The 136,014-nt window shown below is 40.5% G+C and overlaps 6 protein-coding genes across 12 annotated transcripts; 3 read left to right on the top strand and 3 right to left on the bottom strand.

Annotated features, from left to right (window-relative positions):
- Positions 1 to 13,377: 13,377 nt before the first annotated feature.
- plac8l1 (PLAC8 like 1) lies at positions 13,378 to 17,447 on the bottom strand. Its single transcript, XM_040149760.1, has 5 exons — positions 17,408 to 17,447; positions 16,885 to 17,101; positions 16,186 to 16,418; positions 15,700 to 15,836; positions 13,378 to 15,209 (listed from the first exon to the last, which is right to left on the bottom strand). The coding sequence occupies exons 2-5, from the start codon at positions 16,908 to 16,910 to the stop codon at positions 15,078 to 15,080; spliced, it is 528 nt and encodes a 175-aa protein (XP_040005694.1). The 5' UTR covers positions 16,911 to 17,101; positions 17,408 to 17,447; the 3' UTR covers positions 13,378 to 15,077.
- Positions 17,448 to 19,223: 1,776 nt separating this feature from the next.
- On the bottom strand, positions 19,224 to 41,653 carry LOC120802868 (leucine--tRNA ligase, cytoplasmic-like). Its single transcript, XM_040151041.1, has 33 exons — positions 41,270 to 41,653; positions 40,800 to 40,921; positions 40,264 to 40,351; positions 40,038 to 40,118; positions 39,478 to 39,615; positions 38,616 to 38,777; positions 38,174 to 38,286; positions 37,777 to 37,840; positions 37,439 to 37,527; positions 37,040 to 37,265; positions 36,487 to 36,574; positions 35,413 to 35,489; positions 35,035 to 35,088; positions 34,722 to 34,862; positions 33,959 to 34,036; positions 33,683 to 33,768; positions 33,403 to 33,468; positions 33,099 to 33,181; positions 31,934 to 32,072; positions 31,136 to 31,348; positions 30,031 to 30,088; positions 29,551 to 29,614; positions 27,985 to 28,168; positions 27,128 to 27,218; positions 26,689 to 26,829; positions 25,760 to 25,899; positions 24,889 to 24,892; positions 24,293 to 24,403; positions 24,081 to 24,191; positions 22,677 to 22,781; positions 21,460 to 21,555; positions 21,017 to 21,149; positions 19,224 to 20,094 (listed from the first exon to the last, which is right to left on the bottom strand). The coding sequence occupies exons 1-33, from the start codon at positions 41,273 to 41,275 to the stop codon at positions 19,889 to 19,891; spliced, it is 3,558 nt and encodes a 1,185-aa protein (XP_040006975.1). The 5' UTR covers positions 41,276 to 41,653; the 3' UTR covers positions 19,224 to 19,888.
- rbm27 (RNA binding motif protein 27) lies at positions 41,594 to 64,820 on the top strand. Of its 5 annotated transcripts, none has more exons than XM_040149921.1 (21): positions 41,594 to 41,829; positions 43,445 to 43,563; positions 45,414 to 45,541; positions 45,887 to 45,966; positions 46,968 to 47,173; positions 47,662 to 47,976; positions 48,743 to 48,970; positions 50,527 to 50,721; positions 51,707 to 51,853; positions 52,001 to 52,154; positions 52,674 to 52,827; positions 53,891 to 54,124; positions 54,246 to 54,377; positions 56,073 to 56,198; positions 56,405 to 56,479; positions 56,686 to 56,814; positions 57,263 to 57,367; positions 60,150 to 60,377; positions 60,516 to 60,599; positions 60,783 to 60,902; positions 62,141 to 64,820. In XM_040149921.1, the coding sequence occupies exons 1-21, from the start codon at positions 41,771 to 41,773 to the stop codon at positions 62,240 to 62,242; spliced, it is 3,120 nt and encodes a 1,039-aa protein (XP_040005855.1). In that variant the 5' UTR covers positions 41,594 to 41,770; the 3' UTR covers positions 62,243 to 64,820. The 5 variants fall into 5 exon arrangements, with proteins under 5 accessions (XP_040005855.1, XP_040005854.1, XP_040005853.1 ...); XM_040149920.1 differs by having other exon boundaries at positions 56,686 to 56,862; positions 57,263 to 57,361; XM_040149919.1 differs by having other exon boundaries at positions 56,686 to 56,862.
- A 3,682-nt stretch (positions 64,821 to 68,502) lies between these two features.
- Positions 68,503 to 69,996, top strand: pou4f3 (POU class 4 homeobox 3). Its single transcript, XM_040151026.1, has 2 exons — positions 68,503 to 68,664; positions 69,049 to 69,996. The coding sequence occupies exons 1-2, from the start codon at positions 68,545 to 68,547 to the stop codon at positions 69,994 to 69,996; spliced, it is 1,068 nt and encodes a 355-aa protein (XP_040006960.1). The 5' UTR covers positions 68,503 to 68,544.
- Positions 69,997 to 85,325: 15,329 nt separating this feature from the next.
- rad50 (RAD50 homolog, double strand break repair protein) lies at positions 85,326 to 113,752 on the bottom strand. Of its 3 annotated transcripts, none has more exons than XM_040151176.1 (28): positions 113,645 to 113,752; positions 111,789 to 111,922; positions 111,444 to 111,527; positions 110,526 to 110,677; positions 110,214 to 110,399; positions 109,911 to 110,115; positions 108,815 to 108,943; positions 107,517 to 107,682; positions 107,228 to 107,286; positions 106,832 to 106,966; positions 106,216 to 106,422; positions 105,895 to 106,077; positions 105,424 to 105,581; positions 105,137 to 105,312; positions 104,172 to 104,409; positions 101,360 to 101,549; positions 100,798 to 100,924; positions 98,980 to 99,173; positions 98,626 to 98,736; positions 98,133 to 98,225; positions 97,932 to 98,045; positions 96,792 to 96,919; positions 96,123 to 96,224; positions 95,680 to 95,802; positions 87,688 to 87,773; positions 87,414 to 87,556; positions 87,152 to 87,285; positions 85,326 to 86,469 (listed from the first exon to the last, which is right to left on the bottom strand). In XM_040151176.1, exons 2-28 carry the CDS (start codon positions 111,915 to 111,917, stop codon positions 86,283 to 86,285), a joined length of 3,939 nt encoding a protein of 1,312 aa, XP_040007110.1. In that variant the 5' UTR covers positions 111,918 to 111,922; positions 113,645 to 113,752; the 3' UTR covers positions 85,326 to 86,282. The 3 variants fall into 3 exon arrangements, with proteins under 3 accessions (XP_040007110.1, XP_040007112.1, XP_040007111.1); XM_040151178.1 differs by lacking the exon at positions 113,645 to 113,752 and adding an exon at positions 113,541 to 113,629; XM_040151177.1 differs by lacking the exon at positions 113,645 to 113,752 and adding an exon at positions 113,474 to 113,585.
- A 19,076-nt stretch (positions 113,753 to 132,828) lies between these two features.
- Positions 132,829 to 135,140, top strand: drd1b (dopamine receptor D1b). The gene has a single exon (XM_040149727.1). The coding sequence runs from the start codon at positions 133,136 to 133,138 to the stop codon at positions 134,525 to 134,527; it is 1,392 nt and encodes a 463-aa protein (XP_040005661.1). The 5' UTR covers positions 132,829 to 133,135; the 3' UTR covers positions 134,528 to 135,140.
- The last annotated feature ends 874 nt before the right edge of the window (positions 135,141 to 136,014 follow it).

Raw genomic sequence — 136,014 nt, 5'->3', positions numbered from 1 at the left:
TGACAAAACGAGTTGTGAGAAGGACAAAGCTTGTAAAAAACACTGTGTGGAGTTTGAAACACAGGAAACAGTGGAAAACAATCTCACCACAAGCTCCGTTTATTAGAGTTACTGTTATCATCACTGGGAGGCAGAGGAACTGAGCTCAACAATAAGAACATATCAATGCTTAAATACGCTAATATCCTGTTGTTCTCACCTTCCTGTTTTTCATGTGTAAGCTCTAAGGTGCTTCATACACTTCAGCTGTTATTTTTGTTTCCTGCATTTGATTTCACTCAGAGTCTCTGTTTGTTTTTTGTTTGTTTGTTTGTTTGTTTTTTACCTGTCTTTACCTCACTTCATGTCTTCGGTCTTTCTCATCCTCGCCTGCTCATTCCTTTTTACACATTATTCCCCCGAATGTCAACATTGAAACTTCTACCTTTTTCCCCTCTCCTGAATGTTACTGAAACTCTGAGAAGAGGATGTAGCGCATATTGGTGGCTTCAATCTCCTTTTCTCTCTCATCTCTAGTTTGTCTGTCAGGCTTTGTCTCCATCTGTGTCTGTCTTGCTATTTTTATCACGTTCTTTCTTCTTGTCTGCTCTTTTGGTCTCCCCTGTCGCTCTTCTGTCCTTTACTTTGTTTCTCTCTATACTCGTACAGTTCTCAGCTGCATTAATAAAAGGATGAGTGATGTAAGTGTCGGTTGGGGGATGGGGGATGGAGCCTGCCATTTGTTTTCTGGTTTTCTGGCGAACTTGCCTGGGGCCAGACTCGTCTCGACCACGAACAATGTTACCATGAGAGCTTTTCATCCATGCTGAGATGGCACACATGTTCGGCACATTGCACTGCAGCCATACATGTGTACGAACGGACTACAAGCATACTCTCCTCAGCCCTCCTGTTGCCACTGACAGACCGATGTTTGCTGGTGTCCCCGGGAGTGGGAGTTACAACAATACTCTGTAGTTGAATCCCTGCTGCCACTGTGTACCTCACTCCCTCTCTCTCATTGTGGAAATAATCTCTCGCACTCAGTGTGTCTCTTGAAGTGTGTTTAGTTGCTATCATCGCCTGTCTGTCGAAATATTCTCTCTTTATATGTCTCTTTACCTGGCCCTGTGTCTTTTCGCACTCTCTTTTCTCCATTTTGTGTTTTTCAAGAGGCTACTCTTGTCTGCATCCCTGTGGTCAATCACCATTTTTCTCACTGTGTGAACACACGTGTAACTTTGTGACCATTTCTGTACACATGGGCATGTAAATCACTTTTGTAAGTACATTTGCGGGTGTAAGTATACACATTTCAACATGTGCATGTTTGTGTCTTGTATATGTGTGTGTGTGTGTGTGTATCTGTGCACTGAATGGCACCTCAACCAGTCAGTCTTCGCCATGCCTCATTGCTCATCATTGCATTCCTGTTCGTTTGACTGACATGTCATCCTCAAAAGATGTCTGCATTGCCTAGGCACTCTAGATTGGACACGCTTGCTTGATCCCAGCCTGGGCTGTGTTTGTAGAAAGACAGGCAGTTTGGTTCTGGTTTATTTATAGTCTCCCATAGCTGTGGAGACTATGTTTTGATTAGACGCCCTACACAGGGAGATCAGGGCCTCAGTAGTCACACATTATCTATTTGTTTTAATGTTCTCAGATTGGTGAGGTGTGTCAAATCAAGGCAATACTGATCATTTCTGCAAGGTTTTCCATTATAGAGAAGTCTAAACTTGCTGGGACTTGTGTTTGTCTTAAACACAACAGCAGCACACCACATTGCAGTGGTGTAGAACATGCACAAAATAAAAATCAACTGTCTTTGCAGTTAGTAACTGTATACGGTTGACTGCTTGCAAGCAGACCACTGAAAACTAACACAGAGATCAAGGTCAGTCCAAGGATGCTAAAAGACTGACGACTGACCTTTATTAATTGAATCTCGACTCAAATGTGACTATATACCCAGGAAAAGAACAGCATGTTAGTATTTCAGTTAGATTTTTTTAATCAAGATTACTATTATTATTATTTTTTTTTTTTGACAGTCAGTGTAGAGAGAGAGCATGGGGAGAGAGAGGGGTAGGACATGCCACAAAGATCACCTGCCAGGGGGTGGATTTTGCATATGCACCTTAACCAGTAGGCTACTGAGGCCTGCTTCCCTTAGGTTTTTTTTTTTTTTAGCAATAGAAGGGTTCCATCCAAATGTAGTGTAAATTTGAACAAATTTCAAGAAAATCTGCAAAAGAAAATGCGCATGGATGTGTTTCAATCCACTACTGTGAATATTGGCAGGTGGTTCAGCGGGATGAACAATCGGGTGCCATTAAACCGCTGCAGAAGAAGAAGGTGCAATGAGATTATGTAATTAAAAGAGCTCTGGTCAAACCTCAGATGTGAAAACAATGTAGATAACATGATGGAAATATGGCATTTATGTTTGTTTCATGTATTAATTTGAGGAAGGTTACAGTCACCTGGTCCCTCCATACAGATCTGATGTTCTCGTCTGCTGCTAACTGCTGTTTCTTTAGTGGATGTTTAAGTCACATGCTTCATGTACATCATGAATGATACACTAGGTCTGTTTCCATTGCACTTTGCTGCCTTTTGCTTTTATCGATACGTAAACTTTCCCACCTCAGACAAATGTAAATGCATAAAATGTGTAATGGCTTAAAAACAGGAGAATGGAAACATGCCGGTTTCTTATAGCACCATCAGCAGGTCAAAGCTTTCATTTGTTCAGTACCTTGGTCGATAACTACAGTATTTACTTGCAAAACCATTTCCATCTGTCTCACCTGTACTTGGTGTTTAGTTCTAATTAACAAATGTTAGCATAAACTAAGAGGGTGAACAGTACACCTGCTAACATTGTCATTGTGAGCATGTTAGCATGCTTATGTTTGCGTTTAGCTCAAAACACTGCTGTGCCTAAGTACAATCTAACAAAGCCATATTTTCTTACTTACTCCGCCGTGGTACGTCGGGCACTGTTGGACTTATTTGGCCATTTTTTGAGATATCTGTCTCGGAGATTGTTTTGCTTCCAACCTTAAAATAAAAATATAGGGAATGGAATTGTATTTGTGGTGCTCAAACCGTTGATAAATCTTTATTATAACAGAATCTATCCAGAGAGTCTCTGTATAATCCACAGACCTCATTGTGAACAGTTTTTATTGGAACTACTTTCTGCGGAACAGATGTGAGCCGCACCAGTCTTTTAAAAAAAACCCCACTGTGATTGCCTCTTAAAGTCCATGGTATATAATTAATGAGCATTTTGAGGCACATGGGTTGACTGAGGGCGACAGCAGAGTGTGAGTTATGGACAGGTGAATAACAGAATTTTACAGTAACCCACCAACGTGTAAGGAAAATGCTCTGGTCATATCTCTAGGTGACAATTGTGACAAGCACATACACACTCATCTAGGGGTCCGTGATAAGGTTTTCCATTTACTGGGGGACGCTAGTATCCTGCTATCATGCTGGATGATGGAAACCAGCTGTCATCTTTCGACTCACTCTCTCGCGCACACATACATTTTATCATTTTCAAGGATTATTCAGCTCATGAGTATATGTAGGTGGCGAGAAGAAAACTCAACCCCACACAGATAAGCAGTAAAACGTTTCCGTTCCAGCCAGTAGGCAGGTATAATGTAAATCACATAGTTTCAAAAAGTCCAAGTTTGAGAGATGTCGTTCTAGTTTAATTGTTTACATGATTCAGTATCAGCACACACACACACACACACACACACACACACACACACACACACACACACACACACAAACACACACACACACACACACACAAACATACACACAATGACAGATGGACCAGAGCTTAATTCAAAGACTTTAACCAATAAACTCAATGTTTGAAGACCCCTTCTGTGACAGGTGTGTGTTCGTGGGTGTACATGTGTGTGTATGTGCGTGTGCGTGTGTGTGTATGTGTGTGTCTTAATGAGGTCCACAGAGCTACTTGTTGTTTTGATGTTTTATTCTATTGTTCATTCTAGTGCATTTGGCACCATCCACATTTCTTCTTTTTTGTGCTTTGTGTGTGTGTATGTGTGTGTGTGTGTGTGTGTGTGTGTGTGTGTGTGTGTGTGTGTGTGTGTGTGTGTGTGTGTGTGTAAACATGCATAGGCACATTATTTGTTGCTAATTATTTTAGTTTTTTTGATGTTGTGGATATTGAAGCCGATTGACTAATGTTTCAGCTATCGTCCCAAAGGAAATTCAAATCAGCAAAGAAGGACCCTATTCTGAAAAACACAGAAAAGGCAGCCTGCAGTTATATTTTGCGGTAATTCTTGGAAAAATCCTTGAAGAAGGAGTGAATCTGGTTTCAACACTCTGTATGAATATTTGAATGGGAAAATCACCAGCAGCAAATATAAAGCACGTCAAGGAATGGTTGAATGTGTTGCTTGAACACTCACTGCCAACATTAAAGGCAGAATGGAACAGAAAAAAACATATTCAGAAATCAATACTTCAATTAGGTAATAATTCAAGGGTAAATTATGTTGGGTCACTCCGCCCCTTACATTGTTTCATCATTTATTAACAACCGCAAAATAAACTAACATCCTGTGCTTCGAGTGGGGTTATGTGCCGTTTAACCACTGGTGGTCTTTCTCTGAAAATGTTCAATCTACCAGAACAGATCGATATTGGAATTTTTATAAATGTAACCAAAACGTAATACCACAGTGGTATCATGAGGGAAACATTAGGCTTGGGCTTGAATATTGGAGAGAGACTTTGACAACTTAACATTACGTGGAGGACGTGTTTTCAGCCATTAATCACAGGCTGTAGCATGGAAACACGGCTATTAATGAAACAGTCAGCCCATGTAAATATCCCACTTGGAGTGATGCCTTGCTCTGATTATTGGCCATAATCTGATTATTAATGTGCATGTAAACATAGCCATTGTCTAATTGTCTACTTCCACTTCCCCTCAGTCACCTTGCATGCCGTATGTAATTACATCTTTACAATTAGCCTGAAATGAAGTCTTCAACCAGCTCACAGTGACGCCTCAAACATACAGAAACAAGCATGAGTCACAAGCGGAATGAATGGAGCAATGCCAGCATGTGTTACTTGTGATTTTGGAAATTCCATCAGAACGATATTAACACCACAAAATCATCTGTCTTAAGAGGTTTTTTTTTAAAGGTTAAAAAAAAAAAGCTGTAAAAAGTTCATTCCACTCGTTGCATTTTTCTTGCTTCAGGGATTTTCTAGAAATTTTGTAATGGAACGAGCTGAAATAAGAGATTTTGGGGCTCAGTATTATACAGATAAATTTAGGGCGGAGGTGGTTTTAAAGAAAATAATAGTTTGGAGTTTGAACTATTGTTTTTACACACTCAAACAATCTTAAACTTTAAGAAGATATAACGTGTTTTAATTAGTGAGATTTAGAGATGCTGATTATGGTGGATTTTGCTACCTTTGGACTGAGCCAGACTAGTTTCCCCCTGTTTCCAGTCTTTGTGCTGAAATAAGCAAACCAGCTACTGAAAGTAACTTCAAATTTAAAGGACAGATATTCGTTAACTCTGATTTAACTCTCCACCAGACAGCGAATAAACATAGCTCCCCAAACGTGTTAACTATTGTTTTAAGAAAAGAGCTGGGTCCAGGAGGCTATTAAGGCCAGTTCATGGTTTATACTTGCCCTTGGACGGACAAGAACACACTTCTATTCATACTGCGATCGGCGCTATGTGTACACAGACATGTTCCATACACTTTTTGCACTAGAAAACACAATGGTGACCTCCTGACAGCAAGAAGAATCGTTCCTTTGTTTGTTGTATTTGGCCGAACAACATGAAAAAGTCAAAGAAAGAGTGTGTGCAGCCGCTGAACAAGAATAAGACCTAGGATGGGGAAATAAACAATAAACACATGGGGTGCACAAAACGAGTGTCCAGTTTTTCTGTCTCGCTCATCGCGTCGGTGTGCTTGCGCTGCGGACAGTCCACATGGACTCACATTTTATGCTGCACGCACACGGTCTGCGCTGACCCTCACAGACTTGGGCAGATGATGAAATCTATGTCAAGGACTCTTCCTGATATGCAGACGTGGAAGCGATGAATTGGCCTTTACCCTAACTTAGCATAAAGACTGTAACTATGGCTTGGTGGGGAGCAGTGACTTCCCAGAGTCAACACCACGAGGTAAAGACAAGATGCTGCACACAAGGTGCTGGGTGGGGAGATATACTTTTGTTCATCAAGAAACAGTTACAGAACTAAAACTGTAAAAATTGCCATTTTTACATTTGTGTTTGTGTACAGATTAAACAAATGACATAGAACATGTTAATTTGAGAGCTTCAAGGCTGCTGGCAGGCGTATCTTTGAAGTCTGGGTAGAGCAGGACTAGCCGTTTCCCCCTACTTTTAGTCTTTGAGCTAAGCTTGGTTAATTACCTCCACAAGCATGAGAGTGGTGTTGATCTTCTCATCTAACTCTGGCCAATAAAGCGATTAAGGACATTTCCTAAAAATTCAAACTATTCCTTAAAGTGCAGGTGGAGGCTACTTAATCTAACTGGCTGTTCACATTGACGGGGCAGAAAAAAGTCAGACACCAAAGGGCTGATTTGAAATTAATGAAAGTGCCCAACAATAAAGTAGCTAAATATTAAAATGCATAAAAAGGCTTTTTTTGATGGATACATTTACACTCAGATTGGTCATTTTGATGTTATTTTAAAAAAGTGCCATACAATGAGAGTGACAGAATGACAATGACTTGTTTATGTCAGATAGGACAGTTACTTTTAGGGGGGACACTATACATCACCAAAACAAGTCTCCCGTGTTTTCAGTTTGTTTATGTATGTGTAATCAGTGTGTGTTCCCAGCTATTGTAGCGTTGATTCTCTATTACTCAGTGTTCCGCGGCTGATATGTTTATAGTTAAGAGAAAAATCTCTGTACCGGGAGAAGGAAAAAAGCTAGCGAGGGAGTGCGGAGAAGGATGAAGGATGGAGAGGATGAATCCCAAAGACTGTGCATCATTTGCTCTCACACTCTCTTTTCCTCTCTGCACCATTGCAACTGCCTTGGCAGCGCATACCTACACATTTTTCCACACTTACCAAGACATTGCAGCTTTTTGACATGTAGTAATCACACACACACACACACACACACACACACACGCATACAGACAGACACACACACACACACACACACACTTTGAGGTGCCAGCAGATGAAAGAACACCTACATCAATGGTGGGACTGTGGAAGCGCGTGTGTCGTAGAGATAAAAGCATTATGCAACACAACTCTTCATTTCATGTCAACTATGAGGCACCATACACACACACACACACACACACACACACACACACACACACACACACACACACACAGTATACACACTTACACGTAATGATATTTGGTTCATCCGCATGGAGAGACATATGGATGACATACAGGATGGGAAAACTCATGTGACAGGACTGACAGATACCTGGATGATGGATGATGATGGGCGACGGCATGGCGGAGGTTCGTATTTGTGGTTAATGCAAGAGATTTATGTGTCAGAAAAGTCCAAAACAAATATTTAACAGGACTACACAGTGATGTAACTAATGTATAATGTAGGCTAGACATTGCATGCATGTTTGGTTCCCATGCTAATCCAAAGGTATGTAAAGACGTGGCATAGCATAAACAAGCATATGTGAGAGTGTGAGTGGCAGTTAGGCAGACAGGTAATAAAAAATCATTCATAACATTGATTGCTAGTGTTTTATCAGGGAAATCAAGCACATGCAAAATTCATGAGGTTTTCAGGGGGTCTTGGCTTTTTTTTTTTTTTTTTTTTGGATCAAAGAAATCCTAAAAGAGAGATGCCACTCTCCATAGCATAGCTCCTGGCCTACATGATGACTTGCAGAGCTGTTTCTAAACCTTTATTTAACCAATAACAATAGAGCTCCCTCGACCTTTTCCAGCAAGCAGTCTTCTACTGTTGCCCACTGACCGTACTGAGATATTACAGGATACAAACCCCTGAGCTTAGAGTGACGCATCAGTCTGTCAGAGCCGAGCGCCATCTACCCTCCTATGTCACGTCAGCCAGCAGTAAATAGAATGGATAATCAGCAGCAAAATCCCCTGGGACAGTGGGAGGCCTTGTCTGCACTGACAGTTTCGACCACTCTTTGCCGTGTTATGTGGTGCAACAATACATTTTTTGAATGAGATTGAATTTTTTTTTTTTCCTGAGTTCTCATTCCACTGCAAATACGATATATAAATCAAATGCAAATAATTATGACCATAAATTTGAAAAATGCTGCCAAGAAAATGTGGAAATTTGTGAACACAGCAGCATTCGTTTATATTAATTTCATCCTGATGGCAACGAAAGGTTTTGCGTCTCTTTAAAAACTATACTACTATACTATATTCATAAACGATATACTATAATGTGTTAGGAAGTTACAAGTAGTAAAAGTGTACAAAAAAAACATAAACATTTTGGGATATTCATTTTCTTTCTGAGAGTACCACTCACATGTCTGAGCATTAAAATGGAGCTGGAGCCAGGAAGTGATTAGCCTCTCTCAGCATAAAGACTGGAAGCAAACGAAATTGCAAAAATTACAATTTGTGGCCACCGTCACTGCCGCTGTTCGCCGAGAAATAGTTACAGAAAGAACCCATAAGAGCAAATAGGCATATTTTTCAAAAATGTCGAATTGTCCATTTAAAGAAGATTATGTGCATGATGAAAAGTGATCTACAAAAAACACTAAAAATATAGGATGTATAAATATGTTGGGTCTTTGCCTTGAGGGCAAATTCAGACCATCAAAAAGAAGTCTTGGTCTTTGAGAGATGAAGGGGGAAGAAATCTGGTTCACACTTTTTGAAAAGAAACTACGTTTACATCTGGAGACTGGGGGAAGGCCATGAAGGACACCTTATCCATGCTTATCCGCTCAGAGTGTGGCAACATCTGATGGTTTCTAGCTCATTATCCACTATCCAGAGCAATCAGACACATCACAGCAGGCAGCAGACAATGTGTGGAAGGCTTATTTCAAATGTAAATGTGTCGAATCGGAAATAGACGACTCTGACTGTTTACTCTTTTTCATTGCTCGTGGCTTCAGGTTTGTGCTCCTCACATCCATGGATGGATTCCTGTATGGTCCTACCATGCACAGAGGAGATGTCCTGGGGGCCAAGGGGCCCCTGTAAGCCGGAGCCTCCGTGTGAAGTGACTCTTATTAAGATTTCTCATTGCACCTGGAAATGGTAAAAGTCATGACTTAAACATTCACTTTGAAGTTGTCATAAGAAAGAAACCATCATGACACCTTCAAAGGGAGTGTTTATCCCCTCAGGTTTTCCGCTGGGCATGTAGGACTAGTGCTCCGTATTGACATCATGCAATGTGGGTCCTCCAAGTCTGCCAGGAGAAAGCGAAAGGTGATCATGCAGTTGCAGTAGAAGGAAGCCTTTTAGGCACCCATGCCCAGGGACCCATCATTTCATAATCCAGCTCACATCAAAATATGCATGAAGATTCAACAACCAGTCGCACTGCGAGCATTTGGGTTTCTGTATGGAAACTCCACAGGTGCTCAAAGGGGAAACATTGTGGAAATGTACATCTCTACAAGAGGAGCAAGAGGTGTATAAATCAGCATCTTGACATAACTGTGAACACGACAAGGATCTATGCAGGAAGGGAAGAATAAATCAAGAAAATGATTTAGCATCTGGCTTCTTTGTAGTGTTCAAACAAGAATGAGTGACATTCTTGACATTCAACAGAGAAGCATTTTTCTTTCTTCTTTTTTTTCATAAAGGCTTTTAATACTCCTTGAGTAACAGTTCCAGAAACTGAGAAACTTTGTAGTCTATTTTAAGTGTGTGCTTTTGTGGTGTCAGGAAATGATCATAATGACTTTTTTTTTTTTCTGTTTCTATGTTGGTTATTTTCAACTTGCACGTCCTGATCCTCTTCGTACCTTTTCAACTGTGGCACATATTCCGTGGATTTTGAGGCTCCTCGCTTTGCTCAGTACGGATTTTTTCCTGGCGGAAATCTTATAGTTTGACCTCCTTTGACGTCAGCTACTTGCCCAATGTTGCTTCAGCTCACATATAAATGTGGTCACATCCGACCTCGTTTGAAGTTAAATTCTTTTTCTCTTTGGTGTTCTGTTCTCTTATATAGTAACTATTTTAAAATTCAGAAACCCACTCCTCTGAATAGGTCGTCCATATTTATTATGTGTGACCAATACTAATTTGCAAATAGGAATATAAGTAATGTACTGAATTTTTGTTACTGACTTCATCATCAATGGTTTAATTCATTTTTCTAAAATATAACAATAAAACTCAGTATGATCCAGGACAAAATTGTAAACACAGCCCATATTTGTTTATTTTAATTAATGCTGGAGGGGGGAAAAAAGGGCATCTGCCATGTTTTCTAGTTCTGGCAACCGCCACTATGTAATGACCTCAAAGGACACAAAGCTGATATCATGAAATAATTTTCCTCCCTCTTCCTGTCAGGCAAAGAATTTAGGGATAAATTCTTCAGCAGAGAAGAATATAGTCCTGCTGCGGAACAAAAACTACAAAAGCAGGCAAATCTCTAGTATTATAATTCCTGTTTATGAGAGTGGTTTTTGAAGTCAAATCATTCCTACAACGAAATCCTCCTCATGTCTGTCTTCAGGGGAAAAAAAATCTATAAAACTGCCTGTTTAGTCAGAGGAGCGGAGCGGTGCCAACAAATTCCACACAAACACTAACATACAACCCCAAACAAGACAAGTCCGCTTAGTAGCAGAGCACACAGACTGCTGCAAAAACTGCCCCCCCCCCCCCTTCACCCACCTTGATGATGAGAGACAGACAGATTGTCAAACAGAGAGAGACATAGCAAGGGCAAGGATGAAATAAAAGAGTATCAAGGAAGTGGTATGAGGAGAGTGTGTGTGTGTGTGTGTGTGTGTGTGTTTGTTATGTAAACCCCAGGTGGTGCTTGTTGTCCTGGATAGAAGTATCACCAGGGGGACGACTGCTCCAGCTTAGCAGGTCTCTCCACACCTCTCTGTTTCCTTTCTCACACAAATACACACAAGGAGGAGGTGGGAGGAGGAGAAGAGGAAGAAGGCAAACAAATAAAAAAAAAAGGGGGGCGATGAGAGAAAGGTGAAGGGAGGAAAAGAGGTGGGGGGATTGAGGGAAAGAGGAGCTGGAGGGAAGGCAGGAATGTAAAAGGCAGAGGAGAGGAAATGCATCCAGGAGGTAGAGGCAAGTGTGGTGATTGGAGAGATGAAGAAAGGAAGAAAGAGAGCAGTGAAATGCATAAAAATACATTTCAGAAATGTCAGTGTGTAGTTTGAAAAAGCACACACACTTCGTCGTTTGCTCCTCGTTCTTCAGTTGTGGTATGTGTGCAAACTTGGGAGGGAATGATCTATTTTTGCCAGTGCTGTTCTTTGTACTGTATCTGTTAACTTGTATCTCTGTTCAAGTAGTGAGCACAATCATGGGAAGAGCCTGACTAGAACCATCTGCATATATCACACCCACCCAGCCCTGGGTTATACGTGATATACGCAGAAGGGCTGTTGTTGATAACAGCCTCTGCTCTACCCCCGGTGCCTCTGTCTTTGTGCTGACACAGCAGGAGAAGTTTTATGGTCCCTGTCCGACTGCTGACTTAGGATGAGCTTCACTGTTCCAAATCTTGACCTCTACAACTACTGTTGAAATCCCAACTCTGACCCCAGATCAGTACTTAAGACTGATTTCAGCCCACTGAGCAGCTGTAGGAATAGAAAAAAGAGATCCGGGGCTCAGATCTGGGGCAACACTGCCCTCTAATGGGTCACCCATGGAGGTGTATCTGATAGGGATGACGTAAGGCCAGGCTGAGTGTGTGTGTGTGTGTGTGTGTGTGCGCCTGCGTGTTTGATATAGTAAATGAAAAAGCCTTACATGTGTTTGGGATTTAAGTGTACGCATATGCAAAGATACCAAAAGTCATTTGATATTTCGAGGTTTGTTTCTTGAAACAGTGGTAAAATACACAGTATGTTATGGTTAAAGGATCAGTTCGCCCCAAATTATGAAAAAAAAAAAACTACCCTTATTTACCTTTTGTAGTATTTAGCCATGCAGATAGTTTTGCAGATAGCAAATAGGTTTTTTCCCCCCCGGCCCCTGAAATGTCTGCTTTCACCCCAAAACATGGTTTATGGTGCCCACAGCAAGGAAAACTGACCGTTTAAAAAGTGCAACAATAACATCTAATTCCAACATCTAATTCTAATTTGGAAGGAGGTACTAAAGCAAAGGACTGCAGCTGATAAGTCCATATGTACAGCAGGTATTTTAAAAAAAAAGTGTGGACATTTTGAGGGAGTATGTGGGACATTCTGAGAGTATATCTGATTTGCAAAGCAAATAGATTTCCAAAATTAACAACCCAATCCAGAGCTAGTGATGCTGAAGCAACAACATTTGGTCATTGCACAGGGAGGGAAAGACCCTACCACGGTGCCTGAAGGCAGCTCTGCTAGAGGCAGATCCTGCTCGCTGACAACCGCCCAGCAGGCGGAGAGAAGTGGACCAGCAGGAGCATTTATCCCTCCTGGGCTGATCCCGAAACAATGGAGCCTAATGCACACATAGGTAAGATATTTCTGACCTTTCTACCATGGTGACAATCTTGCATTTATGTTACAGCTCTTATGAAACTCACATGAAAGTATCTTTTTCTTCTTGCATAAGTGGGGACTCAAAATAAAGCAACAGAACTTTATAATCTTGTAAACAACAACTAACGCTTTAGCATCACAGGATGGAAGGTACTGTGGCTTATACTTGGTAATTAGCATGATCACAGACTGTACCAGCGTGCTATTTATTGGGGAGGGGGGGCTAAAAAAATGTGAACATATTTTTAAGAATGTTTTTCAGCTGGGAATTTGTGAAGTGCAAAATGTTTGTCTGTTTACTGATGTTTCTTTGATCTGCATGGGTACGCAGCAGCATGAGCTGGGCTGCTCTTGGTCTTCTGTGTGGAGTCTGAATTCAAAATGTCCACGGTGGGAATCAAGCTGGCAGGTGAAACCCCCCGTAATGCAGAGCAAAGTGTTATATTCTCTCTCAAGCCAGCAGCATTCACCGGCAGAAATAATATGCAGACAACGTTGCTGAATTGGTACCAGAACTATAATATGAAACCATTTGTCCATACTCATGAGTGTAGTTTACCTTTGCACAAGATCTTCTGTTGTTCTGATGCTGCATCAGTCTTTTAGGGAATAACAGCGTTGGTTAAGGATGTGTAATCTAAAAAGCAATTTGAGATGTTTTAAAAATGTTTATTTTCAATCAGCAGATTAACACGTTGAGGAGTGCAGTGTACTAAAATATGATTGGGTTTTATTATTCACATCTCTCTCCTTTGACACCAAACCAACTTCTCTTTTTCCCATTTCATTTTAAAAAGCTGGCAGGTAGGGGATCACATTTGTAGGAGTTAACAAATTACATATTTGCCCTTTGAAGACCCATCTGCTTCGTGTATAAATAACATTTTCATATCCGTTCTCGCTGGTTGGCATTTCGGGTTCAGGGAACCACAGCAATCAGGACTGGATTAATAATATGATTGAATGCTTGAGGCTGAACCAAGGAATAGAGGGACAAAAGAATAACAGAAATATGGAAATAGGCTTTATTGTCATCCGACTGTGCTTGAACTGTTGACTGTAATCTGAGCTGCACTGTGGCCTGTATGCTGGGTAAGACAGGTGGTTCTGCATACCGAATGGACTCATACACGTAAATAAATCCACTCTCAAAAGCATTAATGCTTAATTAACTTAAGAATCCAAATGACTGCTTAGATCAAACTGGTGACGTACAGCTTTTCTGTGCTTCTCTGGCTTTATTTTGATTTAGTTTTAAATGTAAAATTGAAAGTGAGATGTATTATTCGGATCTGTAGATATTGTCCCTAATGTTCCCCATTGCACAATTTGTGCGTCAAGGTCTGGAAAGAGAGGGGACTGAACACATTAACGCGTCTGGTGACCTTTGACATGCGAGACGGAATTTAAGGAGTCGGATCACACAAATCTCATAAAGACTTCACACTTAACCTCATTCGTACCACTTTCCATCTATGAAATTGTCCCTGAGAGGTGTCGTCAGCAAACTTCATAGAAAAATCAAGAGCACGAAGGATATGTCGTTTTTGGAAGGACACGTTGCTCTTGGATTTTTCCAATCTAAATTTTCACTCTCCTGAGCAGCACAAACAAAGGGGGGGGGGGATTTGGGTGAACTGAGCTTTGAAAGAAACCTGTCGGAGATGTTATCGTGCTTCTCATCAAACAAAATGTTCAATAAAGGTCTACATGCATAAATATGGGTTTAATGACTTTGATTATGACCTTGTCCTGATAAAGGAAACGAGATAAAGCTGCTTTCATGACAGTTTCAGTAGATGGAGTATTGCCTTGTTTGGGTTAAGATGTAAACACATGTAGAATAAAAGAAAGTTGGCTGCTTTTTGAAAGTTTCTGGTGTCTGACTTAAAGTTCTACCAGTTATTATTTTGCTGACAATGATGGCTACTGAAACCAAATAAGCATGTGTCTAGCAAGAAGATAGGAATCTCGTCACTATATCTTCTCTAAACAGAAGTCCAACAGCAGTTTAAAGGTTATTGTCAGTTAGGATTTATCAAGTCCAAGGCAGTTTGAAGGCCTAAACACTGGTTCAGACCCAACAGTAGTGACTTTTCTTGTCGTTTACCCTTTTAGTTCAAGTAAATCCTTTCCAGTCTTCCTTGGACATTGTAGGATAGGCTTGATTCATTGTCCAAGGCATCCTCGGGGCTGTTTAAAAGTAACTTCAAACCGTACTGATCGATTCTTCATGCTACTCATACCGGTAATCTCAGCTGGTCCTCACCATTCTCTGCTGCATCGCAACAGGAAAAGCCTCACTGGCTGTCTAGAGTTTCCTCAAGAGCACTCGAGGGCAGTGGACACATGATACGTCTGAGTCTTCATCCTCCGCTTCATCTCTCTTATCATCTGACATACAGCCAGAGGGTAACAGCAATACACTGTGGTCCAGTCCTCACACACACTTCCCTGTGGATAAACATGCAGACAGGCGCACAAAAACACACACACGCACACACACACAGTACATGCAAACACATATAGAGGGAGCACGCATGCAGACGAAAACAATGCAGCAACAACACGTCCAGAACCATGAGGTGCATACATGAAAAGACATGAAACCATAAACACAGAAATTCACTCACACAACTTAAAGAGAACCTATGCATATATTGAGTAAATAGTGTTTTTGATCTTATTATCTACTTTCCTGGTAGCCTTTGGTTTTCCATTTATTGTGGAGTCTTAAAACTTGCTTGAGACAAGTAAACCACCACACCTCTACTGTCTATTTGTAAAGTTACTTTATACATGTACGTCTGGTAATGCTGGTATAAGCTGGAACCTTTCTGTAAAGTCTACCAGCTGGTGCCTTTTTAGGGACATTCTAACCGGCAGAGCAAATCTTCACTTCCGACTGAGAAACATGTTTTTGCGTGTGAATACACACACTCACCCGTATCTTGTACCGCTCTCTGATCCCCACTCGTATGGCAAAAGTGGAGCCTGGTAAGAAAGGCATGCACAGACACTCACCGTACTGGTGAGCCAAACTCAGGTCTAAACAGCACGGCGCCAGAGCCCCGAGAACACCTGCAAGAACAGACGCAGTTCAGCACATTGTGTGTGTGTGTGTGTGTGTGTGTGTGAGAGAAAGAGAGAGAGAGATAGAGAGAGAGAGAGTTTATCTTTGACCGACACGCTCATTCTCCAAAACAAAATGTTTTCAGTTCTGTCATATTCCATTAATATTTTTCTGACAGTGGGAGTCTAAACTAGTGATGAATGATAATAATTAAATGGCTCTTTCATAGAATTAATTTCATACAAATATAAAGTTGAAATAGCAAAAATACAAAGAATAACAGAGTCCTGAGGTTCTGATAAATATGCGAGCCCTGTGCTTATGAGAATACAGGGTGTTGCTCTGTGTTCATGTTACATGTAGTCTTGTCTCCACAGATGTCAAACAGGCCAGTGCTCCAGTCTCCGCCTGTCTGCGTGATGGTGGTGATGGTTGTTGTGGTGACGCCGAGTCCGGGCTGTGTGAGTATTGGCCCCGTCGCTGCAGGGACGTTCTTTGGTCTCCAGTTATCTTCACTTCCTGCGGTGAAGCCTCCCACTTCCTCAATTTGAAAAGCTGATGCTGAGGCTTCGGTGACTGACAGTCCCGGTCTGAAATGATATTTTTAATGATTCTATCTCTAGATAGATGGTTGATAAATTCACCATGGCTTGTCCAGCCTCTAACACGCCACTGATACTCAACCGCAGGCTTAATATTAAAAGAAAATTTCTCAAATTAGCCAATTAGTCTGTTTTGCTTTCCTGCAAGCAGGAATTCAATTCACTTCATTCATTCAGCTAATTTCATTTTCCTGGAGCAACATGTTTTGTACTCAGTTAGCTTCAGTGAAAGCTAAACAGCACCGCACAACAATTACACTAATATATCCAGTTAATACTGGCAAAATGCTGTATCTAATACAGTATTTATTGTGTTTATCTAGGCACACTCATAGAGGCATAAAAGAAGAAAGAAAGCAGCATAAAAAAGCAGAATAAGTGAGCCGTCGGCTGTAACTCCATTGTGCTCAGAGGTGACAACACTGTGTGCTGGTAAGGACGAAGAAACACTTACTGGTGTGTGACTGTCGTCTGTTCCATGACTAGAAGCTACTGGCATCCAGAGAGGGGAGAGGCGAGGAGATGAGAAAAGGAGAGAGGAGAGGGTGAGCAGAGAGTCAGCAGAAATGAGGAAGTGGAGCGGGGAGGCAGGGGGGGCAGAGTAACACTTCCCCAGTGAGAGGGTGTGTGTTGGAGCAGATAAACCAACAGCCGGATGGCTCAGCCGGAAGCTGTGTGACAGAGATAAGTCTTGTCTTAGTTGTCTTCTGTCTGTGCCACCCGCCGATGTAGCAAATGCAGAGAAGGCAGATACACATCAGGGTGCATGAGCACAAACGTCTGGCAGAAAATAATCAGATGTGAATAGATGCATACACCACACCACACACCAACAGTTATATAAATTATATTCATTTGAAAAATTATGGATGTCAGATACAAGGTACCAGTTTGTTTGGACCATGGCATTTGACGGCATTCACTGCTTCTATTATACTGATGTATTTAAAAAGACGTAGAGTAAATGTTCCACTCACCCTTAAGGCAGAAGCACAGGCTCTCACGGTGAAGAGCTGGGAAGTGAAAGATGCATTTTAGAGCCAATGAAACACCTGTGGTTCATGTTTATAGGGGACTGACTTCATTCACGCGTTTCCTGTGTTCTGACATTGACCTTTAGAGTTAGACTGATATATGTAGTGTGTGTGTGTGCGTGTGTGTGCGCGCCACTGAATGACAGAGAGGGAGAAGTGAGGGGAGCTTTTACGTGGTGGGAGGACACACAGTGAAACTACCAGGGGATTGGAGGCTCTCACAGATGAATATTGGGAGAACTGTAGCACATGAAATGTGGATGTTTTTCCACTTGGTTTAGCTCCTTTTCAGGGCATAAAATTGCAATTGTTACCCATCTGTCTACACTCAATAACCCATAGTGACAAGGTGAAAACATGTTTGTAGAACTTTTTGCAAAATATTAAAAATCACTTAATCGAAAGGTATTCAGAACCTTTGATTTAGTCCATACATCCGACTGATTCTCGTGAACAAGATATCAGCATATCAGGAATTTCTTCAAATTTGGCACAAACGTACACTTGGACTCAAGGATGAGCTGATTAGAATTTGTTGGTCAAAGGTCAAGGTCATTGTGACCTAACAAAACACGTTTTTGGCCATAACTTAAGAATTCATGCACTAATTATGAAAAAATACACTATATTTCATTAAATTCCCTCAAAGTCTTCACTACATACATTATGTGTGTCTGGACAGACACGGATGTAAGGCGCAACTTGACTGGTTGGCGGGGTATACAACTGCGAGGCGGTAAATCTAGTTTTTGTCATGCCCTCAGTTCTTTCGATGCCGTTTGGCAAACTCCGAGCGGGCTTTCATATGCCTTTAACTCAGACACAATGTGTCAGTATCTAAACCTGAATGGTAACTATTTCCGTTTTTTTCTAATATTGCATTCATTCAGTTATCTAAAGTGCATTGCCTGTTCCATCTTATTTTCATACATCCACTCCAAGTCATCAACAAATATTGCCTGTAGGTGCTGAATTGTTACTAACTCTAACCCCTTACAGCTACAATTCACAAAGGAGTAAGGAAATGTTGCATGGCTCCGGCTGATCCGACAGGTGCTCATTAGTGAAGTAGGTAGAAGTAGAAAAAAAAACCAAAAAAAACAAAACCAAGGAGTTTTGCTGGATACTGACCTGATGAAGACCTCGAGGTCTTCCTCAGACCCTGATGAAGACCTGGAGTCGATACGTGTTGGTCTGTTTGTTTGCCCTTATGTTTGAGGAATAGATTAATATTATTTCACCTGAAGACGAAGTGCCTTCGTTTTTTTTCCCCTCTTACAGCTGCAGTTTGTAGCTACAGATTAACCTCATCACAACAGTGCTCACATGGAGTCCACACCATCTACACTATAGGGGCAAAGATCCAACGGCTTCCCCAAAACCAATGACACACATCTCATCTTTGTGGGGAACACTTGTCCTTTTTCTGTCTTTTAGAAGAAATGAAGCAGCACAGAGAAGAGAGAGAGAAAAAACACTAAGAGGCTGATTATTTCATGGGTTTTATTATTTCTCTGGAAAAGCACAAGTCAGACATGTGCCATCCATGGCTAGAAAACAGGAAAGCTGTCTGACAGGCTGACAAGACATGAGGGAATGATATGCCTCACCTTCGATGTATAAAACAAAACTGCAGGTAAATTACCATATACAAGAGAACAAAGGCATTCCGGAGGATGCAGGAGCAGTCTCACAATGTAATAACATAAAATAACTGGTTGGTCAGCGACAAAATAGGATATGGTAGTTGTTTGTTCATTGCCTTCAGGAAAAAAAAAAAAAATGCAAAAGCTTCATAATACAAATAGGTACTTTGTTATTCTGCGTCATTTCAAACAGGAACAATGAAAAGACGTGGTGTTACACTAACATACTCACAAAATCTCAGGGTTTTTTTCACATCATTGAAGAACCTAATTTAAATATTAAAGACCCAATAGTCTCTGAATTTTTATCATTGGGGTAGAGTTGTAAAAACCCTGAACCATCTCTCTTTTGTGCAGACCAAACCCAGATCTGAATGTACTACAACTACCTGAGTTGTTTTAAAAATGGAAGATAGAAGCAAACTTTTCAGGTCCCATTATATTCAGATATTCCCTGAGGTCGCATTCAGCAGTGACAAGGTAAAGACGAGTGAGAAGTCAGTGACAGTGAGAAGAAGATCTTTCAAGTCTAACACCATGTTCTGTAGCTAGTGGTGTAAGTAAAGAAACGTAAATGATAAATCCTTTATACACTTTAGAGTCAGTGTTCTATGGCTTTGAGTCAAAATGACCCATTTTATTATATATGTCATGATGCACTTGAACCTTTCACAAATGATTCACTGCTGAATGTGCCCCCATGTGCCTGTGTGTGTGTGTGTGTGTGTGTGTGTGTGTGTGTGTGTGTGTGTGTGTGTGTGAGAGAATGAATTTTATGCTAATGAACCAGATAAATCAATGTGTTCCCGATGTCCACAGTGAGGCTGTTGTCAGCCAGAGTAACCCTCTTCTCCTCCAGATTGATGTTGAACACAGATTTGTTGGAGATGGGCAGTTTGCTCTGTTCCTCCTGTCCCAGGACGGGCACCCGGCGAGGCCCCAGCACGGGGTCCTCATACCTCATCAACTTCACTCTGGACAGGTCTAGTGAAGGGGAAGGAGGCAGAGTGAGAGGGATCGGGGGGGTGGGGGGGGGGCAGTGGTAGAGGTGGGACACGATGGACAGATGAGGCGAGAACAAACAATGGCAGGGAAAATGGAGGAGAGAAGGAAAGGATGAAGGTAAGGAGGTAAAGTGATGAAGGAGACTCTTACTGCTCTTACATAAGCTAATGCACTTCAACATTATTCTGCCTATTTCAATTCTGCCAGCATGTTAAAAAATACAAAACTCAAACAGAATATGAAAGACAATGGGGAGGAGCCGAAAAGGCAGAATGCCTGGTGGTGTTATAATCCGAGTGAAATGTTTCCTGAAGTTGCTTACGCAAATATGTTGAATGACGGTGGTGCTGGTTGTTCCACCAGCACACTGGTAGAGATAATTGCCTTCTCAGCTTTTACCAGTATAGAATGGGTGCAAACTACACAGCTTTTGCCCGGATCTAATATGTCGTCAACCGTTTTTTTTGTGAGCTGACTAATCTGTAAAAAGAGGAAGAATTTCACTTTCACTGCATGTATGCGCAGAAAAGCACAAAAGGCTAGCAGTGGGTGTTTTTCTGGTCATAGTCACACCGGAGCCCCTCCCTTCCCATGACCCTGTGCACAATGACGGCAGATGGGAAAGAATGGAAAAGAACAGGAGGGATGACATGGACGGTTACGTAATATGCGTCTTAAGTCAGCTGAGCCACCAGGACATGTGACGTATTTTTTTCCACCAATAATCTGTGCTCACCCTTGTGAACTTTGATCCAACTGTTCCAAAACATTTTCATCTAAAAAAAGTTAACATTTTCATCCTCTTTGATTATAACCTTCATTTTTGCATATTAACGATCACATTTTTGGTTCCTAACCATAGTTAATGAATTTCTGCTGTACATCCATTTATCTTACTAACCTTTGATGAGTCTGTTGACCTTGGCTAGTCTACGGATGATGCTGTCACTGCTGTCCCCCTGCCGAATGTCAACCTTTGTTGAAAACATGCCGTTGCACGGCTGAGGGTTGACCAGAGACACACAAACTCCAGGCTGGGTAGACAAAGAAAGAACACAAATGCAGAAACACACAATTTAATTGTTGATTTGAGTGTGCAACAACCATTTTCATCATCATTCAATCATTTTGGTCATCAGGGGACACAAACCTTGCTGCTGAATGCATGCACACAGGAAAACAAGCACCTACAGAGACAATCATGCACACGCATAAAGCAAATATGCAAACACAGAGCAAAAATAGATCTTGAAAGGGTGACTGAAAAAGAAGCTTACACCGGTCCTCATTCACACACACAAAGCCGTTTTTTAAAGCAGCCAACACACAGCTAAAAGCATTTACCTCTGATCTGAAAACACTAAATGGTTTCCCCGGGCAACAGTCCTCCTTCACTTTGTCATCACCCTCAGATGCAAACAAGACTTCTATCTGCTCCAACTGTAGAGGAGAAACGATGTGATGGAGGTGGGGGGAAAAAAGAAAAACGATAATCAGCTGATCAGTCCGGTCTACCAGATAGTGTGTATACAGTTGTGTTTAGTATGTACATTGGCAAACGCTGGTGTGGGTGACCAGGCTCCTGCAGGGATCAGAGACTTAACACCTGGCTCTATACTAATTCCCAGTCAGTGACGGTATTTCGGTGCGAGAGTGCAGAGAATAACAGGGCTGCAAACTCTTTAAGAACAAGAAAACTGTTTTGTCACGTTCTGTTTAAAATACACTTAACAGTCCTTCACAGAGCGTGCTGGCTAGGGTTGGTTTGAATTCAACACAGACCAGTTTCTAAAGCAAGGAAAGCGTATCAAAGTGTCCACAGAGAATTCTCAAACGTCATAAACCACATCTCTGCAGACCATTTACATTAACAGCAACCTTTCAAGCCTATAGTGTTTGTTTCTCTAAAAACAGATTTGGTGGAGTATCGCTTTGTTTGAACTCCATTCTTAGAGTTGGTTTGTGAGGCAGGTAACACATCCCCCTTTTTCAGTCCTACACGATACAGCATATTTCTGTGTCATTATGTCTTTTGTGTGGCAATTCATCTTTAGCTATGATCGATCAGACACATTGGAATTGGATTCAGGGTATAGCTTTGACATGCATTATGTTCAATTTTTCTTTCTGTAGTTAAATCTGTGCTGGTTTCACAAAAGTATCTTAGGGTTTTAGTTTCTGACTAGGCTAAGCTTCTGTGCAGACTAAAGTATTAAGGGCTTTCCTGACTGACAGCTGAGCACAGGATTGTCTCAACTGGCTTTTGCAGGAGTAGTGAAACTCGGCTCTAAAGCTGAGGTTTTTTTTTGAAGAACCAAAAATGCTGTAACTAAAAGAACCTAATCAAGTAAACTTAACTTTTTTTAGTAAACATTTAATTGCATGTATGGGAGGAGCTGAGATGTTGGGCTTTCCTGTGTGTGGTTGTTGTCTAACTAATTTAGTATTACATCTCCAACTTTGTTCAGCTCTGAGCTCACAAAAATGTAGACGCCTCAGGGGTGTTTTTTTCCAATGGGGTCTGGCTTAAACGTCATGTCTAATTTGAGGACTGGACACACCTCCAGAGAATTGGTTAAGTAGACCAGGTTCTCCGTCAGAACTGCCCGCTCATCAAACTCCAGCTCCAGATCCAAAACCATGGGACCGTTCTTCTCCAGGTTCTCCTACAGAACACAAAGCAGAACCCAAACAGTCAGAATCACAGAGATACAGACTTGAATGATGGACATTAATAAATAATGAATCTAAACTCTCCTGCGCAATGACTCAGTCTATTCAGTTTCAATTTGCTAAGTTTTCTAACACGCCAGCAATTAGTAGAATAACGGAGAACCCGATTTTTCATCTGCCTACTACAGACATCAGGTTTTAGTTTATGATTCAGCATTATGCAGAATACTCATTGTTATGCTGATGTTGCCACCATGAGATTATTTAGGGGGAAAAAAAAAAGAAAAAGCTTTGTGAACAAAAGATGCCAAAACAAACTACCAAACAAGAAAAGCTGGGAGAGAAAACAACTTGAAAGCTGAAAGACCAGCTTGAGAGACAAACCATGGACAAGCACAAAGCTTATCATGACTATTTATTAGCTTCATTCTGTTTGATCACTGCAGTGAAAACAGCAACACCTGAACAAAGCCCCGAGCACCTGAGAGATGAGACATCTAAAATTTTATAAGCATCTTCCCTCTGATCGTTTATTAGCAACTTGACCTAAGTGTATAAATAACTCGATATAAGACACATGATAACTGCAGTGAGACTTTAATCTAAGGTCTTTTTTCCCCCCGCTTTTAACCACCATTTAACCAAACTTTAACCATGCTATTAGATCAAACAAACTAACCTAACTCAAACAAACTAACAAACCAAAAATTTAAAAAATAAACCCATTTTCAATTTTTTATGAACATTGCAAACAAACATAGGAACAGACTGAAACAGCCTGTCAATCAATAAACTCTGCAGACCAAGTATTCCTGCAATATCTTTGGAATTTCAATGCAATATGTAATACTGTTGTTCAAACTGTTTTATCATATTGGCCACAGTTCTGCCAGTGTTTGACACAAAGAGGAACAAAAAAACAAACAAACAAAAAAAAAAAAAGACAGCCTTTGGAAATAAGACAGAATTATCACGGCAGACAGTAGACCAATCGGAGGCAAAGCTGTGCGCAAACAAAAGATAAGCTCCCTTACGGACATAATGAGTAAACAGCTTCTTAGGTGGTAAACAAACTCAACTTGACTCAACTTGAACACAAAAAACTATGATGGCTAATTTGTGTAGACTACTGACATTCAATTCAATATTTATAATAAAACAAAATCACCTAAAAATGACTAATTTTTATGATGCCCACAGCGGGCAGGGTAGGTGGAGAGGGGACGGGACATGCCTTTACAAAGATACACAAACTCTACTATACTCTCACCCGTCACCTCCTCCAAACGTACCTTGATCATGGCTACAAAAGGCATGACTCTCTTCATGTATTTCTTTAGTTCAGGCACTGCTCCCAACTCGCTCGCTATCACTTTGTTGTCTGGAAGGGTCCCATTGTTGTTCTGGACAGACACCAAGAGAGATGTAGTGGGTAACTGATAGAGAAGACATCGTGACTCACACATGCTGTGTAAGAGTGTTAGGTTATGTGTTTGTTTCTCACCTTGTAGTGCTTGCCGAGCAGTGATAAGGCACTGTGCTGCCATGCAGGGTAGTTCTTGGCTACGTAGATGGTGCAGTGGGAGGGCTTGGCTGGGGGCTTCGAGTCACCTTTCTGTTGGAGGAAAAACAGCATAAAACGGAGCATTCAAGATTCATCCCATTTATCCAGGTAGTCAGGTATACGAGACCTCGATGGTTTGGCTTTTATTCAGTACAGTGACAGCATATAATTTGGGCGTGGGCGGCCTCAATGGGAAGCAAACTGTGTGTGTGGATTATTCAAGAGGCTAACTGTTCTTTCATGTGTATGTGATCTTCTACAGTGAAGACGGGCATCTGTGAAGTTATTTTACGTGACAGCTGTCAAGTCTACTCTAGCCCTTTACTTTATGTGTGCCTGTATGTGTTTCCATAAATGATTCTTGATATGACAGTATATGACCGCTATAAATTAAACATCATGAAAATTATAGAAAGATGGTTAACTGGCATATTATGTACAGAAAAAACCTTTTTGCCCTTACAATGGCCAGTTATGCAGCCTTTACTGTATCAGTGCTACTGGCTCCAATGTTATTCATGGTACAATGCACTTGCTTTCCTGCCGTGAACACAACAAAGACTTAAGTCTTAAATTGTTTCTAAAAGCATAGAGGATGCCATGGCAGAGACAGAAGGTAACAATATTCACAATCCATTATGCTTACACATTTTGTGAGCATGCTTAATCTGGGTGAAGGAAAGTGGCCAGGGAATGGAAAAAGACTAAATACACAGAGAGTGGAATTCAAACAGACCTTCAAGAGGAAAGTCGTGTCACTCAGTAAAGAGGTAAGTCTTTTCTATTTGAAATACCTATTCTTTTTTTAATCCAGTTCCAGGCTGGTCAAACAAACACTGTAGATTTGTTGAGCTCGGAGTCATACAAATTCGCCCTCTCTCTTTTTTATTAGCAAAAAATAAAAGTACAAAATATTCAGGTAATCATTGATCTAAACAGCAAATATGTTATTCAACAGAGCTTGACTTTTAGTTAGTCTCGTTATTTATAAACCTAAATAGAGTCAACAATTGATTTGAAAGAATTCAGATTCGATAAGCAGATTGTATACTGGATTCAAATATGACAAAATGCCGTTGAACCCCAACTCTACTTTTGACCGGTGCTTCCTGATAATTTCAACCTTCTTGCTGTGCTCTTTTGAAAATTATTTTCTGCCTCATCGTGCTCCCCATCAAACAGCCATGAAACTGTGAAACAATACCTGAGAAAAGAGTCCAATATACATTGCTGCTACTACTCTTAATGAACACTTCCAGACTTGTGTTGGATTTCATAAAAACTATTAAGAAGAACACAATCAATTCTGAAATCAATATTCATTTTCATACTTACTTAAAAAAGCCATTACAGCAGTAAAGAAGAGTGGCAGTGAAGCGTGTGAAACGACACGGACGCATATTTTACCTTGTTTTTGGGGGAAGCATATAAGCTTTGAGTCGCAGTCTGAGGTCGTGTGCTGTCTCCATCAGGTACTGTGAGGAACGGATCAGAATCTCGTCAACTGGACCCGCCACAGGCCATGACGCCTTCATCAGAGAACCAGTCTATTAGGGAGACAAAGGAAAGGAAGACTGTTGTTAGTCCATTTTGGTTTAAATAAGTGTTCTGTGTCAGGAATGAAAAAACTTCAAATGTTAGAGGCCAACTGGAGGTTTTGAATCCTATTAAAACTACACAGCCAGAGGTCACAGCACCTTCATAACAAAAAGTGGGAACACACTTCAAGTGTTGAAATCGCACACTTGTTGGTGTGCGTGTCTCTGTGTCCAGTGCCTCTTGGCTCTTTAGCTAGCGGTGCCGAACACATGATTGGAGAAAACACTGGTTGTGGGGCTTTTGTTGTTGCTAAGCGACAACTGAAAAACCCATCTACCTTGCAGCAGCACTCTTTCATATTCATAAATTCATAGTGTTAAAAATATTCTTGGCTTTCTGTCCTGTGGGGAGTGCGCAATGTGTGTGCATTCCTTTCATAGTGATGAAAGAAAGAACCCCATAATGTGAAAGCAGGCTCCTGGTGGACATGTATACCAACAGAGGGAATGTGTGTGTGTTCGCAGCCGTTTCACACAGGTGAATAGCAGTGGGATCGGTACCACTGCAGGCCTACAAGGAGCCTGTGTGTTTCTTACCTCGTTGATCCCAGGTGTAATCATGAAATGTAAATAAACACAGGAAATTTAAAAGTCTCTTTTGACTGTATTTCTGTTTTAACTGAAAGTATAAAAGGGAGATAGACTTGAAAGACAAAGGAGAGGATGAAAGTCAGATTTGAACCCACAGTCAGAAACAGGGAAATAAACTGTGTGATGCCAAATTCATATGTTTCTTACCTTGCCCAGCAGACCCCAGGTGTATTCACAAAGGTGTGGGCAGATGGGGGCCAGCAGCAGAGTTTGTCTTTCTATGAACTGGAAGACAAGGTCTCTGTGCATGCCCTCGATTGCGAGCTCACGGTACTTATCTTTGGCTGCCTGCATACACATATAAAAAACAGTTTAAAGGTCATCATCATCGCTGGTTATTATGCGATTTCTATACTATCCCACTCACTATTATCAATCGAGTGAATTCAAAACATGCTCAGGATGAAATTTGAACCCTCAGTCACATCATGCTCCAACTACAGTTTAATCTGTCAGTGGAGTATCTGTAATTTCAATTCATAACAGGAGGATGAAAAGCATGCTGATGAAAGGCAATCTTTTCAAGATATAAGGATGATCAAGAGAGCATTGGAGAGCATTTTACTATAAAGGACATTTTATTTACCTGGAACTCAAAGAAGCCACTTTTTAGAGCCTCCTTGTACATCATCCTCTCATAGTGCTGCTCTGTCTTCAGGATGCCTGCATTAATCTCACTAGACAGGACACAAAACCCTTTCAATCAATCAGTCTGCAAAGTCAGTTTGCCATTCGCGTTTCAAAAGGTCAAAAAGGTCACGATCTTCCAAGGGAATCCAAACTCTGGAGGACTGGCTTCCTTCTAGCTTCCTGGTTTCATTTCTTGCCATCACCTAAGCTCACAAACTCACTCTGCAATGCGACATAAAGTGAAACAGACTCACTTTACAACCTTGTATGTAAACCGATGCATCTGACCAGTGCGAAACTTGGTTTCACTATTTTGTTTCTGCTCAGTATAGACAAGTTGATTGAAAATTGATCAACAACAATTTGAATAATGGAGTAAGCTTTTAATCAGTCAAGTCATTTATGAAAGTAAAATTCCATTTCTCCATCTCATATCATTAAAAATAAATCTTTTAGGGTTTTTTTCTTTTTCACTATTATTCATACAATAAAAGCAATTAGAAGATGACACATTTGGGTCTTGGTCTTACAATGGGTCTTTTATCCTTATTAAATAAACTATTGCTCAGTCATAAAATATATTTATTTATAAAATATAATTATTTCATTGCCCAAATTTCTGTTTATCACTTTAACTATTAATCCAAGCTTCTCAACGTTATTCTTTCCATTGAAAAAGACCCTGTTGTTCAAGGATGTTGAGTTATCAAGAATGAATTTCAGCTCTGTATTCCCCTTCTCCATGACCTAAAAACCCCTGTATGTGGCCTTGTTTAATGTGAAAATTTGACTTTAATGAATTTCTGCATCTACCTGGCAAAGACCCGATCGTTGAATGTGTCAGCAGGTCCTGTTCTCAGGTTGTTCTGGTTGGCAATCATCTCCTTCACCCACTCCACCCAGGTGTAGAGGCGCAGGATGCCAGCATCAGCCATGGTTTCTACAAAGTTGGCGTCTTCCACTGTATCGCCAGCATCGGCCAGAGCCAGACGCATCCCTGAGAGAGGAAACGAAGAGGTGCGTTAAAAAAGCCAGAAGTACTGGGAACAACAGAACAGGTGCAATATAACATGTCTGAAGCTGATTTGTAAACGTTTCAGAGCAAAAACCTTGCATGGACCAATGCCTCCATTCTCTCAATTGCATTTTTGATCTTCTCAAATTAAATTTATCCAATTATATACATACAAACACTGAGTATAACTTTCCTTATCTCTTCTGCAAAATACTTTGACAACCAGGTGAAGTTCACAGACTTAGTGGAAAACTCCACAGTCTGAGAAAGCTTCAAATACCCAGCAGACATCACTCTGAGCTCTTAGACAGGAAGTCAACTTAATAAATCTATCTGCTGTGAGGCCATCAGGTTATTTTCTTCCATGGTAGGAAAGCTCCTAGAGAAACAACAGATACATCTACCAAATATTCGGCTCATTCAGAACCTGAAAAAAACAACACTAAAAGAGCGTAGAAATAACCAAAAAAAAGAGAAAAATACCCCAGAGGGGCTAGATCAACTAATCCTCAGGTATACTGAGGGCAGCAGAGATGGATATCAGGGTCAATCTGTGCACCATCCAGGCACACAGATGAAAAAAGATCAAATAATCACAGCTAGAAAAGAAAAAAAGAAATCCAAATAAATATAAGGGGGTGGAAAACATTCTCCAAAATTGATTACTATTAGTAATTATGCCAAACAAAACCCCCGACCCCCCTCAAACATAAGGCTTCAGTTTTTAATTACATTTTCAGAAATCGATTCTGCCACTGTACATCAAGTCTCATTCTTGGTCTTGGAACCAACCAGCCCAGTTAAAGTCTTGTCTTCCTCTCATGTTCCTATAAATATTTGATTTTAAAGTAGATACTTTTCTTCTCTCCGTTTGAACTCGTCGTCCTGTGGAGATACCAATAGTAGGTACTGCCTTTCTGGAAATGATCATCATGCAAATACATGATATTTCTTGACTGATGAGAACATTTATATTGCCAATATGCTGCTGGACATTAATTAGTTGCTTCTGGTTGAAAATCATATTGTATATACACTGCCTTGCTCGCTACACTTCAATTAAAGCACAGATAATAAATGATTATACAGAAACTCACTGCTCACAGTGCAGTATAAGGGCTCTGACATATACAATGGCTCGTAGCACCCAATGTCAACAACTCAGCAATCTTAAGAAGATGGGGCGTTTTCTAATTATCTTCACCCAATCAAGTGTAGTGGCCTGTGACTATGAAAACACACTGTAATCAGTTCTAAAAACACACACCTGGTGTGTTTTTAATCCCATGTTTTAATAAAACGTGAGAGATATTGAAAGCAAAAAATCATGGCAGGGAGACAAGTAAAGAAAAAGCTGAATGTACCATCTGCTGAGAACTTATCAATGGCTTGGCTCAGAGTGAGGAAGTTTCCAGTTGATTTGGACATCTGGTGAATAGAAAAACAGATGTAAGCCAACAGAGTCTTTTCAAGTACGCCCACCCACATAAGTTCATTACAAAGCACAGAGGAATAAAAACCAATGTGTCACTGACTGCGTGTGTTTAAATCTACAACAAAGCAAAACAAGTGAAAATCAACAGCGCACACAGTAATTAAAAATGTTGACAACATCAAACACTAGTTAATTACTAGCACATGAGAGCTGTCGTTTTTAAACAAATAGATTTGCTGCAAAATATAACAATGTTAATGTTATTAGTCAAATCTGCCTGTAGTCAAACAAGCCAGACGGGACTAGACCATTTCTCCTCGGATTATAACCTTAATAAGAAATATATATTTTTATATACGTTTTTTTTTTTAAATAACAAAACTTAGATTCAGATTAATATTTCACACACCTTTTCAGAGTTCAGGAGTAGATGTCCATTGGCTCGCACTGCCTGTGGCCACTTCCCACTATAGACAACAGATAATGTTCTCATCAGGGTCAGCTTCACCACCAGCTCATAATCATCTTCACCCTCATCACCATCATCATTATATTGCTGCCTACTTTTTTTTAAAATCAATACCCTTTTAATTCTAATACCCTTTCCACAAAAGTGCAAATGCACATCAGGGCTAGGCGATATGTTTAAAATCATTATGATATGGTTGATATGTATATCCATGTATCAAACATGCAAAATCACATATAAATCAATAAACGGTTAATAGAATAACCTGTGTTCCATTATTATGCTTTACATTAGATAAAACTCCTCACAGGAGCATAACAAAACCTCAGTAAATCATTTTTTTTAGCGTTTAATTATAGTTTGCTAGGAATCATTAATTTAGACACCAGGATTTTATAAATCAATAACAAAATTTGCACATAATTATCAAGTGGATGAACATTTATACTGAATTATTGCCCAGCCCTGATGCAATTAAAACCAAACAAGTGTGCAAAAATCAACCTACTGTAAGCCTGAACACAAATATGTCAAAGTGTAGAGTGAGTCCAAATACAATGTTCAATTATGAGCTTTGCGGTGCTGTACGTGAATTTTAATTTCATTGGATAGAGCCAGACTAGCTGTTTCCTCCACTTTCCGGTCTCTCTGCGAAGCTAACTGGCTGTTCCCAGTAGCGTCACATCTACCATACAAACATAAAAGTGGTATCAATCTTTGCATGTAAGTCTTGGTGAGAAAATGAATGTGTATTTGCCAAAAGGTCAAACTACTCCTTTAACAGTCCATCAGACATGTAGGAAATAAACATCTATGTGGATGACAAAGTTCAAATAAATCTGTATAGAAAAAGACATCACTAAAGCAAATAAAATCACAATCGTGCTGGAAAATCATTCATTTACACTTCCCTCCTCCCAGAAAGATCCTTTCCTTAGATCTGAAACCACCTGACAGTTTTGAATTGTATTACATAGATAAAAATCTAGCCCCTCGTTTATTTGCTCCTACCCTTTGTACAGGGCAGTCAAGTGGGGAAACTCACTCGTCTTTGGGCCACATAGCCACATGGTTGTACAAGTAGTAAGACAGGTGGTTGGGAACCAGGTCTTTGCCAGACACACGGACGTCCACGGGGTACCAGTATTCAAACTCCCTCCTCAGCCTCTGTAGGTGCTCTTTGGGGATGTCTGTCTTGGGGAAAGGAGATGTCTTAAAGAAGATAAAGTCCCACACCTCTCTGGTCATCTGCTCTGGCCTGTGGGAGATAAAAAATAAAAGAATGGAAAAAGAATGGTCAAGGTTAGACTAAGGGATGTATTGGGCTGAAGTGAGGTGAAAAGCAGTAATTAAAAGCTTGCCTGTAACTGTTTTTTTTATGTCACGCAGTGTATGACAGAGTGCTTATTTCTCTTTGCGATTTTATCTCAGTGCTGAGGAGGAGATTTGAGGATGCTTAAACGAATGCTGAGCTATGAACTGATTTTATTTTTTTTTAAAAACTGTCTGAAATGCAGCATGTGTCACTGAGTGCATGCTTTATTTATTTATTTATTTTATTGTTTTATTTCATGGATGAATACCGAGCAACAAATTGACTTTAAAAAAAAAAAAAAAAAAAAAAGTCTGAAAGGCATCACCTACAGTTTGAAATGACTAATTCAGTTATTCAATCTGAGTCTTTTCTCCCTCAGGTGAATCACATCTGTGGATGTTTGAAGGCACACAGAGAACGAAAAGCGAAGGCAATGAAAGATGGAGAGCGCATCAGTTAGGGTTTAATCATTGTTCATTTTGGTGTGTAGGCGTGTGTGTGTGTGTGTGTGTATATGTTAGTCCATACTTGATGCCCAGGGGTGAGGGTCCCTGTCCGTTAAGCACACCTCCCTGGAGAAGGTGGGCTACGGTGTAGTAGGCCATGTAGATGGTGGAGTCCGATAGTGACTCAATCAGCCACTGCTCATCCCAAGGCAGCCGCGTTCCTATGGTAACCAGGAAACGTGCACACAAACAGAAACACAAATAATCAGAAAATGCAGAGAAAGAAAGACACGCACATAATCGTGAAAGAGAAAATGAAAGAGACACAAAATTACGAAGAAAAACACTTTTAGTCTCCTCTGTTCTAACACAATCTTTTGTTGCATTTGCCGCCTTGTCAAGCTGGTTACAGGCTGGTGCCAAGAAAAACACTAACACAATGGAATAAATCCCGGGATTTAGTGGGTAATCCCTGGCAAACAAGCCGAGATGTAAATCTTTATTGTCAAATAAACTAATCTAAACTCAACCAAACCACAAATGGCCAACCTTTTGTTTTTGCAGACACCAGCAACTTCTCTTTTCGCTCATTTACTTGCCACTATTCATCAAATTTTATTTTTGTTGACTTTTAGGACAAAGAAAGTGGGAGAAAAAAAAAAAAAAAGTAATGAAAGACATACTACTCAGTAAGCCTCAAATGCACCAAGATCATGTTTGTGGGTTTCCAGAGAGATTAGACAGAGCTTTTACCAGCTTTCAATGGTTAATGCTTCCACAAGTGAGACAGATATGAAAGGAATCTTCCCAACCTGCGCCTTGCAATAAAATCTCTGAAGAGCATATCAGCCTGTTATGCTGGTATGCTGGTTGGAGACATTGTGCTTCAGATTCTGAAAATGTGTGGAAAGATTTTCTACAGTGGGAGATTGCAATGGGCCTGGACTTTACTGCACTATCCTATACTGTATGCCAGCGCTTTATCATCAGCTCTCTGTCTCCATCTATAGACCATAAAATAACCACAAACACATCAGTCATACACCAGTTCAAGAAGCCTTTAGGTCCTTTTTATCTTTGGCAGGGTGGTAAATTCTATTCTAACACAAGAAATAAGATTGCTTTTGAATGAGACAAATATGATGGCAGCATCAAAACTGTATATAAAATTAAATTTGCACAGGTCACACACAAAAACATTTGTTGTAGCCCTGACACACACAGGCACAGTAAAGGAAAACACTCACCAAGTCCGTAGGTACGAGAGCAGGCATGCTCCTGTAGCCAGTCCAAAGTTGCCTCAAAGTTTCTCCTGGTCTCTTCACAAAATCTGTAGTGTTGTGTCAAAATAACACATACACCACACAATAACACAGGAAGTGGGTGCAGTTATTTGTCTTTTCAATCTTATTACAGTCTTTAAAGTCATTAAATGTATTTTCTACACACTCCCTGCTATATTTTCTGGACCTTCAAAGGAACCCCAACAAACATTGCAAAAAGCAAAACATGACAGGGAAGGGAATTCAGTGCGTCAGGTCACTGACTTACGTTTCCAAAGACCTGAGGGCTTCATTGGCCTGCTTCTTCCACTCAGCATCCCCATAGTCCAAATACCTGAAAGACACATCAGACCATCATTCTACACTTTAAAATACAGACTCCTATCTTCAATCATCTTGACCATATTTGGAGTTTTCATTCATTATAAGTTTTGTGACCCGCATTAACTAATTTAACACCATGAGAAAAGAAAAGAAAAGAAAAGAAAAGAAAAAAAAAAAAAATCCCTCTTCAGACTTAAGGACTTCAAAATCGATGCGTTACTTACCACTGGTCACAGTGAGCCACGACACACTCATCAGCTGAGCGCGACATCACCTGTTTTTCTGGCTCCATGTAGATCATGGCCTCACCCTGTGACAGGTTAACACAGAGCCAGCATCATTAAAAATAAATATGATATCAAACTCGACATCTCCATCATTCTCAGCATATTCAGTCTAAATATTCTGCACAGACATAAGAAAGCAAGTTGGGATTTAATGTTGTTCTAACACGTTATTTGAGTAGACTTTTTTTGCATGAGAAACAGAGAACGCCTTACCCGCTCCACCATCATCTTCTGGATGGGCTTCTTGACATCCTGGACCTTCTGCCCCTTGTAGCCATCAACCAGCATTATCTAAGACAGGAACACACAGAAAACATATCATTTATACTGACGCATTTCTTTCACATTTTTGGCCGCTCTGTTACCAAGAAGTTGGCAATGTCTCTGCAGTTTATTCCCCAGTCCCAAATGATCATAAACTGCTCAGTGGGAAGACACATATTCAGAATACATATTTAAAGTGTGCTGTGCTTGGTGTGCTGTTGCATATTCCCTTGCAGATTGTGCCTACATTTCAGTTCTTGTCTCTTTCAAATTCACAGTCTGCTGACAGGGAAAGCAGCCGACTTTGTAAAATTAACATGACTAATGTCAAAATGTTGTAACAGTTAAAAAACAGGGACTTAGGGAAAAATTCTAAGCAAGAAATTAGCCAAAAAAAAAAAAAAAAAAACCCCACAAAATTCTAAGCCAATTCTGTGTGTGTGTGTGTGTCGGGTTGTACAAAGTCAGCATGCTCTTAAGCACACTTTTTCACTAGTAGACAGAACCGAACTGTGTGAGGGCAACACATAGTGAATAGCCAGCATTTGAATAATTTAGTCTAGCCTTCAGGTGTGAATCACTTGGTCATGTCTGGGAGATAAATCATACAAGCTTCAAACCTTGAGTTGAATCCACAGGGGGTGTGCAGAGGTGCTGCATTTTGCTGACCTATGTAGCTGTTTTTTGCTCATTAACCACTACTTCAATTTACCCCTTCATAAAATCCTTTCAGGTAGACTTTCTCCTTGGCCTCAGCCAACTTCTCCTTGTCATTCTGGCTCTGGATCTTCAGCTCATCACACACCAGAGGAGCTGACAGGTTCCCGTAGCCTGGGATCTCTATGATAGGGACCTGACACGTGCACACACATAAAAAAACAAAAAAAACACACACATTAAGTCTGCATTTAGCAACTCGGACTGAACTTTTATATTACATTTTTACATGTTTTCTTTTTTTACTAGAACTGATGGGTTCAGTGCATGATAACTGAAATCAAACTGACTTTAGCAGGTCAGCTTACCGGCTCAAAAGGCAACACCATCTTGTCCTCAATTCCATACTTCTCCCGTAGAGCCTTTTTGGAAATGCAAAAGTTAACAGCAGTATTAATAAAATTAAAAATGCAGTACATGCGTAAACAATGCATTTTTTCTTTAAATGGTCACATTTTTTCCTTAGGAACCAGGGGTTTAGTCCACCTGAACTTAAGCAAATAGCACACCAGACTAGTTAAAGAGCACAATCTGTTAAAACATTCAATAATATTAATTTCCAAATTACATGTGGAGTTCCATTTGGTTCTGTTTTCTGTGTTTCTCTGCAGCAGACTTAATTTGAGGTAGAAAGGCGACCTGGATGACAGCTATGTAGAAATGTAGTTAAGGGTCTGTAACCTCACCTGTTTTTTCTTGATGTCCCGGAGAGCAGCGATGTCATCAGGAGCGTCAGAAGGAACACTGGTAACTACCCCAGTACCTGAGGAAAATGTATGCAATGCAAAAGTTGAACACATGAAATGTATTTATGCAAATCAGATAGTTATGTTTCTCAGTGATACTGTAATTGTACAAATTCAAAGCTGTGAAAATGCCTACTGCCACCGCGTTTCTACAACTGCCGGGCAACTGCATTAAAGCAACTAACGAACTCAGAAGAGGGAAAGAACAAATAAACCTGGTCTGAAAACTAATAAGTTTCGACCCAGGTTCAACATCGCTCTATGCTTTCTATATCCCTTAAAGACACTATGACATACTTGGCACGAGAGACTCTATCTCAATGAAATTTGGACATTTTAACTTAGTCATTCAGAAATTCCAATTAAGCCTATTTACAAAAATGCATCAGCACGATACATTAATACAAACAGACAAACTACACCCTTCAAGCACAACAGACCAGAGAAATAGACAGTACTGTCCTCTAACAGAACAGAAGAACTCTAAATGCAATTAAAAACATTTTATATGTTTACAAATATTCTCCCTCAGGAGAATATTTGTACTTCCGTCCTGTGACATTACAGTACAACACTTATAAATTCTATGTTGACCGTGGCCTGCTATTTTGAGACTCCCCAGTATTTTTCCATACACCCACTACGAATATGATAAGACAAGGAGGAATAAGGGATGAAGCTTAAGTATTACCTAAAGCAAAAAGAAGAAGTAGAATTATCTTTGTTTGAAAACACGGATATAAACAGACAGATTTCAAGAAGCTTTCGCTGAACTAATCAGCAACTGTCAGCATCTGTTAAGTTGGCACTTAAGAAAAGAGTGTAATGTGCCCCCACTCAAGGGTATTCTTAATGCTGTGAGCAAGACTGGCAAAGAATCCTTTCAAAAACTAAAGCGCTGTAATCAGTGTGACATTATTCTGCAGTGCAAAACCATTTAAAACAAATCTAACAACACAACCTCTCTAGATAAATTTCTCTCTTTGCTATTTTTCACAACTCCTTGACTTATACCTTTGTCCTCCTTGATGGTGAGCATGGGCAGAGCGTAGATAATCTTGTAGGAGGTCAGAGGAGCACTCAGGGCGCAGCCGAGGATATCCTACAAAGAGGCAAAAATGAGGAAGAACCTGATTTGATTTATTCTCTTAATAAATTGCCAACCTACCTGATCCTGCTTAGAAAATCTGGATGACTTACTCCTGTTTTAAAAGGAAGAACAGGTAGAACAAAAGTACCTGAAATAACTTAACTGAATGTTTTGGCCATTTGGGAGCAGCAGAAACAAGATGTGAACACAACATTGACAAATCATCACGTTTTACGCTGATGTTGTAATTTGTGGCAAGCAGTTGCTTATTTACACATCCAGTAGATCCGGAGAAATATCGTCCTTCATCTGGAGTTGTGTTTGTGGCCACCTGATATTCACCCTCTTTCTGAGGGGAAATATCTGACTCTTAAGCTGCTAAACGCTCCACTGTGTTCACCAGCTAGTCACTAACTGTGCCTTTCTGCTGTGTGGTGCAAGGCAAATAGTGTAAACAAATAGACACAAAGCTAGTACCTGTCCCAGTATTTCCATGACCACTGGTACCACTCCATTCTCTTTGGTGAAGCCCTGGTAAGACATGTTCCTGGCAGACCTACTGGTGCAGATGAAAATGTCTCCGCTCCTTGTCTCAAAGGCGACATACTTCATGTCGGGCCTCACCCAGCAGTTGGTCTGACCGAACATGGTCTCTGGTCTCAGAGTGGCAGCCACCAGGAAGATGTTTTTACCTTTCATGCCGCTGTGGGGAGGACAGCATCAAAACTTTACTTCTGTCTTGACTCTAGAGCTATTGGTATTGTATTTATCAATATCAGAATCATACTTAAGTGCATGTAAAACCTATCTATGCAGTAGTATCCTTCCCAATCAGAGTTATTGGTAGTAAAGTGCTCAGTGTTTGTAATTTGTTACCTGCTATAAAAGACTTTGGACTTGAATTTTGCTGTGTACGGCTCAACTATCTTCATCTTGATCAGAGTGTACTCCTGAGGTCCAACTCCCTGCAGGTGAAGGAAAAATGTTAGATGGAAGAAAAAGAGCTAAATACGTATGAGGTGTGAGGTAGTGTGGCTAATTTGCAGTACGATAATTTCAAATATTCATAATCGGTGACTCTAAACTGTCGCAAAGTTGTTACATAACAGTCCCTTTTAATGTTTGCTATATACACACACAATAGATCATATATAAGCATATCGCATTTTTGTTATTCACAGCTAATATATTATTTCATTGAGCAAGGTAAGTACCTCTCCTGTCTGCCTGTCATGATCCATGCATGGCTGCCCATCCTTGGGGGAGTAGATGGTATACCTGCAGAGGAGTCAAGGGCAGTGACATTATACAGCTAAAAGAACGTACATTGCTGCTAAATCAAATTAAACTGCCGGAAACCATAGGGCAAAATTTGGAGTCAGTTACCTACCAGTGTCTTTATTTAAAATTTCCAGTTTACTTTTACACAATGAAAAGAAATGACACTGGTACAGAACAGCTGGCAAATTGTCTCAGGCAATACAGTTCAATTGATGGCGACAGCAACAAAGATAAAGTGTTCCTAGTTTCCTCAGTGTTCACTATATCACTGGAAGGATATTGTGACAGCACTAGCAAAAATTTAATTGGAAACCTTTAAAGCCATCTCACCTTTTGCCAAACTTGATCTTTTTTCTCTCCTTCAGTGTGACAAACTGCCACCTGACGAAGGAGTCGTAGAAGGGGTTCACATCTGTGGTGATGAATGAACGTCTCCAGTCCACCTATGAGGTGATAACATGACACCAGGATTTAGGCACAACTGATTTAAATTAATTTCTTGACCTAATTATCCTCAGGGCCAATAAATCCTGGTGACTCTAGCTTAACTGCCTACGTGCATGTCACCAGGGTTATCTACTGTGTGCCTCTCAACAAACGTTTAAATAATTTAGCTCCAGGATATTCCATGACGGCACAAGAGTTTACTGTATTTCACTCCTGAAAAATAATTTGAATAAAAGCATACATTTAATTGTGTATTGCATTGTATAAAAAGGGTCAGACACAGGCAGATACAAAACAGAAAAAGATGATTATTATATTGAGTCACCTTAACACCCATCTGTTTGAGGTCTTTAACAGCCAGGGGGGGGAAGTACTCCAGCCAGTGTTCAGCATTGGCAAATTTGGCAATCTCCTGGTCATTCAGCCCCAGTGACCTCATAATGTCCCACTGGAAGGTGGAGGATCCAGATTTGGCCACTGCTTTACTCTAACAGAGGAATAAGAAAGAGTTGTAATACTGTAAGGAAAATTGAATGCTCGTGAATGCTGAACCAAGTATTATGTGGGCAAAAATAGAAAAGATTAACTCACAACACAGACATGTTCAAAACATAAAACCCCACATCTTTATCCAATAGGTTTGGTACTAGAGTTGTTATTAGCAATGTTTACTTAACCTCATACAATTCATATAGAGTCAGGTTACGGTATTAATATGGCTTATCACTTTTGGCTTCCACATAATAATACCCAGATGTTTTTTAAGGATCAGATCATCTACACTGATTTGAGGGGCAGATTTTATGTTCCTACAGATGCAAAAGTTGTGCTGCAAGAAGAAACTTCTCATCACAGTTTACAGTAAATTGGCTTGTCTTGCAATAATAACTCAAAAAAAACAACAACAAAAAAAGGGACGCTACCATTTACTCTTGCTTTTTTCTTTTAAATTTACTTTTACTTACTTGGGTAAACTAAAAATCACATGGGTAAACTAGATATTATTCAAAATACAGACTGTATTTTCAATTTTTAACCCTTATAAAAATATTTACTTTCTTATAGAAAAAAAAAGCTCTAGTTGTTATTATATATATATTATTTATTATTATAAACCATACACTGAATTCAGTGTTTTTTCCTCCCTATGTGGAATATGCGTCCAATCTGGTCCCTCAGATCCTGACCTTCTTTCCCTTTGCTTTGTCCTTGATGATGATTTCATCAGATGTCTTTGGCTTCTCCTTCTCCTCTTCCTCCTCATCTGGAAACTGTGGAGGGTTTCCATACAGCTCCATTTCTCTCTTCAGCTTGTCTGCACAGGCCTGATGGATTCAATATAGGTTTATGAATACTTGAAAAAGGAATAAGGCAATGTTTGAGGGGGTTCAAGACAGGGAATTATTAGGAGCGAATTACTAAATGTTGACAAAGCAGAATATCAGTAAAAGTGCAGTACTGGTTAAGTAAATACGACTTGTCGTTTTGTTTCATTTTACTGTGCAGGGACTTTAAAAAAAGACTGTAGTTGGTGACAACCTGCCTATTGTGTTTGTTGAATGCAAAGTGGGAAGATTATGTCAGATCATGTGTCCTCAAAGAGAATCTACATTGATTTTGTTGCAAGGCAATGCCAACAATTATCATACCAAATATTATTTCTGTACATCATTGCAACTACACACACAACATTACATGATGGACTGAAAAAACAAAAAAAAAAACAAAAAACAAAAAAAACACTCACTTTGATCGGCATTCCCGTGCAGTGCAGCCCAAATGGGAAGAGGCATTTCTTCCCTTTCAGAGACTGGTAACCGATACCAAACTGCAAAAAAAAAAAAAAGGTTTAACAGCAGCACCTCAGAGACCAGTGATCTTAAGATGAATATCTGCATCTCAAGTGTCTGTCATAGGTGCAGATGGACGAAGTTAATTTCTCAGTGTTCATCTCGGTCTGTTTTTGTACTTACCTCACACTTTGACAAGCTGAATGTATGGCCAAGGTGCAAGCGGCCATTCATGTAAGGGTAGGGGAAGGTGACAAAGTACTTGTTTTTGCTGGAAGGAAAAAGAAATGACCAATCAAAATATGTATAAGAGGCCAAAAGGATGTGATATCTAGCATCTTTTTTCCAAGCAAAGAGACGTGAAATGGGAAATAACATGAGGCAACACATGAATTGACGTCAAAACTTTAACCCACACTTGCATGGCTTGTTTTTGCAACACCATCAACATAACAACTACATTACATACCGACAATAATTCGTATTAAGAATTTGTTGTACTCATAGTTGCATCAGATAGAGATCAGTTAGAAGAAGTACACCTGCAGAAACTGCTCTGACATTCCTGTATACAAAAATCTAAATAAAATGCTTCCTTCACAACTCGTCTTATAACTGTTTACAGGACTATTCCCGGTTCAAGTGTGTGAAAGAGAGTAAAACTCTAAAAGAGAACATAGGGTTCTTCTTCATCAGAGCAACAACGGTCAGCTACTCACTTTGTGCTTTCCCCAACTGTTGTGGGCGCATCATGCTCAAACGCCCTCTCCTTCTCCCATTTCTCCTGGATTTCTAGCTCGATCTTCCTGAGAAAGTCCAACTTTGCTGTTCCTTTCCGCTCCTGGAAGACATTAAGGAGCAAGATGAGAGTTTCTTCCAAATTCCATATCCCCAAAAAAAAAGAAGGAGAAAACGGAAAAAAGAAGAAAATCACATTTTCTACCCGAGGATAGAACAGAAGAGAAGAGAACATAATGTTAAAAACTCGTTTAACAATAAAACAGCTGTAATCTCTGTTCCAGCTGCGTCAGATTTCTTTCAAGTCTATTTCTGCAGTTGACTCGACAACTAGCTTGTTAGCCAACTTAGCTAATAGCCACAGTAACTTAATTTTATAATATAACGTATCCGGTGCCTATAACCGACATTTACCGCTATAAACCGCAGATAATTTGATCATTGGACCTACCGTCATTTTGACCTAAATTACCAGCTATTCACTATTCTGTTGTTTAGACAGCAGCTTCCACTGTGACAAGGGAAACCCACGCCACCGGTCTGGCTGACGACACCCACTATCAGACTCTCGCGTTGTTTTCTGGGAAATGTAGTCCGTAGAACTTTCCAGGCGTCGTATCGTTCATTATTAAATAAACTGACTATTAAACTATTTCCTTGATTCGAATAGTAATGATTTGGTTAACACTGCATATTTTAGTAGAAACATTTTGGCCCGCTGATATGAATATAAGGAATCGCGACCGAATAAGGACACGGTATTGATTATAGCGCCCGTCGTCTGGCCTGCGTTACGACAACTCGTCTTGTGTTGCCATGCCGTAAAACACTTTGTCCGACCTGCCAGTGAAGAGAGACAGAAGGCCTTAAAGCTTATAAATTTATAGACGATGAGAGTAGGGTTATCAAAACGCACTTTCATTTTATAGACAGAATTATAGTCTTTCTCACGATGATCATAGAGAATGTGGAAGCCTTGAAGTCATGGCTGGCAAAACTCCTGGAGCCAATGTAAGTGTTGAATTGAAATGACATTTAGCTCGCATGCTACGTAGCTGCGCTAGCTGGCTAGCCAGCGGGTTAGCCTGGCATCAATGGGGACTTGCTAGAAACTGATGGCAAATTCTTGCACGAGTTAGCGAGCCACCATTGCCGCTAGCTGGCCTTTCATAGCAAAGACAGACAGTGTGACTTTTCAATAACTAAAGAAATGAAATTTGTGCAAAGTGTAGTATGTTTGTTTACATCTGTTGCACTGTTATTTTAGGTTTGTTATGCACATTGTTGGCTCTCGATAATGTAACTTTATCGCAGCTCTGTGGCAAGCCAGCAAACTGTAACAGATAACCTTACTTACACGCTGCTACTTGTGATTTAAATAGCTAACTGTTGAAATCTCTTGGCATATATCTACCTTTACTTTACTGAGTTATAATCTATGTGTTGTGCAGTGTTTTAAAAATAACAGTCGCGTACTCTTTAAGTTACCATAGTTACACACAGTCTTTCACTCTTTCTCCCTCTCTTTCAAATTTGGAATTCGAATTATTTAATTACAATTGGACACGGATGTTGCCAAAGAACCCACATGAATGCATTGATGAAAATACTTTTATTAAATTATTTAACAAAGTTTATTTAAGAGGAGTTGGTGTGTAGAGGGGTGGATGTTGTTAACACACAGGCACCTGTATACACCGTCTTACATGTTATGGCATGTTCATTGAAGTGTTGCTAGGTTGCTGCACTCTGTCACATTTTGTATCATATGATGTATAGCACTTAGTTGAACCTTGATGCGGTGGCTTTGTTAATTTTACAGAAAGACTTCTCACTTACATTTTTTAAGTCGTTTTTAAATTATAATCAGTATGGTTGCAGGCTCATTAATCTCCCATGTAACAAAGCCTTCAGGGAATCCCTATTTGCAATACTTGTTTTCTCTTTTCAGTTGCAAATTTGTGATCAAGCAGGGTTGGCCTGGTTAGTGTTTTTGTCTGTTATTTTATCAGGTACTAACAACCCAACTGGTTTTAGGTCAGATTGAAGTGAAGGTGGTTTGGAGAGTTAACAGTTTTATCCAATCTAGGAGCTAGTAGTTATGTACTTAGTTACGTATTGGTTTGGAGTTGTCATGAGTGCTTTCCTAGGGCCTTGCATGTTTGTATTCTTGGTAATGTGTAATAGCCCCATCACTTGCTGGCTGAGAGGTATTCCACCATGATCCGTTAGTAAAGGTTTTTGTCAAGGGGGGTATACGGTTGGAACTCTTACTTTCTCTTGGTTTAAAAGTTTGGAAGCTATTTTTAAGTTTTTGCAGTCATGTTCTGCCCTCCAGGTATTGTTAGGGGTTTCACTTGGCACTGACAATGACTTGGTTAATTTTGAAAATTTCTGCGTGCATGGATAGTTGGACACTGTTGTATTACTTGCATACATTATATTGGATTTTGTTGATTTATAAAATTGAATTCAGTTTTCTCTCTCTGGTTTGTCTCTTCCTTTTGTCTCCCTTTTTTTCATTCTTTAAATAGTTTTATAAGGATCCAACGGTACACTTTTGTATTGTATTGTTAAATTACGGTACTAGGTATCGGTTATTGACAAGATATATTTTAACTTGCAGATGTGATGCTGATCCCTCTGCATTAGCCAACTATGTGGTTGCTCTTGTGAAGAAGGACAAACCGGAGAAGGAGCTGAAAGCACTTTGTGCTGATCAGCTTGATGTCTTCCTACAAAAAGGTAAGAACTCCACACAAAGCATTTCTGCCTATGTGACTGAACACAACATGCAGTTTTGGTACAGACTGTAGCTCTTGCTGGTCAGAGAAGTTATGCAGAAGTTCTCATTGCAGCAGAGATTTCCATCATTGAGCAAACAAGCAAACAGCTTTCGTCTTACTCTCCTCATACATCCCACAGACGATAGAGGCTTAGCGGTTCACAAATCTTTTTGGAACTGCAGCCGGTGGCAGAGATCTTCAGTGAAATTATTATTTAAAGAGAATTTTTTTCTTTTGATTTTTTTTTTTTTTCTTTTTTTTTTTTAATGGAAGAATGTTCCCTCGGAAACATAAAAAACATTTGATTGTTTCTCTAGGTAACTGACAGAAAGGGAAATGACAAGTCTCAGCCTTTATCTCCAAACAATAAATGTTGTTGCTTGAAATAAATCAGTTTAGATAACCTCTTAGGGCGAAATAGGGCTTATTTAGCAAAGCGAGGAGTGTTTAAGTGTTTAACATAAATCTTTTAAAAACTTCTGAGTAGTCCCAGTGGTCCAGTAGTCCAGAAGTCATGTGTGTTACCAAGGGGTAGTCGTACTTTCCCTGTCTGACACTCTGTTGTTTGCATTCTACAAGCAGATATTGTGTTAACAGAGCGTCTGATTTATAAATGGTAAAATGGTCAAAATAAACAGTTTAACAGTTTCTTTAAAGTTCCTTCCAGACCACAAGCTTAAGTTCAACATTCAGAGATGCAATCAGCTGTATGTTATTACCATCTACAACTTGTGGATCCCAATGACTGTATATAAAGATGGACAATAAAGATCCACTTCCTCCTACTGTACAAAAATGAAGCCAAAATAGACTGGATATGGGCATTGCCATCTTGTGCTGGTGATGTAATTTGGAGCTAGAATCTGCACAGTAGTGATCAATGGGTGGAGCCACAGTAGCGAGGTCCTACCCATACACCTGCCCGACTCAATCGCGAGCACACACACAGCTGTCAATCACGACGTCACACCCCCTTTTTTTAGAGCATCAGATAACTAATTTAAAAACAAAACTTAAAAGAAAAAATGAACTTTTGAACATACATCACTAGGATAAGAACTACCTAAAATGACAGAAACCATCTTTGGGAAAAATTTATTTGGCGTGTACTTTTTTTTTTTTTTTTTTTTTTAAGGTTTGGCCCATGTCCCACCTGCTAATATACCACCAGGGGGCGACTGAGATGTTTTGCGTACAAGCTTCACAGGAATTACTTTATCTCATGTGGAGAATTCTGGGTTTTAAAACTACAATTTGGGTGTGTGCCCTTGCAAAAACATCTGAGTTTTTCTTCCAAAAGAGCTGCTGATATAAGATGATATTCCATGACACTTCTTTAACCATTTCTGAATAAAAGCACAGTGCAAAGATACAAAGGAAGTTATTAAGTCTAAAGACTGTCAGAACATAACAATTAAACACCGTAGTCTTTGCAATAACATACTTAAAGACAGCAGTCAAATAAATGGTTTCAACTAATTCCCTGAATGTCCTTTCAATCCTTTTGTGGATTGCATTTGCTCCTTTATGTCCTTTTTTTTATTATGTAATATTTTTATCAAGTAGTTTTTCCCCCCGTTTCACCCTCATGCAGTTTCTGTGTTTTATTATTAATTGGGAATTTATTAGACCTTGGATATATTTAGTGCAGCCAGGAGCAGAGAAACATGAACTGTAGTTTGATTCAGGAGGAATGTCAGTACATTTCATGCCTGAGGACCAATTTTCCTGTTGATGGAGAATGGGCAAAACTGCAAAAAATTCTAGTGAAGATTATATCTATTCACATGAGTCATATTTTCATTGCAGAGACAACAGGATTTGTTGATAAACTTTTTGAATGTCTGACAACCAAGAACTACCTGGGAAATCCTGCTGCCAAGGAGGCTCCTAAAGAGGAGGTCAAACTACCTGCAGTCAAGTCTGATGTTGTGGAGGTATGAAAAGTTGCTGAGAAATGGCTACATTTGGACTCTGAAAATAATAGCTTGCCTGTGGCCACGTAATAAATTGTCTTTCAAGTGGTTTTGTAGATAAGTGGGTAGAGCATAAAACAAAAATGGGCATTGTGTTTGGATTAAAGGATTTGATAAATATCTCAATGTGTGTTATTAGACACAGTGCGTATTCAGATATCTTGACCTTTTATAACCAACATTCTCTCCCGACTGAGAAGAAAATGTTTTTTGATCATATCTTAGTATCTTTAAATCTCTTTCTGTTTTCAAAACATAAACTAGGGGAGCTGGTAAGTTGTAACTTTTTTTCCTTCCCCCCTCAAGCCTGAAACTCCAGAGGAGGAGAGAGAAAACAGGTGGAGGAGAAGTCCTCTGAGAAACCGGTCTGACTTCAACGAGTCCAGGTATGGCTCTGGCTTCAGGGATATTTTTCAGCTCAGCTTAATGACCAAGCACAAGGCATATGTAGATATTATTCTGCCATTTGAGATGTACAACACTTATATTCCTGCCTAATGCTGAAATTTCCAATACAAAAGGCCTTCCTTTCTTACTGCTGATGAAATTCCCATCATTTTGCATGATCTAGTTGTGCAGAGATAATGACTTGTGGCTATATTTGAGTGGTTAGTTTCAAATCCCATGAGTCCTGCTTTTAGCTTGATGAAAACCCTGGTGTCCAGTAGCCTATCCCTTGTCTGTAACACATCTAGTCCATAACAGATAGGAAAATTCCACAATTCTTATACTATCATTGAAGACAACAGTTGAAGTGTGTCATGTGCTTGTCTAATTTTTATTTTGCAGCATTAAGTCAGTTAAACAACAGAGCCATGCCATATACCCCAATTCCTTTGAGCTTCTTTTTATGGCACAAATAATGTTCACTTCACTATGTAAAAGCTGCTGTTAATGAAACTCAATATTTCCTGTAGATTTTTTAAGGGAAAAAAAAGCCTTTCAGGGAAATGTAAAATAGACAGAAAAATGTGTTGAAGGTTTATTAACAGAAAGAAGCAGCAACAGCAAATTAACACAGTGCATTGGAGCAGTTGAGAAAGAAGGGAAGCTTTTTACTTAAATATGATCAAAATATTCTTATAAAACAAGGGAAATCACTGGGAATTGAAACCTCTCTCTAACAACAACTTGTGGCAACTCTTCTGTGCAGTTAAATAAAGGCCACTGCTTGAGAACAGATGTCAACGTGCATATTAATAGATACATATTAAAATATGATCCATGTGTCCTTATTTGATAGTCATTAAGACCAACATTTGTCTTAGCTGGTTTAAGATTCAGTCCTGCTAGAACCCTCTTAAATATGTCTGTCTGACTCTTGCATTTAAAACAGGCATAAAGATAGTAGTTCAAATGTGTTCCCTCTAACCCACCAACCAAACAGGAGCCGCGATGACAGGAGGCGAGATGAGCGCAAGCGCCGTGAATTCGATCGGCACGGGAAGAGCAGCAGCGACTCCCACCGCGAGCGGGAGCGGCACGAGCGTCGCAGGGGCAGCCCCCGTGGGAGGAGCTACAGCCGCAGCCGCAGCCGGAGCAGGAGTGGCAGCCGAGGAAAGAGCAGGGACAGGGAGCACAGAGGAGGCAGAGGTGAGAAAGTTCCTCTGCATCCCACCCCCACAACCATTAACAACAGCACAGGGGACCAGACCCAGGAGTGTAGAAGTTCCTGAAGCTCCTGTCAGCACAGTTGAACTGTGCATTAGTGATGCAGAGGTGCTGCAGGAGACTTCATGGGTGTGAAGTGCTTAAGATCGTTGAGAAGGGACTGAATGGAGATCTGGATATAGCTGTGTTGGATTGTTGGTCAGTGTTGCTGGGAGTTGTTATCGATAAGGAACAATGTGGACAGCTGTGCATTCACGACAGTTGGTATTCAACAACACGGGTTGGAATTGGCCTTATTACCTGCAAGGTTAATCTATAACTCTAAATGTTTGGCATGACGAGAGAAGTAGCTGTTGTTTAAAGAGCTTAAAACTTACAGGGTTTAAATTTCTACTACGGTGCACTACTTTACTCTAATATTTATTTGTGTTTTGTTAAAATATCTGTCTATTTCTGCTTGTCTTTAACAGACTTTAAGTCAAAGTTTGAGGTTGAAAGAAAGGATACCGACGGCTACAATTCTTCAACCACATCCGGCCCCCCGCAGCAGCACCCACTGCCTCTCCTGCCCCTGCCCACACCTCCGCACCCTTTTTCCTCCTCTTCCTCATCGTCCGCTGGAGTCTCAGGGGCTGGAGGCGTTCCCGTGGTAACACTGGCTCACTTGCCCGATAGCACTACAGACAGCTGGTCTGGCTACTATGGCACCCAGAGGCAAGATGGTGTCGGGAAGCCATTCAACAATAAGAGCGCTTCACTCAAACAGCGTTGCAGGGATTACGATGGTAGGAAACGAATGAATCATCTTTTCCTCCTTACCTTTGATACCTGCCTTCTATCAGTTATTCTACTCTTATTAACATTCCTTCTGCCATCTTAAGTAGCAGTTTGCACTGTACAGCTGTTGCATTAGGAAGATATTTAAACTGGGATCACAGTGAAAATTTCAGCTTTTGTTCAAATAGGGAAAAAAATGTCGATGTAGAGCCTATATGTCATGGACATTGTAAGGTTTGCTCTGGCTACCTCTGCCTCTATCTTCCCATGAGGGTTATTGATTGCCTTGTTTAGTCTCATCACTGTTTAGCACTCCTTTTCTTGTCCCCTGTGAAAGGCAGGAAAGCAAGTAGGGTTGCACCCAACTCTCCACAGAGACACAAGAGGGTTTAAACTTACCGACTGTCCCTGAAGCACACTGTTATCTGTCACGGTGCTCAAACACACCCACTAGGGACGCAGTGCCTTAATGAGCCTTTGGGGTAAATACAAGCGCTGTATGTCTCAGCTGCTTTGAACTTGAACAGTTGTTCATCCCATTTCATCCCATTGCTCCTTTGTTTGCTTTTATTCTCATATATATGTACATAGTCATATTTTTGTCTGAATCTCTACTTAAATTCGACCACCAGGAGGCACTCAAAGGTATCTGGAGAAAAAGTACCAAGAAGATTTGTAGGTTTTGCTAAGATAATGTTTATGATGCCTTAAACATCTAAAAAAAACTACATATGTATGAAAAAACAAAGTTTTGAAGTTTGTTTTTCTCCACAGAAAAAGGATTTTGTGTCCGTGGTGACCTTTGTCCATTTGACCATGGCAACGACCCTCTCATCGTGGATGATGTCAATCTACCAAATATGATTCCATTCCCGCCCCCACCTGTTATGCCCCCCGCCGGTCTGCCCATGCCCCCGATTACTGAGCCACCCCCTTCCCTCAGGATGCCTTCGATGCCACCCTATGGCCAGCCACCACCGCCAGGTGTCTTCCCCATGACTGGTAAGTGGTACCGCGACATTATTGCATAAATGGTAACTTTTAGAAATAGCATATGTTCTGCATTTTGTTGTGAGTAGTGAGTATTCCAATGGCTAGTAGAGTTGTGAAAGCAACTTGTGATTCTATAAACTGCTGCAGCTAGTGGAAAAAAAAGAAAAATTATCCTCCTCCTAAGCACTTGTTTGCCCCATAATATACATTTCCTCCACCTATCATTTTCTCAGTATGGAAATTATTTGTTATATTTTGAAAGTTACATTTCCTGTCACTTGTGGTCATCTCTAAGTGACTAACCCTTTTTTTGTTTCCATCAACACTTCCGTTAGACAATGTGTTTATATGTTGTAATGACATATTTGACAGATGAAAAATCTCTAAAGTTTAGTCCTTAATTTTATTTGTATTTTTGTGTGTATTCATAATAGTCTTAGTCTTATGTCTATAGCTGATACAAATGGATCAGACAAAACACAAATATCATGCAGAGGGGTGGAAGTAAATTGTTAATTTTAATGACATAATTTCCGTATCTCGGTTCCCTTTTGCAACCCTTTTTTAATTTCTCCCCTGTATGTACCTGGTGGAAGAAAATAGTTTTCCATGAGAAAGCTCTGCTCCTAGGCCCATCATACATACCATCCTGCCTTTTCAGTTCCACAGTTACTGAGCATCTTATATTTTAACCTTTATTATTATTATTGTTGTTATTATTATTGTTATAATTATTACCTTTTTATTATGAATGTTTTGTGCAAGTTATAAAATGGTGACTCAGGATGATGGAGAGAAAAAAGTTTCGATTTGAAGGCAAAATACAAGGCAGAAAAAACTGTAGCTACTTTACTATAGCTTAATAATGGAGTCTACTTGTTGATAGTTTCCATAGTTTTATTTTTCAGATGTGTTGTAGGAAATCAATATATTCCTCAATACTGGGGTGTATTAGGGCTTTGTGTTTTTAGGGTGGTTTATGTCTGAGCGATCGGTTTGGACGGTTGATATTTTCTTTAGTTCTCTTTTGTGCATTTTAGATATGAATGTGAACTGTTATGTTAAGTAATAACCAATGACAGCTTCAGTTCAAGTGCACAGACTATGCCTTTACTTGTCTTCCTGCATACTAGTGATACTACTACTTGTTGAAACCTTTGAGATATCACTGTTTTATTCTTGCTGCACGGACAGGAGTTAATGAGCAAACCAGTATTTCACTCCAATATACATTTTTTTAAAAACAAAACTGATGGTGATTAAAACGCAGCAGTCTCTTTGTGGCTTATTCTGCCCATTGCTTTGTTGATACAGATTCTGCAAGTGATGCTCTGTTTGTTTTTTGTTTTTTTCTGATTTGCTATAAATTAGAAGCCAAATATATATAGCCCATCGTAGTTTTTAAGTTAAAGCATTGTAACAGGTATTTTCACTTCCTGCCATTTCCCCTGTCATATCAAAGCAACCTGTGTGGCATGAAAAAAGATTAACTAGTTCAAACCCGAGACTCACTGTCATACCTGCGATATACCTGAGACATTAGCTTGGGCTTGTGTCTCCCTCAGGACCCCCACTGATAGCAACCAGTGGGATTGATACCCCCAACCACCAATCTGCAATCACATCTTCTCCTCCTATTGGACCGCCTGGTGTGGGGCTGCCGCCTACTCTTCCTCCTCCTCCTCCTCCACCTCCTCCTCCTCCTCCTCCTCCTTCGTCCTCGTCTGTGTCTCTACGTCCCCAATATGTCCAGTCTGAATGTAAGCAGCAATGCTTTTCCTATTCAGATTTGGACTGTGTGTTTGGAGGCGACATTGCTTTGGCTTTTTGTTCCAGTTTTCCTTTCAGAGATAATTGTGATTATTTTATTTCCTGCAACTTGAGTTCTCCTTTGTGTTCAGTTTATAATTAAAGTAAATCGGACTTTATAAAGTTGAGCTATAATGACTAAACCAGTGAGAGTTGAGTTGCTTTCTATTTTTCTGTTATTTTAAGTTGGTCTGTGTGTGATTTGGCAGTTTATCTACTGTGTGATGTCCATACACTGAATTTCTTTAGACAGCAGTAACAGCTGTTGACCAGAGGGTAGCACTATTTACCTAATACAACGTTGCTCTGAGCAATTAACAGCTCTACTGCATCCGGTTGTGTTGAATGCTTTTCTGCTCACGAATAATTCCAGTAATAATGGAAAGCAGAAAAGTGGTTTTATTTTTATTCAATCACAAATTCAGGTTTTTGACTTTAATTCAACTCTGATGGTTAAAATTACAATTGTCACAAAAGGTCCCATTTTGTTAAATTTTGCCTTAAATTTTAAAGTAAGCGGTGCCTCAATATAAAAATGGTCATCTTATGGTTTCTCAACTTGTTTATCATCCTATGAGTTTTTTTTTTTTTTCAATTAGTATAATGATACTTTAATTTTTTTCATATGTGCTTTTTTAAATATTTTTTGTCAGTGTTACATATTTATTGTAATTACCACTCAGAGCTGTATTTTACATAGAAAGTCACAGGTTTAAATTATTGATATTGCGTGCAAGTCAGTGATTGGCAGGCACTATTTATATATTTATGTAGGACTGCTTTTTTTCATTGTGTAATTTCATTTTATGTTCATTGTTCATTTTTTGGTTAGTTTTTTCACTTTTTTATAACTGTTGGTTACATAATGCAGCTAACAGCCGGTGTCTGTGTGTCTGTGTCTGTGTGTCTGTGTGTGTGTTCATTTTTAAACATTAGATAACTATGATCCAGAGGGCTACAACCCAGAATCCCCAGGCCTGACTGCAGCAGGTCGTAACCCATACCGTCAGTTCATTCCCCGGGTGCAGACCCAGCGCTCCAACCTCATCGGCCTCACCTCCAGCGAAGGTCAAGGCTCCAGAGGTAGCAAGTATTTCCCTTCTAAGTACTCACATTCCTACCTTATCGCACTGATGCTTGTGTAATTAAAAGACAGCTTTGCACCTAACACTAAAACTCATAGTTATTATTGTTTTTCTCTGCGTTTGTGCCTTTGTGTGCATCTTCCAGCTGCAAACATAGTGATCCAGACAGAGCCGGCCACCGTAGCCAGCACTCCTGGAAGTAACGTGTCCCGTTTCAACACAGAGCAGGACAGCAGGAAGAGAACCATGGGACATAATACAGCTGAGGGACCAGCAGCTAAAAAACCCTGGATGGAAAAGTAAGGATTCAGTGACACAGTGTATTTTCAAGAGTTTCCCTGCAAACTGAAAAAATTAAAATTTGACAGGGAAAAAAAAACCTGCCTATAAGGAAAAATCTTGAACTAGGATTGCATGTAATCTGTATTGCAACAGCATTATGTCCAATGATCCAATTACACAAACCCACAGAAAGAAAACTGAAAAGAGAGCCTTGTTTCAAGCCAAGGTGACTCATAGGTCAGCAACTGATCTTTTGTCTCAGTTGTGGGTAGCAGGGACGCACAAAAGATGCCCATGACTAGGAGATTCTACCCCTAATCCATCTTTAGTGTCAAGCAGGTTTTAACGTGGTACTCTTTCTCACGTATAACTGTTACATAGCTTTTAGGAATTTAGTATGAGAGCTTGAATCTCCAGGTCATCAGTGTGGGTTCTGTTTCGTTGACCAAAAGTTGATTAGCTTGTCTTCTTTTTCCATTATTTTCCCCTGAAAAGTGCCTTGGCAAACATACACACAGTTTTTCTCTCTGTTTCAGGCCAAACTTTAACAACCAACATAAGAGCAGTTTTCCCAAGAGGAATCACTATGTGAACACCAAGCTGGAGGTGCGCAAGATCCCTCGTGAACTCAACAATATCACCAAGCTCAATGAGCACTTCAGCAAGTTTGGAACCATTGTCAATATACAGGTAAAATGCACCATTGGCTCCTCTGCACTAAGTAAAGAGTGTAAAGGCATCACATTTACTATATCTGGCTCACATACTCTTTTATACTCTCAACACAACTTAAAAAATGACTAGCTGGACTATGCAGAGGCTCTCTTCATACCTGGCATTAACCTGCGTCTTGGGTGATCTGATCAACAGTGAACAGCTCTAAGTACGTCAGTTCACACCTGGCATTTAAAATGCGTCTCTACATGCGTCTCAAGTGACCACTTCTCATCACACTTCCCCCCTCTATAACCAAAAAAAACTCGTACATCATTTCCGTTTGCAAAGACCAAATGCATTGTTGTTTTTAACCGGCAGGAGGCAGCAATGCACTTCTCATGCCTAGTCTGCCAGAAAATAAAAGAAGTAGAAGAAGAAGAAATAAGAACAGTAAAGACAGGTTCTACTCAAATTGCCCAAGATGTTTGATGCACTTGTAATATATCTCTATGGGCTTTTCAAAATTGTAATACATCGTGGACAAAGCCAGCTTACAGGATTTGTAAGACTTGTATTTGTTTGCGAATGAGTATGTACATCCGCTTACGCAGAGGACATCAGTTGAGTAGGCGGTCCTTCGGTGTGGCCCAGGATACACTCGCATACACATTGCATACATTCATGTCTAAAAGAATGTGGCCATATGCGACCCGGACCACCTACGAATGTGGTCTGAGCAATCGGATCTCAATGCGTCATCGATGCGTCTTGGGTGCATTCGCACCCGTAGTTAGAGCTGTCTACTTGTGATCGGGTCACCCAAGCTTCACTTTAAAGCCAGGTATGAAGAGGGCCAGAGTGAAGAACAATACAGAGTAAGTTAAGTCTCTTTAAACATCATAAAATGTGAATGGTACAATAGAATATATTAAATATATTGTCAAATTGAATGTTGGTAATGCTACTTTGGATCCACTGGATGGGGAAATGTGGCTATTTTCTTTATCCAGCAACGAGTTAATGAGGTTCAGCACTGAAGAAAAATTATTTTCATTATTTATGTGTACCTAACCTGCACGCTCTACTCTCAATCAAGGTTGTGTTTGGTGGAGACCCAGAGGCAGCATTGATTCAATATACAAAGAATGAAGAGGCCAGACGGGCCATATCCAGTATCGAGGCAGTCCTCAACAACCGCTTCATCCGTGTGTACTGGCACCGTGAGCCCGGCACCAACACCACAGCGCTTCAGCAGCAGGATCAGAGCTCAGGGAGCCAGGCATCTGGATCAGCACCCAGTCAGGGGCCGCAGCACAGCAACGTGCATAAGGTTAGTATAAAAAGCTAAAACACATACAAGTCCTTGATCTTTTTATACTGATCCCTTAGTCTTAGTCACACATCTGAAGCCCTTCATCAATTTTTTTTTCTCCCTTTTCTTTTATCTGCAGGGGATAAAACAGCACAATCCAGCCGCCTATGTGTTGAACAAGACTGTACCAAAGCATCGCCTGCCAGCAGCAGCTGGGACCACAGCTGCAACCAAGCTGGACAGCCTGAACCCAAACACAGACACTGTCACTGTACGTTTTAGTCTCTATGCTTGTGTGTGTGTGTGTGTGTGTGTGTGTGTGTGTGTGTGTGTGTGTCAGGTGATGCTAGACCTGGGTGAGATAGCATTTTCAAATAAATGTTTGTTTAAACAGGATTGGAATACCACACTTACTAATAGCTTCAGAAGAATACAAATAATGTCAGGCATGTTGTGTTTCTGTGAAAAGTTGATTAAGTTGACATGGCTCTGTGAGGCTGTACTTACATACAGTGGTAGTTTGAATGCTAATGGCAGTATGTCAACATGCTCACAATGACAAAGCTAACATGTTTACGTTAAATAAGTATGCTATAAGCTGGTTTATCCCACTTGAACCATGGCCACCTGCTAACAAAATGCCTATGTAATCAAACCAAAAATATCAGGTGTTGTTTTACACCCAGATCATTTTGATATCACTTTCCTATTTCAGAGATCATAAAATGTCTATACTTAGAGTTTCTCTCATTTGCGTTACTAGGCAACATCTAAACAGGAAGGGGTTCGCAAGGCTTGGCCAGGACTTTATAATCCTGGCAAGTTTTAAAACTGGGAAAGACAAATTTTACAGATTGTTGTCTCTCTCAAGAACAGGGAATAATAATGTGTACTGCTACATGGTATTATCAGAACTGTCTGTCTAGCAGTGATAAGGTTATATAGCGTTCTATCCCCCCTTTGTCATAGACTCGCCGTCTCTCCCTCCCTTCCTTTTACCTGGGACCTCTCCATATATCTTTATTTTCTGTGTGGTTTTTGCCACATTTCCTCTCCGGTCTTCTGTCCTTTCCCCTGCACCTGGCCCTTGGACTCGAGCAACCGGCTTCACCACGCCTAATGTTATTTAGGTCCTCTGTTTATGTTCTCTTTCCTCTTCCTGTTGTTAGTTGATTTGGAATTCAAGATTCACACAAATACGATACAAAGTTAAAAGTACATTTACGTGAGAAGCTATTTATCCTTTTTTTTCCGGTTGTTTTTGAGGGTTAACCCCCATCTCAGAGCTATTTAACTAAGGCTCAGCTGTTGCCGTTTTTATATAGTTAAATACTGTAAGCAACGTCATAGATGTCTGGTTGAATTTCCCTGTTACTGAAAGTTAATCCACACCATCCAACCAATCAGAATCCAAAATTTTCAGTGGCCATGGTATAAATAGGTACAATGATTACCACGTTAACTATCTTAGTTTAACAAATAAGCATGCTATCTGTCTGCCAGTTGTGTGTCGCAGGTGCTATCGCCGTAGTCAAAGCCGAACAGTGTAGCCTGAATATTAATAACACGCCCACATCAGGTCACTACACCCAGCCTCCAATGTGTGTGCCAGAGAGATGGGAGAGCACACACTGCAGCAGCATTTTCAGCCATTACATCACCACTGTGAAACTAGAAGCCGTAGAATCTTAGAGAGACATGAAGATTTCTGTTCAGTCGCCCTACCCATCCAGAAACAGCTTTCAGAGGATCTGCAAGAAAGAATTGGAGAAACTTGTATAGAGGTGGACAGCAATAGAGGAGAAGGAATAATCATTTGCTTGCATGCATCCTGGGATGTGACAGAGTTATGAGCTGTTGGTGTTTAACAATACATTCGTGTTTGTTTATTCCTACGTCTCTCTATAATCTCATTCTGATGGCCTAAATATGTCGCGCTCTCTCTCTCTCTCTCTGTGGCAATTAGGTGGCGCCTGCACTGACAAACACCCAGAAGAGCCCCTACACTTCCACAGCTCTCAAGTCGTCCTCAAAGAGCCTTGGAAAAACAGGAAAAGCACTGGAAGCACAGGAAGTTCTCAAGAAGAAGCAGGCATGTTGCTTAATTTTTTTTAATACATATTTTCACTGCTGTGAGTATAGCAGAGCTATGATTAACCTTTTTTTTTTTCACAGGGGCCACTAGTGAGAAGCAGGCTACCACTGAGAGAGAAAATATCCAGCAATAGCAGTGTATTTTCCACCTCTGTGAATGTATTTTATTTATTGTTGTTGTTGTTGTTGTTTTTTTTCTTTTAGGAGGCATTAAAACTCCAGCAGGACATGAGGAAGAAGAAGCAAGAGATGTTAAAGACACAGATTGAGTGTCAGAAGGTAAGACTGGCCTCAGCACCCCTTCCCATCCATTTATCTCTGCAACTCTCGGCGTTCTTCTCCTCATCCTTTTATTTCCTGTGCTCTGTCCGTGCCTTTCCTCTCATCTTTACTGAACTCTCCCTCCACTTTATTTCCCCCTGCTCCCTTTCCTTTTCCTGTCTTTTACACCTTCCTCTGCCTCACTGTTGTTCTTCCTCATCCAGGCCCTGATAAACCGTCTGGAGAAGAACAGAGGGATGAAACCCGAGGAGAGAGCCAACATCATGAAAACCCTGAAGGACCTGACGGACAAGATCGCCCAGCTGCAGAATGAAATGAATCCTGCCTCCCAGGTATCCAGCACCAAAACCAACCACGGCCAGACCAAGACCAAGACTGATGTAAGTTTTGGCCGTTTCGGCTGGGAACATGACGGAGTACATCGTCTCCTTTAAACAGAAACAGTCAAACATAGTGCTTCCTTTCCTTTGCAGCACAGATACTGTAACCGTGTCTACTGTGAGAAAAGTGGAGGGGTAGATTTAATCTCTCAGTATACACCTTACCAGCTCACAATTTGATATTTTTTCATTGACTGACCTTGTTAGACAGAAGGTGTACAAAAATTGATCTGATTATGTTCATATTCTGCCGTATGTGTAAACCAAGCTCACGTACTCTGTCAATTTTTTGCACACTGTGCTGCTGCTGTGGGTCTGCTTGGAAACTGTCAGTTTTTCCATTGCTTATCCGTATTTAAGTGAACAGAACAATTTCTCATTTTCCATGGCATGTGACCAGGCCCAGAAGGAACTGCTGGATGCAGAGCTGGACTTTCACAAGAAGATGAGCTCTGGAGAGGACACAACAGACCTCAAGAGAAAACTGGGGCAGCTACAGGTGGAGGTAATACACATCCAAACACATACACACATGGTAAACTACCACATGAATCATCAGCATTTTTCTTGAGTGCTGAAGCTGACATTGTGATACCTAGAAAAGCCCTAGAAGAAGTCAAGAGATAAGATAGTAGTCACATGTGTCACTCAACACTGCCTGATAGTATATAAGTAGAAAAGATGAAAGTAACATGCACATCAAAATACCTTTTTACAGTTGCAGGAATAAAAGAAGCACTGCAAAGGGAGGAAACCAGTAGTATTCAAACACTGTGGAAATGGCTACCAATAAAATCAATAAAGCAATGTTTTGATCCCCAGAGAGGAATAAATAATACAAATAAAATCCACAGTTTTCAGTTGTGTTCTTTTTATTCCCACAGTCAAGTTCAGGGGAAAATCTTATTCAGATCTGGGCCGGAAAAATCTCTAAACTATAGAAGCTTTACCTGGAGGAAGTGTGTTTAACTGCTACGTATTAGCACTGATGCTGCTTGGCATGTCATTGCCTGACTGTACAATCATATGAAAACTCACTTACACTGATGTAATAGTTGAGTGTGAATGTGAGCTTTAAACACTTCTGCATTAAACTGCAGAAGTGACTTCTGCATTTGTATTATGGTATATAACTCATAAACTGTACAGGTCACCATAATGAGTTTATTCACAGTTTATTATTGTGCAGTACTAAACATTTTGATATTTGAATGGATGTTCGTACTGTATACAGGTGCTGATTTATAGATACAATGGAACTGAATGGGCCTCCATAGACTTAAATGCATTATATAACTCGTGAAATTTAGTTTATCTAATCATAATGAGATTATGTAGTTTGTCAGTGTTTAATACTGAGCTTTTTGGAAATATCAGTGGAAGTAAAGTTGTGTACAGTGCCTTTGATAGAAATGCAGTTGATCTCTATGAGATTTTTTTTTAAATCTAACTGTTTTTCAATAAGAGAACTCATAGGTCACAACAACAATAATTTATACACAATTTATGTGTATGTATCGATTTGGTGGCATTAAAACTGTAAGAGGAGATATAAATCAAAAGTGTCTTAGAAAGTTATGCTTTCAGGGATATGCTTATTTTAACAAAATGCAGGAAGCTAAGTTAAATTACGCAGGTATTAATATATGGTATGCGAGGTACAAATGAGCAAAAAAAGGCACTGAATAAGAGGAAGAAGTATTATACAAGACAATATGCAATCACACAGCTTTTATTTGCTTGAATTCAAGTTTGGTGTTATTTTTATCAATCCAGGTGGGGGCAATCCCCAGATGAATAGTTGTCACATTCATTATGAAATATGCAAAGAATTAGGTATTTGAAAATACAGTTTGACTGGAATTTTGAAGTGTATGGATGTTAGGCAGCATATCTTCTTGTTAAATCTGTAACTAGAAGGGCACTCGGTGGTGCACAGACCTCTGCCAAAGCCAATGTCAAACAACATACACCAGACTTCAGAGGAAAAAAAAGTGAAATCATAGTAAATGACCCGGATCTGCCGCCGAATTTGATGGGCTTTTCCCTGGCCCATGTCCCATCCCTTCAACAAGTTCTGTGCAAATCAGTTCAGTACTTTTTCCATGATTCTGCTGACAAACAAACCAACAATAGATAATTATTTTTATATCATTATATAAATAGTCAATTATTACCTCCTTGGCGGAGATAATTATATTTTACATCTCAACAGAAAAAGTACATGAAGTGAGTCTGTTGGCTGAGGCTGCTCATCAGAAAATTAAATGATTTTTGTTTGGTTTTTTTTTGTTTTGTTTTTTTCCCTCGCGAATAGAAAAAATCACTCATCTCTAAGCTGCATCCAAGTCTGTTAGTCAGCTCAGGCTCGGCCCAGATCTCCTCTCCTCTCCTGTCTAAGATAGCCGACCTCAACTGTGTTTGTGTGTGCTTCTGTGTCACAAGATCAACCTAACAAGAGCAGAGCTTTTGTTAGTAACACCCTGCCTAGCAAGTTTTTTTTTTTTTTTTTTTATATCCTCTACCCCTGTGGGTCCTAAATTAGCTAGTAGTTAAAAATGCATATTCCCCCAATCCATCCAAACCCAACCCTCCTTCTGCACATTAAACTGCAGCCACTTAAGCAAGCCCAGAGGAGCAGCCGCTAACGAAGCCAAGTCCGACACAGACCTGACACTGATGGAGCCCCATCTCATTAAAGTTTGAGCCGCTGGTCCTTGTTAGAAAATCGCAGGATGACAATTAGAGGGAGAAGTGAGGGAGGGACAAATGGAAGAGAGTGGTTGTGAGGTTGTGGAGTGGTTAGGAAGCGAGGAGATGTGACTTTAAAAATGGAGGAGTGACAACTAATTGGTAAAGGGCAGAGAGTGACAGAGGAGGAGACAAGAGTCAAGTGTATAGGGAATATTCCAGCACTGAAGATGAGGAAAATGTGCAATATTTTGCCTATGCTGTATGGGATTTTTATTGTGATTTTCCATTAACTTGTTTACTGTACAAATTAAGATTTGATTATTTTGTTATGCTAGATTTTTTTTTCTTTTTCTTTAGACACATGATAGATAAACATACTGTAGTTTCCTGGCATGTTTGTTTTCCCATCGACAGTTACAACAACACAGCATCAAGTTGCACATTCTGGTTAAATTTTTTTTTCTACATCTGTTCTTAATGATTTCTTAACACAGCCAGGCGGCGCCCATATTTTCTTGTCCATGTGTACTGAAACAAACAGAAGCCAGTCAGTTGATTTATAACATGAAACATGCCGATCTTTCCTCCTTTAGGCGACACGGTTGGGTCTGATCCGGCCTCCAGCGGGCCGAGGTCGGGGTCGAGGGAAGATGGCGCTGGAGCCCGGTTCGATGCATGTGGGCCGCGGCAGGGGCCGAAGCCGGGATATGATGGCTCACGGCAGGGCTGTGAATCGCATGGTGGTCGACCACAGACCCAGAGCCCTGGCTATTTTGGGGGTCACTCAGGAGGAGAAGGAAGAGCTAATGCCACACTTTGTGGTGAGGACTGTGTAACTCTTTGTATCATTTAGTTAAAGAGTCAGGAGTTACACTGATAAACTGTTGCAAAGAGATTTGAGAAATTGTTAAACAATTACGCAGAAATTCACTCTGATCTTTTTTTATTTTTTATTTTAGAAATTTGGGGAGATTGAGGATCTCCGTGACCAAGACGCTAACAGTGTCGTCATGACCTTCAAAACACGAAGCGAAGCAGAGAATGTAAGTCACATGACTCTAAATCAGACCAGTCTGTCTCTGCCTTTTTCTTACTCTTTCTGTCTTTCCTCCCTCCCTCTGATTACTGAAATGGTCAAATAAAAAAAGGGTTTTTGGTTTTACTGTTACAAAATCAGTGTAAGCTGTAAGTATAACTTGCAATTGTCCTCCTGTTTTGTGTTCTAGGCAGCTAACCAGGGAGCTAAATTCAAGGGTCGAGTGCTGCAGATTTCCTGGTACAAGCCCAAGACACCCTCTGTTACAACAGAGCCAGAGGAGGAAGAGGCTAAAGATGAGGACAATAAGGTATGACACATCACATGCAAACCCACGAATTTGATTTGAAACAAAGCTTTATGTTTTATCATTTTAGTAACATACAGTATAGCCACCTAGAAACCAGGAAGGAAATCCGTGTACAGTACAACTTGAAATTCGGAGTGGGGAAACTTTTGGAAGTTTTATTTATATTCACAGAATTTACTTGTACATTTCTTTCCAGTGCTTCTAAATTTTTCACTGCAGCTCCCGATGGAAAATCAGGGCAAGCCTCTCAGTACTAAGAGCATCTTAGCCCTTTGAGTAAAACTGCATTACTGTCAGATGAAATCCTCATATACTGTATTTTCGTGTTTTGAGTTGCGTTTTTGAGGTTGCGTTCTTCCTTGTATGCAATTAAGTTTTATGTATTCAGGGCCAATCCCATCACTTAAATGTGTATTTTATAATTTTTATAAGTCTTATGATACTCACTCTGAAAATATGTCTTAATGCAAGGTTAGAAATTTTTTGATTGGAAGAGTCAGACACTCAAAGCCCTTCTCATTTCAATCCAATCCTTTCAGATATAGTCGTCCTGCTTTGTGAAGTGTGAGGGGTGTCATTTATTAAATATCTCCCAGAAACCCCCAGTAGATCCTGATGCTGACAATCCTCACGACCGATTTGTGCTGGAAAATTCACAAAGAATGCAAAAGTTCCCACTTTATAAGACATAACTGTATAATCCAAGGCACTTGAATACAAAAACCCTGCAAAAATCCTATAATCCAAGTACTTTGCAAAGATTGTAATGTTCACTTTTTGTTGAAACTGTATGGTTGAGGTGTTGTATTGCATTATATTGAAATGTGTTTGTTTACTGCCAATTACATAGAATATTAGACACAGATAGGAAGGTTCATCTTACATGCAAACGAAATCAAGAACACTAAATAATCCAAACGACTTCAAGACGTCACATTGCTAAAAACGCACATGGCTGTGGCTTCCAATAGACGGTAGCACTGGTTTGCCAGGTTGCACAGTTGCACACAGTAACAGAATTGCACAGCTATATACAGTTTTAACCTTCTCACATGCAATGTGGCATTGACACAATGATCTGGATTACCGCTGCTTCTATCTGAGCAAAATCCTTTTGATCTGTGAAGCAACAGTGTGACACAATGAAAAGAACCGACACGTAAACTCGTCAGTTTAAACTTTAAGGAATCATTTTGGTGTCAGAAAAGCATAAAGGTTTTTTTTTTCCATTCAAACAGAAGGAAGCGAGCTCTTATTTGCCTGGCGAGGAGGAGGAAGAGGAGGAGGAGGAGGACGACGATGAAGACGATGAGTATGAGAGCCGATCGTGGAGACGGTGAAAGCATTGTGACTCGTCATCACCTGCTCCTCAGCAAAATCAGTGGTTACTTTTCCTCACATGCAGATAAAATCAATACAACGGAACTCACATTTTTTCCTTTCCAGTATTTTCAAACTAAGTAATTTTAGACTCTAATCAAAGTAAAAACATCTTTACTTTATTGTACATCAGAAGAAGTTTAGAGGGTCAACAGTTTTTGTATCCCTCGATTAAACAATTATTTAAAACATCTCACTTTTGCTGAGAAAGATAAATGTTAAGTTGTTCTTATAGATAGAAAAACCTATGTAAGTTTCCATGTGCTTACCAGATGATTAATATCAGTAATGCACAACATTTGTGTCTACTGTGAATAGGTATTTTTATACATACTGTATTTAAGCTCTTTTCTCACCAGTTTTTGAAAAATCTTGTCCTCCGTTCAGGGACAGCCATTCCATCACCAATAGAACGTTCTCTGTTGCTACCAGAGAGATATTTATTTATTGTCCCGCTACATAAATGCACTGTGCCGTACCTGTATTGGCACACTATGGTATGGTTTCCCATTTAACTTTTCTCACAGTTTGGTTTGGCATGGGTAATCCCAAAATGTTTAAGGATCCAAATATTTTTGACTGTGGCTCTGTGTGCTGGCATGAATGCGTGCTAGTTTGTGCATGTTGTAGTCCTAAACAAACAGAGCCACCTCCTCCCAGCACTCAAGGGTGCTGATACTATACCATGACCACATTAGAGCCAGTGCAGGTACAGAAGGATACCAGTGCAATAGAAAAACTCAAACAATGTTTACAAATTGCCATGTCCACGCACGTCAGATACAGTCTTGTAGTAAATATTCAATTTTCCCGCCTGTATTTTGTTATTCACTCAATGTCCAGTGCCACTCTGTGTAAATATAAACACCCACATGGTTGTTCTACATTTTCTAAGAGTGTGTAACATTTTTCACTTGTTTTATTCTGTCACCTGGTCACCCAAAGGGCCTGACAGGACAAGGATCAGATCACCCATTTCAAAAATGTTAGATCCATAGACAGGTGTCTGAATGTAATACTGAACAGTTGATTTTAAGATATATATATATCTATATCTATATATATAGATATATATATAAATTTCTTTGCCTTACACAATCAGCAGATGGCTGAATTTTTACAAGATTTGTGATTTACTTTTGTAAAATTTGTAAATGCTTGAAAGAGAAATTACTGTTGTACTTTTTTTTCTTTCTTTTTTTTTTTTGTCCTTTGAGTTTTGTTTTTCTGTCATTTTAAATGAATGACAAGGTTGCGTCAGGTAGAAAAGGTCGAGCAAGAGTGCATAGTGTCTCTGCTTATTCGCAAGAATTTTGCATTCGTGACCGGTCCACAATGCTATTTCACTGAATATGTCATCTAAGTAGCACATTTCTTTTAAAGCTATTCAGAGCTGCTCTGATCTGTGGAAAACACTCTGTTGAAATGTAGCTTTGCTTGTATCTGAATACTGTCAGACAAAGCTCTAAACCCAATCTACAAATGCAACCACAATGTGCACCTTTCATGACAAAAAGTTTTATATTGTGTTTTGCCTTTACATATACTGTATTTCAGAATCCTCAGGGTGGGAGGAATTAATTTTAATTTAAAGTCATATGGAAACGTGCTCAATGCAGGATAATACATTTTTGGCATTTGAAATTTTTGCTTTTGTTGCTTCCCTTAAACAAGTAACTATGTTTACATGCAGCCTAATGAAGTGTTGTTTGATGAAGGCGTATCATAACTCAGCTAAACCAATCATATCCGGTAATATAAGCAGTCAGATTGAGCACCACAACAAAGGAGAGATATTAAATTATCATCAACTGTAGCAGTCTCACTCATTTACACAATCATGCAGGCAGAAATCTGCATGTATACTTACATGCAGATTTCTGCCTGCATGTGAATGCAGTCAGTAATAAATAATTTCCTCCCACCTACAATGTCGGCAATGCTCTTGTTTGGATTGCATATCTCACTGTTGTCTAATAACTCAGAAGCCTCCTGCCATTGACTTTATTGTACTATTAAAACCTTAGAGTTCATGTTTTTGTCTCCACCATCACTGTGTCGGTCAAAATGAGGTTCAGGTGTGCGATGGAAAGCCGAAGCTTTTCCCTTTGCACTTAGTACTTTAATATGATTTGCTCGTGATATTTTTTCGTTTGTTTGAGGTCACTGGCAGTTTTAAAGGACGAACCTATACTGGCAGGAGTCTTGTGTAAGTGAGGATTCAGAGGTCTCTCCCACTTTTTGTACTATCTTCTGTATGCTACTATCTCACAATAGTGTAAAAAATGTAAAATGTTTATTGGATAATAGTTTTGGATTTGTTACTGTTTATATTTGCAGGATGTGGATGTATTTTCTTCATGTATTTTGTTTGTAAAAAATGATTTCTAATTTACAAGCATGTTTGCTTTTGCCAATAAAGATGGAGGAATGGGGTGCTTGTAAGATGATCAAAAAAAAAGAAGAAAAAAAAATACAATTTGAATTGGATCTTGGAGGGGGAAAAAAAAAAGAACATTTTGAGTTAAAGAAAGAAAATTGACCAAAAAAGAAGTCAACATTGGCAAGGGAAAAAAAAAAAAATCGAGCAAAAGCATTCCAGAAATATTACCTTAACCTCTTGTGTGGTCTCCTTCATTTCGCATGTTATCTCTTAAATGTCTTAGTGGATGCTAGAGGGGGTTCTCAGCACATTGAAAAGATGTTGTAGGAGAAGTACGCAGTGTCATACAGTACTTCAGTATGAGTTACCAGTATCTGCTACACAATTAAGTATTATTTAGATATGAGCAGAATTACCTTTATTTCACAGGTCTAAATACAAAACTAGCTCCTCTGAAATCTGTACCGGCACATGAGAATGGCATTCTGATTGTGAAAGTGAAAACTGTAAATTCCTTTAAATTAAGCACAAATAGCTACATCACTGTATTAAAAATCATCTGTGGTACAGCCAATCATGTTTAGAGCTCTTATAATAAGTGGAATAGGAATCACTTGTGACAAATTTAGGGTAAATGCATTGACAAGTTCATCTATTTCCTGATACGAAGTAATAACACATGACCAACAGAGGCCACCGAGTTAGAGACAAGGTTTTCTAATATATGAAAATAACAGCCTCTGCCTCATTCATTATTTCATATAATAGGACACCTTGGAGTGCATTATTGCACTTATACCATGACCACTTACCAAATACAATACAAAATACAAAAATTCAAGCTGTGCTCAACTTGTATGGTGTGTCAGTGTAACCCATAGCAAGGTAGGGTTTAGAATGGCAGTTAAAGGTGAGCTTAACAGTTTTATTTCGATGTGTCTTGGTGATTTTAATGAACTCTGGGCCAATCAGAAACATGGCCATGACACAATAAAATGTACCATATAATCAATTAAGGGCTCTAAATATTCCTCAACATACAGTCTGGTTAAATAGTCATAAAATTGAACTGATTGCACTGTATAGTATCTAGGTTTTTAGAACCAAAGCCTATATGATAAGGTAAATCTAACTGGATAGTCAATATAATCAATACCTCCCATTGTGTCCGTGTTATTAAGGAGAATAAGCCAATCATTACTCACACACACTGACTTTCGACACCCTATGCCCCCAAACATATCCCACCACATCACAGTAAAGACTGTGACCTCTGACTCTCAGTTTAATTACAGCACCCAGTGGCTATGACATTAAAATATTACTGAATAATGCATGAGCGTTTCTTACTTTAGGAAGTCAGGTGAAAACACTTAGAGTCGGTTTAGTTTAATGCAAGAACATTTGGTTCTCCCCCAGGGGAAGGGTTTCCTACGTTGGGGGCTGGATAGCACACCATTGCTGGCAGATGCCGTGGTGACATGGTGAATGGGAGGTGAAGAACCAGCACTGGTAGAACTGGGCTCTGTGGAGGCCAATTGCTGCTAGTATATCAGGCCACTAATACCTGATATAGGTATAAATATAAAAAATAAAATAGTATAGAAATGATTTGACCAAAATTAGGTGTTGTTTTTCAAATACTACAGCATAGCAAAATAACATTTAAGACATTACGAAACATCTAAGGTATAAAGCTTTAGTAAGTCAAGTTATGATACTAATTGTGCGAAAATCATAATTTCTTTGTTTTGTTTTTAAAATTCCTTCTCAATTCCTTTTTTTTTTTAAATTTGTTTTTTTGTTTCTGATGGATATGGACTTCCACCGGGCACACTAGACAAGAAATGCTGTCAGGTGAACATCTAATTTCAGTTTGGGGCATTTTAAAATACATACAGGTGTATGCATGCAAGAATAGACAACCACATAGGTAGACATGAAATCCCAGACATGAATAAAGTACGCTCAGATTTTCAGTGGTTAGCTGAGAAACAGAAAAGAAAAAAAAAAGATTATTTTTCATAAAGTCAAACTATAAATGAATGTAATTTCCGATATTATCATCAAAAGTAAGCAGCTCACTTGAGTTTTTACTGAAATTTCTCATCACCATGGGTAACGGAGTGACTGCTGTGACATTAGTTAGGTCAACTGGTGGAGTGGAGCTGCAGCTGGACGCAGGCCACAAATTTGACAACACTTCATAAAAACATGTCAGATGCAGTCTGCAGATTGTGAAAAGCACCGAGATGACAGAGTTGTAAACAATGGCCATTAAATTATGAATAGCACCAGCTATATAACAGCTATTAAGAAAAGAAAAAAAAGGGGGGGGGGGGGGACTTCATGCTTTATTCAGACTAACATCTTAGAAATTCAGTGGGATCCATAAGCACGGCTTTCTGACAGCTTCTCGCATCTGTCCTTTTTTTTTTTTCTTTCTAAGCATAGAAAGATTTTTCTCATGCTAAATGGTTACCGTTCACATTTACACTCCCCAGCTAGAAAAATCAAAGGTCTGGTAAATCAAAACGTCCACTCTATGATTGAGGATATCCACCAAAGTTTAAAAAAAAAAAACATTTTTAAAGGCATCTTCATCGATCTGTGTCGGGTTGTGTGAATGCACAAATCAGAGTTAAGTCTATTTGTGTGTTTTATTTGTTTTTTGTTTTTTCCTCCCCTATCCTCGTGCAGGTAGCCAGCCCGCAACAGGTTTGCGCGGTGAGAAAAGACCTCGGCTGTTTTAATCTGTGTAATGAAGAAGAGCATGCCATCGCGGTAACGGATGCCTGCCGCCGTGCTGCTGAATTATTCAGGGTCTAGGAAACCGGAGACGCGGCCAGCGGGATCGGATGGACCCGCCGTGTCATCGGTCCGCCTCTGCCCGCCTGGCTCCCCTTTCGGCCCGTGCACCGCGGCCTCGTGCGTTTTAACCGGGCGGCCACATGAGAAGCCTGCAAAGCTGCGCCGGGGGATCGGGAAGGGACCGGGCCAAGGTCCGTCGGGTCACCCAGTCGCCGCCCTGACCTGGCCTTAGATACAGTCCGAAACATGCGGGACCCAAAACTCTCGTTCGCTTACCGAAGACTGTGTGTGTGTGTGTGTGTGTGTGTGTGTGTGTGTGTGCTTTACCGGTCCCAACCACTTCAGCACCGCGGACAGCGCAGCACAGGTCGGTGGCGGGTCGCTCCTGCGCTGTCCGCGGTGCTGAAGGGGTCGAGCGCGCCGGCGGCGGAGCAGTCCAGTCCGAAAGCGAGCTCTCGCGTCCTGTGTATGCTGCTTTAACGCGTGCGGGCGCATCGGGCTGAACATCTGTAGGAGGGCCAGTAGCCCCTTGGTCGACGCAGACGCGATGTGCCTCATCCCGAACAGAAGTCGTGAATGAGTCAAAACCAGATCTCTGGTTTTTTTTGACATAAAGGATGATATAGACTAAAAACGTTGATATAATCAACATTGATATCTTGGAATTTTAAAAAAATATATCGTGTATAATAAGATATTTGTACAAGAATACTACAAAGATTTAAAAAAAATGCCATAATAACAATCTCACCAATGAACAATGGTGTCACTATAATCTAATGTTTTATTAGACTATAGTGATTTTGTTGGATGTATTCGACGCTTGCGCACAGAGGCCAACAATTCGCAATTTGAAAGTTGAGCAGAGGAGCAGAGAGTGGGAGGGAAGGAGGAGGAGGGGAGGCTGAAAGAAAGGGGGGAGGAGGAGGGGGGGGGGGGTGCCGGGAGGCGCTGCCGGTGTTAACAGCTCAGTCTGGTGAGGCAGAGCAGAGGAGCTCTTGTGGCTGTCCGCTCCCCGGCTTTCATGTCAGGGGCCACACTGCTTGCGAGGTGCTTTCAAGGAGGAGGATGATGACCATGAACGGCAAGCAGCATTTCTCCGTGCACCCGGCTCTGCACGAGCCCAAGTATCCCGGCCTGCACTCAGGCTCGGAGGGCATGCGCAGAGTCTGTCTGCCCGCCCCGCAGGTACGTTCAGGTCGGGGGAGACTGGCCGCGGAGTATTGGTGGGTGAGAGGAGGGGGAAAAAAAAAAATATCACACTGGAAAATGTCTGTAAAGTTGATTTGACAGGACTTTGTTCTATCTGCTATCTCTCTCACTATCTCCTCTGCCTGCCCCCCCCCCCCTTCTCACAACCCTCACAACCCCCCACCCCCCTCACCCCCCACCCCCAATCCACGTCTATTCAAGCAATGCTCTAGCTTTCATATTAATTTTTATGACCTGCGCTTTGAGGAGGGTTCTCTCCTCTCCTCGGCGCTGCTCGCCTTTGGAAAAATGTTTTTTAGATCCTGAGAGCTGCCTGACAGAATTCCCCACTGACTCCAGTATGCGCACTCTTGCTTGCAGCTGCAGGGCAATATATTCGGAGGCTTTGATGAGAGCCTGCTGGCACGGGCAGAGGCTCTGGCGGCTGCTGACAGCATTGTCTCTCACGGCAAGAGTCACCCGTTCAAACCAGACGTGACTTACCATACCATGAGCAGTGTCCCCTGCACCTCAGCCTCCTCTTCTTCCTCCACCACCGTGCCCATCTCCCACGTCCCCTCCACCATCGCCTCGCACCACCACCACCACCACCACCACCACCACCTCGGACAGACCCTGGAGGCCGGGGACCTCCTTGATCACCTCTCCAGCAGCCTGGCCGTGAGCGGGATGGGTGCTCCGGAGCCTCCAGGGATGACCGCGCCAGCGCACCACCACCAGCACCCCCACCACCACCTGCAGACCATGGGGCAGCTGCACCAGGCGATGGCTACCATGGCCCACCCGCACTCCCTGTCAGTGCACGGCGGCATGGCGTGCGTCAGCGACGTGGAGTCGGATCCCAGGGAGCTGGAAGCCTTCGCCGAGCGGTTCAAGCAGAGGAGGATCAAGCTCGGGGTGACCCAGGCGGACGTCGGCTCGGCGCTGGCCAACCTCAAGATCCCCGGAGTGGGGTCCTTGAGCCAGAGCACCATCTGCAGGTTCGAGTCCCTCACCTTGTCCCACAACAACATGATAGCGCTCAAGCCGGTCCTCCAGGCCTGGCTGGAGGAAGCCGAGGCTGCGTACCGGGAGAAAAGCAGCAAGCCGGACCCTTTCAACGGGAACGAGAGGAAAAGAAAGCGCACGTCCATCGCCGCGCCGGAGAAACGCTCTCTGGAGGCGTACTTCGCCATCCAGCCGCGGCCCTCCTCGGAAAAAATCGCGGCCATCGCCGAAAAACTGGACCTGAAAAAGAACGTGGTTCGAGTGTGGTTCTGCAACCAGCGGCAAAAACAGAAACGAATGAAGTACTCTGCGGTGCACTGACTTTCACACACATCATGAATAAAATAGCCTACTATATTTTTGATCGAGTGATTAATAATAGCCCGAGTAGCCTAAGGGATCTATCAACGTCTCCTCACGTCTCGTCTGGGATTATCTCCAAAAAAAAAAAACAAAAAAAAGATTGTCCAGCTCGTGTCACTCACCCTTCGCCGTTGCACTTTTTTTTCGATTTCGTTATTGATACGGGACTTGTAGGTGGCCGTGTGAAGGGTCGGCGCGGAGGCGGATTCCGGGTGTCGATGAACATGTATCTTGCGCGCACTAAAGTATGAATCTTCCAGTGAATCCACCCTGACAGTTCGTCACATTCAGGGATATTAACTCCCTTTTTTTTTTTTTTTTTTCATTCAACCATGACAGGGAGTCTGGAGGCTACATTTACGGGCTGTTTAGTCGTCACTGTCGTTAAAAGCCGATGCTTTGTGAAGAAAAGACAAGGAGGCGGTGGCTTCGTGGAAAGACAATCGACGATTTCTTTTTTTTTTCTTTTTTTCTTTGCGGATTGTCGGCGGGGGTCAGAGTCGACCCTCCTCACATATGCAGAAGCACACCATCATATTTTTGAACTGTATTTTCACGTATTTTTTTTTTTTTTTTAAATTCATAAATCAAGACTTTAGTGGAATGTGAGTTCAACGATGAGGGGGGATAATAAAAAAAAAAATAAATAAATAAAAATCACCCAACATGTGATAGTAATTTACACGCACAAAAAAAAAGTCATTAGAATAAGTCTTTCACAAGGTATGAAACACTGAGTCTCTTTATCTTGAATTATTTAAAAAAAAAATGGAAGTGACACCGTCGTTTATGAGGCACATCCGTGTGGCTTTGGCTGCTGCTAGATTTTAATATTTTGATGTGAACATGTTTTGGAGCATTAGGCCACAGGTGAGCTACGCATTCATTATGTAGCCCAGATACAGACGCACACACGTATATGTTACACAGGCCTACATCACCTAAGTTAAGTATTTATTTTTCCTCACTCTCGATTTTCACCTGGAAAAAAAAAAAAAATGTGTGAAGTTTCAACTTAATAAATTATTGGTTATTTTGTAAAATCCCTCTGAAGCAGCGACTTTGTTTGTACCTTTTTTTTTTTTTTTCTTGTGCTTTACTCAACTGTGTTGTCTCAATCTTGAGGTTGCGGGACAAGGCCTGTCGACGCGGTACTTTAGGAGACGTTTGAGTTTAACCGCGGGTGTTGAGCGGGAAAGGAGGAGAGAGAGAGAGAGAGAGAGAGAGAGATGCAGGTGTCGTGTTCCTCTTTAGGCGACGAACGTGCGGGTCGGTACAAGCGGAGACGCACCGGCGGGGCGATGAAATCTCTGTAAGCGGGTTGTTTGACTGGAACTCGCTGGGGCTGTTTTATTTATGAATCCCCAGACCTCTGCTGGGATTAAATATGTATTGTCGTGTATGATATAAGAAGCAAGGAGGAGGGGGGGGGGGCGTTCACACCGCGCCGCGCTGAAACGCGCGCCCTCCACGCGGCTGCCAGCGGCCCCCTTCCCCTCTAATTAGCGCGGGTGTGAATTATGGATGCCCCCTCGCGTCGGCGGGTCCGCGTGGCGCGTGGGGTTCGGAGTGATTAAGTCATATGGCGGTGCAGTATTAATTATATACCGGTATAAGAACGACGCAACGTGGAGGAGCTGGGAAGTCGAAGCCTGACTGGGAGCTCCGGTGACTCCTGGGGGGGGGGGCGAGCCGGATCCACAACTCCAACGCTGGCCGAGCAAATCGGGAAATTAAAGTAGCCTACGAATTTTATTATTGGTATTATTATTTTTTGTTTGGCTAATTAAGCATTCTTTTTCTGTTTATTCTGTTTATTTTTCATGTGATTTATATTTTATTTCGGAGGACACGAATGTCCATTTGTATCAGATGGGCCACCGAGGCGATTTTGCCTTGTTGTTGTTGTGGTTGTCGTCGTCGGAAGTCGGAGCACCTAACTTGTTCCTTCGCGTCTTGTAGTGAAGCAACTTTAGGCCGGATTGGTTCGCGTCGCTAAAACGAAATTTGACCCCATATTCCCGATTGTTCTCCGGGTAAAACCCGCTCACATCTATTTGTAAAAAAAATATTTCTACTAAATATTTCAAAAAAAAAAAAATTCTAAAAAATAAAAGTCAATAAATGAAAACAAGAGGAATGAAAAGCTTCCACCGGATTCCTCCCACAGTCAACATGACCTCCGGTTGTGTGATTTTTCCCCAGTGAGACTCTTCCAACCAGGGGGATCGATACTTTGCAATTACACGGAAACGTTTGTGGCACTTATTAATATTCTCTTTGATGCTGAGAGGTGTTTCCTCGCGGTCCGTGATTGATGGCGTAAAGTACGAGTTTGTGAGGGGGGGGGGGGGCGACAAGACGCAAACGGTAGCCGCCGTCGTCGATGCGGCGCCTCGCTTCTCACGAGGGAAACGTTTTCGCAAGGTCCAGGCCCCAAGTGTCATCACGAAAGGAAACGGAACTCTCTAGGAATGAAGGCACCAAAGGCCCCATTTATACCCCCCCACCCCACCCCACCCCTGTTGAGCGAGGTGCTTCAGACGCAGTAAATGTGAGGCCAAGGGGGGGGGGGGGGGGCTTCCGCCGCGTTAATAATTGATCTTCGCAAAACCCGTATTGATATCACAGCAGCGCGCCGGCCACGTCGGTAAGTCGAGCCGAAGGCCGGTGCGCGCGTCGGCAGCATGTGGCGACCGAGGGCGCTTCAATAATTCAGCAGCAGCTCAAGAGGTAATATGGCGGGGTTTTTTTTTTTCTCACGCGACAGTGGAGACGGTGCTGGCCTCGCGTCGTCCCTCAATTGCGCGTGGATTTATGGCCACGGCAACAAGCGAGTTTCTAGAACGAAGAGCCGAGACCCGGGATCCGGAAGGTGGAAATTAAAAAAAAATTTAAAAAAGGGACATTAATAAAGAGATAAAAAGGGGGGGATGAAGAGAAAGAGAAGAGGGATGCGAGAGAAATAGACAGTAGTGTGTGTGGTGTGTGTGAGTGTGTTTGCTTGAGATGTTTTCATGCAGGGAAGACCATTTTTGACAGAATGAGGATGAAAGCTCTGTTTAATTCCTGAAGAATGCCTGCACACACACACACACACACACACACACACGTCCCACCCACCTTCCAAAGACAAGACACCCCAAACTCAATAATTCATCCGATGCCAGTAGCAACAAATGAGATTGTGACCGGAGCGACGGGAGACAGCTACCTCTGCGCTCTCTATTAGTCACCTCCTATTATCATCAGGGGCCAAAAGCTACTGCTGAACTCCACACACACACACACACACACACACACACACACACACACACACACACACACACACCTGTGTGCAGCACAGGCACGGGCAGACACACACAGTGAGATTGCGTTACACTCTGGAAACCTGAGGCCGAGGTGATGGATGTCTTTGAAAGGTATAGCAGGAGATGCTGTCCGACTGTAGCTCCTGTTCCCTTCTACGAGGCGTGAGTGGAGTCCACATTACTGGTGTTTTTTTTTTTTTTTTTTTTAATTCAGATGAGGCCCAAAAGAATCCTTTTTTTTGTGGCTTCAGACATCAGTGGTGGGAAAGCACATTCACTCAAGAGCCGTATTTGAGCGCAGTTCCGAGGTGTTCTAATCTTGTGGTCCTTAAATTCTACGGTACAAAAAAAGGGGGCACCCACTTGTTACTTCACAGACTAAGATCTCAAAAACCCATAATGATCTTATAAAATACAACGCATCCTTACACGGCAAATTAAACTACACCGCAGCATATAAAATAGCTATTCAGCTTCACCTAGGCCAAAATGCTGCTTACGCTAAATGGCATTGGCAATAAATATCGATATGCATATTGTGTAGTGCAGGACTTTTACTTGTCATGTATTTTCACATAGTGGGATTACTTTTACTTAAGTAAAGGATTTGAACATTTCTTCCGGATGTAATGCAACAGGCAAAGAGGGTCGCATGGTGGGGACATTATCGAATTAGTCAACTGGCAGAAAATCAACCTCTAACAATTTTGATAATCGATTAATTTAAGTTATTTTTCGTTTCACAAGCAGCTGGAGTGTGAGGGGTGTCCTGCTTCCCCTCCGTGTTATATTACTGTAAACTGAATACTTTCAGCTGCTGGTCAGACAATTTGAGAGCATCGCTTTGGTCTGCGGGAACTTGTGAGGGGCATTTTCCACAATAGTTTAGCTGGTAAAGGACATGAATGATTAATCGTTTAATGCGATGCCGTCGAGTATTTATCACCAGATTAATTTAAAGCAAAAACGCCGGCCGCCGGTGTCGTTGCCATACTTACTTACAAACGAATCGATCAATCAATCAATCGAAATCAACGATTCATGGGGTGAAGACATACTTGGGGCTGGTGCCGCACTAAGCATCGGCTCGGCGCGGAGAGAACTTCTGCGACGGGGAGAAACATTCAGAGGCTCGAGGTCTGCGTGTGAGTTTCAAGCTGTCTGCTAACTAACACACCATTTATTATGCAGGGACTATTGAGATCTGCACACGCACACACATGAGGAGATGTGAGCACCGGGGGGGGGTGGGTGTCCCTCCTCCAGCCACGGTTAGGGCGGTAAGTGTGGAGTCCATATTTCAGGTTACATTAACACCGCCCTTGCATTTCACCCCAGGTTCTTTCCCTCGCTGAGCTCTGCCGAAGTGTACATTTGTGTTCTCATTCCAAAAATACAAAATAAGAGCACGGAGCTGAAAGAAAGGGGGCACAGGGCATTATGTTAGAGACACTAACAGAAGCTCACTTATAAACACTTGCTTAATTCATTCAGCGGGCCTGAGGAAGAAGTATTATACACCCCATTCATTATTCAAGTCCTCTCCATTATCAAAGTGCCCAGAGAAATAAGATTAGCCCAGCCAGAAATAACTCACTGTGGCGTGATTTTTTTTTTTCTCTTTCCTTTTTCCTTTTTCCACAAAGCACTTAGCCGGTCAGGTGCAGGTCTACGCAAAAATTCAGATTAGACTATATGAGCATATAATCAAAAGACAGTCTGCAGAACATAATAATCCTCTCCGAGAAGATGTGGATGTTGTGTAGCGAGACAGAGGAAAGGCGGAAGAAGGGAAGAGGAGAGGAGAGGATCTTCGGAGGGATGCATGAGTCGAAGACGAGGACAGGGAAGGAGAGGGATCACAGCCAGCAAGGGAAGGCGAAAGATAGAAGGAATAGAATGACAGGAAGTGCAGAAGGAAGGGGAAGAAAGATTGAATGAAGGAAATTGAGGGATGAAAGGAGGCAGCAAAGAGGAAAGACAAGATGGATGGAAAGAAGGGAGGGAAGGAGGAAGATGGGTAAAAGAAAGGGAATTCAGAGAGAAATGGCATGTGAGGGGAACGGATAACAAAAGGAAGGGAAAGAAAAGAGAGGATCACAGGATGAGTTCAAAGAAAGAAAAAGAATAAATCCCCAGTGGTCAACATGTTTGTCATCCTGACCGTCTGGATTTAGTTCTTTTCGTTTCCGTGTCAAGGTGAGTGTGTCTCTGCTGGCCTGATCAGTCTGACACTAAACCCCTGTGACAGCAGGAGCACCCAGAGGACCCCAAGCCAAGAGGAGTGGAGGTACGAGGAGGCTACACCGTCCTGCCCAGGAGGCGATCATCCAATCCAAAGTCATGTCCATTTACACACCTTCTTAATTAGCTCTTCACTCCATTTAAAAAAATTTTTTTTTTGCAAATGTATGTGCAAGAAACACTGAATATAAATACCCGATACATGAAAACTATGTGTGGGAAGAGAAAGCAAAATTACTTTCTAAAACTTATATACTGTAAATGCAATTTTAGGTGGGAAGAAGCTATAATATGTGATTGACTTAAATTTACAAAAGATTTACAGACACTATCTTGCTAAAAGTCTACCCAAGTGTTTTCTTTTTGTTGATATCAAACCGAGATGAATAATTTACATTTCATTTCACATTACATTTCTGATAGCCTTGAGGGTGAAAAACATGTAAACAGGGCCTCTAAAAGCAGCTCGGTGTTGACATGACTCATCACCCCAGATACTGTGTACTGACTGAGGGCACACGGGAAAATAACAATGGCAGCATCACTGTCGATGAACTGTCTGCCCCCCCCCCCAAACTCTCCCTCTCTCTCTCTCTCTCTCGCTCTCTCTCTGCCTCCACGGGGCTGTGCCTTTGAAGACAGACATGAAAACCAAGCCAAGCCACAGTGGGGCCCCTGGAGGAGGTCCCCTAGCAGATGCAATCACACCGCCCTCCCCCCTGTCTGCTCCCACTGGCCCCAGGCCCCGAAGACAGCCCCGAGGCTAATCGACCAGGAACACAATAAAGAAGCAGCAGAGGCAGCCGGTGCTGAGCGAGCGCGTCTGCGTGCTTGTGCGGATCAAGGGGAAGCGCGTTACAGAAAGATATTTGTCAAGTTGCTCTAAACACCAGCGAGGATCCGGGATCAGCGTGGCCTTTTACACAGCTAAAGAGAATTATGTTTACATGGTGCTGGTCAAAGAGTAAAGATTTGGACTCTTGTTGGGAGACATTTGACGCAGGGGAATTCTGAAACTATTGATAGCACAATGCTGGATCCCCTCAGATCAGGTGGAAGAACGAAGCTGGTGTGATACGGTTGAATAACAGGTCAGGTTATACTGCCTTGGGGTGATTCAAGCACATTTGCATACTTGCAAACATTCCTATGTGGGGTTTGCATTGGTAGCTATGATAATATCCTCTGTAACCCGAACTGATAGTCGTACAACTGGACTAAAAACTAATCTCGTTTTATCTTTCACTGAGTCCACATGATACAAGTGACACAGATTCCCTTAAATTACTAAACAAAAATGTTGAATTTCTGAGTTTGGAACTGATCGCCATCTTCTTGTGTCACATTTTTTTCCCCGTTCCTTCCCTGCGGCCATGCAGTTAGACGTACGCGTGAAACACGTGATGTGAAGGGATTTTTTTTCAGCAAGGCAACATATTAAGAGTCAGCAGAAACACATCACCCTAAATTGACCCGAGTGGGTTTACTTCAAATCGATATTAAGCAAAGATGAATGAACATTTTAGGAATATTAATGATGGTGTTAACACAGTAGATGTGGTCAGGTCTTTCCAAAACATCAAATTATATAACAGCAGAAATGAATTCTTGAAATATTTATAAAATGACATAATTAGCAAAGACATTTTTAACGTGACATTACTCTTTGAAAGAGGCAAAGGTAAAATATCTAATCATACTTTCAGCGGTTTGACCAAAAGACAAGGGCTATGAGCAAGAATCAGCAGCCCTTTATCGCAATTGTTAAAAGAAACTTACATGTTGGGAAATTTGATTTGGTGTCGTGCTCAAGGGCACCTCAGTGGGTCAGCTGTATGTTCTCTCAGGAATGCGAACCTCGACCTTTTTGTTCGAGGAAGGCCCCTATTTTCATTTCAGCCAACTGGAAGATACTGGAAGGGGTGTGCTCAGTCTCCTAAACATACATTTAACAACGAACATTTACCAAACATTTTCCACATCGTCAGTGGTGGAGTGTATCAAACTACGTTATACTCTTTAAGTACTGCACTGAAGTGCAATTTCGAGGTGTTAGCACTATTTTTTCCAAAATGTAGGATCGTTTTATAAAATATGACGCATTTTCATTTGTATATTACCCAACAGCATATAGAGTAGTTTAATTAGCTCTCTCTCCACCTGCTACAATGTCAAAATGTTGCTTTTAATGTTAATAATTAAACTATATAATATATAATAATGTAACACTGACAGGGGCCATTCTACTATATAATGAGTAGATCTAGTGGTACTTTTACTTATGTAAGACTGGGAATGCAGGACTTTTATGTGCAATTATGTATTTTTACATCATTGCATTGGTTGTTTTACTTAATTAAAGGCTCTGAATACTTGTTCCACCACCGTTTACGAGAAAATGGCCGTGGACTGCAACGACCCACTGAGCCCGCAGAGGTTTATCTTCTCTTTAACACAATGTTACATTGATCTGAGAGTCGATTTGTCCTTTGAAGTCCTGCGTGGAAGGGAAGGTTATGCAAAGTATTGGGAACATTCCAAAAGTTCTATAAAAAGCACTGTTAAAAAGGAGAGTGATTCTCTTTATTTAGTAATGAGGGAGCCACGGTTCAGTAGCGCACATACACACAGCTGAACGCCACACAGAGACCCAACCGCCACCCAGAGCAAGCCTCCCCATAGCTCTCACATTGCATCAAGTCACTGAGTGACAGGTACATTGTCCAAGGCAAGGGGGAAAGGAGTGGTGAAGCATGTTTCTCTCAGAGAGCTCCTCAGTCAGTCAGGGAACCGGCTCACCACAGCCAGGCAGAGAGCATCTATACAAATGTATTTCTCGGGCGCCCCCATTGGTTGAGTGCACTCCCTGAAAACAGGGTTCTTCAGAGGTTCTTTGTGGGCTGAATGATTTACAGAATCATTAATATTTGAGCAATCATTTGAACTTCTAAACGTTTATGCATTGCTATTTCAGGACCCATCAGTGGCCCAGCACACACACATAGGTCAAACTACTTTATCGTGTGGGTCCCCCCGGTCCTACTGAAAAGTAAACGACCATCTGATCACCCGGGTTAGAGTAGCAAGTACTCACACAATTTGATGTTTTCTTTTTTTTTTTCTTTTTTTAATTTGTTTGTATTCTGCACTGCACATTCTGCAACTATATTATTCTGCACATAAGCCTGACATTGGTTTAACCCATCTTTAATCAAATTAAATTTGAGACTGTTTAAGACTTTTTTTTCCTTGCTGTTTTCAATTAGGTAAATGTTAGAAATTACATGTCTTTAAAATTAAAGGAGAGGAGCTACGTCAGTAGGTACCTGTTAAGGTGGATCTTGCATAAACAAGCAGGTGTAGTTGACAGAATTTAGATCTCAACATCTGTACCACAACAACGTCCATGTTGTATTTCTCGATGCTCTTGCTCATTTTGGTTGACAGTTTTGTTAAAATGCTTGTATCTCGACAGTCCATGACAAGTTTAGAAAGCTTGGATAAATCCTCTTAAGTACTGAATTTCCCTTTTTGTTCTTACTACTCCCCTGCACAAGGTCTGACCATCTTATTATATATGCGCACAATTATGTATTGAGGAGGATATGTCATTGGTATGACCATGTAATGAAGTAAACCAAAGTATTCTACTGTCCCCATGCTCCATTTTATTTCAAGATCAAATTATTTATCACAAAAAACAAATAAATAAATAAAATAAAGCAGCCACGGGTAGTTATGTAAAATGGCCGTAGCATTGCAAGAGATGTTATTACAATGTAATTCAGTGACGATGTGCCAATCATAAAATGTATACACTAACACAAACAGGGTCATAGCCATTGATGGCACTGAATGTCGTTGGTAATGTTTTCTGTGAACTATTACAGAAATATCTTAAAATTTGATTGTTTTTAGGCCAAAGTCTACATAAATAGAGTAATTTGTATTCGCCATTAGAATTACTGGTAGTGTGAAGGCTTTCAAACTACGCTGAGAGCATCAGGAAGGGCAATATTTTTTTTCATTTATAAATTTTTCTGAGTTCTTTCTTTATACATATCTCTCTGTGTCTGTGTGTGTGTGCATGTGTGTGCGTGTGTGTGTATAGAGTTGGGTTCTGGGCTAGTCTCAATTTCCCATATGGGTGGGGTTCTGCCGGGGTAATTGGACTCACTTCAGTATATCTAAAATCCTGGCTACTGCCCAAACACAACTATGCGTCCCAAGAACAAAATATTGATGCTAGTGTATGCAACTGTCACATTTTCTTCGCCAAACAGCCAAGCACACGAACTACAACCAACAATCTTTCACAAACATACGTAACACTCTACTCACCTCACATCCGTTGCTGCCTTCAGCCAGATGTGATACATCTTCCACAGAGGATTCCTGCAACACATTTTAGAATAATGAGTTAAACTAAACACAAGTGGCCTTTCTCCAACATGAAATGTTTTCAAAAACACAATGGATCAATAAATGGTTACAAAAATAAGTGATTAAAAAGCGAGAAAACAGTTGTGGTTATCAGATGAGTTTTTACCTTGGTGAGAGATTAACTGCAGCGTATAGCCAGGTCAAATACCCTCCTTAGGTGTCGAAGAACATCTGACTCATGAAGGTAACGAGGGCTGACAGCAGCTGGATTGACCAGCAGAGCAACAGCAGATACCAGCAGATGCATCCTCTTCTTCATGATTCCAGCTTGTTTCAAGAAGCCCTTGAATTGATCACTTCGCTTGTTCCAAGGTCTTGATGGAGAACACAGGATTTATACTTGCTTTGCTTTACGCCTTTGACTTTCCACTCATTACAAAGACAATGCTATCAGTCTGTATTGTAAGATAAGACTGTGACTGATTACGGTGTGGTTGAAAACCGAGGAATGTTTCTCCGAACTTGATCAGTAGGGCGGCTGCCATACTAGAGAAAAACCACTTTAACAGGCAATTTAGTCATAGTTCATATGGGCATTGGCGTTTCGGAAGTTGTCTATGACAAAACATTATGAGCTCACAAAGACAGTGGCAGTTTTGACCAACTGGAAAATAAAAAATGACAAACTGTAGTATTGTTTCCTATCTTTTGGCATAAAACACTTTTCTGCTTCCACATTTGGGCCTGAAGTGGCGATGTTTATGAGAAAAGTTATCTAATACAGGGAAGCTCATGAAGGCAGCAGTGCTAGTCTTCAAACACTATGAAAAATTAAAGTGATCAAGACTTTTTAAGGCTCTGTTTGAATGGTAGGAATGCAAAGACCAGTGAAAAGAACAACAGAAAAAAATTATGTTTGAATAATACAGAATAGAAGGACATGAATATGTGGACCACAAGTCTGCAGCAAAGGGCAGATGGTGGCACTTAAATTTGAGTTTGTCAAGATATTGAAAGTCTGATCATGTCATGTTTTCCACTGATGGAAAAAAAGTTGGCCAATTTTACTTTGCACTGATTTAAATATTAAATCTGAATGATAACCATTACGATATAAATGTAAATAAATAAATGGTGAATCTGTATATATGACTCCATGAATTCAACACCATTTCAGTCATAATCCTGATGCGGGGTACAATTGGGTTTTATGGGTAAACATGCTCTTGTTGTAGGTTGTTACGTCTAAACCAAGACACAAGTCTGTCCAGAATCAGCCTAGTTTCAGACTTATCATTGAAAGATGAGCTTTAAAAATAAGATTAATCAGTAAGGTAAAAGGACTATCAATCAAAAGACACACTTATGAAACATAATTATATGCTGACGATGTTACACTTTACTTATCAGACATAGAATCATCACACTCTTCCTATCAATCAAGTTTCAACAAGCCCTGTTTACAAACTGAACTGGGGCAAATCTGAGTAAATCCAATTATTGCATCGCTGTAAATAAACAGAAAGAACTCTGTCAGGGCTCGGGATAACACATAGTATTTATGAAACGTGAGAATTACAAAATTACAAAAATTAGAAATAAAATGAATAAAAATTTTGAAAGATGTTATGTTCTGTCAATCTTATTATGGGGTAGAGTAAATATTAAAATGCCTATCCTACCTAGTGTCGTCTATGTGTGAAAACATGTTACTAGTTACCATTTTAAAGACCTGGTTTGATAATTTACAATCACTTTATGATCACTTTAGATGGCATGGAAATGTCCCTAATGTCCAGATTAACCCACTAGAGGGCCCTCTGACCCCCCGTTCGTCTCAATGTCTGGGCTTTGTGCATGTACGCTGTCACTTTTATGTGTCCACAATGTGTAGCCTTCTGTCTCACATAGGTTTACCGTGTATTATTATGTGCACCGTGCGAGCACTTAATCAACTGAAATAATGAAGGTCTTAAAAGTAGATCTTTGATAAAAAGGACTTTATCATCTCAGTTAATGTTGTGACTGAGCGGTATATTCACCGCAAACCAACTGACACACAGTGAATGTGCAGAATTTGGGGCCCCTGGTGGTCTTTAACAGTTGGTAATCTTGCCATGATGCCACTGAGATAAATGTAGCACCTCAAGTAGTTGTATGCAAGTTAAACATGTACGGTGTTACTTGTCTTCTGAATATTCTGCATTATAATGACAGCAACAGCATTCTCTCTGTCTAAATCTGTAATACACTGATAAGAAATGCATAAGTAAAGCTGACTGGGTGTTATTTTCCTGGATACTAAGAAACATTTTGTCTATCATCTGGCCTACTGAGGACAAACCATTACATGAAGGCATGAGGAGTGATAGCAGTATCAGTAGAAATCAAGAGCTAGAGAGAACAGAACACGTCATATCAATCCATCTGCCCTCCTGTGTCGTAGTTACATAACTTCATATGCAACCCAGAAATCCTATATTATAACCATAAGTGACTAATGATCAAAACTAGAAAAAAGTGATTACTTTTAAGATACAGTATTACAACACAGCTGTCTAAGGAAAAGGGGAGGAATGCAGCAGCATCAAGCTTGAACCATCAAACAAACTAAAAAAGAAAAGAAAAAAAAATCAATTAAGAGCTTCATTGCTGTAGTAAGGCAAGCTACAAAGGAAAAGGGGGGATTTTAAACATGAGTCATTGGGGTTTCAAATTCCTGGGACTGACCACAAATCAGCAGAATTGGCAAGAAGCCTGTAAGTCTACAAATTCTGTCCTGTACACTATTCATTTTGTATTGTCTAAGAAAAAAGAATATCTCACTTAGTCAGTAGTTCTGTAAGCACCAGTGACATATAAATAGTAACATATTTGATTGTGTGATTCGCAATCAGTACTTTAGAAAAGGAAATTATCAAATAATTAACTGGATTAGCAGTCAGTGCTCTATAAATTCTAAAAGACATATTTGGCCATTTTTTTTAGAATTTTATTTTTAAATTCAGCAATGCTCTTTATATATTTTTCTCCTAAACATCTTGGTTTAATTCACTTTGAAATCAACAGATAACTAGTTAAATTTGAAAGTAACAAAGACATTTCAATGTCACGTAGTATATAATGAGGTCAATGCAAGAAATATAAAGTGTTTAAAGAAATGAAAAGTGAACAGATATAACAAACTATTTAGGTCAATTCTCAGCACACGTAAAAGAAAATAGAACATGCCATAACATGCCATACAGAAAAAAGCATTACCATATACACTGCACTCGTGGGCAATTATATTTATTTTTCTGTAAACAGTCATTTCAATGCTGTATGATAGGATTACAATAAATATGTCATTCAAATATATAAAACAGCCTTAACTTATGTTAAATACAATGAAAAAAATAAATATGCAGTTCATAACAACTTCCATGTTTGTTTTCTACTTGGGAAGCAGTTTGAGCCCAGACGCTTCATCAAGTTGCTACAGTGACTGCTGTGCTGATTTAAAAAAACAGCTAACTAGACAGATAAAAGTAAAAATCTGTTAAATGGCTATTTACTACATTGTGTTGTAGTTCAATGTTGTCTTGAACTATGCTGGCTGTGCATCGTGCTGAGGGACTGCAAACATAAATTAGCTTTTAAATAACACAAATCAATCATTGTAATTGTACTGTATAGAGTCACTCCTAAATAAAAATAATTACTAACATAATGCAGATAAAAAAAATAAAAACAGAAATTTTAGTAAGAACTTATTTTACCAACCAACACATTAAAGAAAAAAAATAAATGCTACAAAATTAATTCTTTAACATCTCCAATTATATCCCCTAATGATTTGCTCTGTCATTATCAACGTCAACTTTTTTGAAAATGAAAATATTTTAATTTTCACATTAAGACTCCCTACAAAAAGAAAAACAAAAAACACTTGAAAGCTTAAGTGGTCCACTGTTTGAAAGTTGTGTCACAGGTCTGGGAGGTATTCAGGGGTTGCTCTGGTTGGCCCCGCTAAAATTTCTCTTCTGGGCACAAGATTTAAGGAATGACATCAGCGAAGGTAATTGAATTTCTTCACTTGTTGGTGTCAACTCCCTTAGTAACTCTGTACAGTTTACCTGAAAGATAAGAAGTCAAGTTGGCTCAGTGCATTACCTTTTCATTATAGTACTTCTCAACTGTCACTATACACTGTCACCGTATTTGCTTTGTCAATCTAAATGTAAAGTGAGGTACTTAAAACCTTTGTAAAACAGATGTGACTTCTGATGTTGCAAATGTGATGTCTAAGGGAATTCTTACTTTGAAGGCCCCGTTATATTTCCTCAGGTTTCTCGCAAGCTCCGCCGCGTCCTTCCTATGAGTGAGGTTTGAGTTTTTGAACAGGATATCGTACACTTTGCAGAAGAACCTATCCTGTAGGGATCATAAGCAAAAATATATTAGCTTTTAAAAATAAACCGGGCACACAAATACTGTAAAATTATGCAAAACGGCCATTGCTATTTACATTGCAATTTGTGTTAAGTTACCATGTTCGGTTCCTAATAGAAAACAGATACAAGACTAACACAAATCGAAGTCAATAAAATACTAGTGCAACGGTCTAACTACAAGTTTGGCCAAACATCACAGAATTTGAACTACAAGCAACAATGCTTCAAAAATGTAACACTCGTCTGACCTTACAGCCATCGTCAACCAGAGGTTTCACATTCTCCACAAAGATCTCCTGCAGCACATAATAGGAAAACTAGATTAATTTCTTACTTCAGGTAGCTTTTCTTCTGTCATGAAAGGTTTTAACAAGATAAAAGTAACAAGTTAATAAGTAAGAAGACAGTTTATCAGATAAGCTCTTACCTCAGTGTGAGACGTATTGAATTTTTCAGCCAGCTCAATTATATGCTTTAGGTATTCAGCCTTGTGAGGAGTAGGACTAGCAACGCCGGGACTGACCAGCAGAGCCACAGCAGATACCAGTAGAAGCATCGTCATCTTCATGATACTAGCTCGTTGGCTGTTAACCTCTGTAAGAGACTATTTCAAGATGCCCTTGAACCGATGGCTCAAAATTGTCAGCTTGCAGCTTATTCTGAGGTCATGGCTGACAACAGAAGATTTATACTTGCCATGCCCACGCCTTTGCTACGTGCTTTCCCTACACTACACAAACAAATGCCGTGAGATAAGATTTGGTGGTTGATGACAAAATTTACCAAAAACAGAGCTGCGTTTCTCTGAATTGGATCTATAGAGTTGGATGCCACACTTGTTGGAAGGAAAAAAAAAAAAAAAAAAAAAAAAACCTTTCTGAAAAATGAAAGAAAAGAGGGAGAGTCATATAGAACAGCCTATGTCCCCCACAAGACATTTAATGTCAGAACATTGTGAGCTCACAAAGTGGCAAACATGGAAACACAGCTGAAAACTGCAATACTGTCCTGAATTTTAAAGAAGCACAGGTCCTTATGTTGCCACTGTTGGCGGCAGTGCAATTCTCAAAATGACAACATAAAAGAGATCCACAGCAATTTTCTCGAATACTTCAAGAACAATTAAGACAATGCTTTTACAATTTGATATTTGTAAATAGAATTACACAAACTCAAGTTATTAGATAGTTCTGTTTCACTCAGGTTATTTCAATGTCGTACCATAGCATGGAAGCGGTTCATGCTATTAATTAGGATCATAACTTTTAGCGTCACTTTCATAAATGTTTTTGATATGTGGTATCATCCAAAGAACCCTTTACACTAGACACAGATCCCAGGGTACATTTGGAAAGTACTGGATTTATTCGATTTTTGTAGGCACTTCACTTACTACTACTTTGGTGGAGTGGAGGATGTAATAATTAAGTCTAGGTTGATGAACAGTGACATTAAAAGGAAACATTATCAGCAAAGTATGGTTCCAAAAAGTTTCTGTAAAATTTCTTACCAGCTGAATAGAGAAAACAATGGGACCTTTAGGTGATTTACGTGATGTCCGTTGAGGAGATGAATAAATATGTCTGTGTTTCAGGTTTAAAATGCTGCATGTTGCATTATGGATATTTGCAGGTCTCTTTGGTTTGGGGAGGTTAAATGTGTGCAGAACAGTTAACTTTCTAGCCTGTTAATGGAAGGAGGGACATGAAAGTGGATCTTCTTTGGGCTTCAAAAACCCTGGCTGAAATATCAAAGTATTACTGTTTTTAAATTAAATGAACTGAACACGGACTTTTCCCAACCTACACGAAAGCAAGAAGATCAGGGATCACTGTGTATTTCCACAGTATTTAAAGAGTCATTTATCTTCTCAGTGCAGATAGGATGAGAGGGAGGTGATGCTGCACTTTGTGATTTCGGAGTTCTGGTCTTGATTCTTACGGATGCGGTAGAAGTGTTCAATGTAGCTGGACCGCCCCAGCAGCTCCACAAAGTCCTCATCATGGGTGATGATCAACAGCTGGAAGTTACGCTGACGAGAGCGACTCTTAATGATTCTGGGCAGAGCAAGCAAGGGGAGATAAAAGAGCGGAAAAAATTGATATAGTTCACACTTTAATGGGTCAAATTACAGTCGTGTTTTACAGTGTTTTTATGATGGTGTTTGCAGGGTGATGCAACTGGTAAAACATAAATTCCAACTCTCATGATACTGTGAATATAGAATGTATATGTTTAGTGTTTGTCATGTCCGGAAAGCTAAGCTAACTAAGTGGCAAGTAACCGATTCTCAGTTCACATCTCATGACATGACCTGCTCTTATAATAATCAGACTGAAGACAGTGGTCTTCTGCAGAAAGCTCTGGTTAACAGTTTTGCACTGTCTTGCACCTTCTGGTTTGATTAGAGCCAATTAGAGCGAAAATGCTGCACAGTCATTGTGTGCATTTTTGTACTTGTATCCTTGTGGGGACTTTGTGGAGTTTCAGATCTATTTGATATACCTGCCTCACTTCTCCAACTGTCTGTCTGATTATTAAGACTAGGTTTTACGGCTACAATTACTTTTAAGGTTTCAGGTAAGACTTGGGGTTATGGCATGTGGATACGTCAGTCAGTCAAGAGTAGGGGTGGGGTAATGCATCAAGTCATTAGGGTCCTCACAGGTATCGAGGTACATGGGTGTGTGTGTGTGTGTGTGTGTGTGTGTGTGTGTGCGTGTGTGCATATGTACTGACTCTACGAGGGCGTGTGCCAATGACTCAATATTCTCCCTGTCCAGGTTGGTGGTGGGCTCATCCAGGGCCAGGATTCCACAGTTCAGACAGAAGGTCTCTGCCAGGGCTAGACGGATGATCAAGGATGCCAACACCTAGACACACACACACACACGTTTGGGGGGGGGGGGGGAGATTGGATTTTTACTCCACTTGCTTAAATGATGATTTACTGGAAAATACCGTAATTTTATTAAACACGTGGTAAGTACTTTTCTGGCACCTTTTGACCAGCACTGCAGCGTCCTCTCATATCCAAAGCTGTGTCTCCTTTCACCATAACTACTCTGTAGTTGTAAACCCTTCGCTTCACTCCAGCAGACGAGTTTTCATCCATATCAGACCTGATCTCCACATATTCAATGTCTGGGGAGCAGGCAAGAGGGACTAATGAAACACTGACAGGAGGAGGAGTCAGGCAGGAGAACTATGTACACACAAATAGTGCATATAAATAACAGTTTATTTGTTTGTTTGTTTTTTTAAAAAGTGAGCACCTTGACCCCTGTAGGTGCTGCGCCATAGGTCTCTGATAATCTTGTTGATCTCATCCATCTTCATACTGTGGAATTTCATGATTGTTCTGAGGAAAACAAAAATAAAATAAAGGTAAATACACAAGGATGCAATGATGCATTAGATACTATGTTCAGAATTATTACAAACATAAACTGTACCTCAAACAGTATAAAATATCATAGTAGTATAAAACATTTTAATAAATCACACCACTCTGGGCCCAAAATGGCTATCAAGCCTTTTCTGTCTCTGTACTTGCTTATGTATATCTGCCATTACTTTTCCCAAAGTCCACAATCAGCACATGTGCTTCGAACAGATGTCATGGTGTACAGAATAAAAAAATGTGTCTCTCAAGGCTTCCTAGTGCAATAGATTGAAAAATGTGCAATGAAAGAACAGGACATAACTGTGGAGATGTAACCGGTATCTGGGCATCCCAGATGAGAAGGGGAACAGCGAGACATTGCCTAGTGCTGGATGTGAGCATTTGGTAGATTAAACTCTAGGTAGGTTCAAAAGTGAACGTATGTGGACCACACTGCGATGTGCAGAAACGTGCAAAAATGGCAGGTAATTGAACTCAAACTGACAAAAATAGAAAAAACCATCAAAACGCTTTATGAAAGTTAAAGCTTGCTGCTGCACATGCAGTATGGCCTGACTGATTTACAACATTAAGCCATTTTCTGATCATTCAGTTACAAAATAAAAGCGACAGCAATTTTATTTTATGTTTTTTACTAAATCCATCTAATACTGTTACATGACAAAGATAACATATCAATACATCAATGTAACTGGAAGATGCTTTCCTGCATACCAAGAAGCATTTTGTCTATAATCTAGCAAATTGATGAGAAACTCCAATGTGGTTTGAAAACAGCAGAATGATAACAGTATAACCAACATCGCTTCTTACAAAACCCATATATGGTGGATAAATAGATGAACAATAAAGAGACGAAGAAAAGATAGAGGGAGTAGAGCAGTCCTTATCCGCCCATCTGACCTATTAAGCTGACGTAAAGAACTGCTTATGCAACAGAAGGAAGTAATGGCTAACGACTTCCTACTGCAAGGGTATTAGACTTCAAGGTACCGAGAAGTATAACATGACTCAGTCGTGATCAGAAGAATTGAGTGATTTTAGATTTGATATACAGCATGTTGCTGATTACGCCTATGGAAAGTATTATCCTCTCTCGGACTTTTCATGTTTTCTTCTTTAAGAACAATGTATCAGGATTAAGTAACATTTTTAATCAATCCCCCCGTTCATACTGGCTATTAGATGATCCCTTCCCAACTTATATATATATATATATTAATATATTCCAAAGTTCCAAAGAAGTTAATACATGGCTTCAGCAGGCTGAGTTAATCAAATCAAGAGGGCATCTTCCAAAGTTAGTCTATATAAATCTATATAGCACAGAGTTTTCTCCTTGTCTCTCCCTGGGTAGTGTTTCTTTGCTGAGCTGTGCCGGATGGATAGTTAACAAAATGGGAATTTCAGATTAAAAAGAGTAACTTTCGATAACACTCATAATTCAACCAATCGAATACATGCGAGCAAACATGCTGGTAGACTATCGTAACGCCAGATTCTACTGTTTACTTAGTTGCCGGTGTGATAACTTTCCAGAGTTTTAAAATCCTGGCTCAGAGTCTTATCAAACGTGCAGTGTTTTGGCATCTTACAAGCCTTCAAACTTGTGAATCTATTCCTCAAACTGAGCTTCACAGATCGCACTGTTTTTCTCGCCAGTACCTTAGGAAGCTGAAACATTTTTCTGCTCTGTGTAATAATTCATCCAGTTCATACTGTCCAAGGCTTCAGACTTTAGCTCTGTGTCATATACAGAGGGCTCTGGCAATAAAATGCAGTGTCGCCTGGCAAGAAAGTTGAAACTGGCTCAACTTTCACCGCACCCCAATGCAATGTCATTCAGCAAGGTGCTGTCAACCAAATAAATGCAGGGACACATTGGGGATGGATTTTTTTATAATGTAAATCGCTTATTTCTACTGTTCACCCAGAGATAGATACAATGAAAGATGTGATCAGTGTCACCGTAATAATTTTCGAGAGATGTAAAATCTCTTCTCAGTATTACAAACCCGTGTGGTGTTTTTCTTGTAGTGTTTCTCTAAGTGATGCTTTGCTGGATGATAAAATTTAAAAGGAAGTTTATGCCCCCGTAAAAAATTAGATGAAAACAAGTAGGCGAAGTGGTGGGTCATATCAGGGTGGCAAACTTACAAGAATGGATATTTCACAAAAAAAACAAAAAAACAAAAAACAAGAATTCTTAACACAGCGTTCCTGGCTAAAGATCTTTACTTATCCACTGGGTACCACATCAGCAGGGGTGGGTAGAGTAGCCCAACGCTGTACTCAAGTAAAAGAACTGTTACTCTAAATAAAATAAGTACCAGGAGAAGAAACAGTAGTCATCAAAATACCTATGTAAATTAGAGAACAGAAGTGTCGACTAAAAAAAAACAACTTTAGTGGCAAGAAACTTTATAAGTAAAATATTATAATGATTTTATTAAGTCTTATGCTCGCTTTTTTTTTTTAATTGTATTGAGATATGACTAATATCATTTCAACCACAGATGGTCCTCCTCTGGTAAAGGCAAAGAAATGAACATATTCCTGTATTTATGGTCAGTTACTCTTGGAATGCTACATCATCACCTCCTAATCAGATAATCTGGACGATATTCCCAGTCTGTGTGTCTCAAGTATGATCATAAATTTCCCATGTGAATATTACACTAATATTATACTCTGGGAAAACCTTTTACATAACAGTTTTGGCTTGTTGTATCCTATATTATATCATATCCTGTTGTATCCTATATTATATCATATTATATTATAATCTGGAAATAAATAAATGAAATCAGATATGCATGGAGCATGTCTATTACGTCAAAAAGGAAATATAAAGAATATCAACATGTTACGGTCCTTATGCTTTGAAATAAAATCAGTCTCTAATCTAATGGAAGTAGGCCTACATTAGAATAACACAGAGTCAAACGAGTGAGATCCACATCACTCAGCTGAATAAAGCACAGTAAACCAGTGTGAGGCACATTTGCAGCTTGCACATTTCTAACATACTATAGGAGGTATAGGGGGTCTGTTAAAAGATTTATTAACCAAATAAGAATGTAAGACCAAGGATACATTTTTGGAAGAATATATCTATTAAATGTAGTTGTGTTCACCTCTTCTCTTTTCACTCTTACTGCGGAAGACCATAGGTGTGCATATGCACACGCTTGTCATGTCTTTTTTTGATAAGCAAAATTTGCTCTCTGCCTTTGTGTTTCTCTTCATGGACGATGACTAGTAAATTGATTAATAAAGCTGCTGGGACTCACACCGTTAGCTCGAATATTATGAGAGAAAGAAGGAACAGAAGCGGTTTTGAAGCATGAAAAACCGTTCGTATATAGTATCAAACTTTTTCGCATTAACACAACAGACACTTAATGCTCTCTGTCAATTCAGTGTCCGCACAGTTCTCTGATGTACTGACCTCAGACCAGTGTATACAGCCAGAGCTCGCTGCACTTTACGCCGTAGTCTGTTAATATTAGCTGCCAGCGATATTTGAAAGCCATACTACAATAGTGGATACTACAATCTACCAATATAGCCTCACCCATTATTCTGCTACGAACAGAGTCATGGGGGGTGTGGGTGCAGTCGGACAACAGAACGCCAGCAGACCTGGGATCAGCAGATCAGCCTCTTAACGGAATGTGCATGAATGCATTAAATAAATAAATAAATGAATAAATCAAAGTTGCGTGATAAGTGTATCCAAATGTAATGGTAATGTAAAAGTAATGACTTCTCTCTAAAAATCTACTGAAGTAAAAGTAAAGAGTAAAAAGTATGCGGCATAGATAGCTGTACATTTCATTACAATGTGCTTAGATTTGGTTTTGTTGAGTCTGCAGAACCTTGGATGTATCCTAAAATTACTGTAATATGATTTTTGACAATGATGATGGTTTTGGAGTATCTGTTGGACTTTACTTGCCGAAATGCTACTGCCAATTATCTGACATATAAATTAACTACTTGAGACCACAGCTACAAATTAGCTGTTGAGCTATCCCCGGCATGTTTTTTAAGATGCCAATGGAGATTAATGTGCACTGCCCACTATAAATAAACAAATAAGCAAACAAAAAACTACAGACACACTCACATAATCAGTTATGGCTCAAAGTACTTTTATAAAATCGAAACATTAAAAGATTGTGACAATCACATCCTTGCCTTCTGGTTTTCAACCTTTTATGCACACACAGTGTGTTTCTAACACAAGTGAATGAACAAAGGGAGTTTCATATTGATTTTTTCTATTACTGAAATAAAATATAACCATGAAACTATATTCTGTCTAGTCAGACAGAAACTGTGACTTAGAAGCCTGGTCTGCTGGAAGGCTGCTTAAGTCTACTTTCAATCTTGATAAAAGTGCAGACTTGATGCTTTGACTAACCCACACATATGGGTAACTGATGATTCTCTTCTCATCTCAGATGTTATCTGATATGGTGAGCTCACATTTCCTTACTTAGGTTCACATAGGCCTTTCATCTTCAGGTAGTACATCTGTCATATTTATCCATGTATCCAAAGACAATAAAACAATTTGCCACCATGACTTTACATAATGATTTTGGTCAAACTTCACTTTGTCTGTGAGGATTCAGCAGTTTAGGATATGCGCACTGTCATGCTATGTAACCTTTATGATAGTTTCGTTCATGTGCACATTTATATAAAAAATAAAATACAATAAAATAAAAATCAACGCTGCAAATACAAACCTGATACCACATTACAATGTGGTCATATGTCTACTGCCGATTCTGTTTTAAAACCTTACTTACTTATAGTATACCGTTTGTGACTTTTGAAAATAAAAAATGTTCAAATAATGAAAAATGGCTTTACTTTTAATATATAGAATAATAAACTATATGTAGCAGTGCTGCAACGAATGATTATTAATAATGATTATGTTCTCAATCAAATAATTGTTTAGTAAAGTCAGTATATCGTAAAAAGTAGCAATTATAATTTTCTAGAGACTAATGTGAATCCTAAATTAAACTGCCGTGTTTTGTCTGACCAATACCCAAAAACCCAAAGATGTTCAGTTTAAAATTATGACAAAGTAGCAAATCCTTACATTGGAGAAGCTAGAACCAGCAAATATTTGGCATTTTTGCTTGAAAAATTACTAAAACTATTAATCAATTATCAAAATTGTTGGAGATTTATTTTACTTTCAATCGCCTAATCGATATCTCACCCAATTGATTCTGCTCTAAAACGCAGTAAAAGCATACTGGATAAATGTAAAATTGCTGGGAGGGTTACACATTACATGTAAAGAAAATGTTCAGTCCAACACTACACTATGGCCACACGCTTTGGACGCTCATTAAAATCCATGAGTGTGTCATAATGAATAGACTCTGTTCACCAACACACAGGAAACTGAGCTACCGCTGATACGTGCAGTTCCTTTAAAACAAACTTCATAACTGCTTTGCTTCACCTGCTGTGAATGAATGTGCTTTAGAGGAATTCTCCACTAGCAAGGTGCGCTTGCTGGAGGGGGTCTCTATGAGGTGCAGGCTGAGAGCTCGTTTTAGCTTAAGAATTTAAACAAACAGCAGAATGATACTTGTTGTTTGATTAAACTTGTTATGTTGATGGTTGAAACCAGCTGTTCTTACAGTACATATTGTACCAACTCTACCTATGAACTAGCTCTATCTGTAACCATCCAGATGCCTTAAGCACATCACAAATCATGAATTGATTTGTATTTATACCACAGCAGCCTGACCACAAACCAGTGTTTGTGTATACAGAGAGCAAATGCATACATATATTCAAACCACTGCCTGTATTGCATTAATCCCTCAACATGGCTGCTATCTTTGCACACTATTTGAATAGTGCACTACATTGAACGCATTAAACAGAACTCCCTCTGTAAAATTAGTTGTAGGTATTTGGTTTTTTATTTGTGTATTGGTATAATCACATATGACATATATTTGTTTTTACTGCACATTTTTATTTTGATCTTAAATACCTAATCTTATTATTACACTGTTCTCACATTTCTTTATTTTGCTGTTCTACCACATGGACCAAAACAAATTCCTTGTACACATGTACTTGGTGAATAAAGTCTGATTCAGATTTTTGTTTAATGGACATTAGTAATAATCTAATGTAATCATGACATTCAAAAGTGATATATATAGTATATTTATTGATAACAACTGTAAAGTTGGCCAGTTATGGTAATAATGACAAACTACCAGTGAATCACAATTCACTATGTCTGGATATGTACTATGTAAATGAGACAAGTTAGTGTTTAGTTCTGCTGATGCTGACAGCTCTGAACTTCAGCTGCTTAAGGCAACATTTAGTTTCACACACTGACAGGACGAGCTTCTTCACAGCCCAAAATACAGGAGGTCTAGATTCAAAGCTTTAATTTGATAAGCTGGAAGGTCCAAGCTGGCCAGAAGTTCAAACCCAGAACCTTCCTTCTTGCTGCGAGGTGACAGTGCTAACTGCCACATTACCTCACACTGCCTTCATGAGAATATAGTGATCGTCAAATGTTTACAGTAACTGTAAACCCAAAGCCACTGCGTGGAGGAGGAACAAAAGAACTGTCGTAACAGTTCAAACTCATTTTTCCCAACATGACACAGCTGACTTTCTAGCTAAAAATCCAAACACTTTGTAGTGGTTGTGATGACCTAATTTCAAAAGGGAAGACAAAGTACGGATGTCTCAAAACCGGAAAACTATACATATACAAAGGATGTGCTTAAGTTGAAATTGTATCTTATGAACGCGACTATCTACTAGTAAATACTAAGCACACTTTAAAACAGCTCTCAAAACTCACCATTTTAAAGTTGCTTTTAACTAACACTCAGCTCTGTCACCGATGCTTTTGTATGAGAGTACATCTTTTATCTTTTTCTCCTTTTCCGTATTTGTTCCGTTTTGCCCACCTGCTTTTAATAGTGTCTTTCTGCTGCTCTGTTTTTGTGTGCAACTTCTTTTTGCTAATCGTTTTTTAATCATCCTGACTGCCTTTAAAAGCACTGTACAAAGAAAATTCATTATAATTATTACTAGCCCCCTGTCATTAATAAATCAAATGCTGCATGTAAGTCTTAACTCTTCATTTGTAACTGAGCAGCACTATATAAACCAGGTTTCAAGAAGTGCTGTATAAATAGTTTTATTTACTAATTTTATCTGGTATGTCAAGATTATTTTCATCATTTTGACAACACAAACTTCCAAAAGTACCAAAGAACTTATCAATTTGTCATGACACCCACAGACACTAAACCTATCACCTGAAGAGCGCCATGATTGAATATCATACTAATACAATAGAATATATACTACCTGCTGTTTTTTTACATAATGGTTCCAGGAAAAAATAATAATAAAAATTTAAAAAATAATATACTGTAGTATTTTCTGTTTCTGCAAAAATGCTCATGTATAGCATATGTCACGTCTTAATGGTTTTATCCTGAAAACACTCATTTAGATCTGTTTCACTGTGTATCACTATATGCATTTTCCCAGGATGAGTAGATGTCTTCCCAATTACATTCTCAGTAACTGATTTGTGTTTTTCTTAGTTCAGACAACAAAGGTTGGTGATAGTTCAAAAACAAAGACAAAAATACCTACTAAAATGAATACCTGTGCTTCATTATAATCCTTGATGTGTTATACTTGAATTGGATTGAAAATTATTTTTTCGTTAATACCTACAATTACTGTGTGCGTGTGCGTGCGCATGCGTGTGCACGTGTGCGTGTGAGAGTGAGTGAGTGAATGTACATTTTAGGGCTACACTTACTGATCAAGAGCTTTGTAGTAGAGATCCAGGTCTTTAATGACCAGCTCTGTGGTCCTCATTATGATCATCTTGTTTTTGTAGCGCTCATCAGCTTTGTCATACTGATCTTCTCGCAGCTCTTTTCTGCAAGTAATCAATTCAAAGAGCAAGTTCAATCCATGAAAAAAAAAGAAAAAGAAAAAAGAAAAAGATGAATACTAAAGTAGCCATAGGGCTAAACAGAGCAGTGAAACAATTACCCGAGCTTCTGTTGCTCCATCATTAAGTGATAAAAATGTTAACTTGCTGGGGAAATAATTTATTTTCTCAACACTATAGGCGCAATGACATACAGTAGGTCAGCCTTAGATACTAGACTGATATAATAATGAACATTTCAGCTGAATTTGGTTCAGCTCTGTATTGTGCAAAAGCAAACAGCATACTGTATCTACATGTCTCACCTGTAATGCAGTATCTCCTCCTCAAAGCCTTTCTGACGACCCAGTGCAATACTGCGTTTCTTCTTCAAGTCTTCCAACCTGCGTTCTGCTTCACGTCGTTCTCTGGACAACCACAGAGGATGATGAGGTGGAAAGATTAGCTCCTTTTAATACAGCCTGTTCAAGGCAGTGATGTTGCACCTTAATTCAGCCTCGCCATTCTGTATAAAAGGTACGAGCTGTGGAGGTAGCTGATGTCTGTGTAATAGGGAGAGCTGGCATGGCGGCTCAGACGCCAACGCTGTTGTGTTACAGTCAACCTCTGATTTTGGAACGCCGGCATGCTATCTAAAAATCACACACATTTTGCCATCTTTGTTTAGTTCTGTGTAAACAAACAAAGGATGGGTAATGAAGGGTCTTATTAATAGGAATTTAGTGGGATCTCTGTTTGAAAGAAGCTATAGTGACGAACGTCTAATATTACCACCAGCCTGACCATGATTTCACTGAAGTGTCTCCTAAGATGTAAAGCCAACAGTAAATTTTACACATTCAAGAGTAACAATGCTGAGGTAAAGGAGATTGAGGTTGTCGTGAACAGTAGCGTCTGTGCAGCTCGATTTCATTTTATCATTCAATCAAATTCATTAATCTAACAGAAGATTGATAATGGTGTGGTGCCCTTACTGGTGTAGCTCAAAAACTTGCATGCTGCCCATGTCTTTCATGAGAGCCTCGCATTTAGCCATGACCTCCTTCAACTCCTCCATGCGCTTCCTCAATGTCAGGTTGTCCTGCAACCAGCGCTCCTGGACCTAAGAAATATGAAAATGTTAGAAAATGTATTAACTACTAACAAAAGTATTTTGCAGCAAAGTTCAATTTGGTCACATCCCACCATGATGGCTGAGGAATACATGGGCTACAAAGTAATAACAGTGGAGGTGTTGGGTAGGTGTTCATGATCAACACTGATGAAGGCCACAAGCCAAACATCAGTCTGACAATAGTTGTTCTCTTTCATATCATTTGTTTCCTGTCCACGTTGGGAACGCGACAGCAGGAGATCCTATTGCATTCTTCTGGCCAGGATTGCCTGGAACCAAGCATGTCAGTGTCAGAGAGGGTGGAGACCCTACCACTATATAAAAAGGGCTTGACACTCCATTGCCAGTCAGTCAAAAATCTTTTCTTTCTTCGAGCAATAGTTCCAACTTTCTCTCTCTCGAGCCAACGGTCTTCCCAGGACCTAGCTAAGGCGTCCATCGACATGAGTGAAGACTCAATTAACAAGCACTTTGTTCACAGTCTGCTCAGTTTTTTTGAGAGTTACCACTCATACTAGCCTGTCACCAAACAGTAGTCTGAGTTACTAATTGTGGAGGTAACAATAATTTCAGCAGCTAGCCAAACTGAGTAGCAACACTTTACGGGGGCAATACTCCAAACTAACATTAGCTTCACCTGGCTAATGCATTACAGAGTAGCAATAATCCCGCTGTATAACGTGCCCGGTAAACGACATGCTCCCAGTCGGTTCCCGCTATGCACTAGCCACACCAGGTTAGCAACAGCAAACACAAGTACATCATAACGTTAGCTTCACAGCTATTAAGCCCTGCTAGTGATCCTGGCTGCCGCAAATGTCCCCAATTTAAGCAGGGGGAAAAACACAAGTGAGAGCCTACCCTTGCTGGAATATAATATCAAGCTAGGACACTCACCAGATGTGTGTGAGGTGATAGGTGATACCAACTTGCTTTAGAAAGTAAAAGAAAAGAGAGAGAAAGACAAGAAAGAGGACAATAACAACTCGGGATGCTGTACCTTTTGAGTGTCTATGTCCTGACGGATGTTTCCCATCTCCTTGCTGATCCTCTCTTTTTGCTTCTCAGCCTCATGTAGCTGAGTGTTGGTTTCTTGAAGCTCAGAGTCTTTTTGCTGCAACAAAAACAGACAGTGACAAAATGACACATGGAGGAATCAGAAAAAAGGATGTATCAAGTGCAACAGCGGCAAACATGTTACCTCTTTGTATTCGTCTTTGCCCTCATCAACGTATTTGGTGATGTCTCCTTCCAAGGTGGTGATCGCCTTCACTTTCTCTTTAATGGCATTGATCTATCAGTGACAAAGTGTTAGAAAAGTGACCAGAATAAGAATCATATGTAGCAGAACAAGTTTAAAACTGCTTTCACTAAAATTATGGAACCAAAACAGTAGACATTTCTTATAACTTCATAAGCTTTTTAAAATAGTGCGGAATTATTTTTGAAGATTGTTTCACTATTAAATATATCCAACAGAAAAGAAAAGGCAGCATAGGAAAGGCCGTTACCTGTTCCAGTTCACGCAAAAAAGAGTAACAGCAAAAAAGGAAAGAGATAACAAGGAGAGGAGAATATAATCTACTTTGTCCAGTGAGTGAACAGTGAACCAACCATTTGTTGCTGAATTTCTGCAGTTTCCGGTACAGAGAAAAAGTACAGTATAAGAGAGATTAAAGTGAGAGTATGTCCACCTTCTCCTGCCCTTCTTCCTGCCTTTGCCTCTTGCGCTCCACCAGCTCCTTCTTCTCCTGCTGCAGCTTCTCCAGAGCAGCAGACAAAGGGGACAACTGCTCCTTTGCTTCCTGTTTGGACACAAAGTGAGGGGAAAAGGGGAAAGCATGGCATGCTTATAGGGACAGACCTTTTCTTACTGTGCACCTTCTTACTGTATACCTAGAAAAAAGAAATCATCAAAAGTAAACATCAAAGCATTATTTTGAACCACATGGTAAAAGTCCTGTACATATTTGTGTGAAATACAGAAATTCACAAGTGCCTTTATAGGTGTACATCAACTTGCTTAAGCAAACAACAAAGAAAAGTACCCTGATGTCCCGGGTTAAGGACTGTATCTCGGTGGTGAACTCAACACACTGCTCCTCCAGCTGCTGCTGTTTCTGCATATCACTGCTCAGCTGGAGCTTCTCTGCTCGCGTCTCATTCACAGCACTTTTCAGCATCTGAATCTGGTCCTGCTGGTCCTGGATCAGCTTGCGTTTCAGCTCCATCTTGCTGGAGGCTGCAAGGACACAAACAGGTGAAGACAGAGGAAAAAAAAAAAAAAAAATGCTGCAATGCTCCGGATGTGAAGTCAACAATGTGCAGCTGTGCATTAACAGCTGGAGACCAACAAGTCCTCTTTAGTGTAAGTTTTTTCCAAAGCACAACATAGGAATCTGCATATGGGAAGATGCTTCATTAATGAATGTACAAACAGTCTCTGCTCTTAATTATGTTGTCACTCCATGTAAAGATAATAATGCAAATACAGGGACTGTAACCTATTTTAAGCAAGCTTCAAGTGTCTGCAAATTTAGATCTTTACTGTATCAACATGACCAAAAAACAGTGGTGGTGGCTTGGAAGATTAAAAAAAACAAATTCATCAATTTCTGAACCTATGGTCTACAAAATGGTCAGTATGTTTTGTCTCTATGCATAGAGTAGGTCTAGATTGTTGACATATTGAGCCACCTTTTTTTAAGCAAGACTTAACTTGTAAAACTTTGGAGTCGAGGCGACAAACAAGGATGTCACTTAATCTGCTCTGTCTATGAGAAAAAAAGTCAGATTAGTGAACCAAGCTCCAGACGTAGGTCACATGACACCTGAGCCAGCTCCATTCGCTGAATGAAAACATTGAAAACTATGAAAGACCACTGACAGCTTCGGGTGCTAATAAGTGGACCTTTGATCTTTTGTTAAATATGTCAGCATACGCTTTTATAATGTGTGATTTTAAAAGGTAATCTTTTCTTTTTTATATAATTACTGTTAGTCTTTGTAAAACCTGCATTTCACCTGAAATGTATGTTTTAAATTATTTCCCCTGATATCAAAGTCATATTTTGTCCCGCAAGTAAGATTGCTGGACAATTAAGAGTTTATCACAAAGATTACTTTTGATTTACAATAGTTAGGTTAGGTTCTCGTCCTGGTATTTTCCTATGAATGTGTCACAGTTCATATGTTTGTCTTTTTTTATGTTTGTGTATGTCCGTGTGAATCTAGAAGATTCTTTTTTATTTATTTATCTATTTATTTTACAACTTATGTTTAAAGTGACAGTATGTAACTTTTCTCCTAATATTATTTGTTGAAATATGCTCCAATACATATGGAGAGGTGCTGTCAAAGGCTTCTGTGACCCAGACTCATTGAACAGTCTGGCAGCAGTGCAGTGATGTTCCCCTCTGAAGTTTCTGAGTGAGCCTCGCCCTTCTAACCAATCAGAAAAGGCCAAGGTGAACGGAGAAGCGGAGAGGTTTGCGTTCGTGTTTCATGAAGCTATATTTCAGAAGGTCGGAGTTGAAATTTTAATACAAATTGTTTGGTGTAAAAGTCTCTTAGACTTTGAGATTTAAATTAAATGAGATGATTATAATTATAATTCTTACTTCAAATGCAAGGGTTTTTGATAATTAAGTTTAAGTGGACTTAGAAATTGTTTGCGTGGTTACCCCATGTGCTATATTTCTAAGATGTGTCATACATATGGGCCCCATATCTCATCAATTCCAGTAAAGACAATCAAAGCATCAGTGATGACAAAGCTACAAATAAGATGAAGACTGTAGGAAAAAAAAAAAACAACGAAACAGAATTTCCCTTTAAATGGGTGTGCCTGTGTAATGTCATCTTACTGGTGTCTAGCTTGTGCTGAGTTTCTTGTTTCTCCTGACTGACTTGCTGGACGGTTCTGGTCAGGTCTATTCCCTGGAGTTTGGCTGCCTGTTGAGCTATTTTCCTCTCCACCTCTTTAAGGTCCATCTGGAAGGAAAAAAATTACAGTAAGGTGAAGAAAGACAGGCCGGAAGCATGTATAAGACAGGGGTGTACCTCAATTTCCAGGACTTTGCAGTGTCTTAGGGTGATGTTTCTAAATCACCAAGATTTGTCAGTGTCACGTCTCAAATGCCAATTGAATCACTTTTCTTTTTTGATGCCGCTGTTACTCCAATTTAGATATCGGGAAAATAGAGAAAATGAGAAACAATCTAGAGAGGGAACCAAGGGATTAGACTTTCTATCTATGGGAAAAGGGGTGGGAGATAGAAAGGGTGTAAAGGAGACAAAAATGGAAAAGAGAGTAAAAGATAAAGAAATTAAGAACAGAGGCAGGAACTGGTTGTGTCTACTGAGGATCAGAGTGTACAGGTTGGACAGAGGTGGTCAAAAGAACTGAGACACACAGGAGGATGGTACCAGGTATCTGTCCATGAGAGATATGTCCTGAAGGCAGGCCTTGGCTGTTTCCTCCTCTGACATCAGGGTACCGAGCAAAGTCTCCTGCTCCTCCACGTCTCCCTTCAGCCTCTCGATTTCTCTGTTCACAGTCTGCAGACGGTTTCTTAAGTCAGGCAACTCCTTTTCCTGAAACTGTACAATGGACTTCCTGGGAGACAGGAAAGAGACAAGAAATATACTTTGAGTGGAAAGTAACGGGATCTTTGACTCCTGGTTGTTATTCAGGAAACCTTTTCCTCTGAAGACTCCCGTGGATGAATGAATGGTTGTCCACCATTTGGTTTTCCACCAAATCGTACTGAATTTCACCCTGAATTATAACAGACCCTTTTGAAATTATCTATGATTTTTTTGCCCTGAAGCTTTGCCTGAAACACTTCACAAACTTCGAGTTCACTCAAACTACAGGAGGGTGTCCTGGAATTATACTTGAAACATGAGGGGTAACTGTAGTCCTGCCATAGATGCCTACGCCTTAGGTTTTGATTTATAGTTCAGCATCAGATCTCACCTGTTGATATCAGAGACGTCCCCATGCTGACCGATCACAGTTCTTGATACCTCTTTAGCCCTGATGTGTAGTGACTTGTTTGAGGAGGCACACGTCAACTACAGTATAACCTACAGCACACCTTCTCAGGCAGTATGCGTAACTACAATAGCTACAGCCTAACTTGTTAACGCAGAAGTACAAATCAAGATACAATCATTCCACAGATTTTAGATGAGATTTCACCGTGGTTAGGTTGGAGTATTCCTGAATACTGAAATTCCCGCCTATATTTTGTTTTCTGATTGGTTTTTATGGCTTTTTGCTTTGTGTCATGTCGAATATGAAATAATTTGTTTGCTTGAGCTTAACATACCCCTGCACCACTAGGTGATACCAAGGTTGTTGTTTACTTGAGCAGGGCATATCCCAAAAATCTGATTTGATGGCTGGCATTTTTGAGAAGGTCTGTCAACTAAATAGTGTTTCTTTTGTTTTCAAGTTGTTCGAGTTTGCTTCTTCAGAATGAGCTTCAACTCTGCGATTTCAACAGATTATATTTTTCTGAATATCATCCCTCTGGCTGAAAGTTTAGATACAAAACTGTTACATTAAAAAAAAACGGAAAAGAGAATGGCTGCTGGGACATTACACTCTCAACTGCATGGTTCTGCTCAGGTCATGAAGACCGTTGAATGAACCAAGGATAAAATCTCAGTCATATGAGAACCTAGCTCCATCTAGTGGAGTGCATGTCATAAACACTGTTCTGTATTCTTTTAAAGGTATGTTGTCTGGTCAAGGTATTTTAGGTTCCTCATATTACTGCAACAGCTGTTGACACAGAATTGTTTCAGACTTGTGGTTCCAGCTCCAAGGTGTTTTCCTAACAAAAAGGTGCTACTACAGGCCTTAAATTCCCTTTTTATGCCAAAAAATAATTAAGGCATAAAACGAACATTTCTGCCATGTTTGTGCCTCTGTAACTTTGGTTTAGTATCTCTTACTCACATTCTGACTTTTTGATTGCAAAATTTATAGAGTAACCTTTCAAAGGAGAACAAGAACAGCAACCTGCGTATGTTGGCTATATTATTTTTAGGCTTTCGCACGAAACCTGGGGTGTCTGTCAAGGGGTTAATCTAAAAAACCCACACCAATTAATCTGGAGCAATCTGAAGGTACCTTTGAATTCTTCATATTAAATTGGTGAGAAGAAAAATTGACCGAATTGTCCATACTTTCAGTTCTTTCTGAGTAAAGCACACAGTTAATTTTACAGGCTCCCAGAAGTGTGAACGGTATAAACATATAACAGATACTCTATTTCTCAGAAAAGATGTTAGGAAACAAAACTATGGAAAGAAATTCTCAATCGTACAAACGGCAGCAGCAGACTTATTTTGTTTTTGTGTTTTTTTCATGGTTAATTATTTATTTTCATGAATCAAATTCAGTATAACAATCTTGCAGTACACAGCCCCAGTGGGCTGCTGAGGACTCATCCTCCTTTCTTTACATGCCGTACTGCTTGAATGAACACAACAGATGAAAGCTGAATATCTATTTTTAGTGTGACAAGCAAGTCTACAGTCTGACTCATCCAGTCACAGGGTGATTTTTTGGCAATTTGAGTTTACTATTGCAAATTTTCTTATTTGTGTGTAATTCGTGGACCCTAGTGTAAAGAGACTTCCAAATGAGGAAGCATATCCACTTATAGATGATGCTCAAGCTGATTTAAAATTTGCCTACGATACAACAGAAGGTACTCAATCCTTAATGCACCTGACATGTCTGCCACTGCTCTCTTGTAGTAAACCACAACCCGATATGTGATTATCTTTGTTCGGTCTGAGGACTTAATGCCCTTTACTTGTACATTTAAAAACTACAACTTAAATTTATTTCAGCTTGACAAATCACACAAAAATCTCGCACTTTCTCTGGTTGCACTTGCTCAAGATCTTAGGATTTGTTTTTGTTTTTTCTCAGTTTTATGTCACTGTAAATTGAATAACTTCAGATTTTGTAGTGGAGAAAAAAAAAAAAAATCAATTTGAATAAGTCACACTGGGCCATAGGAAAATTTTCTCTTTTTTTTTGGACATTTTTCACAATTTTCTTACATTTGGCCGATTAATCAATAATGAAATCATTATGACCAAATGGTTACATTCGAAGATGAGATGAAAATTCTGCCTTGATAGAGGAAATGATAATTGTTCAAATAACAACGAACATTCATCAGATTGCCATTGTACAATTGTTACGTTGTACCTGACAGGTCTGAGAGCCATCATATCATCTCTCTTCCTCTCCTTCCTCTTCAGGTCCTGCTCAGTGTTTTTCAGCTTGTCTGGCACCAGGCGTAGTTTGGACTGCATGTCGCTGATAACTTCCTGCAGATCAGACTCTGAGGGGAACGTCCGCTGACACACAGGGCAGCAGGGCTCTCTCTCCTCTGTCAGCTGGCTGATAAACTGGGTGTACACTGCTGTGGCTCCGGCTAGCATGGCTACACAAAGACAGGTGGAGGAAGAGAAAACAAATATACCATATATTCATTTGTACATTACAGAAATCAGCTCTTTTGTTGTTTTAAACCAAACATAGAGATTGACTCAACAAATACTGACGGAAGATACAATAGAGGGCCATTAAAAGGTAAAAATGGGAGTTTGGTACTGTAGTGTGCGTGCTCACTACAGTACCAGACAAATTTGGACACTGACATAAAGTAGCGAAGGGTAATTAAAGTGCACTGGGTAACAATTAGGAAGTGATCTCAGACAGAGCCACTGACTTGTGGAGGTTTTGTACCTTAAATACAAAGTTTAGTCTCTGATTCACTAAAAGTTTTGTCCATTATATTTATCCATGATGAGATAAAGGGCACAATAGGGGCAATTTAACAATCCATTCACTGCAGTGCAGAAACAATGTGCAGTTTCTGGATTCGTCTGGGACTGGTCGCATCTTTTAGTTGGTGCTTGGCCTTACTTATCTAGTTTGTCTTTTTTTTTGGTCATCATTTTCTCCACGTCTAGAATGCTATTGGTGTCTCTCAAATGCAATCTCTCAACCTTCTAATTTTTTGGGCTTTTTATGCCTTTATTAGAGAGCTGATAGAAGATACAAGACAGAATGAAGAAAGACAGAGACAGGAAACATCAGGGTTCATGGTCAGCACGCTAAAATTTTAGGCCACCATTATTATTTATTATTTATTCTGAGGCATTTACCTCTTTGTTTGGATATCTTCTCCAGATCTTCATGCAATTTGCCCAGGTCCTGCTCCAGATCCTGACTGCCACACACATTGAAGAACTTCTCTTCATCGCTGGCTAACTGCTGCTCCTTCTTACGCAGCTCAGCAGCAATATGGCTTTTATTCTGCTCACTTGATGCCAGGTCCTTACTGAGAAAAATGGAAATCACAGCATCATACTAGTCACTGGCACAGAGAGATCCTTTTTGAATCATTTTCTTTCATTATGCGGCTGCTTTATTGCAGGTAAATCTTACTAACTTGAGTTTGGCAAGCCTGTCCCTGGTGCTGCTGATTTCCTTACACTTGGCATAGATCCAGTCTTCCAGCTCTCTCTTGTTGGGAAAGTGGCCCAGTAAAGACAACAGATCCTCGCTGTGACGAGACTTGATCTTACGTACCTGGTCCTCCTTCTCTGTCTGGAAGAACGAGAGAGCAAAGATGAGAGGAGAGCCGACAGATGAAGGAAAGATGACAAGAGCCGAAAAGGAGGAAGGAGAAAGATGAAAGAGGTGAAGAGAAAAGCAGAGAGAGAAGAGGAGCAAACAAGGTTAAATTACCACCAGGGGTGACACTTTTACTTAAGGAAGGAAGACACAAGAGTCAGAGAGGGGAAAAAGTATAGTAGAATGCGTTGTGTTTGTGATGTTTTGTAACATTGTCACAGTGTCTCCAGCTCCTGTCTGACAACAGGCAGGGGGTGAATATTCAACACCAGCTGTAACACATTACCTTGTCTTTTTTCAGCATCTCCACTTGTGTGCGTGTGGTGGTGTGTGTGTTGAGTATCTCCATCTCTTGGTCGAGCTGTCTCTGTGCGCGGTCGAGTTCGGCCTTTTCTCTCTGGAGATCCACAACCTCGACCTTCAGCTCCTCCACACTGGAGCTCTGCACTACGCTCTGCAGCTCGCGGTCCTGAAGAGGAAAACGCACACAAATTAGCTCCTCATTAATACATTATTTTACAGACTTATCCAGCTCAAAAGAGATGGGGAAGGAGTGACTTAAAGAAAAAAAAGGAAACCTTGTCGTATCCATTGTTTGTATACTCACCGCTTTAGCCAGTTCATTTTCAAGCTCTTGAAGTCGAGTAGACGAACCCTCCAGCCTCTGCAGCTCTGCTCTGACGTTCCTCAGTTCTTGCTGCTTCTTTCCCTGCAGGTCTCTCTTCAGCTCCACAGTTCTCTCCAGGCCAGTCTTCTTATCCCTCATTTCATCAATGGACTGCTGCTTCTGCTGCTCTTTTTCCTGCAGGTCCATCTGAGTGGACAGAAGGGCAAGAGGAGAAATCAAGCAATCAATCAACATTTATTCATGATCTGACTGGCAGTTATTGAAAATCTTTCATGCAGATAGTATTAAAAATGTAAAATAACAGCTGTTTAGAAGCATTAAATACCAGGGCTGCAAAAATAATTAGATAATATAGTAATAGATAATCACCTATCGTAATTTTATTGTTATCTTATGCATAATCATTATAAATTAAATTACAAGATTATAATAATATGAGTTTGATTCCAACTCATCTTGAAGACAATTAACTGAAACTGCCCTGATGCTGATAAAGGCCATATCATGTCTGTGGTATGAAATATTATAAACAGCATGAGAATGAGAAGTGGTACGACGTTTTTCTTGCTTTAACATCAAACAGAGAATTTCTTACCAAAACCTGGCTGACTGTCTCTTTTTCCTGCTCCAGTCTCTGACTAATGTGACGATTAAAGCTCTCAAGCTGAAGAGTGGTGAAAGGCGGTCGGTCGTAGCCCTCCATTTCAAGATACAATGACAAAGAGCGAACCTGAGAAAGAGATAGGCGAGTACTTATATGAAAAATGTTTTAAAATTACATATAATTAATGGTTAACAGTTTTGTTTTTTTTTATCTGTAGGTACAGTCCATGCATTGAATTGAAATAACAATACTCCATTATGAAGTAATTTTAAACACACTATTAACAACTCAAAGTTTTTGATTCTGTGTATATAGAGCAACATTTAATCTGTAGTATAATTTCTTTACATGATTAGAGAACTGAAAGGTTTTATTTTTTTCTCTCACCTGAGTGTCACGGTTCTTGATGTTTTGCGTGTGGTGGTCAGCCTCTGTCTGAAGACGACCTGGGAAAGGAGAGGGGGATTTCAGCAGCTAATTTAGTCTTCAGGAAATAAATCTTTGTTGACAAATCTGTCCCTCCTTCCATCTGTCTATCACTAACATTATTTATTAAAATATAAATGTGTACGTAAGGTGTGCCTCAAAACTCAGGCAAAATATTTTTTGGAGAAAAAAGTTGATCAAAAAGTTGACCCTAGCACATAAACTGGTAAATGTGTGCATGTGTGTGTACCTCGTTCTACCAGGAGATCAGCCTTGACTCTGTTCAGTCTCTGACACTCCCGGCCAGCTCTCTCCAGCTCCTTCTGGCCGTCTGTCAGCCTCCGCTCCTTCTCCCTCACCGTCCTTTGGTGGTTCTGATAAATTTCCTGCAGCTGCTCATCCGAACCCTGAAACACCTGCCACATACACAGTACACTGGCTTAGAGTGGCTCTAGCTTAGCACACTGTCGGGATCAGAGGTTTGACTCCACTGGGAGCCTTGCGTTATTAAAATATATGCAACAATAGATCTTTCAAAATGATCTGGATAAAAACATCAACACAATTCATCCGCCTACGTCAAGTGTAAACATGCATGCCTACACGAAGAGCATTATATCATTAATAAATTACTTTTGAGGCATCAGTGCATCTACATCAAACAAACAGGAAATTTGTGTCATTGTTTTACAAATCACATTGGGGCAAGTCATAAAGAACTTCACACCAGCTCCACTTATCTAATTTATACTTTCACGTTCCATTCCCAGGAAAAACAAATGAATGCAATTACTTTGCAACAGTAAACTATACAGTATGCCGAAAAGGTCATAATTTTGACAAACGCAAAACGAGCACCTTTAAATTATCTCACTGACAATTAACCTCTTGTGACTCACAGAAAATAATTTCCAACTCATACACAAAAGGGTCGCTGAAAGAGACATAATCACAACTGAGAAGCACCAAACAGAGCTGCAAGGCAGAGACATCCAAAATCTAACAGTCGTAAAAGACATTCATGTTAATAAAGGCCAATGATGAACTGGCTGGTCATTACAGAATTACAACAACCTCCTTCAACATCTGCAGTCTTTCTATTAGTTTCCCATTTAGGGCATTGACATTGTATACAGAGTGGAGTCTGTAGTATTGTTTAGCAGGTGTTTAGCTAAATAAAACCTCAGACAGAGACAAATGGGGCGACTTGCAGTGTTTTCCTCTTTTTAACCTCATCTTTATTCAGGCATTTCATTTTCAATCTCATACTTTTTTTAATCCCTTCTTAATTATCTTTAAAGCGTGTTGTCAGGTTTCCCAAAGCATTTTAGCCAGTGTGTTGCCTCCAGAATCATCGGTATCTGTGAAGGGTGAGCAGTGATTCTGGGGCTGGAACCAGTGTTTTCTCCCATCTTTAATAACTTATTTCTGATTTCATTACCTATTCAATCTCTCCATCAAATGAATGTTTTTCAATTTTTCCATCATACAAGTTAAGAAAAAAAGATGTTCGTTTAGATGTGTATATATTACATATGATTTTGTTACCTGTTCCATTGTTTCCTCCAGCTCCCTGTTGTCCTCCTCCATTTGTTTCTTCCTGCTCTCTAAAGCCTTGATGTCGCTGTCCAGCTTCATCACTTTCCCAAGTTTTGTGTCAATATTCATCAGTTGATTCTGAAATGGATTATGACATTTAAATAATAATATAAGGGGAATTTACTGTTATACTTCAGACATTCCCACACCTGTGGCTCAGTCTCCAGGGCTGAATGTTTAGTTTTATTCATGCAATTTCAGCTGCTGGGCTCTCAGCTGAGCACATGCCTTCATCTCATGCCCATTAAGATGCACAGTGATTCCAACGTAATGGAGGGGGGGTACAAATACCTAGTGCTGAAACTCGTACTTAATTAATCACTTAGTTGATGGACAAATACCTTGCTGATTACAATTTTTCTTAGTCAAATATCGAAAAAAGATTGTTCAGTCAAATAAAATATATTAGAGATGTAAAATGAAAAACATTAAATTTTGTGTGGCTGCTATGTTACAACTGTGTGAAAAATCTTTCAAATATACCATGGTCTGTTGGCTTTGTCTTCCAACATACACAATACTGTGAAGAGGTTAGATTCTTATCCATCATGCAGTACCGTCAGGGAGGCATCTGATTAGTCCCAAATTCATTCTACAGCATGAAAACAACCATAAACATACAGCCAGAGTCATAAAGAGCTACTTTCAGTCACAAGAAGAAGAAGGAGTCCTGCAACAGATGGTCTGACCCCCACAGAGTTCTGATTTCAGAAGACACTGAGGTAGCCTAAATCCACAGAAGAACTGTGGCAAGTTCTCCCTGAAGGCAGAACAACCTACCAGCTATGTAAAACTTGAAGAACTATGCACGTGTACCTAGGAGAATTGGTGCTGTTTTGAAGGCAAAGTGTGGTCACACCAAATATTGATTTGATTTAGGTTTTTCCAATTTATTGCACTTTGTATGAAGTTATTTGATAAATAAAAACTATTCATGGCATAATTTTTGAAAGCATTCTCTCTTTACTTTTAGTGGCTAAAACTTTTGCACAATACTGGATACAGTATCAACATACACATACACAAACATAAATCATCAACCCACCTCAAGTGGATCTATCTGGCTCTCTATCTGCTGGACATTCTCTTTAGAGGCCATCAGCTGAGCCTCCTTGGTGGCCACGGTATCTCTAATCTGCTGGGCCTTCTCCTTGTTCTGCTTCAGGTAGCGCAGCTCTACCTGACACTCTTTGACTGTCTGGTTCTGTGTCATACGCAGCTGACGCATCGTCTCCAGAGCTTTGATATACCTGGTAGAAAGACAAACGGATAGTAATACACACATGTATCTGAGTTGCGTAATATAATGATTTAATATTCAAAAAATGTGAGAATGTGTTGGCTTTACTTGGTTGCAGCGAAGATAGAGTCAAACTTGTCTTTGAGTGCCTTGCCCTCACTAAGTGGCCAGTTAGACTCTTCTTGGTGACAGAAGATGACATGATTCAGCACAGGCTTCGATACACCCAAGGCAGAAATCATCTCCCGGTCCAGTTCACCACACTTAGACGACAAGCTCACTTTCTGACCGTCTCTGGATGAATGATGATAGGGGTCACATGAGAAGAAAGGGGTCAAATAGCCTTCATATTAATTCAGAAACATTTATTTTTTCTACATTACACAAAAAAAATAAGTATCGAAACTTAAACTGGCTTACTTTTTTCTGGTGATGACCTGCTCTAAGCTTTTGAAGGAGTAGGTCTTTGCCTTCAGAGTGCATGACATGGAGCGTTGGATGGTCACTTTCTCTCCATTAACATCTGTGAATAAGAGGCGAATCTGTGCCCGCACATCCGTTTCATGGGCATCCTGGAATTCACACAACAAAAATTTACTTTAACAAGGACAGCAGGAGTAATCCTCATCTGACGGAGACTCAAAGAAGAAGCTCTGGTACATTTACAGTAATAGTTCCAGGCGGTTCTTAAACAAATACAGAAAAGGATTGTGAGACGGTTGTGATAACATATAAGTAAGGTATGAATACAAAGTTACTTTAAGTGGATAAATCTTATGTAAGAACTGACAGGATTAGGATTTCTCTGAAGATTTTTAGCACAGGTATAGAAGAGTTAGGAGTCTCATTTTTAACTGACTTAAATTTGACTTTTGATGCACTGTGCACCTCAGACTGCTTTACGATTTTCTTTAATAAGGTGACTAGGATTATAATAGTAAGGACAATACATCACTGCTTCATTTTAAGTATGTGTTCTGTCTCTGGTACAGGAACTTTTACTGAAATAGTGAAATTAATACACTAATCAGCTCAAATATATTAACATTTGATCTGACAGTTAAATGTTAGGGTAACTAGGTAGATTAAAATAACTGAATTCATAAAATATTTTTTCTTTAGTGTTTTTATATTGTCAGTGTGGCAAACTTGCAAATGTGTGAATACGGGTATTTTTGTAAAGTATGAAAGGAGTACTGTGAACTGGTGGCAACTGTAATAACCCTGTATAACTAGCAGTTAAGTATTAAGCGTAATTCATATGTTAAAGAATTTTTTTTTCTGAAAAAAAAAAAAAAAAAGCCAATTACTGTAACCAATACAGTAGAGTGAGCTCACCTTTGGATCATGAACAAAGGCTCCCCCTTTAGATCCAGGGGGAAGTTCTCCTGCTGTCGCATACTTAAGGCACTCAATAATAGTCTGAAGACAAAAAAGAAAAGGGTCATACTGTAAAATAATTAGAATATAAGAGTTGCATTTATCCTCTAGAAATAAATATTATCCAATTTTTTCTGTGGCTGACAGCAAAATATAAAAAAAAAGAAAACAAATCATCAGGCCAGCCTAATCCCAATGCACATGTGTCATCTCAAAAGCATACTGTCAACCCTCTTGTTTTTTTTTTTTTGCAGGTCACACTTCACAGTCAACCTTTGCTCTCATCGAGACATGTTCTCATACCGTCTTCCCTGCTCCATTGGGTCCGACCAGCACAGTCAGAGGAGAGACGAAAGAGATGATTTGTTTGTCTTTATCCTCAATCCCAAAGCTCCTCACCCCAAGGATGCTCATCTTGTCTATCTTTGACATTTTTACTTTTTGAAAGGAGAAAGAGAGGGAGAGAGAGAAGGTGAATACATGACTTCAATCAGCAGCAGTTATGTAGACAGGACTGTGCCAAAAGCACTTTACCACAAGATCAACTGAAGAACATATCGCAGATTGTTCGAAGAGTACGGGTTTCTAATTAGTGCTGCCAACTTAAAATGAGCTGCAGCCACGCTGACAAACAGTCTTATCATGGTCACAAGTTTTTTCAGTTGATCTGCTGACTCCGGCATTGCTGCCGGTTTGCACTTTGAAGCTACTTATTTACACTGAAAAATATTTAAGCATATTTAAGGAAGTGCCGTACTGTATTTACAATCATAGAATACTCACCTGTGGAGACAACAACTGATTTACAGACAATTTTGGTAAATCGTAATTGATAGTAAAACAATGAGAAATAACACGTGTGTAAGAACTCCACAGTGTCAATAAACTCAGTCAACAGTTAAAGTCACCCACAATCAGTTTTTCTTGTATAATCAATTAGATTTTTTAGTTAATTGTGATAAAGATACAAATGGGAGGTTAACATTCACTTGCCACAAGCCATTGACTTTAGTACACTATTTGAAAGTCCCGAGGTCTTGTGTTGAAGTCTGTTTCCCCTTCGAATAGTGTTTCCCTTCCATTAAAATTATGTTAGGGCTTAGGTTAGGTTATGGTTAGGCCTAGCAGAGACATGGCTGGGCAGAGGTTAAGCGTCACAAAAGACAACTGGCTGGGGTTAGGGATTCGTTTGTTAGTTCTGTTTATAATCCTTTCGTAAATTTCATTTGTATCCGTGGCAATTTTCAGACGAGCACAGCGAAACAAAGTACGTCACAATTAAAGACAGACCTAAAACGACACAATACCTCATAGTAATTCAAATAAAAAGCGACACAACTATCATATCAAAAGAAATTGTTTAACGGACATATGCTGGGAGAGTGTGAAGGCTCTCTGACCACGGGCAGTTCACAGCAGCGTTTTCATGATGGTAACAACTCACATTCACCATAGAGGGCATGGGATACAGCACCGAGGACTGCCTGCCCTTTCCTCACCACTCGGGGCTAACAAAGCAGTGTCATAAAGTTAGGTTCAGGTTAGGGTTAGGGGAAGCACATATCTAAAGCTGCACGGATTAGTCAATTAATCGATGAGTCGACTAGGAAATTCATCCGCAACTATGTCCATAATCGATTAAAATGATGTTTCATTAATCAGTTCATGAATCGATCGATTAATCGATAATGAAACTAACCGTTAGTTGCAGCCCTGCACATATTACAACCAACTAACAAGGTCACTGTCCTTGCACGGACTTCAGTCGATTTCTTGACGGGAAAATACGTTTTAATTCCTTCTACTGTTTCAAACTTCACTGCAAGTTGAATGATAAATCTGTTTTTAGAGACCGTGTAGGTATGTCCAATGTTACACACACACACACACACACACACACACACACACACACACACACACACACACACACACACACACACACACACACACACACACACACACACACACACACACACACACACAAAAACCTGTCAATTTAGTAGCCGCCTAGCTAACAACGTAAGTTTAGCTTCCATGCTAATCTGCAGCGTTTACCCTATGCGTTTAACACACTGTCCAACCTCCGTAGAGTAACACGAGAGTGATTTTCGTTAGTAGCAGTGGTCTACAGCCACATCTAAGATATGAATCCAACACACCTCCGGTAGTTCTTGTCGTTGCGCAGCTCAGATGTGAAACTATAGTTTTCGCGCTTCTTCTTCTTCTGGCTTTCCGGTGGCCTGGATGTTTGGCAGCACATTGCTGCCTCCCACAGGTTTGGATTAGACTGCAGTTCGGAGTTCATTTAATCCTGTCGTGTATTCCTGTCGATGATTTCAAGGACTGCTTTCACGATCCTCGACTGATTCTCGTTGGGATTCAGCAGGCTTTTCATTTTAATCGTGCGTGATGCTGCAGCATATAGCCTTTCTCTGCCTTCTAATGTAGCAGTTGGATTCCGTGAGTAGGTGTTTCACAGGTTGCTGTTTTCTGCAAGTTCCACACAGTCTGTCTTCATGTTTGCCCATCTTTGCCAGGTCCCATGCCTGCCCACAGTGTCCCAGTCTCAGTCCAGTTATAGCAACTGTGTGCCTTCTCTCTCTCTCCCTAAATAACATGTTCTCTCTATAAATTATTTTGCATAGCAAAGTAGCGGCACGCCTTTTCATTTTCCCATTCTTGCTGCCACACAGTTATGTATCTCCGGATAATGGATTTGTACTCATATATCCCAATGAGTACTCTCACATCTATGTCTCTCTTCAGTGCATTTTTTTAGCTGCCAGCTTCCTCATTCCCTTCTGACCCAACATGGGCCAAAGAACCCCCAAGGAAACTCCACTTAACCTCCATCCTGGACAGTCCGATATAACATAATCGACAGCTCCTCCACAAGGTCTGACTGGGCTCCGAGCTTGCATTCCCCAAGTGTCATCGGAACTGAAGCCAAATCTGAATATATATGGGTGCTCGCCTCGGCTTCACCTCCTCAATCCACTGCAATGGCCGTATGAAGGCCATTAATTCAATCGTAAAGACCGAAACCCATTCAGACAGTCCTTTGTATTTTATAATTTTCAAACCTGGAATGTAAAAGGCGAATCCTGATTTTCCAGTTTTCTGGTCTCGGGCCCCATCTGTATAAATTTGAAGATGATAGCCTTTCCCCTCCAATGTCACCATAACCAGTACTACCATGTGTTCTTATTTTTTCTGAGACACTCAAGTCTATTTCTGGATTGGGAAAAAAATCCATGGTGGTAAAACTGGCCGGTGAATTATGGGGGCTACCTCTCCCAACTCCAGCCTTTCCATCTCAATATTCGTCTTGAAAATGAAACACTCCTTCTTCAATTTCGCTCCTCTCCAATCCCACTCATTTTCCAGAGCTAATTTTACTGGGTTCTCGCCTTGGTGTCCCCTTCATTTACTCCTATAGCCTACTGCATTGCCAGTTTCAATCACTAAATTCCCAGTGGAGTTTCATCCATTTCTCTCTCTTCAGAGCTGATTTGGCTGCTGTTTCATAAAATACACACCCCTCATCATTGTTCTGTAAATCAATAATTGTGTATCCCCATGTACCTCCTGAGAGGGACCGCATTACATTTATTACCTTTTCACACTTGGCCACAATGCTGTCTGTATGCTTTTTCCATGCTAGCCTTTCACCAAAGTGTACTCCCAAGAGTTTGTCATCTTTTACCCTCTTAGTTACATGTCCATACATAGGTAAACCCAGACATTCAGTTCTCTTATCACCAGACATGATATACTTAGTTTTTTCTTCTGATATCTTAAATCCCCACTTGCCTCCCCAATCAGATATTTTATTTAGGGTTCCCTGCATTCTCTTGGCTGTGTGTTTAATATTTCTGCCTCTTTTCCAGATCGATCCATCATCCACAACCAAAAGGGGGGACCCAAACCAGCCCCAGTGTCTTGAAAGATATATATTATCATGATTACACTTCCCTGTGGTGTTCCATTGTCAGTGCCTGTGCTATGAGAGAAAGCATCCCCAACCCTAACCTGTGTTAGCCAAGTTTATGGAATACAGTATATAGCTGTCTTATCTTTGAAGACATCCACCAATATTTTGAATTCCTGCCCATCACAAGATATACAATAGCCACCAGTTAATAATCATCTTCATTACTTCCATGACTCCCTCTTCAGTGTAACCCTCCCTCCTGTCTTTACCCTTCCTTTCTCTTACCCTCCCTCGCTCGTGCACTTCCAGCTTCTGCCTCATGAATGTGTGCAACTCCTCTGGGCCTGAATGTACCTCCTCAAGAAACCTTTCAGCAGCATCTACAACAATTTTAATGAGGTCTGACCTTTTGGTTTGCTTTGTAGCTCCCCACAGAACCTCTGCCATAAATGCAAGAAATGACTTTTCATGATCTGCATTTTTTTGCATCCTTATCCTCTGGCAGTGAGGAGGGAGCACTAACCCTCATCGGCCTGGTAGATTCCACTGATCCCCTAACTTTCCTCAAGGCGTCCGCATCATTACATGATGCTTGTATCCCCTGAAGGAAGCAATATGGTTTCTGCCACAATTACAGCACTTGGTTTCCTCAGCATGACATTGTGTAAATTCATGGTTCCCTTCACATTTTCCAAATCTTCGAGCTGATCTGCATGCAGCTGCTACATGCCCAAAATGCTGACACTTGTAAAAACGCAATGGAGGGCATATATATTTTCTGAACTGGAAGTTTATGCATCCCAGATTTACTCTTGTTGGTATTGTTTTTTGTTTGAATGTTTGCCACACAGCTGTGCCAGACTCTTTAAACCTGCGAGCGGACTCAATCTCAGCTCCCTCAAAATTCTTTACTTTGGCACTTTCAGTTATCTCAGGACTTAACGTATATCACGCCCTTAATATTTTGAGCTTGACCAGGTATTGTAACTGTCATGGCCTTCAGTCTCTGGCCAACAGTTTTACAGAAAATTAGAATATTTCCATTCAATATTATTTTCACATTCAGTGCATTTCCCATTTTTTATTTCTTCAGTGGAGCTATTATTAAAGCTCTATTAAAACAATGCGAAAATTACACCTCTAAAAACAATCGTCTTGCATCCCTTAAATCTTAAAGTGTAAAGCTGGAGTTACTCTATTGTATTTGTCTTACTGTCACCAATCCCATGGAAGGCCCAAAACCAACAATGTATTAGACTGTTTCTCAGAACTTAATATCTGTCTGTTGCTCTCAGCCCCCAGTTCTCTGTGGAACTGACTTAAAATAAACTACAGTGCCTCTGTTCATCATAATGAAAGAACATGACACCCAGTGCAACAATGTGGCTCACTGATGTGTTTTTAATAGTTTTTGGCCAACAATTCAGGTCTATGGTACAAAGGAATAAGCTATATCAGTCGTTGGCTGCACAGACAATAGTCCATGATAAATTTATTGTTGGTTTTGATGATTTCATGAGATATGTTGCCATTATGAAAAACAAAGAATATCGTCAGCTTTATCTTTTGGAGATTACAGATTCTCTTGGCATTCTTCTGGCTTTAGTGTATAGTTGATTAAAACTCACCATGTTTGTAATTTCGGAGGCCACATAACAAACTGATACTGCTTGTGTTTATATTAAATCTAGGTTTGTCTGTTTATAATTTGACACATACATAAAGCATACCTTTCCATTGTCCAGAAGGGATCCGCCTTGCCAAACATCTCTTGTCATTCAAGAGGGCCTGTTCTTACTGTAGGTATACATTCTTTGCAGTCGCTCATCTCAAACGTCCTCCACAAGAGGACAGTGTTTCCCTGTGGAAAAGCAAGTGATGCCAAATCTCACATCACCACAGTCTGTCTCCTCTCCTCTCCTCTCCTCTCCTCTCCTCTCCTCTCCTCTCCTCCACTCCCCTCCCCTCGTAATGCTTGCCACCAATTTGCTGGAGTACTGCTATGACAGTGCTAGTGAGGCTGTTGGCCACTGCAGTATCTCAGTTATTAAAAGCCAGATAGATGCAGATGAGATACCTATTCTGTTTACTTCAGCAGTAAACAGAATATTTTAAACACATATTTCCATAACTTACATAATAAATTGCAGTAGATTTGGAGCCCAAATATAAACACTGTGCAGTACCTACTGGTATAATTTGGTAGAAAGGGAGAAAAAACCCACTTTCTGTAAACCTCTCTTCTTCCACATTCCAGTATTAAAATTAAACTGAGTAAAAACAGATGGTATGAGTAAGAACATAATACTTTAAAGTAACCTGAGAAACTAAGTGTGTATTTGTGTGTACTGTAGCATGCAGCCACCTCTTTTCAGCGGAAGAGTCGGTGCTCCGCTCGTTAGGAGACCTCTAGTCTCCAGCCGGAGCGAAGGGATAAACCTATCCTTCCAAACTATAGATATGTTACTACTTTAGGCTACTTTATAATGAGTGATCAGTTCAAGCATAAAATATACTATGCCTCTTTTGTAACTCTCGCATAGAATAAAGGCACGCTGGGTTTTATCACTTGTAGGCCTATACTATTTTTTCCTGTGGTATAAGTCCTCACAGTCTTTTAGAGCTACAGACTTCGACAAGTGCTCAGTTATTAGTACTTACCCAATAATATGCAATAGCACCTTTTCAGTACAGAATACGGAGAGGGAGATCGGGATCTCTTTTTCCCTCAACCACTGGATGAGGTAGGTTTATTTAATGGTTCACAACAAGTAATGCACAATGTTCCTATAATGCTTCCCCTTCAGAAGGGTATACAGTGAGTTTCCACTGTCAGAGTAATGCTCATGAAGTGAGTGTCTAAGATAAAGCTTTCCCAAAGAGGTCTCCTAAGAGTCCGACTCTAGAGTCTGCCGAGCTGTGCTCGGTGTGAGTATTTATACAGTAAAAACCAGGAAGCCATGTGTCATACAGGGTGGTTCCTGTCTGATGATCTCAGTCACCTGATACCCCAATGTGTGTCATCAGGTCTGTTGTAAGGCATGTGTTTTAATCTTTGAATGTCAAGCACAGGAAACAGCTGGCTGTGCAAAGTTTTACAGCTATGAGTTATGAAAATAGGTAGGTGAGAGAGCAGGGAGTGAAGGAATCAAATTGGAAAAAAGGGACAGGAGTTATTTTGAGTCTGTGTTCGGGGTTCAAGAACAGTTTGCAGGCATCCAAAGGGGACCTGCAGGTCTGGTGTTCACCACCTGCAGCTAACCCCCTAAAAACCTGAGAACATCATCTCTCTGACTTCCTCTCTGTTCTCTGCCCTTGAAAGAATGCACACACACACACGTGCGCACACACGCACACACACACACACACACACACACACACACACACGCACACACACACTCCCACAAACCGCCTTCTGCTTTCAGCCCACTGATTCAGTCTGTCTGTGTTATCAGTCCACTGACTCATTGCGCCTCAGTCTGTCCAGCTCATGGCCCTCTTTCTATTTTCATCCTGTCCGGACATGAAAATGCCGTGACCTTGTGTCTTGTGTTGGACCACTGGAGGTATGTGTGTATGTGTGTTTGTTATTATGTGTATGTGTTTGGGTGTGAAAACCTAATCCCAAATGCCCACATTCCACCTTCCTGTCTAAATACCGGAATGGGTTTACTTGCTGTTTTTGATAATCACACGGACGAACCGGGAACCAGCCGGTTCTCTCCTGCTTATCATCACAGTATGGTGGGAGAGCAAGTAAGGATAGACTAGTATGAGAAAATATGTGGAAAAGAGAGGAGGCACAAAGTTGCAAGGGGAAGAAGTTGGAGGGGGGGCAATGTAAATATAGTGACATAAAATAACAGCAGTTTGAAAAAGCTATATTTTATAAATAAATAAATGAAATGATCTGGACTGAGGCAGTCATCAGTCACAGACACAGAAGCCGAAGTGACACACTTAACTTTCACTGAACTCACTGTTTTTTGACATTTTATAAACGCCTTTCACAAAGATCGCAGCACCAATATTTTATTAAATCCCGAGGGACTGTTTGGATGGCAAAGCATCTTGAAAGAGAGAGAGAGAGAGAGAGAGAGAGAGAGAGAGAGAGAATTGATATGAAAGAAGAAGGAAAAGCTCATTGATCTGTTGGGGTGTCAGAGTGCTCTCTGGGTCCAACTGCTGTGTGATGGATTGAAAGTAAACATGTCTTGGCAAATTAAAAATTTCACTGCAACGTAACCGACAATAAACCTTCAAAGCGAAAACAGTTTTGTTTTTTTTCAGAAGCAGATGTTCTTCAGCGAGACAATCTTTTCTTTTTCAGCAAATTGCTGGATTTAGTTTCTACCCCACTGAGTTCTCTGAGGAGGGCCCATTTTGGCCAGTGGCCTTAAGATGGTTCTGTGTTGAAAACAGAGACAGATTGAGTTCTGAAAAGCAGCATTTCCCCCTCATCTCCCTTGCATCCACTGAGCAGTTACTTGTCTGCCTCAGCCCTGCTTTATGTGCTGTTTCTTTTCAATCCATTTCCCAAGTTGCAAAGTAGGACAATAAGCATAAAATCCATTTGACTACAATTACAAAACTAAAAAACAAAAACAAAAAATAAGAAGAAGAATCACAGCATTTCAAATGAACCTTTCTGGTGTAATGCCTGTCAAATAAGTATACATGCATCTGAGTATGAATCATCTCACAGTAAGCTATCTAGAGCACACTCGGGATAGCTACTTTCGTGTGGCTTTGTGATTTTGTGATGTGCTCAGGGCTTTAAGGTATAAGCACTGGGATGTCTTAAAACATAGTTTCCTCCTTTTTGATTTTAAAGTCCTGCTGCTTGTGCATATCTAGCACAGCACCTCCCACACAGTCAGGGTTTGTCAAAATGAGTTTGAGTTGCAGCAGAGGAGGCTGTCTCCTCCAAAAAGCTCTTGATTGGTCTCGGTTCAGGGGGATAAGAAAATAAAAATTGGAATAAATAGCTTTATTTTTCCTTGGCATGAATACAGAATTAAAGTATTAATAATCAAGTGACCCCTTATATTTTTCATTAATAGCACCTCATAATATTAACGAAATGAAACGCATTTATGTAAAGATAAAACAAAATAGTAGTCTTTTCACTGACAGCTTTGATGTAAGATATTCCATTGTATTTTTCTATTGCATTTCTCCTGTATTTGTGCACTTTTCTGTCTTAACTTTGCTCCCATCCTCTAATATGAGCAGAAATATTCCTTTGGCCGACGTGGCAGTTTTTTTTTTTTTAAACCGCTTTTAGCATGTTCTTCAAAAAAGGCAGCCAAGGACATGATTGATGACAGTGTCAAATATTATGTAAAACAAAGACAGGATACATCTAGACTGTCCCTTGCTGAACATCATAACAGGGGATGTTGCTGGCTAATTTAATAATAATAATTTCATATGTTATTAAAATCATCATAAAGATTCCCTTTTTTCTCTTCATTTACAATGTTTATGTAGGGAGATCAGAGGTCATTTTAAAAGGTTGCTTTAAATGAACTACCTTGTGCAAAGTGTTGTCCCAACACCTCTTAGATGTTAATACCTGTTCCTAATGGCTTCTAATTCGTATGAATTCGTTCATTTCCTGCATACTCCTGACTATTCAGGCAGTGTTTTGATACAAAGAGAAATCATGTGTATGCTAAAAATGCACTGGAAACGAAGAGTGAATTGTGTGGTGTTACTGAGAAGAAAACTATGTTGTAAGAGGAGATGGTCTTTGAGACGAGAAATGGTGAGGAAAGAGAAGAGACTGTCCTCCTGTAAAAAAAAAAAACGACCCCATAGGTCATCTGTGCCAGCAGCTTAATACGACCCATAGTTCTGTTTTTTTGTGTGGCGATTTCTATGGATAGTAATTATGACATTAGCAGAGAAGGAAGTTAGGTAATGTTGTGTACAGAGAGTGACAAAGTCCGCATCAGAAGGATGTTCGGGTGGACGGATGGGTTGATGAAACACAGGACTTTCACACAGGGGAGCGCTGTTTGTTTTCCATGTGAAAGCAATGACCATTCTAACCGCATCCTAACTTAACCACGTTTTCATTAGTGTTACAATGACGACAATGGTCTGGTGTGCCTGCTGCTGGTACACTTCTACGGCTCGTATCCGAGGGCAGGGACCGACAACCTACAGTATACGGTTGTTTAGGTAGAGAAGCAATGAAAAGGCAGTAGGAATAAAGTGTGTACTAGGTATTAAATGATGCCAAATGAAGTCACACATGCCAATTTCTACCCAATAAACACATCCATGTGCTTTTACCTCATCTGCTTACTCAAAAGATATCCTTTGCCTCCAAATAAAGTAAAATCCATAATTCAAGAATGAATAGCTCTTGTTGTAGCATCATAGCAATTAGACACTTCTCATTGAACAATGTCTTATCTGAGAGAAAACCCAGCGTGCTTGCTTCTGTGCCCTTGGGCGTGTTTCCACTCCTGGTGACTTTCTAATCAGGAAGACAAGTGGATGTTATTGATTTTGAACAAGGCAATTATGAGAAAGTGGAGAGGAAGAGAGTTTGGTGACCATGAACAAGTAAAATGGGTAAAGAGGTGGAGGGAAATAATGAATACACAGGTTCTGGTTGAGAATGGCAGTAATGAGGTCACTGACTTGTCCTTTCCCTTTGTGTCAATGTATGCCACTGTATATCTGTTTTTGTTCTTAGAAACTTGTTAAGCCATGAACCAAAAATAGTTTTTACTTTAAAGTGATTGTTTGACAATTTTCTGGAATACAGTTACTTGCTTTCTTGCCAAAAGTTAGATGAGGAGATCCATATGTATAAGCTAAATATGAAGCACTGGAGTGAAAAATGGAGGCACGTGCGTAACTAATGACATTATTTAAGAGCACAAGTAGGTGTCCAGCGTGCACAGCAGGCCTTTTACACAGCAGATATTTTGACATATCAAAGTGGGAAAGGCACAGGCATTACTAATAACATTAGTGACGCCTCTGTTCTATTCATGCGTCCCACTAAGCCGTGACAGTGAGGGCGTGGACAATACAAGACCCTAAAACTGCAACAATGATACAGAATTCGGCATGAATTTTATTATCTACACCTGTTCTTTCCTACGATGTCAAAATGTCTTCCGTAAAAAAGCCCTATACCAGGACTGAAGGTGGCACAGCCAAATGGAACACATCCATTATTAATGGCCTATTATGGGGACTTTGGAAGCCCACAGCACCTGACTGAATTATGGCGCTGCCAAATTAATCTTTGACCAGTAGAATTATGTGTGGCAAACTGCCCAAAACATAATGGTTAGTATCATAATGACAATAGACACATTATTTGTTGAATAAAATTCACAGGGTTAGAAAGAGATACACACGTATTACGCAATATGCAAACACACACACACACACACACACACACTGCTCTCTCAGCCTTCATAGCAACAAATATTCAGGCAGAGAGACACCATCAGGGGGGTGATGGTGGTGGGGTGGTGGTGACGTGAACTCCCACTGCTGCGGTGTAGTGGTGTCAGGACATACACAGCGTCGATGGCACAGCAGTCAGCAGCTGGACCACTGCAACAAAGACAAGGAGGGAGGGAGGGAGAAAGAGGAGGAGAGCAAAGAAATCTGAATCTGCTCTGAAATATCAGTCCACTTTTACATGAGGTGATGTGTGTTAAATGTGTTAAGGTTTTTTTTTTCTCATTTACTATGCAAATAATTTTTGTTTTATATTAGTGAAAACCATTTTATAAAACATATCTTGTGGTTTTAATATTTTCGAAAGATATCCCTACTGGTCAGGTGGCTGCTGTCCTACATTTCTGTCAGTGCCTGAGTAAGGTTATCTGTCACTGTAAATATCTTATCCGTTTTTATTATTGTCACAGTGTCAGCGGTGTGGTGATTCAAGCCTTGGTTCAAACTTGTGAACCCTGGGGTGATACCTTGTACCAGCCTCACTGGCCTTCTAAATGGATTGTCCTTCTGCTATTAAATCATACCTGTGACAAATGTTCACGAATGCCCTCACAGATCAGTTGATACCTTAGATCACAGAGGCTTGTCTGACACCTACCATACATTACCGCCAACTCGTGTATTCCTGGACACGACTAACAAATTTCGTATCTATCACAACATGAAACTGAATCACAGCCTAGCTGATGCTGCCAAGGTCCCCCCTAGTATTGTTTTGAATTTCAACCCCTGCAGAGAACGTTTTAAAAAGCCATACGAACAGAAATGTGAGCGTATTGAGCCCCTGCTCCGGGCCCCATTGTTGGAATCTCTCGACGCATTGTTTGTTGCTTCCATCTTATCTCAGCAGCCAACTGAGATGGACCTTATGATGGCGAATGAGCTGGTGTCTGAAATCAGGTGAGTTTACCCAAAACAGCCAGCTAGAAAGGGAGCAATAATCATGAACAAGAGAGGTGACTAGTCTGCTGAGCTAAGGCACTCATGTATTCTAGGCGTTTCTGCCCATTGTATTATATAAAATGACATGTTTGTTTATTTATTACTCATTAATTCTTTATCAGTACTAGAAAGAAAACTGATAACATCATAACATGTTTTATGCTTAGGCACGGGTGCATAACCCAATAAATCTGCAAATTTTGCTTGAAGAAGCCACCGTGTCCTTGCTGTGCCGTTAATAATGAATATTAAGATAAACATACGATATTGTTTGTGACCTTTGTGTTTTGCTGACATAGTATTTACCTCCTCATTGTTTGGGACCCCACAGTGTCCACTGCTTCATGTGTTAAAATAATAATAATAACTTCAAAATAATGACCTCTTAGCTTTCTAATCTAACCTTAGCACTGAAGTGGAAGCTTTTCCCTTTGCCGCAGACTGATGAAGATGACAACTTATAGAAATGACCATAAACCAGAGAGGACTCCCTGCCGACCCCTTAGTAACTGTTGTAAAACTCCAATAACAGAAATCCAAACACATTTATTTGGGATTTGGGAGGGATAGCGCTGCATGAGTACTGTCAACATGAGTCAGAGAAAGAAAGCATATGAAAATGCATGTCATTTAACCGTGTTTTACAGCTGTGGTCACCGAGACTCCGAACTACTCTCTCACGTTTCAGGGACTGTGCATGTTATTTCCATTTTAAGGAACTGAGCCTCTTCGAATGATCACAATGATCATTGTAATTTGCGAAAACCCGGATGTCAGCGTCCTAACATGTAAGGTGATTCATCATGGTATGATGTCAGCATCCGTCATGCATTTCAAATTATTGACATTTTTTCCAGTGATTTTACCAGCATATTTGTCTTCTGTCTGTATCAATCTTACTGAGCATACAGTACAGGTATTGACAGCTCCTCGCAGCTGTTGACAGTTCCTCTAAAGCTTTATTAAAGACGATACTCCAGGACATACTGTGATGGCCGTTATAAGAATGACAACAGCATTGATGAAAGGCTGGCTTTCCCTGCAGTGGACGAACACAGCTGTATTGATGTCTCTCTGAGTGGTGTTTTGATCTTCTGAGCCCGGGCAGATTCACTCCCTTCCCTTGAGTCAGTTCAGAGCAGATAATCAGCGAGGCTGTGATGGATGAATGCATTAGTAACGACAGGCTTGCGTAAATATTTAGGCCTCAACAGCTGCTAATACAAATAAAACCGATCAGGTGGTTTCTGAATGAACAGATTCCCAATAAAGCTTATCTTATGCTGTGAAACACTGTATCAATTATAAAGGTCAGTCTGGTTTCAGAGTAGTTGTTAGAAGTCTACATTCATTACAGTAAACATTTCTCAGCATCACCTCAATTTGAAAGTGAGATCAAAGCTTTGCTTGTGCCAACATTCAAAAGCCAAAGTAGTGGAAAGCTTCCCAACTTGTTTTGAAGTCATTCTGTGCTTTATCGTTCTTATTTCTTCCTTGGATACACTGGAGTGCCCGCGTGTTGGCGCCGGCCTCTCTGTGGTGTTTCTGAATCCGCATCTGTCCAACAGTGCCTGTCTGTGTGCGTGTGACAGGAGTGATGAAGACATGCCGATGTGTGCTGCGCGTCCTGCAACAGTTGATCGCAGCCTGCCTCCGAAGCTGATCTGCTCATCCAACCACCAGCTCAGACTCTCCAGTGGAGCGATTGCTCTCTCTCCCCGGTACACTTCCAGCTCCTAACAGCACAAGTCACTTCCATTTTGTTATTGTAATAAACTATCATCCGGTTTTCCAGTTCAGCATTTTTCCACGAAATGACTGCCCAGTGTCGCCTTTTCTCCTTTCATTGCTAATCGCTGATTATACCCCGTTGCTGCTTCTCCCCCGCCACCCGAGCTGAGAAGTCCTGTTTTAATACATTTTCAATTGCACAACCAGAGGTCACACTGCAAGAGCCTTATTAGAAAGAAACATATTAAGCTTGTCAAGAAGGAAAGGTTTCAGCAGAATAGGCTGTTGAGATGCTTCATTCATCATCGTTTTCTGTGTAATACCTTGTTTCACGCCACTGCATGCCTGTCTCCTTCATTAGTGCTGCTAGAACAAATCACACAGACACACACACACACACACACACACCACCTAAGCCAGGACATCTTTAGCGTCGAGTTAAGTGAGGTTAAAGTTTTTGTGTTCATTCTACAGCAGGATGTAAGCTGCACTGGCTTGGATTTAAAACTGTGCACACTTAAGCTGAGCTGCAAAGCCTCCCAGGAAAAAAAAAAGGATGCAATTCTTTGTGAAGCGATTGATCGGAAATAATATACTGTGTGGGTGCGACTGCGAGACAAAAAGCAGGAGAAAGCGTGACGGGCAGATAAAATGTGCAAAACGGAAACTTGTCAATTTCCTGTAGCCATTAAAATTCATTGAAGGGCCGGAAATGTTCAAACGACGTCAAAACAGGTGGCTGTGTCCTGCCAGGCAGCCACACTTCTCTCAACCTTTGGTGAAATCTACCAGCATATGTTACGGCGAAGGACGTCTCTGTGACAAACACAAAACACATCAAGTTAAACTAAAACACAGACACTGTCACATTCTGGGGTCAAAGCAATGTTCCCGTCAAATCACATAACTCGGTCAAAGTAAAAACCAAATCGTAGACATTCATGTGAAAGCAAATTAAAAAAAAGGAAACAAAAGTCAAGTTAGCAGAATCATTTTCAATGTCTGTGGGCTTGTGCCATCAAGCGAGAGTCCCCTGTCTTGGATTTTGCTCGCAGAAAAGAAAATGACTGTAGAACTGTTTTTCTTTTACTGTAATGTTTTTTAGAACCATTACTTTAAACACAACCAAATTTGAAAAGCAAGAAAAGTTCTGTTACTGTAGCATTTTAAAGCAACCTATTAAGGGGGGTTGAACAAGAACTAGCAAAAGACGGTATATTATTTATTTTGCTGTACTGCTTTCAGAGAGGTTGTCTGAGTGCTTTGCTCATGTGTACAAAGTTTTTAAAAAATGCCTTTTGAAATGACAGCGCTGCACTTTTAAAGCAGCGGATACTTTTTCAAGGCACTGTTTTTACTGAGAAAGCTGTTTGCCATTTCTTTTACCCTAAAGAGCAAGGGAAATAACTGCCCTCGATCTCAATGCGGCGAACAGTCTCACAGCAGCGTTGCAAAAGGTCTGGATGAAACCTGTCTCTGCATTACAGGAGGTGAAAGCAGAAGGGAAATGCCAACACATCTCTGATTTTGACACATACTGTTGAAATTAAAAACAAATCCTACTGTCTGCCATACCGGCCTATTTGAATCAAAAATTCCACTGTGATGATTTTTTTGTTTGTTGGTTTGTCCGTTTTAAATTTGACCTGAATTTGGTTGGATAACTCAATAAAAGAAGTTATTTATTCTAGTGTTTACAGTTGGGTGTGAAAGCTCTAGATAGATAGATAGATCGATGGATAGTGTGCGTGTGTGTGTGTGTGTGTGTGTGTGTGTGTGTGTGTGTGTGTGTGTGTGTGTGTGTGTGTGTGTGTGTGTGTGTGTGTTTAGAGATTAACTTTTTGCTTGATTTAATGCTTCCACTTCTTTATAAACCTACTTTATCAAATGAAACTGCCAGCAGATGGTCCAAATATCAGCAACTGCGCCGATTCTTTTATCCTCGGATATAAAAGAAGAGACGAGGGAGAATGGGGAGAAGTAGGGACGTAAAACCATGAGCGCTAGTGTGTGTGTGTGTGCGTGTACATGCATAGCTGGAAATTCTCTGAAATATGTGCCATGTAGAGATTAAACACAAGCACAAGGGTACCACATATGAAATAGTTCCATCAAACTAAAGCCATTTTTTCAAGAGGTGATACTTTTAATGATGTCCCTAAATTTATATTTTATATGGTAGACCTTTACATTCCCGAGGGACTGACTCAGCCCAGCCATTTTACGGCTGCAACTAATAATGAAGGGATGTTTTTATCCTGGTCATCGGTGCCTGTCATCTCTTTACTTCTACTCGCTTTCACCTCTCTCCCCATTATCTTACGTAGGGTGAATAACTATCCCTTTAGCTCTGGGGGAATTCAAGCCCAGCACCAATTGAGGGGCTAGTGGCTCACTGAGATCAGTAAGAAATCCTTTTGGAAAAAGCCATAAGCTTCTACCACGAAAAAGCTGTCAAACACCGCGAAGAGCAGCAAATACATGCGATGATGCACACACATGCACACAGATCATAGGTTTTGACTGCGCTGCCTCAGATGAACACAGAGAGGATAGTTATGTTGTTATTGTTGAATGTCATGAGAGCAGTTGTGTGTATGTGTGTGTGTCTGTGTGTGTGTGTGTGTGTGTGTGTGTGTGTGTGTGTGTGTGTGTGTGTGTGTGTGTGTGCCCACTGGTGAACCTCGGTGGTGGGATTAGTGCACAACTTTTCCCTCGTGCTGGGTGTCCAGCGGTTGGAGTCTTGACAACAACCTGGGACCTGATGGATGCCACAATGACAAAGAGGATTTGGAGGAGGACACAGAGACGGAGAGAGAGAAAGAGTGTGTGTGTGTGTGTGTGTGTGTGTGTGTGTGTGAGAGAGAGAGAGAGAGAGAGAGAGAGGTGCCTCTTTTTTTGTTGATGCGGGACGTCTTTGTCACGGATTAGCCTCCTATTCTTCTTAGCCCTCTCTTTCTCTCCCCACAAACACACGGAGGCTGCTCCATGCCCTTTAACACGTCAGGAGAATATTTGACTCAGCATGACTCTGTAATATCTTACAGTTCTTGTTTTTTTTAATGGTATTTTCGGCCGGTCATTTCACAGAGAATAATCTAATGCTGTCGACAGGCTTGAAAAACGTTGTCGTGTAGCAATCACCTTGATACAAGTCTCATCAATTTCCACTGATGTTTTATTAGCACAGTTCAGATGAGGTTTCTTGTACTGCAGAGAAAAACCAATATGCCCTTAAAAAGCCATCTCTCCTGAGAGTGAGAGGAGTTTCTTTAAAAACTACTTTATTAATAGATGGTGTCTGTCAGAATGCCTCTGACTGTGATTTTGGTTGTTTTGCTCTCTTGACATTTTATTTTTATTTTTATAAATGCCAGTCATCCTGTCGATGCCGTTTTACCCTAACTATTCAAACAATTATTTACTGTATATAATTAACCATATAACTGATACAGCCTATTGGATATTTACACTAAATGTTTACTGCATTATTCACAATACCACTTAAAGATTACACTTTGAAGAAAAGGCTTGATGGTTTGGAGGGAAGGCCAAAGCATTTTCACACACATACTAACGCTGCATAGCATTTCAAGCTAAATCTGTATCACTGGAGAAGTATTCGCTGTTGTTTTCAGGTAATTGCCCCACTTTTTGTAGAAGAAAATAACTAGGCTCCAGCTAATTTGAAATGAATGCTGCCTCTGTTGAATGTCATAAAAGCTCACTGAATTCTGCATTAACTTCTGTAAATTGCTGCACCAGATTTGAATTTCAAACAAACATTTGGTAGATGCATTCAGGAATATCCCTTAAACATCTTGTTATGCAAAATCATCTGCGGCTTCACACATCCCTTCTGGCAGCGGTTTTCCATTATGATAGCATTAATATAACTGCATATGTGTGTAGATCATTGCTTTCTGAACCTTATTCATTATTCAAGCACATTATGAAATTTGTGTTGTCTGCCAAAAATGGATCTTTGAGCTGTCCCCTGCAGATTTTGGCCCCCTGACAGCCTTAAATCTTTTGCATTTCCATATCAGCTTGAATAGCTCAACCTCCGCTTGTAGTAATATTTAAAAATTTAAAGGACTGCCCCCCCCCCCTCCCGCAGAGATCCAGAAATCTTTCTGGAGAGTTTTCGGGTTATCTCCCCCATGGCTTTTTGTGTATGCTACCACATGGGAAAGTAAAGAACAAGCAACTGTGAGGCCATATTTACAAGTGAAGAGGAAATAAAGTGATACCTCTGGCGCATGTGGCAAAAAAAGAAAAAGAAAAACAAAACAGAGTCAAAAAAATCATCCTAAAAAGACATTTCTGGAGCCCTATTCTGTTTTATTTTATTCCACTCTAATCTTTTCTATTCTGTTCTATTCTATTCTATTATATTTTGTTTGCTTTTTGGAGCAGACATAAATTACCCTGCATGGCTGGTTGTGTGTGCGTGAGTGTGTCTGTGTGTGACGTGGTCTTGGTTTGAACTTTGTGGGCTGCACGCACACCCTGGCTCTGTGCTACAGGGAAATGTGGGCGTTGTGTCTGCCAGGCCTCTTACACTTGGCTTGTCTACATGCATTACTCACATACACACACACACACACACACACATACACAACCAGACACACACACCTCCTTGTTTTACTACATTCATGGGGACCTGTCATTGATATAATGCATTCCCTAGCCCCTTACCTTAACCATCACAACTGAATGCCTAACCCCAACCCAAAAAAACACAAATGTTAACCCCTGAAACAGCCATTTAAACTTGTGGGGTCCAGCATTTTGGTCCCCATAGTATAGTGGTCTCCCAGGTTTTAGACCCAGCAAATATGGTAAAATAAACACACACACACACACACACACACATGCCATTGAGGATTTCATGTCGCTAAATAGTTAATATTCGAAATGGCCTGGCCTCCCAGGCAGCCATCAGCATGATAGCATTAGCCTCCTTAATTCCCATCTGCCTCTCACCCTCTCTCTCTCTCTCCCTCTCTCCCTCTCTCTATCGCGCACACACACGTGCCTACACGTTTTTAACCTCTATCTTTGCGAGGACACTCACTGACATACTGCAACCCTAACCCTTACCCTAAAACCAAGTCTTAAACCCTCAGACAGCCCTTTGCACGTGTGTCAGAAAGTGAGGACCGGCCAAAAATGCCCCCCCTCTCCCCCTCAAACTGATCCTCCCGAGCCACGGCCACGCACGTATCTCAACACCAAGTGCTCTCTCTCTCTCTCTCTCCTCTCCTAACTCCCGGGTCCTCCTGGTGCAGCGCGGCTGATGGGAATCTGATCCAAGAGCTGTTCGGTCGCGCTTCCTGAGGTGACGTCCACGCAGCGGCGCCGCGCTCTCGCCTCGTCTCCCGCAACCCCGCATCCAGTAGATGGCCGCATTGTGCCTCTGTGCGCGCACGCCTGCTCTCTGCGGGTTCATCTCAGGGCATCACGGCAGCTTCGTTTTTAGCCCCTCTATTCTTTTTCTGACCTTACTGGCGATATTATTAGAGGTTGTTTTTGTTTTTTCCCCTCAGAGTAGGTCAAGTCTAAAATGACGTTCAAGCAAATAAGGTTAATGCCAACATTAGTGTCGCTGTAAAAATGGGACAGTGACTTTATGAAGTAGCTGATTATACTAGTAAGAGTCGCCGCAGTCTGTCACCAACAGGGTGTCAGATTTCAGAAATTCACATCATTTGACAGGCAGAAAACAAAAACATGTTCTCCTCTTCTGCTCCCATAATGAAACTCGCATCACTTCAGCACTCCGTTCTACATTTATCGTTGTAACGGGTTTCTGCCATCGTACGCCATGTGGCTGGACTCTCAGGCAGCAGCAGCTGAGCGGAGAGAGAGGAGCGCGCACGGAAACGGTCTTGGAGAGACCAGAGTCATTCCCGTCAGTCTCCGCCGGCCAGTCGCGCCGCGGACACATCGCTGGGGGTAACTGAATGTCGCGCAGCAAAAGGACGGCCCCGAAAAAGAGGAGCCCACAAGGACCGATAAAGCCCCCCCCCCCTCCCGCGAGGACCGTCGCAGCAGGGGAGCGTGACTGACTTTCCCCATGGAGGAGAGCGCAGAGGGGGTGAGCTCCGTCTCTTTCACTTCGTACCAAGATACAACTTGGACGTATGCAGAAGAGATGTGGATTCTGGGGGACTGAATATTGTCAGTAGTCGGTTAAATTAGCGGAGGTGATTTTGGATTCAGTCATTGATTGATTGATTGATTCGTTTATGTGAGCCAGCCCAAGACGTTGCCGCTGGTCCCGAGCTGTCCTCGTCCACGGAGCGGAGCGCACGCTGGCTGAAAAAAAAAAAAAAAAAAAAGATATATATATATATAGAAAATAAACAAGGAACTGCGCCTCTGCTTCGAAGACGTCAACCCAGGGACTGCACTGCCACTGATCATCTAGGTGGGTGGCCAGAATAACTCTTGAATGTTTTTGAAAGCTGAGTCGTCGCTTTGCTGTGTTCACACAAATGGGCACGCAAACTAAACCAAAAGGGAAAAAAAAAAAAAAAGACACCGGAATCTGGATGATAGCGACATGGCAGCATAACCAAGAGCTGTGACTTTGATGCGCTGAAGTGGACAATTAATGCTTCCCTGCTTTCAAAATGCCCCGTTGAGACTTTTTGGATGGTGTTTTCAGCCTATTTTGTTTTTGTTTTTGTTTTTTGTTTTTTGTTTGTTTGTTTGTTTGGTTTTTTTTGCTCAGCGCTCAGGTGGACACGTCGTCTGGAGACTGTGCCATTTACTGACGAGGAGCCGCAGTCAAAGAAATGGAATTAAAAAAGATAATAAATTAATTGAGAAATAAAACACGGCACCTCGCAGCGTCAATGCGGTCTCCAATATAATCACACAGACACGCCTCGGAGATCATTAAACAAGTCAGATAAACGCAGCGCGAAAACCATCAATACAAGTTATTGATGAGGTGGTATATAAGGCTAATGATTGGCCGAGCCTCTGTTTACTCAACAGCTCGGCAACAATATGGTGTGAAACTTTCGCTGAGGGCTTGACAGCTGAGGCATACAGCCAGGGGAGAAAACAAGGACTTTTTCTTGAATTATCATTTTTTGCTGCTGCTTTACACTATTTTCTTTTTTTTTTTCGACAACAACGCTGAGTGGAAAAAATATTTGGAGACAACAGCTGGAATATTCCTCCTTCCTTTTCATACTAGAATGTCTGCTGCATGTTCTGCTGCTGCAGGAATTTATCAGCCAGGCATTTTTGTGGCGCGAATTTCCGAAGAGGTCTTTTTCGAAATATTCGTCACAGCTCTTCTGCAAAGATGGTGGTTGTGACTAGGAGCCTATGGATGACCCAGTCCGTGGGAGAGCTGGTGCCGAGACAGCTGACCTCTCCGCCAGCTACGCCGTCTGTCTAAAACTCTTCCCCAGAGAGGCACAGCTGCTGCAGGCTGGGGATGTGATGGGGTGACCGTTGACACACACACCCCCCCCCACACACACACCCCCTCTCTCACTTTATTAGCAGTGTAATATAAACAATGGATCAGAATTTCTCAACAGTTCGAGATGGCAAGCAGCTGCTACCAGAGAGAGACTCCTCCAAACGCGTGCTGACGGGATGCTTCCTCTCCCTCCTCATCTTCACCACGCTGCTAGGCAACACGCTCGTGTGTGCTGCTGTCACCAAGTTTCGACACCTGAGGTCGAAGGTCACCAACTTCTTTGTTATTTCGCTGGCCATCTCCGACCTTCTGGTGGCTATCTTGGTAATGCCGTGGAAGGCAGCGACAGAGATCGTGGGGTTTTGGCCATTTGGTGCGTTCTGCAATGTCTGGGTGGCGTTTGACATCATGTGCTCCACTGCCTCCATCTTGAACCTGTGTGTGATTAGTGTTGACCGTTACTGGGCCATCTCAAGCCCATTCCGCTATGAACGCAAAATGACCCCTAAAGTGGCGTGTCTGATGATCAGTGTGGCGTGGACCCTGTCCGTCCTCATCTCCTTCATTCCTGTTCAGCTCAACTGGCACAAAGCTCAGACCACCAGCTACGCGGAGCTTAATGGAACATACCCCAGTGATCTTCCACCTGACAACTGTGATTCCAGCCTTAACAGGACCTACGCCATCTCTTCCTCTCTTATCAGCTTCTACATCCCTGTGGCTATTATGATCGTCACCTATACCCGGATCTACCGTATTGCCCAGAAACAGATACGGAGAATATCTGCCCTGGAGCGGGCAGCAGAGAGTGCCAAAAACCGCCACAGCAGCATGGGGAATAGTTCGAACATGGAGAGTGAGAGTTCATTCAAAATGTCGTTCAAGCGAGAAACCAAAGTCTTAAAGACACTCTCAGTCATCATGGGAGTGTTTGTGTGTTGCTGGTTGCCCTTCTTCATCCTTAACTGCATGGTTCCGTTCTGCGAGCCGAACTTGCCCGACGGTGCCACGGACTTCCCCTGTATCAGCTCCACCACCTTCGATGTGTTTGTATGGTTTGGCTGGGCAAACTCCTCGCTCAACCCCATCATCTATGCCTTTAACGCCGACTTCCGCAAGGCCTTCTCCATCCTCCTGGGTTGCCACCGACTCTGCCCGGGGAGCAACGCCATCGAAATCGTCAGTATTAACAACAACATGGGCGCCCCTACCTCAAACCCAAACTGTCAGTATCAGCCCAAGAGTCACATCCCAAAGGAGGGCAACCATTCAGCCAGCTATGTGATTCCCCACAGCATCCTGTGTCAGGAGGAGGGGTTACAGAAGAAGGATCGATGCGGAGGGGAGATTGAGGTGGGGATGGTAAACAACACCCTGGAGAAACTCTCTCCGGCCATCTCTGGGAATTTAGACAGCGACACTGAGGTCACCCTGGAAAAGATCAATCCCATAACACAGAATGGACAACATAAAGCCGTGTCATGTTGAGAAAAGGCAAAGATAGATCAGAGTACACTGAGGCATGTATGTACGCACAAAGGGAAGAAAAAGCTTACACAGAAGGACAGCAAAAAGAAACAATCGAGACAGACATCTATAAGAACATGCCTGACAGGGAACCAGTGAGTGGGATATACAGAACCTTAAGACTGTCAACAAAAATCCACATGGAAAAACCTACAGAATGTTTTAAAGTAAAGGCACTTTATCCTGGATATAACTATCTGCAAAATACGCTCAGCATTTATTGATGAAATTGACACATTTGATGATAAATGTTGATAATGTGAATATTAAAGCAGAACACTAGCTATGTGCACATGTATACATTTTTGAAAATATTCAAAAAGATGTATACATATGCATGTGTATACTGTACAGTACTGACACTATCCTGGGAGGACTTAAACACAGTATATACAGGGGAGCAAGATGTAGTAATTATTAGCAAAATGTCTTGTAGGTAGGTGCTTTATATGTGTTTTAAGGAAGAGAGAACAATGTGGGTAAATTGGTTTTGGTACATTATAATTAGTTGTTTATTGCAGTTATTTCTCTTCAGTACATTTCTAAGGATGAAACACCTGTATTGTGGTGGAATTTTTTTTTTGGTTAAAATTATTTCAGACACCAAAGTAAAAATGTTCTGATCCAAACTAAAACAGTTAGCGGGCGGATAATAGAGTTCAGTACCCTAAGCCAATTTGTCAAATACTTATAAATGTTTCATTTTTACCCCCCCCTTACCATATTATCTTGCAGTATCTCCTAATTTTTTATAAAACCTGATATGTCCCGAGTCTAACTGATGTGTGTAACATACAGGAAGAAAGAAAGGGGGATAGAAAAGTCACTCTTATGGTCAACTTTCTTTCAACTATAGTCTATTCTGATCCATCTTCAACCCTGCCCCCTGGGATCGATCAGACTGGCTCATGTGAAGTTTCCTCCAGTTCTTCTCCTCACTCCCTGTTTTCATTTGCTTTGTCTTCCCTGTCTGCTTCTCTGCAGCAAACACTCTCTAGAGCCCTCCAGTATCCTCTCCTCTCCATTTTCCTGCTCTCCTTTCCTCAGTCGGCAAAGTCCCTTTCTCCCTTGTGCTGCCTTTATTTCCTCAGCGTTGTCCCCTCCCCACTATTCCCTCAGTCAGCACAGTCCTTTACACCTGCACTATACCTTCCTTCCCTCCTCCCCATCTCTTTTGGCAGCCCTCCATTCTAAGTCCTTACTCTTCCCTCTTAAAGTGGTACTAATGATTCCACTTTTGGCAAATGCCGTCAGTCCATAGTTAAAAAAGAATGTAAATCTGTAAACTAAAACTTCCGCACTTGGACAGAAGAGGCAGAGCAGCAGCAGCAGTAGAGTTCACTCAGCTGGAACGCAAGTGACACTTAGTGACCTTTTGCAAACTTGCAGATATCTGATTTTGTAAATTGCTCATGCTGGAAGCCATGCTGTGCAGTAGTGGTGATGTG

This window comes from Xiphias gladius, chromosome 17, assembly GCF_016859285.1.
Source record: "Xiphias gladius isolate SHS-SW01 ecotype Sanya breed wild chromosome 17, ASM1685928v1, whole genome shotgun sequence".
NCBI classification, from domain to species: Eukaryota; Metazoa; Chordata; class Actinopteri; order Istiophoriformes; family Xiphiidae; genus Xiphias; species Xiphias gladius.
The sequence above is the reverse complement of the archived record's forward strand: the minus strand, read 5'-3'. Positions and strand labels throughout refer to the sequence as shown.

What these genes read in the sequence shown, in the direction of transcription:
- LOC120802868 (XM_040151041.1), bottom strand. An exon ending in CCCTCACCCCTGGGCATCAA is followed by an intron (nt 31,349 to 31,933) that starts GTATGGACTAAC and finishes TATCTCCCACAG; the next exon opens with GCCAGAGCAGATGACCAGAG. An exon ending in CCTGGGGTCTGCTGGGCAAG is followed by an intron (nt 25,900 to 26,688) that starts GTAAGAAACATA and finishes TCTCCCTAATAG; the next exon opens with ACTGGTTCTCTGATGAAGGC.
- rbm27 (XM_040149919.1), top strand. Translation starts at nt 41,771, where the DNA reads ATGATCATAGAGAATGTGGAAGCCTTGAAGTCATGGCTGGCAAAACTC. An exon ending in TGATGTCTTCCTACAAAAAG is followed by an intron (nt 43,564 to 45,413) that starts GTAAGAACTCCA and finishes TTTTCATTGCAG; the next exon opens with AGACAACAGGATTTGTTGAT. An exon ending in CACGAAGCGAAGCAGAGAAT is followed by an intron (nt 60,600 to 60,782) that starts GTAAGTCACATG and finishes TTTGTGTTCTAG; the next exon opens with GCAGCTAACCAGGGAGCTAA.
- drd1b (XM_040149727.1), top strand. Translation starts at nt 133,136, where the DNA reads ATGGATCAGAATTTCTCAACAGTTCGAGATGGCAAGCAGCTGCTACCA.
- plac8l1 (XM_040149760.1), bottom strand. Translation starts at nt 16,910, where the DNA reads ATGGAACAGACGACAGTCACACACCA. An exon ending in CAGACGACAGTCACACACCA is followed by an intron (nt 16,419 to 16,884) that starts GTAAGTGTTTCT and finishes ATATCATTTCAG; the next exon opens with ACCGGGACTGTCAGTCACCG. An exon ending in CTGTGGAGACAAGACTACAT is followed by an intron (nt 15,837 to 16,185) that starts GTAACATGAACA and finishes CTGTTCTTGCAG; the next exon opens with GTGTTCTCGGGGCTCTGGCG.
- pou4f3 (XM_040151026.1), top strand. Translation starts at nt 68,545, where the DNA reads ATGATGACCATGAACGGCAAGCAGCATTTCTCCGTGCACCCGGCTCTG. An exon ending in TCTGTCTGCCCGCCCCGCAG is followed by an intron (nt 68,665 to 69,048) that starts GTACGTTCAGGT and finishes TCTTGCTTGCAG; the next exon opens with CTGCAGGGCAATATATTCGG.
- rad50 (XM_040151176.1), bottom strand. Translation starts at nt 111,917, where the DNA reads ATGTCAAAGATAGACAAGATGAGCATCCTTGGGGTGAGGAGCTTTGGG. An exon ending in CCTTTGTTCATGATCCAAAG is followed by an intron (nt 110,678 to 111,443) that starts GTGAGCTCACTC and finishes TGTGAATTCCAG; the next exon opens with GATGCCCATGAAACGGATGT. An exon ending in GAGGAGATACTGCATTACAG is followed by an intron (nt 95,803 to 96,122) that starts GTGAGACATGTA and finishes GATTACTTGCAG; the next exon opens with AAAAGAGCTGCGAGAAGATC.